At 40.4% G+C, this 144,179-nt stretch overlaps 4 protein-coding genes and 2 long non-coding RNA genes across 10 annotated transcripts; 2 read left to right on the forward strand and 4 right to left on the reverse strand.

Moving 5' to 3' along the window:
* The first annotated feature begins 276 nt into the window (after positions 1 to 276).
* Positions 277 to 33,874, forward strand: eno4 (enolase 4). 4 transcript variants are annotated; one of them, XM_071481536.1, is made up of 13 exons: positions 277 to 603; positions 4,179 to 4,307; positions 11,878 to 12,062; positions 15,400 to 15,542; positions 24,049 to 24,217; positions 24,310 to 24,439; positions 24,681 to 24,749; positions 25,333 to 25,488; positions 25,684 to 25,809; positions 26,738 to 26,912; positions 27,527 to 27,588; positions 31,931 to 32,122; positions 32,560 to 33,867. In XM_071481536.1, exons 1-13 carry the CDS (start codon positions 436 to 438, stop codon positions 32,686 to 32,688), a joined length of 1,833 nt encoding a protein of 610 aa, XP_071337637.1. In that variant the 5' UTR covers positions 277 to 435; the 3' UTR covers positions 32,689 to 33,867. The 4 variants fall into 4 exon arrangements, with proteins under 4 accessions (XP_071337637.1, XP_071337636.1, XP_071337638.1 ...); XM_071481535.1 differs by having other exon boundaries at positions 278 to 603; positions 25,324 to 25,488; positions 32,560 to 33,866; XM_071481537.1 differs by having other exon boundaries at positions 282 to 603; positions 25,324 to 25,488; positions 31,931 to 32,048; positions 32,560 to 33,864.
* shtn1 (shootin 1) lies at positions 27,582 to 64,939 on the reverse strand. Of its 2 annotated transcripts, none has more exons than XM_071481540.1 (16): positions 64,782 to 64,939; positions 62,907 to 62,959; positions 62,124 to 62,184; positions 56,530 to 56,624; positions 51,115 to 51,283; positions 49,882 to 49,979; positions 49,149 to 49,230; positions 48,860 to 48,954; positions 48,632 to 48,778; positions 46,817 to 46,970; positions 46,442 to 46,559; positions 45,906 to 45,988; positions 44,118 to 44,221; positions 42,421 to 42,471; positions 41,979 to 42,098; positions 27,582 to 29,402 (listed from the first exon to the last, which is right to left on the reverse strand). In XM_071481540.1, exons 1-15 carry the CDS (start codon positions 64,834 to 64,836, stop codon positions 41,988 to 41,990), a joined length of 1,476 nt encoding a protein of 491 aa, XP_071337641.1. In that variant the 5' UTR covers positions 64,837 to 64,939; the 3' UTR covers positions 27,582 to 29,402; positions 41,979 to 41,987. The 2 variants fall into 2 exon arrangements, with proteins under 2 accessions (XP_071337641.1, XP_071337640.1); XM_071481539.1 differs by lacking the exon at positions 27,582 to 29,402 and adding an exon at positions 36,070 to 39,385.
* LOC139623355 (uncharacterized) lies at positions 51,716 to 53,504 on the forward strand. Its single transcript, XR_011691486.1, has 3 exons — positions 51,716 to 51,828; positions 52,454 to 52,555; positions 52,654 to 53,504. It is a non-coding gene; the product is annotated as an uncharacterized lncRNA (long non-coding RNA).
* A 753-nt stretch (positions 64,940 to 65,692) lies between the features above and the next one.
* atp6v1ba (ATPase, H+ transporting, lysosomal, V1 subunit B, member a) lies at positions 65,693 to 99,305 on the reverse strand. Its single transcript, XM_071481542.1, has 14 exons — positions 99,094 to 99,305; positions 85,729 to 85,784; positions 85,417 to 85,515; positions 83,215 to 83,308; positions 82,548 to 82,625; positions 82,092 to 82,231; positions 77,548 to 77,649; positions 76,312 to 76,409; positions 75,956 to 76,079; positions 72,614 to 72,764; positions 71,896 to 71,978; positions 71,529 to 71,633; positions 70,676 to 70,805; positions 65,693 to 66,954 (listed from the first exon to the last, which is right to left on the reverse strand). Exons 1-14 carry the CDS (start codon positions 99,200 to 99,202, stop codon positions 66,812 to 66,814), a joined length of 1,512 nt encoding a protein of 503 aa, XP_071337643.1. The 5' UTR covers positions 99,203 to 99,305; the 3' UTR covers positions 65,693 to 66,811.
* Positions 99,306 to 108,192: 8,887 nt separating this feature from the next.
* vax1 (ventral anterior homeobox 1) lies at positions 108,193 to 119,921 on the reverse strand. Its single transcript, XM_071481543.1, has 4 exons — positions 119,820 to 119,921; positions 115,163 to 115,418; positions 113,221 to 113,408; positions 108,193 to 110,156 (listed from the first exon to the last, which is right to left on the reverse strand). Exons 2-4 carry the CDS (start codon positions 115,374 to 115,376, stop codon positions 109,608 to 109,610), a joined length of 951 nt encoding a protein of 316 aa, XP_071337644.1. The 5' UTR covers positions 115,377 to 115,418; positions 119,820 to 119,921; the 3' UTR covers positions 108,193 to 109,607.
* Positions 119,922 to 132,615: 12,694 nt separating this feature from the next.
* On the reverse strand, positions 132,616 to 134,845 carry LOC139622462 (uncharacterized). Its single transcript, XR_011691286.1, has 5 exons — positions 134,507 to 134,845; positions 133,748 to 133,853; positions 133,490 to 133,623; positions 133,094 to 133,180; positions 132,616 to 132,883 (listed from the first exon to the last, which is right to left on the reverse strand). It is a non-coding gene; the product is annotated as an uncharacterized lncRNA (long non-coding RNA).
* Between the last annotated feature and the right edge of the window lie 9,334 nt (positions 134,846 to 144,179).

Below are 144,179 nucleotides of genomic sequence, written 5' to 3' on the forward strand. Positions count from 1 at the left end.
ATGTCCATGTTGTCAGATTTGCAGATATTGTAATTTCAGGAGAATTAAATTAATTAAATCAAATTAATTAAAAATAACATTTACATTACAATGAATACAGGGCAGATGTTGATATCACTTTTAAACATACAGTTTGGCACAAATTATAATTTAGCTGTTAAAAAAGGCTCGTTCCTATTATAATCCCATATGCAGCTTAATTTTCATTTTGGATTGTTTTACAAAGCTGCGGGCCACAGGGACTACGGAACCTGACTGCGGAACCCAAGTCCTCTGTCATCAGTACAGAACGGACAGACAGTACCCACTGTTTTATTTATGAGGTGACAGAGCGATGTCGCTCTGATCTCCTGGCCTCCCGCTGTCACTTGAACGACTCGTTTCCATGGTAACAGACAATACAAAGCCAACAGAGACGGTGACAACATATGAACAATGGCTTATCAAGGGGTTATCAGCCGTCTTTCTGAAGAGGAACGGGACTTCTATGAAATTAAAAACGCAGCAGCTGAGTTTTGCCGGGTTAACAGTGTCCCCCGGGAGATAGAGAGAGCTCTGAATGACCTCTTCCTCCACAAGCCCAGAGACGTTCACGGTTACCTGGTATGTGTGACTATTACCCTGCTGTTAATAGATAGCTGGGCAGTCCGAAAATTATGGTAATTCTATCTTAGTTTACTGGTTACAGTCTTGACAGCAACGGATTACACCCGGCAAAGCTAGCTATCTTAGCTAGCAACTTTGTTAACTAACTATTGCATCTGCGGGTTATGGTGCCGGCAGGCCAAAATTTGTTCGCCTAACATGACCCAGGAAGCAGGGGCCTAACAGAGGATAATGACAGTAAAATATTTGAATGTTTGATACATTTTAATAAAAAATTATATTATAAACAATCAATATGTTATTTCCTGCTCCTGGCAGGACCTCGCAGGTCAAAGTTCAACCAGGTTTTAATGTACTCCCTTGACCATTTTCCCTCGAGGAAAGATGTGGAGGAGAATTCACAAAGATTTATGAAAAGACAGTTGCTAAGACATTCTTAACACACTTACTCTTTGTCGGGCATTTTTAAACCAACTTTATAATGGGATAAATATAGTATATGTTTGTGATATACAAACTTTACTGTAGGACAATTCAAGTAATGTTTCCTGCCAACAACAGAATCACACCTCCTCAGTAAGAAGGTTCTCATACATTTAACCATCAATCACTCATAGGAATTAACAACAAAATAGATATTGTTGAAAACAAAAATAAAACGCACAGGATTGAAATGTCAAAAGAAATATACAAGTGTGATGGAAACAAGAGAAACACTGAAAGTGAAGAAATTTCATCCACATCAAGAAGAGAAAGTTGAGTTGTTAAAATAATTATTAGATAAAAATAAGGAATTGAGCAAGAGACCACAGAAAATTATATTCAGACATAAGTAGGGCTGGGTACTGTTAAAAAATGTTGTTATATCGGTACTTATACCAATACCTTGACATCGATACGGATCCTTAGTGATACTTTTTCCAATACTAATTTTATCAAATCTATTTTAACAAAAACAAAATTGCAATAGACACATGAGTACAAATTTTAAGTTTTATTTTTAAGATTAGTCTCTTTACACACTCAAACATGTTCATGAAATAAACAGCCAATCACCAACATTATTAGATCATGGTCCAAGTATGATGCATCCTTATTGGCTCTATGACACTGATGAGATTTACTCAGTTACTCATTAAGTAAGGAAATTTGGTAGTAAATGACAAAACTTTGAGTTTGATACCCAGCCCTGGAGGTAAGCATAGAGACTTGCCTGATAGGCGCTTTTGACTTTTTAATACATTTGTTAAGTAGACAAAATTATTTATTTTGTGTGTATTACACAATTAGGTATACGTTAGGTATATAGTATTTTGTTATTATGATAATAATGTTAACGAGTAATTCAATATGCTTGTTCTTCAAGGTGACTCTTAACTGGATTTGATAGAAAAGAGATGTATATTTAGGGATTCGGAGTTCAGTCAATCACACAATGATTTCCATACAGCTGCTCTGTTGTTTCTACGTTTATGTGGGTCTGCTGTGGTAAAGCTACAATGGTGCGTCGTTTAAATGTTTCTGCTGCAAGGAAGTGTGGGACAACATTATCTCTTTTCCTTTTGTAAAGGAAAGTCCAGTGTACTATTTCCTGTGTTAAAGGATTATCTCCTTTAGCATAGGAAGAAGTGAAGCTCCTTTCCTACGCAGTTAGAGAATTGGACCAGCTCTTATCATGGCTCCCACTTAGATACTTCTGGGTCATTTCAGTTAGGAAGCAAAAAAGACTACTCATCTGCAGCCTTGGTCTGACTAAACCATCTGGAGCTAGTGCTGCCTTCAAGTCCTGCATGAACTTTCCAGAATGTTTGAAATGTGCATGAACTGTGGAATTAAGTGGGTTCACAGTTAAACAAAATGGGACTTTGGTTTTCTTCAACAAATTCTGGTTGTCTGACATGGGACTGGTAAACCTAAATGGAATGCAGCCTTTATTGATATTTGCAAAACACCTTAAAGTTATAAAATACTTTATTAATCCCTTAAGGAAATAGTATCTTATTAATGTATTCAGTTAAGATATGAGTCTGTGTCATGAGCCACTGCCTTTGGCTGAGGTGTCGAACAGTCACTGGCAGAGGGAACAAAGGATTGCAACGTTAATTCAGAGTCTTTACTAATAGAGCAAGTTAAGGCACAAGAAATGCAGGAAATAAGTCAACAAAGAAATAGCAAGGCTAAGGCCACATTAATGCTGTGAATTTAGATAGATAGTTTTAAGAATAAGCTTTTTCTTCCATGTGTCAGCCACCGCTTATAGTGTGGATATGCAGCTTTACAGAATGCTACCTGGGCATTAATTTATGTGAAATAAATAATAACATTCTTTCATTTTTGAGAAAAAGCATTCACATTGTCAAACTCTTTGGGTTATTAGATTCACAAGCGACACAGACCACACCAGTAGAAGCTCATATATGGGTTATTGTAGGGGTTGTCTTGGAAAACTCACTAATTACTGGTGAATAAGCTTTTTTTTCCTTGTGATAAATTTAAAGACTTATAACACTGGGGAACAATTTGAAAAAAAAAATCTGTTGAGTTAGATTTTTATGCTGATTAAAACTAAAATTGGCATGCTGATTCCAAAATTGCAGTCAGTTTTTTTCTAGCACATCAAGTTTTTTCTCCACAGTTTACCCTCCAGATAAGCAAAATTCCACTGATTAGCTGTAGTAAGACTTGCCAGCTGATTACGATTGGACTCATCAACAGCTACGTGGCAACTTGTTTGTGCAGTCACAATTGAGACAGTGCGGTGAGAGGAGTGTGCAACTCCCAATAGGTCAGTACTATCAATATCTGTAAACAGAAAGCTGGCATAGTAGGAATTAAGAGGATTTGTGCTGGCTTTTCTCTTAACCTTGTAACCATGGGCATACCGTTGTAAGTTCTATTTCGTTTTATGCTGTTTTTTTAGTTTTCAAAGCTTGTAACTATTCCATCTTAGTACAGTATTTTTCATATGTTTTAAGAAAACGGGGATCCTATAGTTCAAAAACTTGACGTGATAGAGAAAAACTGAGATCAGTTTTGGATTCTGCACCCAAAAATTAGTTAAAAACAGCTGTCAGACCTAACTCAACAAAAATTGTCTTCCCCAGTGGAATCATCCACGACAACACCCATTTAAACTCTTTAACTACCTTGATATTGGATATTGTCACCATTAGAATTACATGTAGCACTGTAACTCTTGTGGAACTGTTTGATATGACACGCCATTGACTGTGGAAGTTTTGTATACAATGTATTTTTCCAGTAAGATCTGTAGTGAACATTAGTGTTGTTTTGGCCTCTATTTTCATCTTGTAACATTTAGGTGAGGTTGTTCTTAAATGCATCCATTTGAACTCAGTTTACCAAAACAGAAAACATTCACCACGTTTTTGATCTGTGTTGCTTCATTTGTGATTAAATTGCAACCAATAAGAATTTTGCCACAATATCTATTTTGTATGCAAAATTTGGTTTTAATGGCTAAGAACAATTTAAATGCAGCATAATGGCATTTTGGAGTCTCTGAGTGTGGTCACTAACTGAGGTTAAAAATGTCTTTTTTATCACATTAGGCAAATTACTTTGCAAATCTTTCTGCACCACCGAGGATAAACAGACTGAGGGGAAGGGAGGTTTATGACACAAGAGGACAACTATCCATTGAGGTGGAGGTCTTCTGCATCGTCTGCAACAAGGAGAAGGTAAATCTCATAAGCTACATTTTGCCTTTTGGCTGCAGACTAGTCCAGCAGCTGATGAACTGATGAAATTGTTGCTTTCTAAACAGCTTGGTCTGTGACTGGCAACTGCTCTAGTGCCAGATTCTGAAAATTTAGTTCAGTGTATGTATTCAGTGTAAAGATTAAACAAATAAAAATTTAACAAGTGAGATGTGATTCATTAGTGATGTACTGATGATCTGAAGTGTAGGGCGACTTCAAACATGCAGGAAGATCTGATGTGAAGAGGTAGCTGAGGGCAAGAAGTGAGCAAAGATGGCAGCAATCAAACAACAGACTATGTCGGTTGACCCTTACCATTTCAGTTATTTACAGTATCACAAAAGCCAGAAATGTGAGATATGACACCCAGAACCAAGGTCACGGTGAGGTCACTGAGGACACTGACTGAGGGCCTACCCAATAAGATATCAACACTTTAACTCAACAGTATTACTCATCAGGTGGAGAGGACCAGTTACTTAGAGCAAGAGATAATAAAAATTATAATAACTTCATCTATATAGCACATGCATTTGTAAGATTTAAGAAGAAGATGCAGAAGTGATTCAGCTTAAAGAGTCTGAGCTCAAGCTTGATTTTGCACTTACAGTGCATCCGAAAAGTATTCACAGCGCTTCACTTTTTCCACATTTTGTTATGTTACAGCCTTATTCCAAAATGGATTTAATTCATTTTTTACCTCAAAATTCTACACACGATATCCTATAATGACAAAGTGAAAAAAGTTTGCTTGAAAGTTTTGCAAATGTATTAAAAATAAAAAACAAAAAAAATCACATGTACATAAGTATTCACAGCCTTTGCCATGACACTCAAAATTGAGCTCAGATGTATCCTGTTTCCACTGATCATCCTTCAGATGTTTCTACAACTTGATTGGGGTCCACCTGTGGTAAACTGGAGATGATTCAGAAAGGCACACACTTGTCTATATAAGGTCCCATAGTTGAGAGTGCATGTCAGAGCACTAACCAAGCCATGAAGTCCAAGGAATTGTCTGTAGACCTCTGAGACAGGATTGTATCGAGGCACAGATCTGGGGAAGGGTACAGAAAATTTTCTGCAGCATTGAAGGTCCCAATGAGCACAGTGGCCTCCATCATCCGTAAATGGAAGAAGTTTGGAACCACCAGGTCTCTTCCTAGAGCTTGCCGCCCGGGCAATCTGAGGGAGGTGACCAAGAACCTGATGGTCACTCTGACAGTGCTCCAGCGTTGCTCTGTGGAGACAGGAGAACCTTCCGGAAGGACAACCATTTCTGCAGCACTCCACCAATCAGGCCTGGATGGTAGAGTGGCCAGACGGAAGCCACTCCTCAGTAAAAGGCACATGACAGCCCACCTGGAATTTGCCAAAAGGCTCCTGAAGGTCTCTCAGACCATGAGAAACAAAATTCTCTGGTCTGATGAAACAAAGATTGAACTCTTTGGCCTGAATGCCAAGCGTCATGTCTGGAGGAAACCAGGCACCGCTCATCACCTGGCCATCATACCATCCCTACAATGAAGCATGGTGGTGGCAGCATCATGCTGTGGGGATGTTTTTCGGTAGCAGGAACTGGGAGACTAGTCAGGGTCAAGGGAAAGATGAATGCAGCAATGTACAGAGACATCCTTGATGATAACCTGCTCCAGAGAGAGGGGCGAAGGTTCATCTTCCAACAGGACAACTACCCTCAGCACACAGCCAAGATAACAAAGGAGTGCTTTGGGACAACTCTGTGAATTTCCTTGAGTGGCCCAGCCAGAGCCCAGACTTGAACCTGATTGAACATCTCTGGAGAAATCTGAAAATGGCTGTGCACCAACGCTCCCATCCAACCTGATGGAGCTTGAGAGGTTCTGCAGAGAAGAATGGGAGAAACTGCCCAAAAATAGGTGTGCCAAGCTTGTAGCATCATACTCAAAAAGACTTGAGGCTGTAATTGCTGCCAAAGGTGCTTCAACAATGTATTGAGCAAAGGCTGTGAATACTTATGTACATTGTTTTTTACTTTTATTATTATTATTTTTTTTATTGAGGTTCAAGCAGTCCACATATTATCCTTTACATATAATTTCTGCAGAACCATATTTTTTTTGTATATACAACAAAACAAGGTAATACAGCTTACATATAAACAAACAAACATAAACACACCACCAGATTGACATCCAAATTCTAAGCTATGTCAGAGTCATCCATTTTACATCACTTTTACATTGAAGCTCAATCTGGAGGGGTCCATAACATCTAAGACTGGTTGCCATATCCTGGTAAAAGCTCCCATGTTGTCATGAAGGGTATAAGTCAGTTTTTCCAGAGGAACTATGCTTATTACCTCCCTGTACCAATCATCCAGTGTAGGAATGTACTTATGAATCCAGAACTTGAGAATAGTCTTTCTTGCCATATACAAAAGTATTCCAATGAGTTCTGCATTGTGATTGTTCCTTGCGCTCGGCACCTTGGCTGCTAAAACACACTGAAGAGGTGATAAGCCCAGGTTATGCCCAATTAAAGTGTCCAGCTCTTTCTTCACTCATTCCAAAACACTTGTATCTTCGAGCATTTCCAAAACATGTGTGCATAAGTACCAATTTCTCTATCACATTTATTACAGTTAGAGGAACTGAGACCAAGCCTGCCTCTCAACAAAGGTGTATAATGGAGCCTGTGTAATATTTTAAATTGTCTCTCTCTGTCATTATTACAGCTCAGGATGGTTAATGTGTTTTTTATGATTGTTGTCCAAGTATCCTCATCTATCTGGCATTCCAAATCAATTTGCCACTGCCTTCGTATATGTTCGGTGGAATAGTTGGAGTTTACATCAAAGGCTTCATACATACAAGAAATAAATCTTTTTGGCAGAGGTTGAATAAGTGAATATTCCAAGAAGGATGAGCTGGAGGTTTGCATGTTTATGCATGTTTATGATTATATAATGACAAATTTGTAGGAATTGAAAGAAATAGGATTGCTGCAAAGAATATTTACTCTTCAAACACTCAAATGGCTCCATTATTCCTCCTGTAAACAATTTGGCAAGCTGGTCTAGTCCTTTTTCCTGCCATTCCTTGAATGTTGCATCCTGACATGAGGGTAAAAAATCTGGATTTCTCCATATAGGAGCCAGAAGTGAAAAGTGTTTTTTAAGTTTGAAATGAACCTTGATTTTGTTCCATGTATTCAGTGTATTCAAAACAATGAAATTACTTGCTTTTTTATGACTCACAAAGGGGCAAACCTTCAACGTCAGCATACCACAGTTTCTGGATTCAATATCAATCCATGTATTAGTTACGTCTGGGTTTACCCATTCATATATATACCTCATTTGAGCTGCCCAATAATAAAAGCATATTTTTGGGGCCCCTAGTCCACCATTATCTTTGTGTCTCTGCAGCCTGCCTATTTTCATCCTCACCCTTTTACCCTGCCATATGAACTGTGTAAATAATTTTATCCAAATTGCTAAAGAAGTTATTAGGAATTGAGTTTGGCAGCATTTGTAGTGGGTACAACAACCTAGGCAAAATATTCATTTTAAGCACGTTTATCCTACCCAACCAAGACACAGGTAAAGATCCCCATCTATGCAGGTCTTCCCTGATGTGCAGTGTAATTGGGCTAAGATTAAGCTTGATCAGTTTTCTAAGGTGGTGGGGGTGGGGGGGGGGAGCAATTTTAATTCCAAGATATGTTATCTCCTTAGGTGACCAGTGGAAAGGAAAGCCACTAGGTGGGGCAGAGCCTGCTAGGGCTCGCACAGGCATGGCTTCAGTTTTAGTTAAATTCACTTTAAAGCCTGAAACGTGTCCAAACTGCTGCAGACAATCAAGTACATTCAGGATTGTAGTGTTTATGTCGACCAAGTATTGATCTTATTAGCTCAGCTAGGGGTTCAATGGCGAGAGCAAACAATAAGGGACTCAGAGGGCAACCCTGTGGTGTCCCACGTCCCAGAGAGAAAGGACTTGAGCAATAGGAGTTGGTGGTTACAGCTACTTTGTGTGACCGAAACAGCAGCTTTACCCAATCAATGTATTCTGTCCCTAGGTTAAATTTTTCTATAGCATAAAAAAGATAGGGCCATTCAATCCTATCAAAAGCCTTTAAAGAGTCCAATGAGACTATCAGGCCACACATTTTTTCGTCGCTGGCCATCTGAATAATATTTAAGAGTCTTCTTATGTTATTAGAGGAGGTCCTCCCCTTTATGAAACCTGTTTGATCAGGTTTTACCAAGGTCTGTATTAGTGGTTCAAGCCTCAAAGTCAATACCTTAGCCAAAATTTTTGCGTCCACATTTATAAGTGATATAGGCCTATACGACGCCGGATCTTCAGGATCTTTGTCTTTTTTCAAGATAAGACAAATATTGGCTAATGACATAGTTTCTGGCAGATGATGAGCTATGTTAAAGCTATAATTAAAGGTCTTAGCAAGGTATGGTGTGAGTTTGTCTTTAAATGCCTTAAACCATTCCACCGGCAGCCCATCGGGGCCTGGGGACTTTCCGCTGCGCATCAAGGATATTGCTTGTAATATTTCAGTCTCCTGGATAGGTTTTCCCAAGTATCTTTGCTGTTCCTTTGTCAGAGTTGGTAGTAGAATTTTAGAAAAGAACTAAGTTCCTACATAGTGCTGTTATTGTCAGATGTATACAGTGTTTTATAAAATGACACGAAAACAGAATTAATGTCCTTTTTATCAAAATGTCTTTCCCCTTTGTGTCTCTAATTCCTGCTATTGTATTATTATTTTGTCTCTGCTTAAGTAGGCGTGCCAAATATTTACTAGGTTTGTTACCATATTCGTACAGTCGTTGCCTTTGATAAAACAATGACCTGGAAGCTTTTTCATTCAAAACTGAGTTTAACGCTGCTCTTACAGTCTTTAATTTAATAAGATTTGTTCTAGTTGGACTAGACTTGTGAGCAGATTCTGCTGTTTTTAATTCAGCTTCCAGCTGTCTTTGCTTAAGCAACAATACTTTTTTTACGCTGTGCCATATGTGAAATGGTGACTCCTCTAGTATAGGCCTTTGCAGCTTCCCATAAAAATTCTGGATTTGTATCCCCGTTATCATTCTTATCAAAAAATAATCCCATCTCCTCCTTCATCTTTTTCTTGAAATCTTTGTCGTTGAGAAGGTATGAGGGGAATCGCCATCCCCATGGACCCTCCATATCATACCTCAAATCCATTTCTAAATAAACAGGTGCGTGGTCGCTAATATGAATAGAGCCTATATTACATGAGACTGCTTATAATATGTGGTGGTATGAAGAAATGGTCAATTCGGGAGTATGATTTGTGTGGATTAGAGTGGAACGTAAAGTCCCTAGGTGTTGGGTTCAGAACTCTCCATATAATCAATCAGATTTATGTCGTTTAGCATTTTAGCTAAGGAGGTATCCGAGCTCCTATTTCTGTGTCTGTTATGGATCCGTCCTTGCTATCATCCTGACAGCAATTACAGTCGCCACCCAACAGTGTGACAGAACATCTAAACTCCTCCAGTTCTGTTGCTACCTTGGTCCAAAATGAAGGAGGAGGTGGGTTGTAATATGCATGTCGTAAATTGTACCATGGACAAGGATGTATCTGTCCTCAGGATCTTGTTTACATGAACTAAGTACAAATGGAATAGCCTTGTGAATCAGAATCGCAACTCCTCTGCTATTGGAGGAGAATGACGAGTAATAAACTTGGCCAACCCAATCTCATTTTATCTTAATGTGCTCTATATCTATTAAATGGGTTTCCTGTAAAAAAGCTATCTGCACCTTGTCCTTTTTTAGGAAACTTAATAGTTTTTTCTGCTTGATTGTGTGGTGAATCCCTTTTACATTATATGTACAAAACTTAACATAGTTTGGGTCTGACATTTACACTTTCCTTATTCTGTCACTGATGAGCACCGTCCCTCTTGTATCACTCCAAGTATATGAATTATCTGACCTTGTTCTATCTGGATCATACAGACATCTCTCTCTGGTGGTGGAGAAAAACAGCACTCAACACAAACAGCAGGATTAATAACAAAGAAAACTGAACACACCTGCTGTGAACTTAACATCACTATGGGGCACATGTGAAACTTCTTGGTAACTAACCTGACTTTCCACCTCCCTGGGACAGCAAGAGGTTGCCAATATAGTACAAAGAGGGGGAAAAAAAAAGGGGGGGGGGGGTTCACGTTGCACTTATTGATTATCCACCCTCAGTTAGACAAAATATTGTTGTAGTATAAAGCATATGGTGATATGAAAACAATACAAGTGACTGGTTTATCTCTGTTTCAAAATAAGACTGAAATAAAAATGAACATCGCTCTTAGCTCAATAGTCGACAGTTGATAAACCAGATTGTATCCATTTCCCTCTCTTGTTTAGTATTTTAATTGTTCAAACCTTATAATCAAACATTAGCATCTTGGTTGATTATAATGCATTTGTCCATCATCTCTTTTCTCTTTGTATCTCCTCAACATACCTCTGTGCCTCAGCCACTGTTTTGAGAAGTTGCACCTTGTTGTCGTGTGCGACGTGTAGCATAGCTGGAAACAGCATCCGATACTCGACCCCCAGCGAGATTTTTTCACCTCTGTGAACTCTTGTCTTCACTTCTCCACCATAGGGGAAAAATCTTCGAAAAAGTGGATGTGGCTCCCGGAGACGGTGATCTCGCCCATGTTCCGTGCCTTTTGCATTATCCTCTGTTTATCCACAAAGTTGTGGAAACGGATGTGTATGATCCTCGGTCTGGTGGAATCCGTGTGCCGCTGCGCAGGTGTCCTGTGCATTCTGTCAATCTTGATCCGGTCGTTTTTCACTGCGAGATTTAGGATTTTTGGTAGCCACGTCTCGAAAAACTTCCTGGGGTTATCGCCTTCAGTGAGATTGATAATCTTCAGATTATTACGTCTTGACCTGTTTTCTTGATCCTCCAATCTGTTAATGGCGTCCTTCAGCAGAGCATCGCTCCGGTCAATGTGGGCCTGGAGCTGCGACACAGTGTCTTACAGATCAGAGATTCTTCCCTCAGCGTTTGCTACCCTTTGCTCCACAACTTTGACTTTTTCGCCCACTGAATGCACTGACTTAAGTATTTGGTCGAGCTTTGGGTCAAAGCAGGAGTTTAGCTTTGCAAACACACCCCCTCACTTATCTTGGACACCAAGGTGTCTGTATCGTCTTCCGCCATGTTAGCCGCTACGCTAGCAGCTTCTAGTTGAGTCTGAATTTTCCGGGTGCTGGATCTCAAAGTCCTTATATTCTTGGGTGTTAATGTCCAGAAGTCACGTAATGACATTCCTTCGTTGGTTGTGTGTTGTTTTGACCACTTCCACGATCCCAAAAATGTTCGGTTTTGTGTTTGTTCTGGAGAGCCCTGCTCTTGCACCATCACAAGCGCCCCCAACGCTGTGAATGTTTAGAATAGATGGACCTGCTGTAAGTCACCCATGTCATTCATAACAGCTGTAATGATTTTGTGATATTAACCTTTTGAAGAAGTTGTTCCCTCTCTCTGTGTTCAGAGCATGTCCTCAGCTGCTGTCTCCAGCCACTTTGGGTCCACGGAGTCTTCACTGGACTGGAGAGCTAAGAGTCAGGAGAGAGCTGACCATGTGATGACTGCTGTCCAATGGATCAATGAACCTCTGAACAACATGTTGAAGGGCCAAAACCCCTGTGACCAATCAGAAGTTGACCAGGCACTTAGGTAGTGTTCAAAGTTACTCTCGAGGGTTGCATCTTCTTTTTGAAATGAGAAAAGGCTATGAGAAACTTTGATTGTTCATTTGTCTTGAGATACTCCACAGATCTAATTGTGCTGTTTTAGTAATAGGGTTGCAAAGGGGCGGAAAATTTCCGGTAAATTTAAAACTTTCCAGAAACTTTCCATGGGAAGTTAAGCTGGGGAATTTTGGAAATATTCCAAATTGGAAATTTTCTATGGGAATTTATGGGAATTATTGGGAATTTATGGGAATTAACTGGAAATTGGGGGTAATTTAAACAAACTGTATCATATACAAATGTAAATATTTTTGTTTTGTCATAAGCAAACATCCATGTAAAATAATTCAATTAAAAAACATGACATTTCAACAGATTTATTTGAGTAGAACTTTAGTTTTAATTCTTGAACAATGAACAATCAATTATTTTAATGAACAACAAAAACATGAACATGAACTCCCCCACCCAATCAAAAAGTAAAATGCCCCCCACCCCCCACCCCCAAGAAAAAGTCCCATTCAAAATTTTAAATGAAAGGAGCCCCCCCCTCCAAAAAAGTGCCATTCAACATGTAAAACAAAAACCTTGCAAGCCTAGTTTCTGCATGTTCTGCATTTTTGCCAAAACCTTTCACGCAATGGCCTCTTCCTGGGCCTCATCAACATCCTCCATGTTCACCTCCTCCACCTCCTCAGTGTCACTGTCCAGCCTTGTTGAAGATGGCTCTGTGTCTCTGAATGTTTTGAGCCTTGAGGAAATTTTTGGCACTTTGCAATATGCTGCTGCATTTTTGTAGCATTCTTCACGTATGTCTTTCCACAATATTTACGTGGCATTTTTCTGTAGAATAAAATAACAAAAAAGCTTGTAAAAACACTAATGCAATGGCATGAACAGAAATATAGTTGGATAGCTGGAATGGTCTTCAAAATATTTTACAATTGATGTATAAATTCTTGTGTGGTTATAGAAAACCGTCTTGCAGGAGTCAGAAGAAACAGCATCACATTTGAGGTAGCTATAATAAGCTAGCCTCTTAAATGGTCAATGAAATGAAAAATAACTTACATTTAGCACCTAACTTACCAGCTAGCTAGCTACTGTATGAATACATTTTTATTTAATTTTTGCAAGTTAAACAGTAATACCATTATAGATCAAATATATTTACCCCATAATATTATAAGAAACTTACTTGACTTTATATAATCCGCAGGCTCAACTGTGTGGCTTCAATAGTCTTGTGCTTTGGGCTCAATAGTGTGGCCTCCAGTGTTTAAGCAATCATCTGTGCATGTGATGGAGGAGTGCACAGTGCCTGCGGGGGGCGTGGCCTCAATAGCCCTGCAGTAAGCCGTGCTGTGTGCATGTGATTGAGGAGTGTACTTGCATTAAATCTGGTTGTTTTAGCCAAGATTATGCTACAATATATTTTCCCCAACTATATTTAAGTTCCCTGTTGAGGGCCAACCTTCAATTTTGTAAATTTCTGTTTTATTCCCATAAATTCCCGTTAATTCCCATGGAAAGTTTCCAACTTTGAAAATTCCTGGAACTTTGCAACCCTATTTAGTAATAATTATTATTCTTTATTTCATACTCCTCCAGATCTTGCTGTAACATAATTCAGTTTCTGCCCACTGTCACTTCACCAAAAATATTATTTAAAAGGTAAACAAACAAAAACAAGTAGTGCCATTTTTATGCATTAAGATTCAATGGGGGTCACATGTAGTTTGCTGTGTGTTGATGAATGGGGTCATGCAGAGGTTAACACATTTCACTTGTTTGCCTATTGTCACAGCTAATAATATCATCATTATGTACTGAGCTCCTCTTGTCTTTTAAGAACCAATAGAAAAGCACGATGAGTTGCCATGCTTGGTGGCTGAGGTGGACAATGCCATATTCATATTGCACTGTCTGTCTCATAATAGATTCAAATTTGGAACCGCAAAAATATTTCAGGTATAGTAAAGTATATATCACATCTTACATTAATTGTAGTATATTTGTGTAGATAGATAGAGTACCTTATTGAGCCCAAGGGAAAACCGCAGTTATAGTCTTGGACATTATGTGTATGCTATGTTATACACAGGCTGCATCCTTAAGTAGAAGCGAGCAGAACTACATACAAGTTAAATGATGGATTAAAAAATGGATAACAACAAGTAATAATATTGTGTGTGTGTCCCCTGGAACACATGTTTTTGGCATAAGGTGCTCTCCTCAAGGTTGGCAGGTCTGCATTATGTTTAAGCAGGAGGACGTAAAAGAGAAAGAGCAAATATTGATAGTAAAACATTTGTCTTATTAACACTCAGTTCAAGTTTAAGATTATGCAGAGATGCCTGAAGAGAATTAAAGGTACACTGTAATCTGAGTTAAAGAGCCATGTGCATACAAACATGTGTCATCTGCATAAAGAAGGATATTCTAGGTCTGTGCTGGATAATATTGTTGATCTACATGGTAAATCATAATGGACCAGAACCATGTGGTACCTCCTTAGGCCCTGTTCAGACCTGGCATTAACATCAGTCCTGAGTGATCAGATCACAAGTGGACAGCTCTAAGTTCAGATGTGAAGGCACCCAGGAGGCATTGAGGACGCATTTGAGATCCAACCACTCAGATCACATTTGGAGGTGGTCTGAGCCACATGTGGCCACATTGTCTTTGCAGTGTGAACACAAATGCGTCCTGGCCACAGTGAAGGACCATCTACTCTACTGATGTCCTCTGCCACAGTCTAATTAGTCCCAACACAGTTTCATAATGAAGCGAAAGTATTTTACTATTTCTGATGGATTTAACCCTTATTTCACTGTTGAGTGTGCAGTGCATTGATTCACTCAAACCCTCCGTACCGCTCTCTCGCTTGCTCGCTCTTTCTCTCTCTCTCTCTCTCTCACTGTCTCTCACTCACACACACACACACACACACACACACACACACACACACACACACACACACACACACACACACACACACACACACACACACACACAGAGGTGCATTTGCAATTGACCCATCTGTCAGATTGGCTAAAAACACCACCACATACCTGTTTATTTGCATATGAAGCAGGGAACTAAGATCCAATCACTAGTGGTCACTCCAGGCATGTGGAGATGCATGTTAATACCAGGTCTGAACAGGGCCTTATTGATTGTTAAGTGAGGCTGACCTGAGATCATTAGTAAAGGTCATCATTTGGTGTCTTATTTTATTTTGTAATATGATCATATAGCCTTTTTTTAGAGCTTGTTTTGTGACCCAAAATGTAATTTTGTATTCTGTAAATGCACAGCAATTTCTTCACGGCCCGGTACTTGGAGGAGAAAGAGATCCGCAACCAGGAGGAGGAGGAGAGTTGTTCACCCAGTGAGTCTGAGGCGATGCTTCCCTCTACACCATCTGCACAGGCTAAAGACAAAAAGAGGGCTGATAAAGGTAGGCTGGTGGCTCGTTGTGCAACAATATTTCCGGATGTTTGGTGTCCTAAAATCTTGAAGCAGTAGCCAATTATTAAACCAAAACAAACTTGTGTGTTTTTCCCAGAAAGGGATACTTGAGCTCTCTGATGGAGAAAATAAATTATATAAACATTTTCTCCTCTATTATTACTGCTTTATAAAATGTAGGATGTGTGTAAATACTATTGCAGTTAAAATTCCCCTGCTTACTCAAACTGCAAAATTTTCCATGTTTAATAGTTTGCCTTAGGTGGCTTCCCATCCTGAGTGTGACATCAGAGGAGAATGGCGGCCGTGTGAATATAGCCTATTGCATTAGGATGCAGTTTTGTCTGTTGTCAGCAAAGGCCTCACAGAGACTTTCATTTTATTTTTTATGTTATAATTAGCAACTGATGGGTAAAAGTATGGTCACACCAAGTTCTGAGTGAGGACAGACTGTTTTTTTCTCTTTGAATTAAATTGCTTATCTGTGAAGTTGAATGTCTTCCTTGCTTGGAAAGCAGAGGGTAGTTAGTCAGCTGGTCTGGGCTGCCTGCTGGCCCCTAGGTCTAGATTTAACTTTAGGTTTAGGATATGGAAGCAGTACTCAAGAGTTTGTTCTATCTTCCAGAGTGGGTTCTGTGTTCTTTGGGGTGTTTTTTCTTCAGCACATCTGTCTGTTCAGATTATTGTTTACATTTTCGCCAAAGCTGTCAGGTTTCTTTAAGTGGTAGATACTATACATGGTAGTTGATACACACAGCAATGGTGAAGTGAAGAACGTACAGGGGGATTAACAGTCAAGGTGTAGACACATTTACATGCACTCAAAACTGATATCTACTTTCTCCAGGAAACGCACATAAAGAAAACGGCAGTGAAAGTACTCTAAACTAAACTAAAGGTGTTCCAATCTTATTCTTATACACCATTTATTCATAGTCAGACTATCTCAGAACATAGGCAGACATTTAATAGTTAGTGGAACTTTGAACTCCATACCAATAACATTAGTGAATGTGTATGGGCCCAAACTTGATGATCCCATCTTCTTTCAGAACCTTTTCAACACCATCCCAAATCTGTCTGATTCTAACGTAATCTTTGGGGGAGATTTCAATTGTGTTTTAGATTCAATCCCAGACTGGCAGCGCCCATGGAACGCTTAACAATCTTATGCAGTCCTATAATTTGGTGGATAAATGGAGGCTTCTCTATCTCATGGTAAAGGATTTTTCTTCAGATAAGGTTAACTGAAATAGATGATCAGTTAGCAAATCTGGAGGCTACACATAGAACCAAGCATGAACCAGAATTTCTTAAGAAGATCACTGTCCTGTGGTATGAGTATAATTCTATAATGTCCAAAGATGTTTCAAAACTACTGGTACAAGTCAGACAAAGATACTTACAGGTCACTAGCTCGACAGTTTAGATAATCCCAGGTCTGCAGAGCCATACATCGTTTTAAGTCAAACGATGGTAGCTCATTTACAGACCCTGTAAGCATCAATAAATGTTTTGCAGACTTGTATCCTAATGTTTAGCAATCACATGGTGAAGCAGGTCTCGAAGAAATAGAAGCATTTTTTGAAAATCTGAATTTGAACTAGATTGCTAATGTTAATCTGGACAAAATAAAATTAATTGAAACCAAAATCCTTGGTAAAGTTCTGGCCAGCAGACTAAAGGAATTCATACTCTGTGTTAGACACCCCACCAAACTGGCTTTATGCCAGGTAGACATACTGTATGCTCTTCAGTTTGCGCTGCCTCTTCAATATCTTGTCCACAGAGCGCACTGTTATTTCATTAGATGCACATGGACTATATGATGTTTACACTCAAGAAATTTTGATTTGGACCCTCTTTCATAAAATGGATTCAGATCATCTACTCTCACCCACATGCCTGAGTTATTAGTAATCAAAATATTTCTCCCCCTTCTGTGAATTCATTGTTGGACCTGACAAGACTGCCCTCTCTCTCCATTTCTTTTTGCCGTCATCATTGAACCATTGGTTGCAAGTATCAGACAAAATACTTTAATATCTCCCATTGACATGCATGGGTATAAAGACCACCTTTCGTTATACACAGATGACATAATTAACAACTTTGGGAGTCTCTCGGGATTTTCTGTCCACTGAGACAAAAACAAATAATGTCAGTTTCTGCAGTGGCTAATATGACTTATTTACAGTCCATTCCCTTTAAAAAAGTCTATAATGATTTTTCATATCTTGGTGTGATTGTAACAAAAAATCCAGATGACCTCCTATGATTAAATGGCAAAATAAAATTGAACAAGTTAAACATAATATTGACTTTTGGAAAGCCCCTCCAATCTCTCAGATTGGGAAGAGACAGTCAAGATGGTTGTATTGCCACTCTTTCTCTATCTCTTCCAGTGAATCCCATGTTTTATTGCTCTGTCTTATTTTTTATTTATTAATTTTTATAAAGATATTTTTTTAAAGATATTTTTTTAGGCATTTTTTGCCTTTATTTGACAGTATAGTAGATATTGATAGGAAAGGTGCAGAGAGAGGGGGAATGACACGCAGGAAAGAGTCGGGCCAGTCAGGAGTCCAGCCTGAGTCGCATTTGCCTGCAAAGAGCATCAGCTCATGTGGTATGCGCCCTAACCCCTCCGCTATCAGGCCGCCCCGTGCCCTGTCTTATTTTAAGCAATTATCATACCCTTCATCTGGAATTACAAAGACATCAGGATTACTAAAAAACATCAATCAAAACCAACTGATATAGGTGGTTTTAACTTGCCAAACTTTAAAATGTATTATTGGGCTACTCATTTATCCATCCTTACCACAGACTCCTGTCCAGCATGGTTACTCATAAAGCAATTGCTTTGTAAGAAGACTTCCTTGCCTGCTCTCTTCAATAGCCCTATTGCGGTTAATAAGTCATATTTTAGTAACAGCTTCGTTGTTCGCAATACTTTAAAAATCTAGAAGCAGATCAAATTACATATTAGGGCTTCAAAAATCTATGTGGATACGCCCATCATTCCTTTGTACCATGTCTAAATAATAATGTTTTTTCCACTTCAAAACTGAGAGGTATAGATAACGTAGGTGACCTATGTCTTGACTGGAACTTTGCCTAATTTGCATAGTTACCAGCTGTTTGTGAAGTTCAATTAAAGCACCAAACTGTGTATTCTGTTTCCCTTTTTTCTCTAAAAAGGTATTGTAATATGTATATATAATTTTGATCTTTTGAGGGAAACACTACCTTGCATTTAATTTATTTGTGACTGTGGCTAGTGTTATATTTATGATGTGCTTTGTTTGTTTGTGGGTTTTTATTCTTATTTATTTATAGTTTCTCCTATTCACCTTTTGTTAGATTGCATTTGGCTATGCAGCAAAAATAATAAACTTATTTAAAAATATAGAAATATTCTTTTCTGATTCTGATGTTACTTATATTCTCGAAGCCAATTTCTAAACCAACTGATTTAAGGCTATTGTTAAGTGACTCATAATCTAAGACTTCAAGGCCCCATTATCTAAGCTATTACATAAAATCTCTTTCTTTAGATAGTGACGTTTATCCTCCAGATAAAATTCACTGTGAATTAAAGAGAGAGAAAAGCATATATAGAGACATATCCCATGATGTCCCTTCTGTTTTGGTTTCACAAATAACAAAGTCAACTATACATATTCCCCAAATAAGAAACTGGATCGTACCTTGCTATCAATAAATACCTGCATCTACTGCATTTGACCTGTGTGTGAATGCAGATTGTATCCCTTTTCATTGCCAACAAAAGGCCAATGTTAGCAGGTCTTAGCAGCTTTTTTGACTAGTGGAAAAGGGCCTTTATTATAAGAATTAAAAAAATTATCATTGAATCCAAGAATTCTATCCCTTCAAACTTCAAACCATGTTTGATTGTATCAAAGCATTGTAAAGGTGTATATTTTAAAGCTCTCATTTAAGGTGATTGTAATCATATCAACAATTAATCCAATGCTGTCATGAATATTTCTAGCATGCACAAAGCCAGTCATCATCAATTATTTTCCCAATCCTGTATTCTTATAGTAAGAATTAAAGAAAATGTTTTACAGTCATTGTTTAATAAGTTATAGCTGTCCAGTTATGTATATGTACCTTGTCTCTATAGAGTGCTGCAGGGATGATGTAATTTGTACACTCAAGTTAGCATCACACTGGTTCCCTTGACATAAAGCCATTAGTGGGCACAACTGCAAAATACTCAAGCAATGTATCCGGTGGACAGTCATTGCAATCTAAACACATCAAACAGATGCTGGCACTCATAGATAAATAGTCTTCTTGTTTAATTTGTGTTTCAGCCATCATCAGCCACATTTTGCAATTGGCTTTTGGATTACTGCAGAAAATAAGATACTTGGTGTGTTTTGTTTGGCAAGATGTCAGCCAAGAACAGAAACCTGAGGCTGCAGTGGACACAGACTCAACACTGGGCAGTTGAGGACTGGGAAAACATACGTTGGTCTGATGAATCTGGATTTCTGCAAAGGTCAGAATTTGGCATTGACAGCATGAATCCATGGACCCAACCTACCTTGTGTCAACAGCCCAGGATGGTGGTGGTCGCTGTTTTATATTTTTTCTGTCTCAAACTTATCCTATTTAAATGTTACTTGTGATATGTTTTGTGATGATCCTGATGAAGGCCACAAGCCAAAACACATCAGTCTAATAAAGTTCTCCTGTTTACTGCAAGTGTTGCTGGAGTTTTGACCTCTTTGGACTTTTTCCTTTCCCCTTGCACTTTGGAAGTAGGTGAAGTTGTGCAAGAAACCTTATTTTCTTCCAAAAGACGCAACACCTCAATGTTTTTGGAGAAAACCAACACACCATGCAAACTCCACACAATAAGAAACCAGCCAGCTGACAGATTCCAGAACCACAAACTTTTTGTCTGGAAGGAGGCAGTGCTCCCAACTCCACCACTGTGCCACCCTTACTGTCATACAATAGATGCATTGTAGTTTAGATAAGTAATACACTAATCTAAACTAAAGCTTTGTGACATGGAACATTATCCTGCAGGAAGTAGGCATATGGTGAACTGTGGCCGCAGATGGCTGCCTCGGTGTGTTGGTGCGCACTTTTTTTGCCTTATTTTCTTTGTAAATTAAATTTTCTGCCTTGGTTTCCGGAGCTCTTTCACCAGAGAAGAGCTCATTAACATCAGAGAAACAACTCCAACAACTCCAACTCCACCTTTCTCGACTCACCTGTGGAATTACTGGACATTTTGGTCAGAGGTCACTGACCGTTGCTCTCGCAGTGAAACGCCGGAGGAGAGGAAAACGTGCCGGTGCGCTTGCGCGTCTCCGCCGGCGCGGACTCCGCACACCGCTCCTAGGTATCTTTCTCTCCAAGGTGCGTTCACTGCCCAACAAGCTGGATGAACTTCAGCTACTGGTGCAGAAGAACAGAGACTTTTCTTCATCTTCCGTCCTGTGCTTCACGGAGACGTGGCTGTGTGGATCGATCCGGACTCTGCGCTGGAGCTGGCCGGCTTCCAACTCTTCAGAGCGGATCGCGACACAGAGCTGTCCGGCAAAACCAAAGGTGGAGGAATCTGTTTTTATGCTAACAGTGGCTGGTGCAGAGACGTGACAGTGATCCTGCAGCACTGTTCTCCTGACCTGGAGACTTTCATCATAAACTGCAGGCCCTTCTACTCCCCCCGGGAGTTCACCTCAATCATCCTGGTCGGTGTTTACATCCCACCACAGGCCACAGCAGATACTGTGTGTGGAGCGGACCAACCCGGACTCCGTAGTTATTGTCCTTGGTGACTTTAACAAAGGTAACCTCAGCCACGAACTGCCCAAATACAGACAGTTTGTTAATTGCCCGACCAGAGAGGGGAACACTCTGGACCACTGTTACACCACAATCAGTGGTGCTTATCACGCCGTCCCCCGGGCTGCACTGGGCCACTCTGACCATGTCATGGTCCACCTGATTCCCACATACAGGCAGAAACTAAAACTGTGTAAACCTGTTGTGAAGACATCGAAGCAGTGGAGCAGTGAAGCCATAGAGGATCTGCGGGCATGTTTGGACTGCACTGACTGGGAGGTGTTCAGGACTGCTTCCAACAGTCTGGATGAGTTCACAGAGGCTGTGACGTCATACATCAGCTTCTGTGAGGACTGCTGTATCCCATCATGCACCAGGGTGAGTTATAACAATGACAAACCCTGGTTCACAGCTAAGCTCAGTCAACTCAGGAGGTAAAAGGAGGAAGCTTTCAGGAGTGGGGACAGGGACAGGTTTAAAGAGTCCAAGTACAGGTTTAGCAAAGCGGTGAGAGAAGCTAAACGACTGTACTCTGAGAAACTTCAGCTCCAGTTCTCAGCCAGAGACTCTGCTTCTGTCTGGAAAGGGCTCAGAAAGATCACAAACTACAAACCTAAACCCCCCCACTCCATTAATGACTGCCGTCTGGCCAATGATCTGAATGAGTTCTACTGCCGCTTTGAAAGACAATGGGACAAGCCTGACACTGACCTCCACATCAGAGCCACATCAGAACCCCCCTCCTCCTCCCCTACCAAAGGAACGTCTCTCTCTATCCTGGAGAGAGATGTCAACAGGCTTTTTAAGAAGCAGAACCCCCTCAAAGCAGCCGGTCCTGACTCTGTCTCTCCATCATCCCTGAAGCACTGTGCTGATCAGCTGTCTCCAGTGTTCACGGACATCTTCAACACCTCACTGGAGACCTGCCACGTGCCAGCCTGCTTCAAATCCTCCACCATCATCCCTGTCCCCAAAAAACCAAGGCCCACAGGTCTAAATGACTACAGACCCATTGCCCTGACCTCTGTGGTCATGAAATCATTTGAGCGCCTTGTCCTGTCCCACCTCAAATCCATCACTGACCCACTCCTGGACCCCCTGCAGTTCGCTTACAGAGCCAACAGGTCTGTAGATGACGCCGTCAACATGGCTCTCCACTTCATCCTCCAGCACCTGGACTCCTCAGGGACCTATGCCAGGATCCTGTTTGTGGACTTCAGCTCTGCCTTCAACACCATCATCCCGGCTCTGCTGCAGGACAAGCTCTCCCAGCTGAGAGTGCCTGACTCCACCTGCAGGTGGATCACCGACTTCCTGTCTGACAGGAGGCAGCACGTGAAGCTAGGAAAGCACGTGTCTGACTCCCAGACCATCAGCACTGGATCCTCGCAAGGCTGCGTTCTTTCTCCTCTGCTCTTCTCCCTGTACACCAACACCTGCACCTCCAGCCATCAGTCTGTCAAGCTCCTGAAGTTTGCAGACGACACCACTCTCATTGGACTCATCTCTGATGGCGATGAGTCTGCCTACAGGTGGGAGACTGACCGTCTGGTGACCTGGTGCAGGCAGAACAACCTAGAGCTAAACGCTCTGAAGACAGTGGAAATGATAGTGGACTTCAGGAAGAGCCCGGCCCCACCCACCCCCATCACCCTGTGCGACTCCCCCGTGGCTACCGTGGAGCATTTCCGCTTCTTGGGAACCACAATCACAGAGGATCTCAAATGGGAGCTAAACATCAGCTCCCTCATCAAAAAAGCTCAGCAGAGGATGTATTTCCTGAGGCAGTTGAAGAAGTTCAACTTGCCAAGGACTATGATGGTGAACTTCTACACCTCCATCATTGAGTCCATCCTCACCTCCTCCATCACCATCTGGTAACCTGCTGCCACGGAGAGGGACAATAACAGACTGCAGCGTATCATCCACTCTGCTGAGAAGGTGATTGGCTGCAATCTTCCATCCCTCCAGGACCTATACGCCTCAAGGACTTTGAGGCGTGCAAGGAAGATTGTAGCTGACTCTTCCCACCCTGGACACAAACTTTTTGTGACACTCCCCTCTGGCAGGAGGCTGCAGTCCTTCAGGACCAAAACCTCTCGCCACAAAAATAGCTTCTTCCCATCTGCTATTAGCCTTATCAACAAGGCTAGAGAGCCCCACTGTTGCTGATCCCCCTGATCCTCAATTGCACCAATCACCAGAAAAAATTCCTTGTATGTGAAAACATACTTGGCAATAAAACTGATTCTGATTCTGATTCTGATTCTGATTCTGATTCTGAAGGATGAACATGGTCAGCAACAATACTCAGACAAACTGAGAAATTCAGACCAGGACCTAAAGTGAGTAAAGAAAACATTCCCCACACCATTACACCACCACCAGCAGCCTGGACTGTTGACACAAGGCAGGTTGGGTCCATGGATTCGTTGATGCCAAATTCTGACCTCAGCAGAAATCCAGATCCATCACCAGGCTACATTTTACCAGTCTTTGGCTATCCAGTGTTGGTGAGTCTATGTCTACTGCAACCTCAGGTTTGTCTAATAAAGTTCTTCTGTTTATTGCAAGTGTTGCTGGAGTTTTGACCTCTGTGGTGTTGTGTCTTTTCCCATGTGTCATGTGTTTGTCTAACCAACTCCCACCCCAATGTGCAGGTAAAAAGAGCAACATTGTAGAGAAACAATTTCCTCCAGCAGAGCCACCAGAACCAGTTCTGCATGGGAGCTTAGCAATTGGCTCAGTGTCTCTGACTGTTGCCAGAACTGGTGCACAGTTACAGGGCATCCCTTTCTACAGATACATAGCAGGTCTAAAGAACCGAGAGGTTGGATCACACACCCACAAACACATGTATTCACACAAATACTACACACACTGGGAGCAACATGTAATGATGTCTTAAACATTTTTTTCTGGATTCCTTCACAGTTTCACATCCCCGTCTCCTTGGTGACTTTGCTGAGCTGTGGGAAGACTTCTCCTGGAAAACTGAGTTTGCTGGAGGAAGTCATCCTGATCCCCAAAGTTGGACAACGAGTCAAACAAGTACTCAGCACTTCCACCAGCATCACTATGTAGTTGTTACACACTTTCATGTCTTCTCAGTGTGTTGGCAGTTGGTATAGATTTGTTCACTGCATAAAGTTTGTGTTTTTTGTGTAAGTTGGTTGCTTCCCTACTTGTTGCTGTGACGTGGTATCTTATTGATAAAGCATTGCAGCTCTTCAATATTCAGTTTTCTCTATAGCATTTATAAAATGCACTGAACTATGAACTTCTTCAACAGATCATCACAATGACCCTTGAGTTACAGAAGGAGATGATGAGAATAATGAACACTTCAACAAAAGCTGGGGTGAGGGACGGTGCCATTTATTCACTTTAAGAATGGGAACTGTGTTCACACAGGCTTTGTGATTGCACAGAATGTAAAAGGTGGAGGCAATATTCAAATAATTTTCTCTTACTGAGTTTTCCTAAAAGATATACACATAAAATGATATTTCTAAGAGATTTTCATGGCTAATGTCCAAATTTACTCAGGTGTGCAGGCCTGGAAATGCATATTAAAACATTCAACACTTCTATCTGCCTTTTCCTTCAGGCAGCATTTGTACTGTATATGCAGTTATCTCCTGCATTGTTCAATGACCCCTAGCACTTGCATTCATAACACAAACAGTGTAGAGGGTAAGTGGAACACACTCATCTTCTAATAACCTTGAAATGACAACCGTCTGATTCAGACCTATGAATAAAGACTCATCTATTGTCATTCACAAGCAGCTTCAGTTAAGCTACTTTTAAGAGATGTTCTCCAAGAGGAGAGATGTAAAGAACCCTGTAGGTTAATGTATTTATTGCTGTTGGGTGTATAAAAGTACAACACATAAATGTTATTGACAAGGTGAACCATGTCTGTTCCTGAGGCCACTCAGGCAACTCTGCATGTCAGTGGAGCGCCAGCTGTGAGCTACGAGAGACCTGAGCAGCCTCTGGATCTGATCACCGAAGCCTGCACAAACCTTGGACTGGCACTGGGAACAGAGATCCATTTAGCATTAAACTGTGCCGCCTGTGAGCTAATGGACTATGTAAGTTGATGAAAGGTAGTCTCTGACATTATGTGTGCCAAGCTGTCCATGTGCAGGAGTTCTTGTGGAAATCAGTTCTATATGCATACAACCGAAGAGGTCAGTTTACATGCAAATACAATATGAGTTCAGCTGACAGAGAGACAACAAGCAGTGAAGAGAACTGAATTTGTTTTGTTATTCTCCCTTTCTCAGTCTAAAGGAAAGTATGAAATTGCAACAGGAGTTCTGAAGTCTCCAGATGAATTAGTGGACATGTACCAAACCCTTGTCACTAAATACCCAGCAGTGGTGGCCTTAATCAATCCATTAAGGAGAGAGGTGTGTTCAAAACATTATCATTCTTTTCTCAACATTTCCAATATTGTTTATATATTGTACATGTTGTTTCTCTGAAGTTTCTGTTCCTGACACCTCAGAGTGTTCAGCAGAAAAGTGAAAACATTTCTGGTAAATTCCTAACAGGTTAAATTTTTAGACACTTTTAAGGAGGTGGAAATGGTGCAGCTGTTGGGGACTATTTTCAGTGGCAGATTATTGCACATTTGGTGTCTAGTGAGTATTTCCAGCAGCAGGACGATGTGTGTGGAGTCAAAATAACCTTATGGTGATGAGGCATGTGAAATACATTACTTAAAGATTTTAAACTGATACAAGCCAGGGCTCAAGTTATCAGTCCTAACTGTAACTGTAGACTATTTTTGTTATTTGATTTTAATAAAATCTATTAAGTTATTACAAAATGATGAGAAAGATTCTGCCACCTCTGGTGAGGATGGGCAAGGTCTTTAGGGACAGAACTTTTGTACCAGCTGACACCTGAAAACCAGGAGTTAACATCACAGTAGGCTGTTGACAGGTTGACATGTGACAGGTTAGTTTTCGGGCATTGGTTGCCATAGTTATATGTTGCCATAGATACAGATGTACTTGCCAGTCCACCTGGTTTACTGGTGGTCTGTCTAGTTAGTGTTACCAGCAGATGTTGTTCTACTGAACATGTGCAGCTTACATCAAATTTAATGAATTTCCATTTTGGACAAGCAGAGCTCCATGTAGATCCAAGGAAACCCCAGTAGGTTTTCTGGATTGAATGGCATTTTCTTCTAGTCACATTTTTTCTGTTTATGTGTGTTTTGTGAGGTTGACTATGTGTTAGATGTATGTGTTTATGTGTTTATATGCATCATTTGTACAACACGCTCTTCACTCAAATGTGTATCCTTGTTCTTGTGTATTTCTCTGTAAGGACATAGTCCATTGGGAGAAGCTGAGCAATGTGATTGGAGACTCATGTTCGCTGCTCTTTGACATAACTTACAAGGTGAAGGCCCTGCCCCATCTGGGGGTCAAAGGTCACATCTTAAAACACACTGATGAGATGACAGTCAGTGATTTGGTCCGCATTACATCAGACAACCAAGGTAACAGATTCACTGAGCTAGTACTCAGCTATAAATTAGTAAAATACTGTTGAACTCAACTTCCACAAAGTGGAATTCAGGAAAGACTGCCTTATTAGCAGTATCTTTAGAACTGCATTTAAAACTGTAATGAAAGTAATAGATTACTTCATGCATGTGGCTCTTAAGAGTGGCTGGTGGGCAATATTACCCTCACCAGAATATTGTTTAATATTTTGTTTCTGGCCCAATATCATCTCATGACATGAGGAACTAACCGCACCTTAATAAACGGACATGTCAAAAATACCACTAATGTTGCAAATAAGGAGGAGTTTGGTTTTGGGTTGTTGAATGGAGCTACAGCAGCAAACAGTGTGTATGAAGATATCAGTGAAAAGTATCATGTTAGAATGACTTTGCTGTGCACCATGAATATGATTAGACATAGCTAAATAGCTGATAGTGCTGAATGAATGAAGCAGGTGATAAGTACTGAAGCATCACTTCAGTAATGATGTTTTCTATGGGTTATGAATATCAAAATCTTTTTCATATGTGAAATATTGTTTCTATGGTGGATTGTTATCAATGCTAATTGTGTAATTGTGTATGTCTTCAATTGTTGCCTGCAGGTTCAATGTTAATGGGTACAACCTGCAGTGAGCCCTGCAGCAATGACTCTTTGTCAGATATAGTAAGTCTTATTCACTCTCTTTCATTCTGTGTGTCCAGCTTCATGTCATTTGTCAGATCAAACAGCTGTTCTAAATCTCTTTAACACTCTGCATTTAAGATTTTCTCATAACAAAGCAACAGCCATCAGTAATAATTATGTTTTGTCTGCTCTGAGGGTCACAAACCATTCACCCACTATTTTACTTGCATTTCCAGGAACAAGTATTGAATTGATATCATGAAAAGTTTAACTAGGATTGTTTGCTAATACCACAACAACACCTAGTGGCAATAAGGGTTTCATTGGATGAGGTTACAAAGGATAAAGTTGTTGAATGTTTCATATTTTTATAATAACAATCTATCAAATTAAAACATTAAAACAATGTGACCAGTCATTTGTAGTGATGAATCTACAGTGAATTATCAACTGCAGTTCCTCTGGGCTTTATGGTGAGTTTCAGCCATAGACTGTATGGGTTTCAGGTCATTGTTAAGATGTTCTGGACTTAACTTCTTTCACTCTTACTGCCCTTGTAATGCTGTTTTTGGCCACACTAGATGGCTCTTTTTAAAGAAAATGCTCTAAAAGCCACTGTACTCTACAGCACCAGACAGCAGATAGACAGTTTCAGAGCAGTTGGTGAACACAGCAGAGCATTTAGCAGCTGAAGAGAAAGATATTTCCCTCAGGGACCATAAACATAATTAAAAGAGAGTGAATAATGGAATTAGATTTGCAAGGTGACCAGAACACGACTCCAAATGAATGATAATGTTGCTCCACCTTTGCTTGGTGTGTAAATAAGCAACTGTCTTCCAACCAGTTCAACATATCAACTTAGATAATACAGTACGTTTGTGTTTTGTTTACAACATGTTTCTGCTGCCCCAAGTGGCCAAAAATCTGTTATTGCAGATTCAAAGTAATACAACCATGAGAGAGCAACTGTATTTACATGCACATGTACAATGTGTACAAACTTAAACATAGAGTATGTACAGTACACTCACTAAAGACTTTATTAGGAACATCATAGTAATGCTGGGTAGTTCCTCCTTTTGCTCTCAAACAGCCTCAGTTCTTCATGTGATGGATTCCACATGATGTTGGAAACTTTCCTCTGAGACTCTGCTCCATGTTGACATGATCACATCATTTCTGCAGATTTGTCAGCTGCACATTCACGCTGCCAATCTCATGTTCTATCCCAAAGATCTTCTATTAGATCGAGATCTGGTGACTGGGGAGGCCACTGAAGTTCACTGAACTCATTCGCATGTTGATGAAATCAGTTTGAGACGACTTTAGCTTTGTGACATAAAATTTGTGGCCATAAAGGGATGAACATGGTCAGCTACAATACCCAGATAGGCTGTGCCTTTCAACCCATGATTGATTGGTATTAAGGGCCCAAAGTGTGTGTCATCTGCTGTCTAAGCAGAAATCCACATCCATCAGACTAGGCTGTGTTTTTCCAGTCTGCAGCTGCCCAGTGTTGGTGAGCATGTGCCCACTGCAGCCTCAGATTTCTGTTCTTGGTTGATAGAAGTTTAACCCTGCTTCTGCTGTTGTAATCCATCCACCTCAAGGTTGGACATGTTGTTCATTCTGAGATGCTTTTGTGCTCACCGCAGCTGTAAAGAGTGGGCAACAGACACTGAGAGACTGTCTAGCTGGAGGACAAAGGTCCCTTGTATGCCATTGGAGTAAACAGAAACGTGGGTGTCAATCTCCATTGTGGGCCACCAAAAATGTCTCTTGAGTGGACTCAGGGTGCAGTTGATTCCAGGATGGCAGGCAAAACAGAAAATGAGAGCCAATTGTGGAACCTGTGAATGGACATAGTGAAACACAAAGAGACAGTTAGGGGGACTTTTACTTTGGTTACTTACCTGTTGAGACTATTAGGCCTCCCACCACTGACTCAAACTCCCAACTCACTGTCACTGCCACACAGGACGAGGGAAAGATAGTGTCTTGACAGGGAGGGGATTTTTTCAGAGGTGAGCTGCTGAGAGAGAGCATCAGGCATGATGTTAAGGGAACCTGGTTGGAGTTTAGTCGTTTAGCAGACTGGATGTAGGCAAGGTTCTTATGATCAGTCCAAACTACAAAAGGCTGCTGTGGTGGTAGAAGTTGGCAAAGGCCACTCTGCCACGATTTGGATTTTCTCTGGACGAGCCTTCACTTGCTCATCCTCAATAATATACACAAGGAAGCTCATTGTTTTGGTGTGGAACTCACCCTTCTTGGCATTCACAAGAAATTTGCTCTCCAGGAGCTTCTGCAGAACCAGGTTGACATGGGAAATGTGTTTGGTCATGTCTTCGGAAAAAAATTGGATATCATCCAGATAAACAAAGACAAAACTGTTCAGAAAGTCTCTGAGGACATTGTTAACTAGAGCCTAGAAGACAGGAGCATTAGTGCAAATGGCATCATTAAGTAGTAGAGGTGTTGAATGCCATCTTCCACACGCCACCTTCTCTGATCCTCACCAAATGGTAGGCATTCCTGCTTATCACCTCTGGGTTACCCTGGGGGGTTTAACCCAGAGGGGATAAACAGCAATAGGTGTTTTTTCTTGACTATAATATTATTAAGACCCCAGAAATCAATGCAAAGACAAAGAGAACTTGATCTTTCTTGGCTACAAATAAAAACCCAGCACCAAGAGGAGAAGCAGAGAGACAGTCTTGCCAAAGACTGACTTTCTCCATGGTCTCTTTCTGGGTGAGACTGGTTTTAGGGTCAGCTGTGGTAAGGGGCCTTAGGCAGCAGACCGATGGCGCAATCATAGGGGCAGTGTGGTGGCAAAGAAATGGCCAAATCTTTGCTGAACACCTCCCTAAATCATGATACACCTCTGGTATGATGGACAAGTCTGCAAGAGAAAAAGCAGACTGAAAACAATGTGAGTGACAAAATGGACTCCAATTTGAGGCTTTCCCAGAAGACCAGTCAATTTGGGTTTTGTGTAGCTTTAACAATGGATGGCCAAGTGCCTATTCAGTTCAATTCAATTCAATTTTATTGGTATAGCACCAAATCAAAACATACATTATCTACCAGAGGTATTTTGGGAGCTGAAATTATGTTCTGTTGTTGACAATAGTTACTGGACAACAGCTAAGTAACAAGAGCTGTGCGGTGAGTTACTCAGGCCGAAAAACCTCCCATCTAGAACATTAGCAGTGAGAGGGAATGTTTGTGGTTCTAGGGGCACACCAGACTGAATGGCCAAATCATATAACATAAAGATACCTGAATTTGTAGCCAGTACCCCCACTGTTATTGGTGAGCCCTGCCTTTTGGCTGCACTGGACTGGAGGTGTCTGCATCTGAGCAGAAATGTTTTTGTATTCTTGCCCAGATCTATGCCTTTACACAATCCTGTCTCTGAGCTCTCCAGCAGCTCCTTCCTTCTCATGGTTTCTGCTCTGATCTGCATTGTCAGCTGTGAGACCTGATATAGACAGGTGTGTCTTTCCACATCATGTCCAATCAGCTGAATTTACCACAGGTAGACTCCAATCAAGGTGTAGAAACATCTCAAAGATGATCTAGAGAAATGGAGGGACCTGAGCTGAATTTCAACTGTCTGCAAAGTGTCTGAATACTTATGTCAATGTAATATTAAAATTTTTCCCTCTTACTGAATTGCAATTTGCAAACATTTCTAAAATTCAGTTTTCGTTTGTTATGGGATATTGAGTGTACACTGATGAGGGATTTTTAAGCATAAGGTATTAACATAACTGTGAAAAAAATGAAGGGTTCTGAAGACTTTCTGAATGCAAAGTGATCTTGAGGCCACACCAAAGTCTTGAAAGTAGCTGATGTATTTATGAGAAACACCTTCTGCCTAGACTTTCCTGTATGCACTTGCTACTAATCATTTGTGATGGTTTTGACTTTACACTCATAAATTAGTATTAGGACATGTCCTGAGGCAGGATTTCCTATGAAAATAGGGATAGAGGCAGTCACTGAGTGCATTCCTAGAGGGGTGAAAGCATATGCACACTCCAGTATTACATCAGGTGCACTGCAAAAAAGACAAAAACAATGTCAAGAAAAGAAAGCTCTCACAATGAAAAGATGCTCAAAAAGTTATTCAGTGAAACTAAGATGTTATTAATTTACATTTCCCGTTTACCTGATGAAGATTTCTCCTAAAAGATTTATTGATGACAATGTCATTTCACCTTTTTCTTGTCTTCAAGTAAAAGCAAAATGTTATGTTGCATCTGGAATCAGTAAACCTTTTTTGGGGAGCATCTACAGTATACAGTGTGCATTACACGTTTCCTCAGCACCAGTTTCTGTCTCACAGTTTGCTTCTCTCCTCCCACAGGCTGTGGGTTTAGGGCTGGACTATGTCAAACTGGGAGGTCTGAGTGGTGCTGAGAGGATGACTAAATACAACCGACTGATTTCTATAGAGGAAGAACTGGCCCAACAAGGAATCCTGGGTGGGTTTTTATGCTCCTCCCTCATCTTTTTTCGCTGGGCAGAGAAAAGGGAGGCCAGACAAAGCGAGAGAGAGGTAGTAATGCCTGAGCTTGAGAACACACATCTCTCTCTCTGTGCTGGATGTAAAAAGAAACTATGTGTGAGGAATCATACAAATGTGTATTTGTGTGTGTGAGTGGAAGAATGAAAGCCCCTAGCTTGGATCTGTTAATTGGCTGCCTAATTACACACAGGAACAAATACTTTCCCATCCATCTTTTCCAGAAAAGCAGGCAGGGACAGTGGAGAGTTAATAAGAGATGAGCACATGTCTGTTTGTTATCAACTCATGTCATAAAAAAGTTTATTTCACATGTTTATTGGTATTTAATGTTTGTGTTGATGTGACATGCTGCAGCTCAGGGTGGATTGAGGCGGAGTGAAAGACTCAGATTTCAGTCCTCTTATCTGAGGCGTCTGTGTTCCAGCTTTTGTCCATTCACTTTATTTCATTATTTTGTCTTGTCACAGTCTCCAAGGAGAAGCACCCTCCTCCACTGTTCACTGAAAACCTACAAAAGCAGTCCACTGCTGCAGAGAGAACCCTGTCAGACAAGGCCTGAAGGAATACAGCTCCCAGCGTCTGTTCAATATGACTGATTTAAACACTGTGTATGAGTGCTACCACATTATATTTTATTTTCATAATTCAGTTCTGCTATCACTTACTTGCAGGTCAGGATTTCACTTATACCACTGAGTTGATTATAAACATTATAAAATGCAATAATCTAGTGTTACCATTCAGTTTTTTTAAATACTGTGATAAAAAAAAAAATCAATATGAAGCTATTCAGACGCGGGGTGAGTGGGTAAACACAACTTTCAATAAAGCAGTTTTTAAAAGCCAAACATCTTGTTGCCACTTCAGGTGTATACAAGCCATATTACCAGGTCTGCTTTAAAGTCACAGTCAACCATCTCCATAAAAATATCCAAATATAGCACCACTCATGAGCCATAGCACAACACATAAGCCCTCAGCCTTCACAACAGTGGAGACAATACAGATCCACTGGTGGATTTAATGTGTGATTTAAAACATGTTTTTTATGAATAATGTTTGCATCTTTTTGTTTTTTTCCAAAAATACAAATATTAATTTTCTAACAGTTTCAAGTTTGTAGATAGAAAACACAGAATATCTTCACCAACTGGTATGTTTTAAACATTTAATTTGCGGCAGTGGCCTTCTTTTGTGTCACTTAGAAAAATCCTCTGAAACAGTATCTGGATCAGGTTCCCAATATCTTTGACTCATGACCCATTACAACAAAACTCTCCACTGGGCACCCAACTCACAGTTGTCATATAACCAACATGTTGTTATCAGTTCAGGCACAGAGTGATCTTTTTTTCTGTAAGTGTTTTATCTGAATAATAGCCCAGGTAAAATTGTTCACTTCAAATCATAAGAAAAAAAACTTTTAAACTTTTGCTGGTGTGTTTACTGCCTTTAATCTAGATTTAACCATGAGACACGAAAACACTGAATTTCAGATGACTTGACATGATCTTTATATTCACAACTCTAAAAATCTGGGTCATGCATAATACTCACTCATACTGAATGAAGAATGATAGACATAATAAGACCACTATAAGAAGTGTATATAAGACCATGAATTTATATATTTGTGTGTGTGTGTGTGTGTGTACAATACTCAACACAATATTTTAGCAAATTGACTTAAGAGTGACAATTCAAACAGTTCTTGATTCATTGTTTATTTGTTGATTTAAAATTTGTTGATTTTATTAAATCTGCTGCAGCTCTGTGCTTTAATAGAACGGGATTAAAAAAGGCTGTAAGAAGCTGTTGGAGGACAAAAGCAAGTGAACACACGCGCACATTCACTCACACGGCCGTGTCAGTGTTGTCCGACAACGCTGGCCTCTCGTCTTCATACCTGGTCAACACCCTGGCTGACCCCTCTAATGGCTCCTCAGTTTCTGGAGGAAATGACTGTGTGAGTGTGTAAAAACAGGAGTGGAGAGGAGCTGCGCCCGGCCTGCAGCAATAAAAAAAAGGCTGCTTGTATACAGTGGGAAGTGGAGGAGCTTCTCAAGTGCTTTGTGTACCAGCCACATACAGCTGCATCAATGTGCCTGTCAAGTGAGTTATCCCATATTCACAGCCCTTTTCTGTTAAACAGACAACAGACAGGAATCCGGCTTACATGGCCCTGCTCACACCATAATGGTTCTGCTCAAGTTTTAAAGGATGGAAACAAAAATTTAGACTGAGGATGTTGACAGAAGATTGATTCGACACAGCACTGATGGTAAACATGTTTGTTTTTCTTATGAACATCAGTTTCATTTAAGGCAATCCCAGTTCATATGTTCCTTCTATTTTTAGATGATTTTTTTAAGTAATAAAGCTGCTTCATGTTCTACAAATTCCATCTGTTCTTTAATGTCAGACAAATAAATTAAATTACAAATGTTCTCCAGTTGTATTTGATAGCGTTTGGTTTCTTGATTTGCTGGCAGTTTGCTTTCAGTGTTGCTGTAAATGTTGGGGAGTGAAGACAACCTCTAATCAATGAAACATGCAGACACAGACTGAGGCTGGGCACACAGCCGCGGCTCTACGGAGGCTCCCTGGCAGGCAATTACTGTGTTTGGGAAAATAAATGAAATGACTAGCAAAATAGGTCAAATTAAGTGTTTCCCAGACACACTGAAAGGACCTCCCTAATTGCTGGTCCCTGAAGGGACAAAAATACAAAAACAACAAAACATTATATTGTATTGGCTGATGATGAGAGAAAAGACGGCGCATTGACAATAGGCTGTGGTGGTGAAGAAGAAGCGGAGTGAAGAAAAGGACACAGCATGGTCTGTGTAATGACATGTTTGCCTCGATTGGCGGTGTGTGTACCGTCTGTCAATCAACGTCAGCAAGTCTGCAGCTGGAGCAGATGGTGGAGGAAGGAATTGACCTGGTCATTGACTTTGTTTCTCCTGAGGGAGGAGACGCACTCATCACTCCTCCACTGAATCAAAGACTATATTGTATGTTGGCACACTATTGAGTCATGCCAGGATGGCCTCGACTAGAAGAACCTCATTAGATATCGAGGATATGAGGAGACACAAATCAATACAAAGGCCTTCTCCCCTTTTTTCACTCTACTCCTACTGAAGCAGGTTGGCCACTCACTGACTGTCTAACCTCCAAGATGTTATCCAAGATAATCCTCACATCCTCACTCTACTGTTGTCAGAACAAAAAGCCAAATATGCTGCATGCACAGCTGATTATTTCACATACCGGTAATCTCCTCACAGACCATTTCCTGTTTCTACAAAGTCCACTACTGTCACAAAATCTGCAGTTAAATAAAGTTAGAGTGTGACTTCCTCTTCGTGTGGATGCATTTTTGAAGAGCGCTGTTGATGAATCTTGTTAGAGAAGAGACTTTGAGCCACAATAACATTTCCTACATCCTCTGCTGGGGTGGGGTGGGGGGCTGGGAGCTGGAAATTGCACCTCAGTGCTAAACGAAGCCTAAAGCTTTAATTAACCACAGCACACAATAAGTGAGGGACTCTGCTCTCATGTTTCAATCCCTCACTCTCAAGGAAGTGTCTGGGAAATCTGGGCAGGTGTTGAGGTAAAACAAAACAAGACGAGAGCAGCCCACCATTGTGGTTAAATCACCAGCATTCACTGTGATTTTCAAGGGGCACAGGCTGATCCCTGGCTCCACACCCAACTTACACCCACTTCTGACTCAGGGAAAATCCACATTAAGTCACTTTAACACTGTTACTAAACAGAAAGTGCTGGTGTTGTTGAAATACATGTTGGTTTTTAGCCTCGTCGCTTCATTCATTGTATCATCCATACATGAATACAACAGAATCTGATTATTTAACATGTTACAGTCTCCAGAGAATTGTAAACATTGAGCTGAGTTTCATTTACTCAGAGTTAAACAGAACAACATGACTTTGTTAGACAGGGAGAAATCCAGAGCAGAGCCTCAGTGGAGCGACATTTAATATATATTTGTTACATTTTAAGCAAAAATCAAATACAGTAAATCACAACAAAAATATTGTGACAGCGTGAACAGTGTTCATTCTGTTCACAGAGCAGCTGGAGCACGTTCCTGAGTTTAAGGTCAGAGAGACTGTGGATGTAAACTAGTATTTCATCAGGACGACCATCTTTCCTGAATCTAGAGCCAGAGCTTTGAGGACCATCAAACAGAACCATCACAACATCAGTCATGCTTCAGTAACAACTCATGGGTGTTGTGGGAAAACATAACAAATACGTTATCAGTGAACAATTTATTGATTTGTTCAGTATCAACACTTTGTGACTTCACAAATATCTTCAGCAGAAATGTTCCTTCATTATGTTGATTAAATTATAATCTGGCCTGAAATTTGTTTCCCTTAAAATCTACTTGCTGTTGCAAATTAGTAATTAATATAAAAACAATTTGTAGGAATTAGGTTAGTTGAAATCACAAATCACTTTAACACAGCAGGAAGAGAGTCAACACAAACGAGCAGTGAATAGAACAACATGGTCCTGGTCTGTTGAGACTGGATTAAACATGAAGCTCTGGAATGAATCAACATCACATACAGACTGTTTCAACAGCAAAGTCCCCAAATTCATTTCAGTGAGACCACAGTGACACACAGAGGACTCTACAACAACAACAAAACTGCAATGTGCCAATAAAGTTGAGCTCAGAAAGCTGGCTCATTTTTGCCACTAGTGCATCCCATAATATTATAAAATAACTTTACTGTGAGAACACAGTTACATTGTTGTGCTCCAGGTACCTTTGCAATGTGTAGTGCAAAGTGTAATCACATAAGTGCTCATCGTAAAACACTGTGCAGTGTGTCTGTATCTGAAAACCCTTTAAACTACTGAAGCCAGAGTCTAACCTGAATGATGTTCTTCTGACTGGTACCAACACAACTGCACCAACACAGTCACCTGTGTTCAGAGCTGCCCTGATTAATGTCTAAACGCCTGCCAACAGTGAGAAGCTTCAAAAAATGTTTGTCCCTAATTTATCCTGAATCCTCAAAGCGACACGGCCAAAGGCTGCTGTCTATTCTACAGCTGAACAGATAGTATACACTGCAGGAAGGAGGCAGCAGAGAGGGGGCAGTGCCCCACATACAATGGGGGCCTAAGAAGGTTGGGGTATGTAAGTGTGAGTAAGGGGAGAAGTAAGGGGAAAACAAAATCTGCCACAATGGACTGTAATATCTCACTGGGTGGCTACAAGGTTAAAAGTTGTCTAGACAGAAGTATTCAGAAACTTCACTTTGGCAAAACCTCAAGGCTGCAGAACCTGCTCAGTGTTCCTGCACCGCAAACAATAAATTGGGCTGTCCCTTCACCATCAGATCAAGAGCTGAATGAACCCCCAAGAGTTGGTGTGTGATACACACCTTTCATCCAATGAAATGACACAACCTCAGCGTAAATCAATAACACGTTTGTGCTCTTAGCCCACAGGCTGCATAACCTCTGGCTTGATTCACAGCCAGGATGTCTGCTCTCATTTTTGTTTTTCTGATGAGAAATTTCACTGAGGACCCATCAGACTGACTCCTCATAATACAATCGCATGATTTTAACTTTTTAACCCCTCAGCGTTTCCAAGTATTCACTTTGGTGCCACTGTCACAAACACCAGGTCAAATATAACAGACCCACTGCTCATTTTAGAGAAGCCGCCACTACCAGAAAACCTGTTTCTGTTTAGATTATCAAACAGACACAGCCACAGATGTTTGTTTCTGGATGCTAGCGATAGCATTAGCAACATGTCTACCCTCAGCCTGGCCACTGTAAAATGTGAGAAACAACCATAAGAATCCCAGGTTTTGTTATATAATGATCCAGCAGAAAGCTGATTAAATGTGGTTTTGAGCTCTCCTCATAGTCTGACTGGCCATCAGGACTACGGTGGGCCGTAAAAAAGTCCAAAAAGGTTTTGGCAGCCCTCTCTCTGGTCTCAGTAAATAAGTCCAGGCTCTCTCCATCGAGTGAATCCCCATCTGAGGTTTGACAGTGAGGAGTGAACCTCAGGTCGTGCCACCATTCACCATTTCCACTACCTGGGGAAAGCTGCTGAGCTACCGGGCAAAAACAAAACACTATCCTCTGTGATTAGATCGTGCAGTGGCAGACACAGGTCTTTGTTTTCCTGGCTGATAGAATTATATAGTGAAAGTGAGCATTACAGTGAACCAGTCTAAACGCTGATGGTGCCATTACTATATAGCAGTGTCATGCTGTCAGGGCAAGCGAGGCAAGCAGTGTTTGCCCAGTTAAAGCTAAAAATAGACATCAACTGCAATGATACTGAAGTTGGAGTGATATCTCTCGTTACATCTGATCTCAGAACAGCTTTCTGTCCCATAAAGGATCTGGTGCCTGTTTGTATTCATTATGTAATTTACTGCCCTGGCAGCAGGGTATTGTCTCTGGAGGCTAGCTTGCCTTCCAGCTGTTGTATCTATCATTTCTGTCATTTTCGTGGACACAAATGTGTCCTGTTGACAAAGGCTGGAGCTTCGAGTGGAAAGGACAGCAGCTTCATTTGGAGGTTTGATCATTAAGGATAAACCTGGATCTTTGACTGATGATTACCTACAAACAAAGTGTGCTAGGCAAACTGTCTGTGAACTGAGATAAGTTATGATATTCCAAGTATCATGTGCATGCACAGATGTGTGTGGAAACTAAACCTGCACATTCAGTGTTAAGAAAACGAGCAAATGACACTTATTTATCATCTCTCTCATAAGTTTGAGACAGAATATTGTTACAGGAGGAGAGCAGCTCCTTTCAGGAATAGATCCGTACGTAGGTTGTGTGTGTGTGTGCATGAGAGAGAGAGAGAGAGAGAGAGAGAGAGAGAGAGAGAGAGAGAGAGAGAGAGAGAGAGAGAGAGAGAGAGAGAGAGTAGTGAGGCCGGTGACTGGAGCAGAGAGTTAGCTTGCTAGTTAGCAGTTAGCAGTGTAGCTGTGAATGTAGCAGTTCAATCTGTGCTCACTTTAGGCTGTTTCTCGTTAACAGCCACTGCTCTGCAGACATTACACTGTGAAACCAACATTTACTTCATGATTATAAGTGAAAACCAAAAGTTGTCTATTGCCAATGTTTATGTAAACAAACGGCAAAGTGAAATTGTAGACTAGGTTTTTCATCCTCTGATCTTCCATTACCCACATCCAGTCCAGGGCCGACCTCGGCCTGTTTGCACACTTCACACTGCAGGGGAGGGGAGGGAATGGAGACCTGCACAAAGAGACACACACACACTGACACAATCAGTGTATACAGGTAAGAAAGACGATGATGAGATTTTGTCACTTGCTGCAGTAGTTTCATACAAACATGGTGGCAAAGCGCACTGGTGAAACCACAACACAGACCTGGGCCTAATTTATTAAACAGTGCAGGATCCAGATCAAACGTTTACTGTGCACACGCCTCCACACAAATTTCACTTCAACTTGAAAATGTGTGCACTTTGATGAGCCTCATGCTCCGCCCACAACACTCCCACAATTAACCATAAATGGTCAAATCCCTCATCAGAACTGATCTGCATGTTGTTCCTGTGTGAGTGGAGGCAGTGTTTGAGGCTGACGGCTGCAACAGCTGTTCTTGCAACAAACAGCTGATCAGACATGGAGGTGGACGCCTTCAACGCTGTGCTGCACCATTGGAGTGTGGACCATCCAGCAGTGACACTGGACACGTACACAACTGATGACATCACACAATAAACATCTAATAAACACAGTTAACACTGGATCTACCTCCATAACAGTCGATGATGATACAGGTGGTGTCAGGTGAGATGGCTGGAGAAGGTGGAGTCTCCAGCTCTGTGCACCTGGTGCCCTCACATCAAAGTCCAGTCTTTACTGAACAGAAAACCAATCAGGGTTCTGAGACTGAATGAGTAGAATCCAAAGGGTGGGGCTTATCAAATACTGGCCATACTGTAACTCATTAAACATGTGTCCAATCATCATACATCTTGGTAGATATCTTCAGGCCACTAAAGCATTTTGAGCCTGACCGAACAGGGGGTGCCGCAAATACCAAAAATGTGAATCTCTAAACCCAGTGGACAGAATTCCATCAAATTTGGGGAACATGTTCTCGGCACAAATACTAACCAAAATCTGAAGTGTCATATTGATTGGTAAAGTGGGCGTGGCCTATCAAATATTACCTCATAACTCAACATGCGTCCTGCAATCCTGACTCAATTCACTTCAACATCCTGCCCTGTCGGCTGAACACACACACTGAGCTTCATTCATATCAGATGAAACTGGCACAAATGGTGGAACTTTGAGTGTGCAGTTGTTGAAATGTTGCGTTCATTGTAATGAAGAAACAAGTGTGTGATTGGTGTTCGTCTACCTGAGGTGACTTTGCTTGTGGTCAAGTGCAATAAAGGCTATCTTATCTTATCCAAATCGCAGAAGCTGCAATTTTTTTGATATAGGTAAACTGTGTTACAACACTGTTGTGCATGTTAGCAACATAAGTGTTGTGGTGCCACAGAGACACCCTGGTCTACACATCATATTCTTCAGATCTAAGTGAACATGTTTGTTTGGTACAAGGCCAAACATAAATCACATCATCATTATTTTGATTTTTTTCAGTGAAAATGAAATGAAAAAATTATGAAACTGGAGCCAGACCTCCCAGAATCTGCTGTTACATGACACATCTGACACATCCTGGCCTTATCCTTCAACCACCCCCTTGTCTGGTCTCTGCAGGTTTAGGAATGTGGAGATGAGCCTGGTGCTCTGTAGTTTTATCATGAACCACAGATGTCAGTGGTTAAGATTTGAGTTGGTCTCTATCTTTAGAAACATTGAGGTGCTTGTGGAATTATTAGTGTTTTGCAAGCACAAACACAATGTAACATGTCTGGCCTCAGTGTTTCTCACATTGTGGATATAATATGTGATTATTTATTTTAAACTGAAGTGACATTAAACCCAGGAACAGGTCATAAAACCTGACTTCAGTTTAATACTCCATCTGTGTGGCCCCTCAGGTGACAGGTGCATGATATATGTAACTTTTCAGTGGGAAGTGAGGTTCACATGTTTCAACCCTGTTTTGTGCGTAGTGTTAGTCAGCGTGTTTGTGTCAGGAAACGCAAAACTTAAACTTAAACTTAAACACAACAACAGCAACAGGACATAACATGTAGATCTGAACAAACATATAAAAAGCTGACACAAGATGCAGCCTGAATTGCAGAATGTGTGTAATTGTGTGTCTGAGGTGAGACACATAAACAAACTCAACAACAACAAACTCTAGAGGTATGATTCATTTAAAATGTGATGATGTAAACATGCACACAAGTGTGTCCCAGCTTGGTTCATCACTTTTTTGTGTCCCCGTTGTTTCCGTATTAGCAGCACATGTTTTGTCTAATTGATAAAGGTGTTTTCTGAATGTGTTTGTGTTTTGTCTGTTTGCATGTGATTTCTTCAGCTGCAGTGTGTTGAGGCCTCTGGGCCACTGTACGTTTAGCTTTAGTGTGAGCTCTGCTCTGCAGAGCTGCTTCTAGTCACTTCAACATCTGTCAGAATAATCCACAAACTCAGATGTGTACCACCTTTCAACAAAGACCAGACATCTGAGAGCAGCCAGAACACTGTTCTACATGTTTGAAAGTTTGTGAAAAACAAAAGATCAGATGTGTGATCAGCTCTAAACATTTAAGACCAGAAACTACTGGCAGACTGAACAGTGACGGATTCATGAAGGAGCAGTCTCACCAGAGACCTGGTAGACACTTTAGAGCCCACAGAGAGTTTCTAGTGAAGGGGATGAAACTTACTGGTGTGTGTTAGGACTCCAGTGCCCCCCGCCGTTGCAGCAGGATCCTCTGTAGCTCCTCATCGTGGTCTGCTGATGGAGATGCTGCCTTTGGTTTGGAGGAGGTTCTATTGAAATTCTCCTGGATAGTTTCAACAACACAGACATACAACAGTCAACAGAAACAGCTGCAAATCAGCCATTACAGCTCAAAAAGAGTAGAACTAAAGACAGTTTGAACTTTGGATAGATAATCAACAGTACGACAGGAACAGAAAATGAAACTTTCTTTTGGTAAAACATCTGACGACTTTTCCACCTTTGTTGAATTATATTGTATTATTGTATAATATTAAACTCTGTACATGCACAGTGGAGACAACAAAGACTCCTCCTGTGTAAATACAGTGAAAGTTCAACTAGTAAAATATGGCTTGTGAGGATATTTGATTGTTGATCATTACCATGATTCCTTTAAGTTCCTGAACGGCAGAATTAGAGGGCAGCCGCTGCATCTGACAAAAGGAAATTTGGAGGAAAAAGATGGGTTTGGTAAATAAACAGCAGTCTGACCCATTATACTTATTTTTCCTCAATCAGCACTTAGAGGCTAAACTGCACCTCTTATAACCGAGACGAGACACTGCAGCGAGCACGAGGACGTATGCTTTCTACAAGAGGCAAATGTGTCAACACACAATCATTCTGAGTCACATCAATTTTCCCATCCTCATTATTTATAATTACCTTGCAGAGCAGGTCCTACCTAATGCTATCTAATTTGGCAGAGTTGTTGTGCTGGAGGAACACGCAGACTAAAAGATGTCTTGGCCATATGTCATGTTTTATGGAAACAAGTAGCTCTTAGATAATCCCACACACTGATGGATTTAAAAGCACTGAACAAGATGCTCAAAAATGTACAAAACTAATTCAGGCCTCAGAACACACTTCCTTTAATGTAACATATATCCAGCCTCATCTTTTCATCTTCTCTCCGTCTTCTGTTTTCTATTGGTATTGGACTTTTCTCTCTGTCTGTCTCACTGCAAAATTCTTCTTCTGTTGAGTCCAAACAAACAGAGAATGTAAAACGCATCAATTCCTGTGTTCACCATCAGACCCAAAGGGTTGATAGCTGCCTACATACAGGCCTGTAGGTCTAAGAGGTTTGTACTAGTGAGAGACCAGCTGCAGTGTGTGTTAGACAAACTAATATTCACCTCCAGCTGCTGAGGTGGTGAGTGGTTTATTTAACCAGTTCTAATTATGTGCGCATAAAATAACCAGTATATTTTTGACCAGTATTTATTTGAGTATGCTCAGTACATTTCATGAATGCAGCAGGATATATTTCACATCAAAAGTATTAAAGAACAAAAACTAGAGCACCAGCTCCTCACATCATTGTTTCAGTCTCTGCAACATATCTGTGATATCCTGATAGAACAGTAAAACATATTAATATTCTTTGTTGACTTTACAGTCAAACCTTTATGAAGCCTAACTTCTAACATGACAATAATCAAATGTTTCAGTTGTATTTCTCTGTCATCGACTGGTGACTTCACACAGGAAGAATATCACAGAGTGTGTGTCTGTGAGGCCACAGCTCTCACTTTTTATTAGGAACTGAAAATGATCCTCAGTCTGTAACGACATGATTGAATTGAAGATTGGCTCTGTGAGCCCAGCAGACTGTGCCTCATGCTCCAGCAGGGGGTGTTCCTCAAACCCACCTTCTCCGTGACTCTCTGTAAAGTCCTGTTGGCCTAAGTTTGCTAACACGAAATGGAGAAAATTGTGTGACCTGTGCAGACTGAAAATCAGGACATATCATGAAGGATGCAGATTCAGATTTAGATTTAACAGCATGGATGGAAAAATCATAAATAAAGGTAAAGCTGTTTGCTACCGTGGCCCAGAGAGCTCAAAGGACTGCAACTTAGAAAACACATGCAAACAGACAAAACACAAACACATTCAGAAAACATCTTCATCAATTTGACAGCACATGTGCTGCAAACATTCACAACACAACCAAACAGGAGAACACGCAGCTGAGCCGAGTTCTCAGTTTAAAAGCTTGAAACGTCTGAATCGCTTCAGGTCACAGATCGTGTCAGCGTAACACACCATGTGAGCAGATTCCTCAAGTTACCTGTCTCCTGGTTCTGTTTGGTGATTGGCTGACGGGTCGAAGCTGAACGCCCTTCTTGATCCTTTGCATCATTTCGTCCACTGCCTGCTGCCTGATGTCCACCTCTGGGCATGACAGACACACAACAAGCATGACAAAGACTTCATCATTGAGTTCGAAGCTTCACTGGTCTTCTCCATCAGACGTGTTGTATTTAGTGTCTTCCCTCTCTGCCTCAGTGGGACACAGTGCCAAGAGCCAAAATGAGTAGAAATGGTTTTGGGAGGTACGAGGCACTGTGTAATTAGCACTGCAATTGAAATCAAACTCGGTTGGATGTAGAAACTTAAAAATGACACAAACCCACGGGACCAATAAATCAGGTTGTTGTTGGAGAAACTCCAGGGTTTTCCTCCTAACCATAAACTGACTGAGCTGCATCACCATGAGCTCTGATGGATGTGGCTGTAGTCATACAGGACCATAATTATTGCTGTGGTTGAGTCTGTAGTTTTCAGAGTGCAGATTTACAGTGAGCGAGGCTATCAAAATTCATCTGAAATGAATGTCGACTGTGTAGAAACACAAACACTATTCATCTGTTTTTCATCCAAAAGTTGTGCGAGGAAAAGAGAGTTTCTCAAGTTCACAAAAGATGGGAACAAAAAATCAAATTCTGCAATAAAGCAGCCTATTGGCAAAGAAATGTGAATATTTAATTTTCTAACACAGAACATTCAAAGGCATCCACAATGGAGCTGTTGTTGCTAAGATGTCTTTAAAATGTCACACAAAAACTATTTTGTGATAAAGTAATGGTAAAATATTTTCCTCCAAAGTGCTCAGAAAGAGACTATTATTCTGGTGTCAGAGTAGAAGATACCCTGAGCGTAGTGCCCAATTCAGGCCTCACATATTCAAAAACTACTTAACAAATGAGGAGCCAGTGGAGCCTGTTCAGTTAACATGGATGTTTTACCTGCTCCGACAAGTCAAGGCTTCTCTTTTGTTTGCACAAATTGAAGAATTTAACATGTTGACCTAATAGGCCAGTGATGGAGATTTGAGTTTGAATTTCTCATGCACCACTTGCTACAACATTTGTCCTTCTACACATAAGTGACATTGATTTGCAAAGGAAAAGACGAAAAGAATAAATTCTAAAAGGAAAAAAGAGGATTCAAGACCAGTTCTCCCTCAGTGAAATGCATGAGCTGCAGCAAAGGAGAGGAGAATAAAATACTAAATGATCATACATCACACAGAGAAAGAACAGATACGCTGAGTGTCTGAATGCTGAGAGTGTGAGTGACAGAATGTGGAGATTTGTCATCAGTGTGACCCCACATTTGAGGGGTGGGACAGATGTGTTTCCCAAGTCTCCATTAAACCACAGCTTTAGCTGAGCAAGTATGCAGGACAATTAATGTTGCATATTGTACTCAGTTCTTCTGTTAATTACTTCTTTTCATGTATTTTTCCATTTCCTGCTTGACATCATCATATTCAGAATTTGTGTAAATTGGGTAAAATCAATGTAAAGGAATTTGTAAATGTTTTATAGAAAGCTTTTCTAGTCTTAACAACCAATCAAAGCGCTTTACACTATGAGTCACATTCACCCATTCATACACACATTCATACAGCACATCTTGCAATCTGGGGTTCAGTATCTTGCCCAAGGACACTGGGGATCGAACCAGCGCTCACAGCCGTCCAGTGCAGTGGAGTTACCAGCTTTGATCAGACCACATGTTGGATGGTGCGGCAGCATATATCATTCATACTCTGTGTTGGTTTGATGTGTACCTGGGGTCTTGGCAGAGTCCTGGACCACCAGGGGGATGTCAGTACTGATGTCCCTTCTCTTTCGGATCAGTGACAACAGCGAGCTGGAGTGGGGGGGGCACATGGAGACCAGCTGGTTGTTATCTCAGGAACATACTGGCACTGATTTGGCTCTTGTAGGATTTTTGTTTTCTTGTAGGACACATGAAGGTTTTAATCCTAATCACACTTCAGATTCAGCTGAATGTCATCATTTTAAACTTTCTCCTCACTGTCATATCATAACCAGAAAAAAAATACAGTCAAATCTCTCTCACTGACTGCCCTCAGTGCCAGTTCAGCATGAACTGACTCAACACATGATGAGGGCCAACTAAGGGCCAACATTAGCAGTGAGGAGGCCACCGGGCTGTGTGAGGATTCAGTCAGCTGATCTTTGTCTAGTTTTCATGCACTGTACCTACTGTACAGCCGCCACAATAAAACAACACTTTCACCATCAATTATATTTCCCCATCCCCTGAGAGATGTGTAAAGAGCAGCCTGTGTGGCCAAACCTGAGAGGGTTAGAGGCCACAGCTGGGGTTGGAGGAGGTGGAGGAGGTGGGGGAGGTGGAGGTGGAGTAGCTGGGGGTGGGTTGATAGCTGCCTGTAGCTTCTTCTGGAGCTCCTCAACTGGCCAGTCAGTGACGTCCAGTTATGATGCACACGCAGCAGCAGCAGCAGCAGCAGTGAGAACAGAAGAGAACAGTGTTGATGAAGACTGTGAGCGCAGCTGATGGAGAATATCATGGTCATACTTTAAATTGTGGGGCCCATTAAGCCTGTTGTAGCCTATACACAATGTTTCCTCTTTAGTGCTGATATGCTATAGTGTAGAATGTAATGACCCACTGCTCATCTTGCCCTTACAGTTCAAAATATACCCTCACCTGTAAACCGCAGATCCTTGACCTCCACTTCAGCCTTGGAGCATTTGTCACTGTACTCTCTCTTCTCCTCCTCCACAAGCTGCAGTTTGTGCCTCAGAGCCGTCAGCTCCCTCTGAGCCTCACAGCTGCTCAACCTGTCCTCCATCTGCTTCATCTGAGGACCGAGCACAGGACACAGTCAGTGTTACTGCCTGTTGTTGTTAAGAGTCTGTGCAGTGCTGATCCTGAACCAGCTTAATGTTAAATTTACAAACTTCCACTCGTGCATGAATAAGGAGCCACAACAGCCCTATTCTGTTGTTTCATACATTATATGTGTGTGTGTGTGTGTGTGTGTGTGTGTGTGTGTGTGTTTATTCTCTCAGAAAAATACAAATTGTTCACATACAACAAGATACTAAATGTGTCTATTGTACTTGCAGCTCTGTGGCTGCTGCAGCTCTGTGGCTCCTGCACCTCCTGTGCTAATGATTTCTGATGAGCAGCACTGGGCAGCTGCCAGCTAACATTCAGTCATCCACCCCCAACCCCTGTTCCTTAACCAGTGTTTTAATTGTTTCTCAAATGAAGGGTATGGCAACCTCTAGCCTGGCACCAGAAGAGATCAGTGATCCCACTCAGCTCCAATTGTTTTTCATCAGTTCCAGGGGAGGGGGAGGGAGCCGGGGGCTTCACTGTTGCTTTTAATTATTAATCTGACAGGTCATGACCCCTGGTTTTGCTGTCATAGCCTGTGATAATTCACCAGGCATTTCCCCCCATGTAATTAACAGCTAAATAATTCTGGTTTGATAAAATTTTGATGCAAAATATTTAGAGGCATTACAGGTGTAAAACACAGGGATGGCTTTACATATGCAACACTTCTCTTCTATTAAACTAGATTTGTTTCTAATGAGTTCAGTATGAATGTTTAACTGTACTAATACTTCTGGGTGACTGTCATCCTCTGTCCCTTCAACACAGTAAACACAGTAAAGCTTCAGTTATACTCCAGCACTGACAGACGCATGTGCTTCTATGCCTGCTGCACATGAGGGTCTGTGAAGGCATGTTCCACACTGGAACTCATCAGTGCTTGTCTGTTTGTCTGTTTGGACCCTCACAAACATGGGCTGGTAATGAATTTTATTTCCCACTTGTGGACTCTGACCATCAATCAGGTTTTTGACTTGCAGCTTTTATTATTCTTTTGTCCTTTTTTCCAAAAGCGTTATTTCAAGTTCAAAAGATGAAAAACAGTCTTTTTCTGTCAAAAGACATGTTAGAACTGAAGAATTAACCAGAAATCAAAGAGTCTGAAAACATTTTCACTCAGAAATTCAGAAGTTTCCATCAAAGGTCCCATATTTGACACTGTTTTATCTGAAGTGTTGATCTCCATCAGAAGATATATTTGTGGTTTTAACAGCCAAAAACCATCTCAGTGTAGTTTTACATCTGCAGCCTGCAGGGTCTCAAACTTTCTGCTGCAGATGGACATCTATGAATGAAATATCGTTGTAAACCAGTCAACTCAAACCAGTCCAACTGAACAGGACGTTGATTTTAATTTGAATCTGAAACTGCCTAAAATTTGAGTCTGGATTTTCTCTATGAAGAGAGAGAATGTGATTTGAACCAACATTAATAAATGTGCTGAGTTATTTCTGAGGAGGCGAATGTGGACATCTCACAGTGAGGCTGAACTGCCACAAGCCTGCATTCTGTATTCTCTATTTAATTGCTTGCTCATCCATGTGCAAGAATCAAAGACACCCAGCTCTGTGTATGACATCATATTTATACATTAGTGACTGAGTTGTGTAAAGAGACCTGATTCTGGTGAGCCAGCCTCTGTGTCTCCAGATCCTGGGTCAGTCTGGTCACCTGGTTCAGGGCTTCCTGTAGAGCCTGACTGGGTGAGGAGCTTTGCATCAGGATCTGACTCTGTCTCTTCAGCTTCTTCTGCTCAACCACCATCTGAAGAGAAGAAGGAGGAGGGGGAGTCAGGATGCAGCAAAGTAAGGGAGGAAGACGGAGGCTGCTGTAAAAAAAACTCACTTCTCTGCTAAAGCTCTCTGCCTCTGTCCTCAGGTGTCTCTCCAGGTCCAGTTTGTCCTGTAAGGCCTTGTACTCCTCCACAGCGAACTGAGACACTGGACAGAGATTTATACATCGGCTCATTTACTTCTGACTTCCAAGATGTGGTGTAACTAGGTCACTAATCAATTCATTGTGATACTCTGGTGTGTTTACTGTAGTAAAATAAGACCATGCTCATAATGAGCAGCGTCTTTTCCATGTTAGATTATTAGTGATGGTGTAAAAATGAAGACCACTCCCCACTAACCTCTGTTATATCTCCCCAGGAGCTTCTTCTGCTGCACCATCTCAGCTATTAACACAGTGTTATCATGTTTCTCTTTCAGCAACTGCAGGTGGAAGGACGAGAGAGCAGAGAAACAGTGAGTGATCACAGTGGCTGCCGACACACAGCGTTTATAACATTAACAGTACAGAGTTTCACTCTGGACCTGAAGAGGGACCGAAGACTTTTCTCATCACAGTCCTGAGACAACTAGACCAAAAAAAAAACAAAAAACAGAAAACCAACAGAAGTTATGTATTACATCCAGTGTTACTCCATCTACATCTACATTTACTGGCAGTCTTCTTCCTGCCTTTGTCAGAACATCACAGCACATCTCAGCCTGTTCCCACACTGTTGATCAGTGCACGGAGCATCACTGTGGACCACATCACTCATGTGCATACCTGTGTGCAGGCAGGACCTGAATTTTCTACAGTATTATTACTATTATAACTTACTTTCAGTTTTTAATTAAATCATTAGTTAAACCACAATTAACTCTAAACTTACTTGATATGGAGTGTGCACTAAATTACCAGTGAAACACAAAGTCAAAACCTGCATTAACATAGAGTAACTGTTGCCGCTGTGGAGTCACAGGCCACGGTAACAAGTTTTCAGGAATTTGACATCGTTTTAATATGAGCACAAATGTGTTGTATATGAAATATATGAAACGTATATGGAGTGTTAGCAACAGGGCAGAACTTACTTCTTCCCTGGTTTCCCTCAGATTGTCTCTCACTGCCTCAAGATCTTTTACTGCTCTAGCTTTTTCCTCGAGTGTCAACTCCAACTTGTTCTGCAGCTCTGAAACAAAGACAAAGCATCATTACACAGTATTCTTTTACAAACTGTGAAATCAATTGGCCACTAGTTGGCACTTTTGTCGCAAAATCATGAAATATACTTAAATTTATTTCCCATTGTTATTATTAACAACCTGCAGGTAAAATGCCTTTCTGAGGGGCATGGACTTGCCAAAAGGGTTAGAACCTGCGGCTGTATATAATAAATGTGTTTACACCCGAACAGCATTGAAAAGCTGAGAACCCAGAGGAATGTGCTGCATTAGTCATGATTTATTGCTCCGTCATATGTGTTTGCATTACATTTACTGTGTTTGAATATACTGTGGAATAAAAAACAATTGCAGCATGAACAGTTTTATTTCCATACAAGTAGACATTTATGCATCTAATGTCAGTCATCTGCATGAAACAGATGACTGACATTAGATGTGTAAAATTCAGGGATTTTTGTGCCCAGGAGAAGCAGCTCACAGCAGGACCAGAGTGAGACATTTAGGAGTGTACTTAAGCAGAAAAGGTCACTAACACCTAAAATTGTTTTTAGCAGGGGACGGGATGCCCTTTGTTAAATAGGACAAGTATTCTGAATAAAATTCTCAAATTAAAGAAAAATGCTAAAAAGTTGACAGGACCTTCCTCCGGGCTCACCTGTGATGTGCTTAGCAGAATCTACCACATTTAGTTTAAACTTGTATATAATAAAAGTAAAAACATGTCGAGTGAAAGCATCCTGTGTGTTCCTTCGCAGGAGGTGCTTTCACTAGCTGCAATTATGAATTCTCAATATAAGGAGCCCAAAGTCTTGGAGCAACTTGTTTTCTTGTTCAACTCATTTTCTGCATCAGAGTGATTCCATTATTGGCTGACTGTCTTGCCTCATGACCAGGAAGGTCACTCTGACATGTAAATTCTGTGCAGTGCCTCTTTGCTGAATGAACACTAACTAAGGTGTTGAATTGTGTTGTCAAATCAAACCTTACAAAACTTCCACCATTAAGGTAGTTCCCAGAACATGTGAGATAAATGCCACAAACACTTTTCTATGTGGTTAGAACTGTGAAGACAACACATTATGTATTAACTCTGGTAAACATGTGAAATATGTTATAAATGGAGCAGTTGGCATCTTGTACCTGAGATGGTGGTCTGGCACCGGGCGGAAAGGCAGATCTTGTTGTCTGCATCTAGGTCCTCACCATCCTCCTCTTCATCATCAAGACTGATCTCTCTGATGGTGTCTGGGCTGAGATGGGACAGCAGCATCATGCTCTTCCTCTTCAGAGAGTGGTTCTGCCGGTTCAGCTGCAGTGAGCAGAAGAATATAAATGGACATGCACATCAAAGTGTCACTGCGTCCAAATATCACAAAGACCAGAGATCAGTGGCACTTTAAAACTATTGTTACGGCTGTTGGGCCGTGTGTAGGTGTGGTTGTGTGTTTCCCTCCTCTCATTCCAGGTATCCACTCTCTTTCTCCCTTCCCCCGTTCCCATGGTAAGTGAACCCACCAGTGTTCACTTAACTAATCAGGTGGCTTGGGTATTTAAAGTTCGAGGAGGAACCTAGTCGGTGCCAGTGGGCCATTTGGCAGCTTGAGTGCTGTGAGCTGTGAGCTGTGAGCTGTGAGCTGTGAGCTGTGAGCTGTGAGCTGTGAGCTGTGAGCTGTGAGCTGTGAGCTGTGAGCTGTGAGCTGTGAGCTGTGAGCTGTGAGCAGTTGTTGTGTACTGGATTTGGTAGAGTTGTTAACCCAGGTCTTGGTGCTAATTTAATTCTTTGTTGTATCTCTGTTTCAGGCAGAACAACCACTTCCTTCCAAAGAAGTCCGCTTTTCGTTGATGTTTCTTTGTGTTAGTCATTGTAAATTTATCTTTTTTTGTATATTTCCATTTTCCTCCTCTCCTTTTCCCTGGGTTTAAATTTGTGTTACTCCCCACATCCCCTGGCCAAATAGGGACGTAACACTATTTAGTGGTGCTGTATGTGCTATTTTATATTTCTCAAAATTCAATCAGAACTGTCACGTTCAGATATATCATATAAAAGCTGAGGACCCCATGATCAACACTTCCATTGGTAAACAAATGGACATAGCTAAAGAAAATAAACAGGAAAATGTTTGGTAGGACTAGAATTCTTAAAATAAACTAAATGTCTTGTGTCATACAGTCCCACAGCAGGCCAGCAGACTTTCAACCTCAGTCTCACAGTATATTTTGCCATATGGTTTGTTCAGAAGCTGCATGAAGTTCTTTCACTTTTAATTCTGTCTCAATGGTTATAATTATAAGCTCAAAACATGCTGAACTGATGTCTGTGTCGTGGCTACTGGCGCCATCATCAGCAGGCATTTTGAGCTTACAATTATAATTGCAATTATGAACAGAGTATTGTAACTCATAATTAGTACTGCCACTTTCTAACACATAGGTACACAGGGTTGTGTTGGTTCACTATGTGTTGTTCCCTGCTCAGATGTTGCAGGTCCACCATGAGGTCTATTCCAGCAGCTGGATAAGATCCTGGATTTCTGTTTGGTTCGGTTCTGCAGCACCAAATTCCTCTGGTCTCCCTGAGGTGAGCTCAGTGCACAAATCACCATTTAAGTCCTACTGAAAGATCAAGAAACATCTGTCTGTGTATTCTTTGATTTTCTCATCCGCTCGACTTCACAGTGGTCAGGTGTGTTGCTGAGGACCAGAGGACATGAAGAGCGACTGTATTTACTGTATATGTCAAATGTAATTCACTGTATTTTGTCTTGAATCTTGAAAATTACATGGAGGTGATATGAAAAAGGATGGTCGGACTACTGAAAAGTTGTATTGTGATAACAACTTACTTCTGTAAAACAAACCAGCAGTAACACTGAACTTTCCAATTATCAACTTTTTTTTTTTTTCTTTGAATGGAGAAACAGTAGCCGCACTCATCAGCAACACAGCCATGAAAACAGCACTTCACTGTGCTGTAAATAGAGAGAGTACATGGTGCAGCTGCAGGAACAACTTATGGCATGTTCACCACATATTCCTTAAAAGATGACATGAGTCCAACAAAAACCGACAGAGCCTGCATTTTCCTCTGCCTTCATTTTTTTAAATCTACATAGACTGACAAGTGTGCTTTGTACTAAGCCAGGGGAAAACAGGCACAGAAATAAGGCAGTGAGAGACAGACAGGGCAGATGAGATGTTGCTCTGATTTCCTCTTTTCTTTGGCCCTGCAATCAGTAATAATGGCAGGACGCATGCAAAAGCAATGATAAGGTGTGAAAAAACAGACATCATTAGAGGAGCACAAGCAGATGAGGAAAGCAGCAAAAGGCAGTGACTCTCCTTTTAGATGTAATCACAGTTTTTTGATGTGACATGTATTTGCATCTTGCATTTCTCTGCATCCTGTTTTTCTGTGTGATTATAACTTCTAACACGTTTTCTCCTCCCGCGTTTTCCCCTGAAATTCCTTGCAAATTGATCAGTTGACTTGAAGCATACATGCTAAACTGCCACAATGACCATTCCATTTCTAAAAGTTCAATCGTCAGGACAGCCATATGCATCAATTAGGGAAACCATCACGAAGCAAAACATGAATGAAGCCTATGGGAAGATAGATGCCAATTATGCATGTGTCTTGGTGTCATTTGAAGGAAGAAAAGTGCCTGCAGAGGAGAAGAAAAGAGGAGTAATAGAAAAGGCGAGCCATAAAAGAAACATTTATTAATGGCATCCTGGTGGCAGTGGATTGCTGCAATTCCATCTTTTGATGATGCCCTTCAGCCTGCATCTTTTTTCTGAAATGCAATCAACAATACATAGCATGGAATCACATTATTTTGATAATAATCTACAATTGGTGAGAAATGTACGTATAAAATTATATACTCAGATAAATTAAGGCTGACATAGCGTCGGGCTGGCACTCTCTGGAGGTTGCAGCCTTCATCTTACCTTTGATCACATGTCAACCCAAAAACACTAAGCATCAAAAACACATTCTGATTTAACTGGTTGCAAATTGCCAACACCCTCTGATGCTTTTTAATTCAAAATACTGAGGAATTCAGGAATTGTTCTGACTTTAGCCTCTTTCATAACACCATTACCTACACAGCTGTTCCTGGTCTCTCTCTCTCTCTCTCTCTCTCTTCTCTCCCCTCTCCTCCCCCTCCCCCTCTTTCTATCTTCTCCTAAACCCAACCGGTCGAGGCAGACGGCCGCCCACCCTGAGCCCGGTTCTGTTGGAGGTTTCTTCCTGTTAAAAGGGAGTTTTTCCTCCCCCCTGTCGCCAAGCGCTTGCTCGTTGTGGGAACTGTTGGGTTTTTCTCTGTAACAAAGTAAGGTCTTGACCTTACCCTGTAAAGTGCCTTGAGATAATGTATATTATGATTTGGCGCTATACAAATAAAAATTGAATTTCAGACTGGGATTATTTGATTGATAAAATTACCATCATTTGGTAAAAAGAAATTAATACTTCCTCCTTTAAGAACATCTCCTTGTGTATTCTGGATTTGATTTAAATGTAAATAAGTAATAAACTGATGTTACACCTCTAGACCGTCGGATTGTGACAATATTGTTAAAATGCTACTGAAAGGTCAGCACTGTCCAAAGAGGTAATAGCCTCCAACCTTATTCTACTCTCAGTATTTATAGGTCAATGTTATATCTTCTCAGATATGGCTGATCAAAGATTATTGTTCTGTCAGGCCCCCGCAAATACACACTGAATGCTCATAAGCCCTCTATGCAGAGGAGGCCAAAGACGTCAAATGAAGCGAGAGTCAGCTTCTACTCAGTGTATTCTTAACAACCAACAGATTCATTCCTGTTGTGAGAGCAGGAGTGCTCCTCTTCAGCCTGGTACACTGTCTTTTCTGAACCGAAGCCAATTGTTGCACTGAGTCAGCGGGAAAAGAAATTCTCTCTCCTTCATTTAAAGGCAATGACAGCTCTTAATCTTTGATGCTCTGTTATCAGTTAATAAATATTTACTTTCTGCAAATCCTCAATTTTTGTACAAATTATTTTCAGTAAGGTTTAATGTGGTTAAAGCAGGAAAGTGAGTAGCTCAGTCTTTGGGTGATTCTGTCCACAGCTGCTTCATACTGCATGAACAGTTTCACCCTCATTTCATTCAATCTCTGCAGCATCTTAACGAGCACAGTGATGTTACACACGGCCGTTAGGGTTAGGATTAGGGTTAGGGTTCATGTTCATTAAATAACCTTAAAATGACACCAGGCTGCAGAGTAACCACACAGACCTAAACACACATGGACATGGTACCCAGGCACCACCTTCTTAAAAAAGCACCAGACTCAATTTATAAAAACAATAATTTTATCTTGCAGAACACACTTGTTGCTGGTCTACCGCTGCCTTGATCTGTTAGTTTGTTTGTATTATCATGTGACTTTCAGTGGTGGCAGAAGTATTCAGATCCTTCAGATGCCACAGAATAATACAAATAAAGTAACTTAACCATGATAGACTAGCAAATCCCATGATCTGTGAGTTAAAATTACTGTTTTTGTCAATGGAGTCTGGTGTCTTTGAACTGATAAAATAGCTGTTTCTGGTTAAACAAAAATAAGTTACTCTTTAACAGACAGATCCTTTCCTGTAGGAATCATTTGTATGTCATCATACTGAATACTGGATAAATAATAGTTATACCATCATTTGTTATATGTTAAATGTAAGCTTTTTAACCTTCACAGAATGTGACATGAATGGCAGTGATCAGCAGGCGACAGTGTCAGTGGATGAGCAGTGGGAGTGTCTGGAGAGACAAGTTTTACAAAGAATAAATTCTCAGCAGCCAGTTATCTTTGAGCCAGGAGTATTTGTCAACAACCTAGTCAACTTACCCAGATACCTCATGGTACCTGGGCCGGTACAAATCTTACTTGTCACTCCCATAAGATGTGGAGGAAAAACAAATCAAAGGAAAGAGGACCACTGAAGGAACACAAGAAAAAAACCCTAAAAGTCAACCTTCACTATAATTCTCCCTCAGCCTCCCACTGCCCAAAATCTGGTCCAGCCACGTGCACTGTGAGGGCTTTTGTCCAGAAATTGAATGAGAAATGATTACAGTGATAAGCTCAACACCAGTGGGCTGCAAAATCACTATGTGCCAAGCTCCTCCACTCTCAATCACAACTCACATTTTAGCAAGGACCCCAAAAAAGTGAGTCGAAAGAATCCAATGCAATTTGAGACACTAAGATACGGGGACAGCAGCAGAGCTGGAGGACCAGAGTGCTTCTGATTGCAACATACAAATTAAATGTGTCAAAGTGATGGTTTCTGGCATACACTGACCACAGAGTCATCTTAAGTGGCTGATTTGATGCTGTAGTATTTATTTAGCCAAACTTGTTCTAAATCAACAGATCCTACAATTCTGATTACATTATTCCCCTAGCTTTAACATGATGATGCAGTTTTCTTGATTGTGAGCATGTGTTATTGGACCGCTCAACTGCTAGATCATTGTCCTTTAACAGAAGACCGTGTTTGTCTGAAGATGAACTGCACCTTGGAGGCCAGGGCTTCAGCACTTTCTCTACACGTCCTCTCGATCTCCAGGTTCTCCTGAATGGCACTGACCTCTTCAATGACCATCTCAGACACTGGGAAACAAGACAATCAAAGACAGAGAAAATTATAAACCATACATTCCTTATTTTATAACTATACATTGTGTTGTTGTGGGCCGTTCCACATGAAAGTTGACAATCGTGCAATAAAATTCTGATGGAAATTTAGGACCAAATTCTCACAGTGTGACGTCTGCTACAAGCTACGTCTACATACCAGCTAATCAGAGCACAGCGTGAAATGTTGCAGAATACACTGACTGGTACGGCACTGTAAGAACCCCAACACATATACTGTCCACAGTACTGGCATTATATCATCTTTGTTGCCTGGAACTTACATTTACATGCTACGATTGTTTTCTTTTCCAGATCCATTTGAAAGGAAATGTAATTGCTGTTGGGTTGTGTTTACTCAAATTGTTGTGACCCATTATGTCAGTGTCATGTTTGGCCAATGAAAACACCATAACACAATAACGCAAAAAAAATGAACAGACAGAAATAAATCCAGGGTCACTGATGCAAACATATACAAACTTACAAGTTGTGCTGTGTAGTGAAGAAGCCAAGCAGTCAGTGGCCTTTGTTGATGAGACAATGATAAGGAAATGTGAAAAACAGCTGAATGACTGCATTTGTGTCAATACAAACTTAAAAAGTCAACTCATGTCTATTGAACGTGATCAAAATGCCATCGAGGAAACAAATAATAAGATTAGGATGTTCTAAATGAGTGGGTGCATACCTGTGACTTCTCATTTCATCGCGCAGTTAATTGAGATAAGTTAATTGAGTGCCATAACACTTGACACTGAAGTATATTTCTGTTTGCTATTGTGTCCGCCATCTGAGGGCCTCATTGGTGAGTGACCTATGTGCACCATTATGATATGAATTCAAGAGGAAATGAACAAAATAATGTTACCGATTTATCTTTTATCCAGACAATTTTTCCCCGCTTTACTTTCATCAGCCAAGGCCGACATGTATTAAGTATGGACTGAATACATGCAAGAAACAAATTTGGAGCATAAGACTATGAAGTTAGTTTAGGGTGTGTGTTGGCTTTTTGTTCACAGTAATACATGTGATGCTGCACTTAACCCAGGGTGAAGGGAAACATTTGCCTTTAAGCCTACTGCAGCATGTACAACGATAGAGCTTTGCTAGAAAAATACATGATGAGAACAATGGAATTTTTAACAATGAAAGGTGTTAAATCAAATTAAATTTATATCTACAACTGTACATTAAAGTATACAAAGTCTGAGAATCTGTTCATGATACAAAAACAGCAGACTGAGGGTTCATTCCTCTGTAAAGTCTATACAGGTTCATTTGAACATCCTGGCTGCTTGATATTTATATTAAAGCTGCATTACTTCATTTTTATATGGCAGAAAACCTAAACACAACATCTCACAGGTCCAATTACTTGTTTGTTATAGAGCTTTCAACCATATCACACAGTCTTCATTAGCAAATGGAGGTAGAGAAGTGCTCAGACTAAGGAAACAACAACTCCAGCGGACCATGTGTTGTGGTCAGGACCAGCATGGACACTTCTGCTGCTGTAGCTGAAAAACAATGATGCTACCCCTCTGTTCGTTATGTACCAGCAACACCACACAAAGGCCAATACACATAACACATATAGTGTAGTGCAACCATGGCGTGCTCTAAGTGTCAACAACATTCAAGTATCCATGATGCAATATGTGGCAATTTTGTGGACCCATAGCTAAATTGGGTCCCTCGGCCGAGTCCGGCCCAGATACCTTCACCCCTTCTTGGCCCTCGTGGTGTTGGCAGACAGCCAGGAAGATTTTCTGTGTGTGCAGCAGAATTGGTCCAGATGTGGAGGTCACATCTGACAGTCATAATGTATGTGAGCCAGACCTGGGCCAAGGACCCCGGGCATATAGTGATCCAGAAGAAACCAATAACCTGATTCTTTACAGCAGAGTCATGACAGCAGCTATTTTCCAAATAATCTAAATAATGTTTTTTGAGTAGTTGCCCCTTGTAAAAACTGCTGCATAGCCACCAAGTGTCGTGTGACAACAAATTCATCATTTATGATTTAGATGTTGAACTGCTTCTGCAGAGACCTAATCTTTTATAAACAGAATTGTGTGTTTCAACTATCAGGGCCTTATAATTGCACACAACAACATTAGCATTTATTTGAATAAAGAGCCGGTGTCTAACTGCATCTGTCTACTGGAAACTAGCTTGATGAAAATGAGGTTAACAAGTTGAAAATCTAAATAAAAAGCTAAAAGAGGCTAAAAAGCTCTGATGAGAACTGCAGATCGGGTAATAATTCAGTGTTGAATTATTTGATCCATTGTGGACATGAAAAACATTGAGAAGTGCAGCTTTAACTAAACCAAAGTAGTTGACAAAAACCTGGTGAAAATCCACATCACCAATCATAATGCTGTTTAAGCTGCAATCACACCTCAGTACAAAAGAACGACCTCAAACAATGCCCTGCCACTTAACTAATTAAACATTGTGGTTGAGCGAGGGAGATATTCAGCATTAGTGCCATTGCTGTGGGCAATTCCTTCCCCCCAGTGACACCTAATTAAGAAGTTGATGAACGGCGGCGCTGGGCAATATCCACGTTCCTGCAGCCCCCTGCACATCAGTCACTGAATAGCACTTAGCTGCCAGTTTTCATCGTCAGCCTTGTCTCCGTTCCTCTCTGCCTGTCTCCATAATGCCATGGCCACACTCAACAACCTACGAAAGGACGCCTTGAACTAAATGACATGTTAATTATAATTACTGGTAGCCATGGTAAATAAACAGCAGTGGAAGTGTTGAAAGTGTATGAGCACGAGTCGACGGGGGGCTCTGACACGTCAGAACTGGCAGTCTTAATTGTAAGTTTCGGCCTCCCCATCATCATCATCACTCCATTTTTTCTCCCCTCTTTTTTGTGCCTGTCTTTTTTCATCCTCCTCTCAGGAACGACAGTGATTACCCCTGTGCCGACGTGCTGCATAATGGTATCAGCGCCGCCAACGGAGCAGTGAATTAAATTGTATCTGCAGCCGCTGTGAAGCCTTGATGAGGGGGGCAGATGCCTTTGTGGTGTTATCATTATAACACAATGGTCATGTTGTCATCAACCTTGCCATCGGCAATTGAAAAGGCATGATTGTGTGTTGGGGGCTTTTTCTACTGTCCTCCCACTGCCCCCCCTACCAACCCCGTCGCCCCATCCCCAACCGTTTCGTTGTGAATAGGAGCAATTTTCTAAGAGCTATGAAATCACGTAATAGGTCCTAATATGCAGCTGCTTGGCACAGTGAGGCAGCCTCTATTAACACGGAAGTCAAACACAATATGTGTTTTGGCTGGAGAATCACCGAATACACAAGTACAGGCCAGATTTATTCAGATGAAAATCCACACAACTGTCACCGTCACAAAGACAAACTATTTGCTCCATCTTTTGACATGTGTTGCCCTATTTCAAATTCTGTCTTAACTAAAGTGGTCATAGCAAAGCATTGAACCTGTAAAGAAAGTCATTTTGGAAAATTGAATGGTGGGCTAAAACATTTGAGCCATATTTGTGATGTTGGGAAACAGATTCCTGTTGAAAGCCGCAGCAGTGACAGTGTCATTATCTGTGTCCATGTGTTACTACTCATCGTTCATTCCACCAGGACACACGTTCGTCATCAGTGTAGGTCCTGTCACAGATTAGATCTGCTCGGTAAAGGGAGGCAGACGTGTTCTTTCTGATGCACCCTCTTAAGAATGAACTGTATGTTTCAAAATGTCTTCGCACCTTTGCAGATACTTTTAATGTCAGTAAACCAGGTACTGGTAGCTTTGGCACTGTGTGCAGCTGCCAAGTCCTGTTGGAAAATGAAATCTGCATCTAAAGTTGGTCAGCAGCAGGAAGCATGAAGTGCTCTAAAACTTCTTGGTAGACGGCTGCGTTGACCTTGGACCTCAGAAAACACAGTGGACCAACACCAGCAGATGACATGGCACCCCAAACCATCACTGACTGTGGAAACTTTACACTGGACCTCAAGCAACATGGATTCTGTGCCTCTCCTCTCTTCTCTGGGACCTTGATTTCCAAAGGAAATGCAAAATTTACTTTCATCAGAGGACATAACTTTGGACCACTCAGCAGCAGTCCAGTCCTTTTTGTCTTTAGCCCAGGCGAGACGCTTCTGACGCTGTCTCTTGTTCAAGAGTGGCTTGACACAAGGAATGCGACAGCTGAAACCCATGTCTTGCATACGTCTGTGCGTGGTGGTTCTTGAAGCGCTGACTCCAGCTGCAGTCCACTCTTTGTGAATCTCCCCCACATTTTTGAATGGGTTTTGTTTCACAATCCTCTCCAGGGTGCGGTTATCCCTATTGCTTGTACACTTTTTTCTACCACATCTTTTCCTTCCCTTCGCCTCTCTATTAATGTGCTTGGACACAGAGCCCTGTGAACAGCCAGCCTCTTTAGCAATGACCTTTTGTGTCTTGCCCTCCTTGTGCAAGGTGTCAATGGTCGTCTTTTGGACAACTGTCAGGTCAGCAGTCTTCTCCATGATTGTGTAGCTACAGAACTAGACTGAGAGACCATTTAAAGGCCTTTGCAGGTGTTTTGAGTTAATTAGCTGATTAGAGTGTGGCACCAGGTGTCTTCAATATTGAACCTTTTCACAATATTCTAATTTTCTGAGATACTGAATTTGTGGTTTTCATTAGTTGTCAGTTATAATCATCAAAATTAAAAGAAATAAACACTTGAAATATATCAGTCTGTGTGGAATGAATGTATACATTATACAAGTTTCACTTTTTGAATGGAAATACTGAAATAAATCAACTTTTTCATGATATTCTAATTATATGACCAGCACCTGTATATGAATTCATACACATTGTGATTATCTTCTGTCTGAAACTCACTCTTTTCCATTCAAGTTTGACATGTAGCTAATAAAGACTGTAGCTCTGTGCTTGTGGTTGAGCTGAGGCTTTGTGAGAACTGGACACTCTGTTCCAAGATGGTTCCCAATGTGTTTAGTCTCTACATCAGGGTTCCACACTGTGTGTCAGTGTCTCTGTCTGCGGCCTCGACCTGGTCAACCCACAGACTTCACACTAAGAGTTTATACATACAGTGGAAACCGCAGAGAGTGATGCTGTCTGTCTGGGTCAAATTGATCACTATATGGATGATTATTATAACTATGACTGCATTGAAGCACACAACCCTAGTAATGGAATCGCAAATTATCAGTGAGGGGGGCGCACACCAGAGCACAGTAGAGCAGGAACAGGAGGGAAAATACCTCACTGAGCCACAATAGAAAAAACAGCACGCACGCACGCTCACACGCACACACACACACTGACAGTGATGATGACTCTGCCTCACTATTTCCATTTATATCAATACATTCATGAGTTAAAGCTTATTTGTAGAACAAACAGATTTCAGTCTTAATCTCACTTCCTGGACGTTCGTGGGCCCCGCAGAGATGAACTCACCTTGCTGGATCTCATTGAGCTGCTTGATGGCCTCGTCTCTCTCCTCCTCCAGCCTCCGGCACTGAAGTAAGAGATACAGAGACACTGCTTTACTGATCCTTCAGCCTGTCTGCCTCAGAGAGCAGCAGCTGATTTCATTTGATGGAAATGTGTTACATGTCAAAAAAATTAATTATACACTGCACTGAGGGGCAGATGAGGGAATATACTTACTGTCCCCAAAAGAGACTGTGAGGTTTCCATATTAAATATGTACCAAATAACCAGGAAGCTCAAACCCTCTGTACAATTTTAAATGCATTTTTAAAAAGCCCCTTCCACAGTTATCTTAAATGCCACTAAGTATGAGAACAACAGGCACATTTGCTCTGTAGACCAGTGCAAACATTTCTCTCAAACCACCTGTTTGTGTATCAGCACAGCTTTAATAAACCCTTTAATAGCACCCACACATTTTGTCACCTCTCTGCATGGACACACATTGACATTACTTTTGTTTCTCTGCTGTTATGATTAATTATCATTCATTAAATTTTGGTAATTTTTTTTCTTCATCCAGCTCCACTGTTAACTCAAAGAAAGGATTTTATTTTTCTTTACTTTGACAAAGAGGAGTCATGGCAACTACTGCTGTTACAACTGTTTCTGCCGCTCATTCACAAAGTACAGCTACTACAATTATTACCCTTGCTGCTGCTCTGTAACTAAACTATATGATGTTCATCATATGTGGAACTGGACCAGCTCTAAATCAATCTAACCCTGACCCATAGTCACACTTACCTGCATGGCTGCTGTCTCATGCCTCCTCTGCAGACTTTCATACTCCTGCAGAGCTGTGGGGACCAAAGGATGCCAGTAAGCCATCTCCAACAGTAAATCCCAAAACAGCAAATGTCTGTGAAAAACACTCGACTCATATCTTCCTGAGCCAACAAGTGGAAGCTTGTGCGGCATGTGATAACGTCTCATCAAGTGACTCCTTGTGTCCAGCGTCTGGCACGGAGTTTCCAATACAGTAACACTCTGATTGTCCAAATATTTGCCCTCAGTGTTTCTACAGTGGTAGGAGGAACTGCAGAGCTGCCTTCTATAATACATTTGTATTATTAGATAATCTGACTGCTCACTGCCAAGATGTGTGAAGTACAGCTAACAGCCCCAAACACAGGTCAAGATATGTAAGTTTCAGAAGTAAAACATAGATTGTTTTACCTGACAGATCTTTTAGGAAGAGCCCCCCAACACAAACATGCTGCTGTGTGATGCTGATCTTTCTCCATGGAACCACATGTTATAATTTGTGTTAATCTGTAGTTACATGTTTTCTCCATGGAACAACATGTGTTATAACATTTGTTAATCTGTAACTACATGTTGCCTCCACTTGCTCCTTGTGACATTCAGGATTTACAAAACAGGAAACTGAATGAAGGGTGTCCCTCCCTCACAGTGAGGTCAGCTCTTAATCAAGGTAAAGGGACAGTGTGACATTTTGTTACATCAGTGTGGTTGTTAGAGAGCACACCCACAGACAGATGACAAAATGGTGAATGTAAATTTCCACTAAGCGACCTCTCTCTTTTTCTACTTTCACTTAGTGTTTTATCACAAAGTGTTTAATACTAATGACAAACTCCACCACGCAGAGAGGACTCTGCTGTGTCTTGTGTTTGTTGGCCAAGAAATATCCAGCAGTTCTTTCCACGATAACTCAAGCTGTGTCACTGCTTGTGGTCCTGATGCAGAAATGATGTGATGCAGTAATGTCAGCATGGAGCAGAAAGTTCCAACTCTGTGGTTTTCAAACAAGGCTGGATTAACAAGTGGGTATGATATATGTGATATGCACTACTAAAGTATGATGACAAGTGACATGACAAGTAATGTGATCGGGGCCCTCAGATGGGTCGGTAGCGAAGCCCAATCCAGTCTAGTCTTTGAAGATAAGATAAAATAAGATTAGCCTATTAGTCCCACAGTGGGGAAATTCACAGTGTTACAGCAGCAAAGTGGCAGTGCAGAGAACAGGAAAGCTGCAAGAAACTGCAATAACAAATATTTAGAAAGATAAATAATAACAATATAATAATATACAAAATATATAGATACAAAAAAATACATATTGTACCTGTATTTATTAAGTCTTATGCTGATAACATGTTCTATATGGAACTACCACACAACAAACGAAGGCCAGGTAACCTCCAGCAGAGAAATCCTGCACCTTCTGCACAGACTGGGTGAAGAAAAGGGGGTTCACAAACGTGAGCTGCTGGACTGGTGGAAGGAGGAGTAGGAGCTTAGTCCTCCCACTGCGCCTGCTCTACCTGAACTGCCAAACAAACACCTTCGACTGTAGCAGGAACACCTGGAACTCTGCTAATACAGAGTTCTGCTCGTTGTACCAGGAAGGTGGTTTAAAAGACCCAGTATTCTCCACCAGAGCAGCGGTGCCCTTTCAAATAGACGTGACAGCTGCGCAGTCTTCATACCAAAACGATCATTGAGAAAAAAGTTGGGATACATTTGAAATGTTTGTGTCGTTAGCTGTCGCGCGAATTTCCCCCCAGTCTACGGGACTGGAACAAACGTCGATGCTCTGACGTAACCCAACGAAACAAGCACCACATTCATGTAAAATCCTGAATCACTCACCTTGGTTCGACAGGTGTGTTATAACATTCATTTCTTCCAGACGTTCAGCAGCCATGGCGAGAAAATCTGTGACCAAAGTTCAACCGGAAGTGCTCCTTCACAATACACCTGTGAAGGTAGAGTCCCTCGCGCGCAAACTACAACACAGAACCGTGTAAATAAAATGTCCGACAGACATATGTAACCCATTGTGCTGGTCCCACCGCTGAGTATTTTGACTGATAAAAATCGAAGTATTTTTTAAGACCCTGGTCTTAACATAACAGAAAGTAATTGGTAATGAATTAAATGTTTTAGACTGCTTAGACTGTTTTAGAGCCCCACAGGTACAGTCTCAAAACTGTACCTGTGGGGCTCTGGTCAATCCAGCTGATACTCAGTGCCGCCATGTTGTAATAAATATAAAAATATATATTAAATAATATTGATTTATCTATCTTTCTAAAGGTCTTCATGAGCATATGGAGTTTGCTCAGTTGTCATCCTGAGGTCACCTTATCATGACTGAGCCATCTCCATTACAACTGAGCAAGTTCTATGAGACTGATGTGGCTCAGAACTGAAGGAAAACTAGTAAGAAGACCTTAATTAAGATCCTCATACACATTTGAGTTAAATTGCGTCATAATTAGTGTATGAATTCGTGAGCTATGGCCAAAAACATGTTTTGTGAGTCCACAGTGACCTTTGACCACCAAAATCTAATCAGTTCATCATTGAGTCCAAATTAAGATTTACGCCAAAGTTTAAGAAAGTTCCCTCATTCTCTGTCACGAGAATGTGGTGGACAGACGCACAACAACAATGCCTCTAGACGTGGTTGTCACCATCGCAGAGGCACAGTCAAGTTCTGTTCCGTGACAAACATCAGTGTTGCAGATGTAAGAAGTTCTAACAAAGACCAGAAGAGATGAGATTTCTCATATAATTTAATTTATTCATGGACACAAACACAAAACCATTATGGTCGCACAACAAAGAATTAGTTTCTGCAGACAGACGGGAATGTTTTACATTTTAACCTTTGTGTACTCGTTTTCATAATACAAACAACTAAATACAAATCAAACTAAACGCAAATAATGTTAAGATCCACTGTATTCTCTCAAGAGTAGGTACAGGAAGCAAGAAGGCCCAAAAGAGGGAAGAAAGAGTATTGGAGGCAACAAACAGTAAACATCTGACCTCTGCTTGTGGCCCATGTTTGTCTGTTCACTGAGGATGTCTGAATGTTAATGAGAAGATTTAAGTAACAGCAAACTCGAAGCCACTGAGACAAAAAAATACAGCAGTTGTCTTTATGGAACAATAAACAGGAAGTGGACAAAATAAGAGAAAGCCCGACTCTAAAATCACCCTCAGGTGAATTTGGTGACATTTATGATGTTTATTTTGTGAAACTGTAAGTTAGTGTTGTTCAGCTGATAGGCCACATTAATAAAAAACAAACTTTACGAGCTTCACTTACCTGCTACTGACAGTATTTTAGGGCATTTAATATTATTTGTCAACATCCATATGTAGAAACATCTTTCTTCTGTTGGAAACCTTCCTTTTTAAGTGGGGGTGGACATTACATAGCAATTATTGTAAAAACAAAAGAAAAAAAAGGGGGACATTCAGCAGTAACACCCCAATAAATATACTGATCTATAATTTTAAGGATATGTTCATGTTTTTTCAATCAAGGGTAGATATTACAACCACAGACACTTTCCATACACAACTTCTGGACACAGATACGTTACAGTACATCTACAGAGGGGGGAAATTATTGCCCTGTTCTCGTTCAGGGGAGGAAATAAGTGGGGGGTAATGTGGGGGTGAGTTGATTCACAGGAAAGAAAGGAGTGGAGGTAATAAGAAGAGTGGGGAGAGAGGAAGTTTGTTATGAAGTTTGGGATGGGTAAACGCTCGAAACCATCGGTCTCCGAGCCCAAGGAAGTGCAGGGCTGTGGAGGGAGATTAAAGAAAGGAATTGGGGGGGGGGGGGGGGTTGGGGTTGGAACAAGAACATCCCTTAGTGTGCCTCAGTGACGGACGGCAGACTCCCGGGGGTAAAACTCAGCCAGTGTGCTCTGAGGAATCCTCTTCAGCATCTCCTTGGGGAAGATTCGCAGCAGCTGCCAGCCGATGTCCAGGGTTTCATACACCGTCCTGTTGTCGTATGGGCCTGAGGGAGACACAGGGCCACAGCAGCGCGGGTTAGCATCCAAACATTATATCAACTGTCTCACAGTCTCCACTGTAGATCACATCAGACACAAAATGATAATCAGAGCTAAAGCTGCAATCTGAAATCTCTCAAAGAACTATTTACAAAAGTATTCAGACCCTTAGCTGTGGCAGGTGCCTCTTTGCTTTAATGATCCCTGAGATGCGTCTACAACCTGACTGAAGTCCATCAGTGTCAGGACAACTGGAATAATTGCCTCATGGTTTTGATTGTGATCACAGTGACCTTTGTCTTCTGGATACAAAATGTCATCACATGTAATAGAATCAGCAGGTCAGCAGTTTGAGCCTCAGTTCCTCCAGTTTGTGTGTCAAAGTGTCCTTGGACAGGATCCTGATCCACAAATTGCCCCACATCAGTGTATGTTTGTGACAGAGATGCACTGTGTCTACACCAAGTAGTGTATGAATGTATGTGTGAATGGGTGAATGTGAGTGGTCATATAAAGCACTTTGATAAAACTAGAAAAACTCTATACAAATGCAGTTCATTTTCCAAATAGTGTATGAATTCTTGAGTTACAGCCAAAAACATGCTTTGTGAGATCACAGTGGCCTTTGACCTTTGACAACCAAAATCGAATCTGTTCATTCTTAAGTCCAAGTGAATGTTTGTGCCAGATATAATGAAATTCCTTGTTGTTGTTGTTCAGCTGTTACTGAAACATCATGACAAGGAGAATAGAAGACGAGAATGAAAGAATGGTAGACCCCCACCATAACACTGTGATGAGGCATAGATCAGTCTTTGACTATCCCCTGGAACACAGTGGTCTCAGTAATAGTGAAATGGAACCACAATGACTCTTCCTTGAGATGGCCATCCAGCTGAAATGAGTAACCAGGTAAGAAGGACCTGGGTCAGGGAGGAGGTCCCTGTCACAGAGTGTCAGAGTCCTTTGCAGAGATGGAGAACCTGCTGGAAGGACGAGCACCTCAGCCCCTGAGTTCTTTCCAGCATGGTGGTTTTCCACAGGTCTGATAAATGTGAGGCTGAGTGCAGATATGGAAAAATAAATCTGCAAGCTAAACCAGCAGAGCAGGGGTTTCTTTGTTCTTCTGAATGGTATAAAAAAAAAAAAAAAAAAAGGTATTTTCACTGTTAGGAGAATCTCTGCTGACGCTTTGCTTGTGTCATTGAACATTTTACTGTATGGTGGAATATATATTTTTATTCCTAGTGTTTTGCGTGTTTCTTACTGATGACATTCATGTCATTTCCACAACATATTTTGGACATTTCAAAGAGATTTATTAACTGACTTCTGAACACTTCCACATTTCTCATAGTCAAACAACTGACTATAAAAAAAGAAAGTGCAGTTTTAAAGTGCTCTGTGGCGTCACCCTAATGAGGTTAGAAGACCGTTGTCCATTTTATTTTTATTTCTTCCAAGTTTGATGACAGAGAAATGATAGAAGTCATCACATCATAGTTACGCTGCTACAGTCCATACAGTTTACTTTTCAGGGGCAACATTCGAAGAGCTTTGCTGTCACGATATCAAGCTCTTCAACCGAGGTCTCTCTTTTCTTTCCTCTTGGTCAGCTGACCATCTGCTCTAAGCGTGGACTCTTTAGCCTGGAGGCTACTCATGATGCATCTACACATTTATAACCCAATTAGGACAAAGGCAAAAATAAAGAACTGGAAACAAAAATCACCTTATTTGAGTAACTTTAGGCGCCCCCTAGTGGAGGTATCAAAGGAAACAGTAGACAGTGATTCACACTGATCCTGGTGCTTTCTTGCTTCCCTCAGTGAGTTTTTATTTCATTTTATCTTTTTTCTGACTTTAAATGGGTCATTGCAGATTCAGTGTGATATGACTGAAGCAGCTGATCTCCCACATACATTTTTGCAGTTTTGGACTGTTCAGTGGCAAAACAATGCTCTGTTCTGCTCTGATTTCCAAGCGCGAGATGTGTCTTAAAGAACTACTTCCACATTTTAGAAAACACTTTTTTTAGATGAGAAAATATCAGTTTCATGTCTGTCTATGTGGAGCTGCAGTCAAGTACCTGAGCTGAACTTAAACTAATTCTGGTCTAGTTGAATTTTATTTATTTCAGTGTCAGATTTCTTTATCTTGTGTTATTGTATTTGGCCTGACTTTTTTTGGCTTTTAGCTGTTAAGCAGTTTTTAGATTCCATTCCAGTGCTTCTTTTGCTTAATGTTAAGCACATAATATTGTCTGTGTGTTACTATACAAATAAAGCAGCCTTGTGTAAAGACTGATAGCAGAGGGAAACAGCTGGCCCAGCTCTCTACAAGAAATAGTTCCAGCATCTAACTCTCACCCAAAACCACAAACTGTTGTTCTTCCATTTCTGCTCATGAACAGATTAAACAAACAAGCTACAACATGTTAATTAGTGAGGTGTTGGTATGTATCTGAATTCAGCTCCATCTGAATTGAGCAGCAGTTTATTCAATTCCACTCAGCTGAAGCTGCTGGACTCAGTTTTACTAGTTTTAGTAAAAACCCTGTTAACGTTGAAAAATGCGGCACAAAAATGTTGCAAGTGAGTCTTGAATTAAACCTGATCCTAACTTAAGTTTTAGAGCTCTTGTCCCCCAATGATATAAATTTCTCAATTTATCTCTGACCTAAGGACTAGGCTGTCCCTGCTCTGGATGCAGACTGGTTCTTAATGGAGGTTGTTGTGGTGAAACTGTTGTTTAGTTATTGTTATTGTGAGGTTGAAGCTGTTTCTCTGTCTATTTCCCACCGTGTGTTGCTGTAATGACTATTCTCCTGAGGCAGCCATCAGTGTTCAAAAGAGAAACCAAGAAACCGCCTCCACACTATCGTGAGATGTGCCACGACAAAAAAGAAAAAACCTACACAGATCAATAGTTTCCAGGAATAAACATTAACGTAGAAATACAATGTAATTGCCACTTCAACCACCATTTTTCAAAGCAATATACTGTAAAGGAGCAAAAATATTCAATAAGATGCTGTTTCCTCTTTATTTCAAATCATCATTGTCCATATATTATCTGTTTATTTCTACTGCATATGCAACATATGCTCACACTTCCCTAAATGAAACAGGAAGCAGGTCCAAAAAGTCTGCATACATTAACAGGTGTTCAGATGTAGGGATCCAATTAACAATAGTTAATAATCAATAATTAATCTGTTGCTATTTTTAGAATTAACCAGTCTATAAAATGTTTAAGAAATTGTGAAAAATTCATCATAAGTTCCCAAAGTGAAATCTTCATCTTATCATATATAAAGGGAAAAAGGTTTTTTTGTCTATTTGATGTTGTATTGTTTTATGCGGTGTGTTCTTAAATGAAGGGGAGGCCTTTGTATAAACCCCCTAAGCTTCCTTTTTTACTAGGTAAGAATTTATTGTAATTTCTCTGCAAATAAACTAAACCAGAGAAAGTCTGATATTGTTGCATGATAAATGGCATAAATAATTAACCAGTTATCAGTAGTTGGTGATTAATTTTCTGTAAACTGATTAGTCAGCTAATAACAACAGGAAGTAATGGCTGTGTCTGTGAGGAGGCAGAAGAAACAATAAACATCTTATATCAGCTGTGGTTGCCAGCTACTGATGCACCTACACGTCTATGAATGTTGTGCACATTCTACCTCTGTAACATGGAAATAAAGTTTCTTCAGTATCTTCTTACCTTGAGCAATGAAGTTCTTTTCAAACTTCTGGAGGAACTCAAGGTAGAGCAGATCATCAGAGGTGAGGGCCTCTTCTCCCACCACAGCCTTCATGGCCTGGACGTCCTTACCGATGGCATAGCAGGCGTACTGGACACAAGGAGGGACAATGAGAATAGTTCATAATGGTATGGTTAAAACTGCCCTCTTCATAAATGACCCTTGTCAGTGCTTTTAGTTATTTTTTTATTCAGACATTAGTCAGTGCGTTTACCTGCAGTGTAGTAACCTGGTTATCATAAAGACAAAATCACCTCCCACTGATCAGTAACCTGATTACTGATCAGTGACGTGATGACAGACATTGCTGCTGTGTAGCAGAGCTCCACCTCACAGCACCAAGTGTCTGAACGTAATTAATATGTAAATGTTCAGCAGTGGCAATCAACTTATTTCAAATTCTGCAGGCCACTTTGTGTTAGGTTCAGTCTGACTGTAGATGGACTTATTTTAAATATGAGGTCTCCCTTCCACCACTGAGGACGAAGCTCTAGCATCACAACAGAAGAACTTTATTTACAACATGTTTCAGCTTTCGGCCTTCATCAGGGTCATCACAGAGCCCATCTCAAATAACAGCCTTTGAACAAACTTTATAAAGTACACGATAGACAATAACACGCAACATTAAAACTACATCATACAAAATTCATCAGTAAAATACATGAATGCATCCAAACCACTGCAAATCCAGATCATTGAGCTATACAACACTATAAAAACTAACACTACAAAAATCATATACACTATAAACACTAATTGAGAAGTCCTCATTCATGTCCACTGGAAATAAACTTCAATGAGATTTGTTACCAGCTGGTTGGAGACGTCAGCATGGTCCTTCCTGGTCATCCCCTCACCAATGGCCGACTTCATCAGACGAGAAAGTGAAGGCAACACGTTGATGGGTGGGTAGATCTGAGGACAGTAAAGAGATTGTCTGATTACATGAAATGTTAATGCAAAATGTGAACTTAGCTAAGCTTACTGTGGTTAGAGTCATAGGTTCTAGCCACAGGTTTCAGACAGTACAGATAATCGCTCCATGTACAGTGTTTATGTGAAAACCCACAGATGACTCGTACAGCATGTGGCACTTTAAATCAAAAGTAACAATGTTAACATCTAACCCCAAAAAAAGGGTCTTAGCCCCCAAGTGTGAAGACGGACTGATGAATACCTGTCTGTTATGCAGCTGTCTGTCCACATAGACCTGACCCTCTGTGATGTATCCAGTCAGATCAGGGATTGGATGGGTGATGTCTATTTGACACAAACATGTATTTCATCACAACATATCCAACAAATAAGACCTGAGTTCATTACATTTAAATACAGCAGTAAAATGAATAGAAAGACTACATGTAATGCCTGAGTTGACTGAGTGAAGGACATGTACCACTGAGACACATTCACTGATCACATGGTCACACAGGACAGAGAGAGACTGTCATCTGAAGGACTGTCACTGTAAATCAAGAGGCCGACAGCTCCTGTATCACCAGCAGTGCTTAGTAAAAGCCGACACAATCACCTCCCTCTGATGCAGTAATGGGGACTCCTGCTCAACTAGACAGGAGTAGGGCTTGTTGCTATGGTAACTGGAGGCATCAAAAATGTCTCCTCAGTCCATTTCAGATGCAATCTACAGCAACTGAAACAATGACTCACCAAAAGATGTATGCGTTTAAGAAGAGAAAAAGACAGAAAAATCTGTCTGACCACAATGAAGTTCAGGTAGAGGTAGAGAAAAGCTATTAACGCTGCTTTGGATGTATAAATACATGTGTTATAAACAGAAATCATATCTAGGTCCTCTACATGGCTGGTGGTTGTGAAGACGTCATACTGGTTCAACTTAAAGCAGGAAGCTCAGGCCCTCCTGCTGCTGCTCTCACCGTCATTGGGCATGGTAAGAATGGGGATCTGAGTGATGGAGCCGTTTCTGCCCTCCACACGGCCGGCACGCTCATAGATGGTGGCCAGGTCAGTGTACATGTAGCCAGGAAAGCCTCGACGTCCAGGCACTTCCTCTCGGGCAGCAGAGACCTAAAGGTGAGTGTGGGCAGTGGGAGGGCAACATAAGAGCGGTAAGAAGAAGAAGCTAAAGGATACAAGGTTGTTGACACGGATTTACATTTTATTTTTCCCTTTTCTCTTTTTTTCATCAAGTTTGAGAAAATCTGCATTGAGTAATTTTGGCCACTCGGGAGAAGCAGAGTGAGCTGAGACAGGAAGGGGATTATCACCTTCTATGTGACTGTAGCAAACATGTTAGCAAACCATTGTTTGACTACACATCCAGCAGCCATAGAGCAGCATTCATCTGGAGTAAGGTTTGTGTCCACCTGATCAATCTCATTCCAGTGCTCTCTCTCTTTTAGCTCTGTGTTTGGTCTCCTCCAGCTCCTGAGGGAAACATCTGGCTCTTCAGCTGCTAAATGCTCCACTATGTTCACCAGTGAGTCACTGAGTGTGCCTGTCTGCTGTTTGGTGCAGGACAGGTATGATAGCAACATGACAAAGCAGTGAGAGTGATACTCGGTGTACAAAGACTTTGGGGGTTGATGTTGTTTTTAACCTTTTAAAACCCAAAAACATGAGGGTGAGGTTGTTAGCCAGTCCTGAGTTTAGGGTAACTTGGCTGTTAATGTTCACACTCTGCTAACTCCAGTCAAACTTCTCTGAGGTATCAGTTAGCGCTGTACAGGGCTGTAATAGAATAACAATGATGCTCCAGTATTTATTGACATAGTCTTTTAGAAGGTTCAGCTAGTGAGGATGCTGAGAGTTGTTGAACACTGTATCATGTATGAAGCTCCTGGGTTAACAACAACAATACAGGTGTCAGGTCTCAGTCAAAGGTCACGTCTCCCAATTATGTTCTGTCTGTAAAAATGGTGCAGCTTTAAAGTCCCATGTCCAAGGAAATAAATAAAGACGTTCTATATTAAGTCAGACTAAATCTTCCTGTGCTTTTTTGATATATACTCTTCACTTGTAAACAAGTGGAAGAAATTCTACTGAAATCATTTACTGTTGGAGAGTCAAGTGATGCTAACTCCTTCAGTATCTTTCAGAAGAGGCAAACAGCTGGTTGGAAATGTTGCCATTCTATTTTCAGGCCCTCTGCAAAAATGACCAAAAGTAAATCCTTGTTCCCAAAGTCAAGTGAATTCAGAGAAGGCAAGAAAGAAAATGCATCTCATTCATCGCTGGATTCAAAGGTGGATGGGCAGGCTAAACACTTATGAACTGTAGATTCAATGCAAAACTAAACCGTCATGCACATGAATGGGAACAGAAGTTAAATGTTAATGTCCTCCTGGCTCTTTGTAAGTAATGAAATACCCATCAAGCTGCCTGAGTCTTCGCTGACTATTGGTGCAGCATGCATGTGCCAAGGTTATGGACAGCAATTGCAAGAAGGGAGACATGCACCATTTAAAAACCTACATTGTGCTGCCAGTACAGAAACACAAAAGAGTGAGTCGAGAGGGCCTTACTCCTCGCCATGAGGAGAAAGGAGGGCAGTAGGTGGAGGGGCAGAGAGGGGGACCATTTCCTTTTAAAGCCAAGCGGACAATAATGAAATTAAGGTATTTCCTACACGAATGAAGGACACATTATCCTCCCTTTCAGCAATGAGCACAAGACCTTAGTGAGTCCATCACCTTTGTGCTAATGCCGCAGGGAATTTACACTGGTGTGTTATGTTGACACTCTGTCATACAGTCTGGTGCTTCAACTGCTGCTGGAGTCTTCAGGGAGGATTCAGTATAGCTATAGCATAGTTAAAAAATTACTGCTGTGATGATTACTAACAGTGACAATGAGGCAGACATACCTACATGTGTATACAAAAGCTGGGCTGATACAGCAGCTTGAGTTTTTCTATTCTTGATTTGGCTTTTCTTTGCAGATCACTTCAGGTTCTGGGATATTTTTAGGCTGTCCTGCATGTTTCACGTCTACTCACAGATTTTCAGTTTTGTTCATATCAGGGGACTGTGTTTGAAAAGCCCCTGCCTGTGTTTTTCTTAAAGTGGATCATGGTGGATTTTGAGGTCTGCTTTGGAGCATTGTCCTGTTGCAGAAGCCAGCCTCTTTTCAGTTCCAGTTTCTTGACGCACCAAAGGATATTTTCCTCCAGAATTTAGAGGAATTCATTCTTCCTCCCTCTGTGCAATGATTCCTGGGCCACTGCCAGAATAATTCCACCCTCATGCTAAACCGCTGGCAAAGGCATCTGTACTGTTTTTAATGCCACAGTCACTATTTGATTTTTTCCACCCATGTTTTAAGTCTTGTTTTAATGTTTTAAATCTCCATTGTTGTCCAGAGAGTGAACCACACCATTGCATTAGGTGACATGATCCTTCATCACCATGAACATGTGCTCAATACACTGTTGCTGAAACATTCACGAGAACAAATATGGATTCACCTGCTGCTGAATACAGGCCAGAAAATGTCTGAGAAAATCTACATTGACAAACTGTTTTAGGAAATTACTAAGCCTTTTTATGTGTGAGCCATGTTTAAAGATTGACATTAAGAAAATATTTAAAGATTAAAAAATCCTTTAATCCTTATCCTGTAATTTCACATGTGGTAGAAGTGATTACAAGTGGCTAAAATAATGAGTGATCAAGAGAGAAGATCTGACAGCTCAGACGTTGATGTAGTACATCAAAGTGTTCTGGTAAAGGCCTTCAATAAATCATTTTCTGCTGATAGGCTTCCACCAGTGGTTGCATTAAGCAGACTACATCAAGACTGCTTTTACATTCAGGCCCTGTTCAGAACTGGTATTAACGTGTCCTGAGTGATGCGATCACAAGTGGTCAGCTCTGAGTACGACTGCTCACACCTGGCTTTAAAATGTGTCTCCACATGCATCTCCAGTGACCACTTGCGATCGGATCTCACTTCACTGCTTCATATGCAAATAAACAGGTATGTGGTGTTGTTTTTAGCCAATCTGACAGAAGGGTCCGTTTTCAATGTGCTGTGTGTGTGTGTGTGTGTGTGTGTGTGTGTGTGTGTGTGTGTGTGTGTGTGTGTGTGTGTGTGTGTGTGTGTGTGTGTGTGTGTGTGTGTGTGTTCACACCTGAACTTAGAGCTGTCCACTTGTGAGCGGATCAGGCAGGACTGGCGTTAATGCCAGGTCTGAACAGGGCCTCAGCCTCTTCCAACCAAAGACAAATATTATGAGATGGATAAGCTGGTGGTCGTACCTCTCTCAGAGCCTCAGCATAGGAGCTCATGTCAGTCAGGATGACCAGGACATGCTTCTCGCACTGGTAGGCCAGGTACTCCGCTGTAGTCAGCGCCAAGCGTGGGGTGATGATACGTTCAATGCTGATTGGTCACAGAGAGAGACACATTTTTTTATAATGGACACATAAGAACCTGAGGTCTGAACAAACATTTATTCAAGAGACTGGTCACACATTTCACATTTGTGAATATATAACATCTCCACTGACCTCCATCACTAACAGAAAAACCTTCAGACCTATTTACCAAACAAAACATCAGCTGGTACAGTCACTGCTCTCACATGCCGAGATCATTTCTCTGGAAATCTTACGTGGGGTCGTTGGCCAGGTTCAGGAATAGGCAGACATTGTCCATGGAGCCGTTCTCCTCAAAATCAGACTTGAAGAAGCGGGCAGTCTCCATGTTGACCTGAGACACATGACACAAGTCAAAGTTGAAGGTCCTGAATGACCAGGTATAAAACATGAGCCCACATGATTTGTCTGTTACAGCTGAAGCTTCAAACTTGTTCATGTCCGTTTGCTGTATGTTGAGTTTTCAATATTTATAATTCTATCTATGCAGTTGGCATTTTAGTTTTTACTATACCACTGTTTTGAATTTTACCTTTAAGTAACTCAAGCATTTATCAGACATGAGGCCAACATGTTTTTTTAAGGAGGTGTAGGTATGAATGTGGCTGGAGGAGTCATGAATGTGACACCTTCAGTGTTTTTGCTTTAAAAATAATTTAAAGTCAGTGATGGTCTTGGCTAAAACAAGACAGAAAGTTACACTGTTTTCTTTGAGACCAACATGTCCAGTGTTTTTGTCAAAAATTAATTCAAAGTAAGAAACTCGCTCTCAGGATTAAGACTTCTAGGGCTTTCAGACACCTCACAGCGACAAACTGTCAAACAATTGCAAATAATGGGTTTCAGAGCACGGTGGTGGCGTCGCTGAGCTCTGTCTGAAAGCCCTAAAACCAGATCTAAAAAAAGTAAAAAGAAAACACTGGACCAGAGGGAGCTCTCGCTGTTTTTTGTGTTTGGATAGTTTTCACCATTAAACAGATGCACTGCTGTTAGAGTGTGCACTACGACCTTTAAAATATTTATATCCATGTGCTGACTTGTATAAATTCCCAATTCACCCACAAAGCTACAATGGGATGTGAATTGGTGGAGAAGTAGAAGAGGAGAGGGTTAGCATTTAACGAGTGTGAACCGTGTGTGTGTGTGTGTGTGTGTGTGTGTGTGTGTGGTGGAGGTCAGCATGTCACAAATGGGGTATTAGAGCAGACAGGCGAAGCAGCTGAGGAGGTGAGAACTTGATACTGCAGGGCTGACAGTGTTAAAGGAGCTTTTGAATTAGTAACCTGTCTACATGGCCGAGGGATATGCTCAGAGGTGCAGAAATAACAAGAGGGACTTAAAGGTTAAATCACCTGGTGAATAAAAGACAGAAAGCAGGGTGGGAGAGAGGGTCCAAGGTGTCAGGTCAGGGTTAAGAGGGGGATTAGAGTGACAGATGGGGGAAAACAAATGTTTGAACACTGCCTGCTTACCCCCATGGCTGCGAAGACAATAGCGAAGTTCTCAGCACTGTAGTCCATTACATCCTTGGACTTCTGCACCAGACCAGCCTGGCGACAGATCTGAGCAGCAATCTGGGAGGATGGAAACACACAGCAGGATTTAGACAGTCAGGACTTGTCTGAGTCTTAACAAATGTGACAGATGTCTCTGTTTCTGCCAGAGGGCTGGGGTTTCAACAGCATTGCACTGAATATAAATCCATTATCGAGACCAGTTATTCAATCAGGCTCCTTCTGAATCCCTTATCAAATCTAATTTAGGTTTGGCTTTTACATTTGCAGGTACCTGAGACTGTCAATAACTAAAACTAAAATATTCAGCTAAGATGTGTCATCAACTGTCATCGTCTGAGAGGCACAAACCCTAAAACTTGTAGCTGGAGCCTAATTAATGGAGTCTAAACCTGAAAACCACACAAGAAATGAAATACTAATAACAAGTTTCAAACCCACTGAAGTAACAGGTGTCCAATGCTGACTTTGCACACATCATTTTTCAGCTGTCGACATTGATATATAACATGATAAAAGTCTAACTCTGGTGTTGTACAATCACACAGACCATTTCTCTTGTGACCAATCAGTTATTATTTTAATTAACACTAGTCTATGTTTGTAATTTTTACTGTTGAAAGCTGTGATTTTGTTCGCAAGTAAAAAAGTGTGATGACTAATAAAAGGTTCAATAGAGATTTGTTAGTATTGGATCTTACTGAATCTGACCACCTGGTGGTTTCCATCACTGTACATATGTGACGACTGATTAAAGATTTTTTGACACGGTGACTCAACATCTGGATTCAAGCTATTCTAAAGTGAACAGGTTAGGCTATAAAACCCTAGGATTTCTGTCTATATTAAATCATATATACATACATAAATACATACATACATACATATTGAGAGGTGAATTCATGGATCCAGATGGCACAAATTTTTTTTATTGTCAACAATCTCACGAAAAAACCAGAACAACGTGGCTGTCTGTCTGACTTCCCTGACCGTGGCCAAAGAGGGAGGAGCCATTCTGGGCACAGACAACATCGTGTGACAACTACAGCTTGGATGGACATGAAACTCTCCCAGTTGAATCGTTAGTCCCAACGATCAACAACCGTATCAAAAATAACTGGCTCTTTGATAAAGGTACAAACCTGTGTAGGCCACATGAAAACAGTAGGGGAAGTTAACCACGACTCCAAAGGTTGATTTCAGCAGGAAACATTCAGTCAGAGCTTCACTGCTAATGGCCGACTGTAGGTTCAGACTCACTGTAAACTTTAATTCTGGCACTTTTGGGTAAATTCCACTACTACAGCTCAGTGTTTTGTTTACAACTGCAACAGCTTGATTCTCCATAGCAACACCAGCCGAGGCTATTAGCCCTTAGCCATACCAACGTGACGTGTTGTATTCACGGCGTGTTTGTGTATTTGGTTGTGTTATGAGTGTTTGCAGTGTGTTCATGTATTTGGTTGTGTTGTGAGTATTTGCAGTGTGTTTGTGTATTTGGTCATGTTGTGAGTACTTGTTCCTAGCTGCTCTCAGGGCCACCGCAGTCTTTTCATTGACGCCTGAGGCACGCTGGATGTGTGGCGTGTGCGTCGTGGCTGTGTGTGTTCACACTGGCTGTGTGTCTGTTTACAAAGAGTTTGCAGGAGACTTTAATGTTGGATTTCTCTTCATTAATTCATTTTATTTCTGATTTATTTCTGCCTCTAAAACTCCACTGTCTCCACATGCAGCTGCTGAAATGGTTACATTTTTTTTTCATGTCTGTGACATGTTCAGATTCACCCTGGACATACAGACTGTCGTGGAGAGTGTCAGCTTTCTGTAATATTGATGGTATGTTGTCAAAACAAGCTTATTTCCACTGGTCAACTCTGGTCAACTCTATAGTCTGCTTTAAAATAAACCAAGCTCGAGGTGATTTCAATCAAAACCTCTGATGTTCCTGTTCAGCCTGTACATCATTCAAACTCTGCACTAAGTAGCTTTGAAACATAACAACAATGCACTGGAAAAAGTGTGGTGAGAGTGACGGAGGTGAGAAAAGCACTGACATCCTACTCATGAATGAGGGAATCTGTGTCTGTGTGCATTTTTGATTCCTTGCCAGCTGAGTTGCTGAGGTAGAGTCAACTGTGAGGTTTTTTTGCATGATAGGAGATCCCTCTAGATGCCTTTACAGCACTTGCTGTTACCATGGTAACCACATTTTCTTTTGAATTGAGACACAACCCTTCGATGATGTCACCGATGACATTATCAGAAGTAATGATTCAGTTTGACAGCCATTGTACTGGTTACATTTATTTTAATATCCATTACTTATATGTTCCTGCTCCTACGTACAAAGAAATATATATTTACATAATTTTTTTTTTTCCAACTTTACTTTCTACTTACATTTGGGAAACAACTGACGTTTGCAGATCACAAATCAATCAAATCCTCACCAAAGTAAGGAAACATAGTCTTGTTTGCTGTGTAAGTAACAGTTGAAAAAGGTTTTAGTGGATATTAAAGCATCTCCCGAGGAAAATACAATGACCAAATGTTCTTGTTACTGTCTGATAATGGTTTCGCATTGTGAGAAGGTAACAGCATTTAATTTTGTCCCTGAGCACTGACATGTAAAGAACTGTGGGAGAGAAAAGAATAATACAATGGTCAACATTGGTTTCTGAATCCTCTTTTTTTAGCTGAAGAGCAGCCAATGGTCACTCAAGAAACCTCAATTGCACTGGAGTGGCTCAGTAGTTTGAATCAATCAATCAGCTCAACAAAATGGAGTTGTCTTTGAGGCCATTTTTTTTAATTTCATTTTATTTTTCTTTTTGCCTTGAGATGATTCCCAGAGTTGTCCTACTTAAACTAGCATACTGTGTCAATCTAGCTGGATATAACAGATCACTCTCCTTCTTTCAGTATGACCTGATCTTGAGGGTTTAATTTCCACTCAGCCACAACAGAGCTGTGTGTGCTGCACAGATGTCAGCCACAATGATTGCAATACACACTGAAGCAAATGCGAAAGCTGAGTGAATGCCAAACATGCACATTGAATTTGGTTGAAGTACTAATCCCACAAACAGACAGACTTCCTGCTGAGGGATGTCTGTCATGTTCATAATGCTGTCAGGTCGTTTATACCACTTGCAATGAACTATTAAATATTTTCCTTCACTTGAACTGCTATAATGAACATGAAATGTGAAGGTATACAGGACACTTGTGAAATGTTTAACATAAGACATTAATTTTAATTGTGATGCATGAAAAACCCTGGAAAGAAAGCAGAACTCAAACTGTCACATGACAGCTGACACACATGAACAACCTGACGCATCAATGTTAAACATTTCCAGTGTGAGACTGCCATAGCAATAAACCACCCAAACGCTTTCATCTTCAGATGTCGCAAACGTTTTCATTTGATTGAAACTGTGTTGTAATTTGAACATGGAGGTTCACTTCTGACCTTGGAAACATAATTTAATTTCTGTAGTTCAGTGTCTGACGAGTTTGCCAGTTTAAAAATGAAGATGACAACACACTTAAAAAAAAATTAATGTAAGTAACAAAAACTGCTTGGTGTAAACAATAAAATGTCAGTGGCTCATTTCACATCCTTTTTTTCAGTTCACGTGTTTTCATTTTATCAATTAATATTTGTCACTTCCACCCCTCATATCCTTCTATTGAGTGCAAAAGGGTTAGAATCCACAAATTGCCACTTATGGTTATATGGATTATAATTATTATCATTATTATTAGAAGCTGAGCACCGACCGGTGCCAGGACCCTATTGAAAGTACTGTGTTTATTATTATTTTCAGTACTACTATTCTTAGGACAAAATACTCACGCTTTTGAGAGGTTAAAGGTGCTTAAAAAAACTCACAAAACTTTGCACCTGTGTCAGACGTTTGAAAATTGACATGTTTTATGGCTCTTGTGCATGGGTGTGGCAAAATGGCTTGATAGCACTCCCTGTAAAATTTCAACAAAGTAGCCCTTGAGGTATGTTTCCCAACCTGTACAAAATTTGGTAGAGACATGAAAGATCACAAAACTTAAAAAAAAGTGTAATGTTGTAATAACCTAAAGCCAACAGGAAGCTGGCCACAGTGATTTTAGTGTGAGATTGTGGCAATCACAGTAGGACATTAATCACACTTCACACTGCTCCCTCTTGAGCCACAAAATGCTTTATACAACATTTTTGATATCCATTTGTACTCTCCTACCTGTGAACACATTCTGATGTGTAAAATAGCTGGAGTTCAACTTTACCCAACAATTTAACAATCAAAGAAATAACTACTATATAAATACTTGCTGATTTATAGCCCAGCAATACTGTTTACCACTCAGGTATTAAGTTGGAAGTCTGTTACTTTTACTTTTACTAATTTCCTCATATTGAGAGAATATTCCCAGGATGCTGGTAATCAGGTATCAGGTGGACTTTACCCTGTTGAAATAAAGTGGTTTGGTGGTCTCACCTCGTTGTGTGGCAGCCCAGCGGCTGAAAAAATTGGGATCTTCTGTCCTCTGGCGATGCTGTTCATGCCATCAATGGCTGAGATGCCAGTCTGGATCATCTCCTCTGGGTAGATACGGCACTGAGGATTTATGGGCTGCCCTGGAAAACACAGAAACACAGTTTCTCTTAGAGACCCCAAGAAAACTAATGACAAGCTTCCATGTTCATCATGGTTAAAAAACAGACAGGTATTTTAATTGAATCATTAATTATTGTGTAATTATGAGCTTTCCTATGTTTGTGAGGCATGTAATTGTTGCTGAGAGGAGTTGATTGTATTTAACATAAATTTTTGAGGTGGTAGTTCAGGGGTATGGTCAGCAAGGTAACATAGAATATAAAAACTTTACTCCTAAATTATAATAATAAATGTAACAAGTATCGACAGTTGGACAACAGGTCATTGAGGTCATACCCATAATGTCCAAGTAGTCCTCAGCCAGAACACTGGGCCCACGGTCGATGGGTTTGCCTGAGCCGTTGAACACACGCCCTGAAAAGAAAAGATGTTCTTCTTTGAGCCAAGAAGGAACCAACATTGTTGTGTGATAATGAGCAGCTATCTGCTCTATCACAAAGTTAAATTCAAAGGTGCCAACTAAGAAACTCTAATTAGATTAATTAGATGACACTTCCAACCAAATCTGATCTGTTCTGTTCTGTGTCAGACTCAGACAGATGAGTGCTCCTGATGGCTCTTGTTGAGTCTACAAGTAGCAAGTACAAGTAATTATAAATTCATGGACATGATTAATGATATTTCAAAAACAAAAGCATGTTTACTCGATACAGCTGTACAAATGTATGTAACCTTGTGCTGCACTGAGATGATCACACCGATTGAGACATTCAGGAGGAGCATTCAGTAATGTTTTGCTTTTACCATTCACAGAGTAGCTTGAAAACATTAGAAAAATGAGCAAATTGAAGGGAAATGCAGTACAACATTAGCATTCAACATATTTTAATCTTTTCATCTTTGTGTTTCAGAGCATCAAAGATGAGGTGGATATAAGTATAATCTGTAGAGTGCAATCTCTAAATTTGGATTAAATTTGCCATGTGAAGTCTGCTGATCATACCCAACATGTCCTCCGACACCGGGGTACGCAGGATATCGCCGGTGAACTCGCAGGCTGTCTTCTTGGCATCAATGCCTGATGTTCCCTCGAACACCTGTACAAAAACAGACACAAGCAAATAGGATTTTTAAAAAATCTCCAGACAGTTGGTCCACCATGGTTACAGGTGTAGTCCACATTTCTTTGAGCATGAACTCAAAACGAGAGCAAGAGTCAACAGACACTCAAACTGCACTTCTGCAAGATGCTAACATAAGCGTGCTAACATGTTTACAATGATAATACTAGCATGTTAATATTTAACAGGTACAATGCTCATCATCTTTACCATGTTGGTATAGCATGTTGGCATGTTAAGATTTCCTTATTAGCACTAGACACAGTGCAGGTGGGGATTATGGGACTGGCGTAATCTTTCAGGTATTTAGTCACAGACCAAAGAAAGTCTGGGTATAGAAACTTGCAATCAAAGTGCCATCTATAAATGTCATCTCCCTTCCACCTTCTGCTCTCATGCAGTCTCATATCAGTTCACTCCACCTCTATGTCAGGGTCAGCGCTGTATGTCACCTGACATGACTCGAGTAGTAACAAGACATCCAAAAACACTGCAGACTATTATCTCCTAAAAATCGCTGATGCATGGCAGCTGCTAGATATAAGGGGTTTGTCTTTCCATCATTAAGTGCACCAGGTGCCCTTGTTGCCTTCATTATTTATGATTAAATATTATGATTAAAAACTACAACGGCTGTTGCAGTGGATCTAATCATCCCGACACTCAGCAGATCAATCACCACGTTTAGTTGGAATGATATCACAAGAGGAGAAAACCTGGCTTTATTCACATAACATCACTGAATGGAAACACAGAGCATCTGTATTTGTGTTTGATTTTTCTAAAAATAAAATAAATACATCAAAATTGCTTCTATTTTGTGCGAAATCACAATGGAAATGCAGCAGCTGTGGTGCTCCTGGCCAGGTCCACACCAAACACGCTGGACCTCATCTGATCTAAACTAAATTATTTGGTTTCATCTGACCAAAGAACGAGCTGCCAACATTCATTAGGCTTCTTTTCATCTGCTTTGGCAAAGTGTAATCTTGCATTTTTGTGTTTTGTGAGCACTGGTTTATTTCTTTGCCGCCATCTGTAGAGGTCGACTTCATGCAGTGTCCTTCACACTTTCTGATCAGAGACTGAAACACCAGTTTCCACAGATAATTCCTGTGCCAAGTCAGAAGCCCTTACCCATCTGTTTTTCAATACAAGGTTGCATAAATAATGAACTGTGCTTAAGGTCATTTTGTGTGTCACTCTAACCTACTGATATTAGTAGTATGACTCTCCCTTCATGCCCTATCCACTGCTGCAGCTGTGTTTCAGCTCATGATCAATAGCCCGCTGATGCTCTTGTTCCCTCTCACAACCTTTTTCTTACCCACTCAGGTTGTTCTTTACCATGTGGAGCCATGTTGCATTCGACACAACCCAGTCCAAAACTGAGAAAGCTGTGGGGTCCACAGGATATTTGATAACCTTGTTCATGCAACTAGCCTCAACTGGAAATCACAGTTGTGATGTTCTTTGTTTTTGTTTTTTGTTTTTTTTGGTGGTTTTATTGCACTGAGGTTGTTCTTGGGGGCCGTGTTTTCAGTGTAGTCCATCTGTAGTTGACCTGTTTTTAATGAGTCATAAGAAAAAATGCATTTCAATTGAAAAAGAATGCAATTATTCTAAGATGCTACTGTTCTGAACCATTTAACATTTTAATGACTGTATATCGTTTATTTTCTTTTTAAAGAACCACTGTAGAGGATTCAGTGCCATCTAGTGGTGAGGTTGCAGATTGCAACTAACTGAATACCCCTCCCCGCACCCCTCCCTTTGAAATCGTGTCGGAGAGCCTATGGTAGCCTTCAACTAACGTGAAAACGTGAAAGGGAAGAGATGAGAGGCTCATTCTATGCTGAAACAAGAATCTTTGTCCCTTAAAATCCCTCTAAATCCTTTAAAGCTGGACACTGCGGTTTTTAGCAAATGTTACTCCAACAAGAGTAAAGTGTATTTATATGGGACCATTTTCAGCTGTAGACTAATACACATTAGGTGCCATAGCGAGTATTTAAAGCAGGAGGAACCTTAAACAAGAGGTGCAACAGGCGCTGGTCAGTCAGACATTACAAACCGTTTCTTACCTGTACGACTGCCTTGCTTCCAATCACCTCCAGGACCTGCCCACTCCTCTTGGTGCCATCCGGCAGGGTCAGGTGAACAATCTCTGCGTATCTGGGGAACTAGTTTTAAGAGACAGAACACAGTTTCACTACAGCTAACTTCTGAAGACACATTTTTAGTTTGAATGGTGTTGCCAATCCCAACCTCATTAATAAATTCTCTAACTGAATCTTCACAATAAATGAATATAAATTAATAAGAATGAGTAGTAATATGAGAACTCATTGATGGATATACAGTTTGATTAAAACATAACTTATTAGCAACCTCACCTTCACATTATCCAGGATGACCAGGGGTCCATTAACGCCCGACACAGTGGAGTAAGCTGAAATAGGAGAATTACATAGTTCATTCAATTCTTTATTTCAAGAGGCCACAGGACAGTAAAATAAGGCAGTGCTGACGATATTCCCATTTCCTTATGAAGCTGAAAGCCTCCAATGGGCTCAAGTAGACCTCATCACCAATACACTTAATAATCACAAGCTGACCTTTCACAGTGAGATGTAAACAGCTTTCATGCACTTCCAGGCCCAAATGTCAAAGGCAGGCAAATGTCAGGAAAAAATGCATGAAATTCACTCACAAATGATGAGGACAACAGTGGCGCATGGTTCGCTCTGAGCCTCACAATAACAGACTACTAAATGAAGGGTCATCACTGATGAAGGTTAGTGGAAAGAGCCTGTGGCCTTCCCCCATATCAAACAATAATAACTGCAGCAAGATGTACTGAAAGAACATACCAGAGCTCAATGAAAACTACACATCTTTGCACAATGCCATTTCCCTGAACTGCAGCTGCTGTGTATTTCTGTCATCACTAATAAGATGACACAGTAACTCACTTCTTTTTTATCATTAATGAAATATACAGCCACACTGGTTTTTGTTAAAGTTACTTAATGTGAGTGTGTTTGATAGTGTTAAAGTGAATGACAAAGCATTTCCATTCAGGTACTACAAATACCCATCAGATATGAGTGATGTAAAGATTAGTCATAATTCTGACAGTTAGCTATTATGAATGGTGTATGTTGAGGCGAGCAGAGAGAAAGGACAGGGCCAGGGGAGGGGACACTGCGGCTGGACTCTGGACCCAACAGATGGCAGCTGGTGGTGTAACTGCGACAACATGCCAAAAGAGTGCTTTTTTCTGCCATGACTGGGACAACAGGAACCACTGACTGAGGAGTTGGAGTAAAGCAGTGATGTTGTGGATGAACCCATATGATAACAAGCCATCCTGATTTCAGCACTCACCTGAATGCCTGTGTGTTGGGCTGGTGGCAGGAGGCCCTTCTAAGTTAGTAATTTTACTGTCACCGTGATAAACCTCTGGGGAGTTAGAAAGGGTGTACATTGCTGTAATCGGACTTAACTGATATTCATCTTTTATTTCAGACAGTACAGACTGAGTCCTTTCTTGAGGGGGAGAGCGTCTGGGTGAGAGGACGGTCATTTCCCACCTGCGTTGTGCTGCCTATTAGAGCAACTACCACTTACTCTGGGTTCACGGATATGGACGATCCTGAGGCCCTGATAAAACTCAGACTCTTTCTATACTTCATTGCAAATTAACATTACATTAATACCAGAGAAGACTATAAAGCTACATGTACCTGTTATTATTAATTTTCTACAGAATTTCTCCTGTATAGTCAAGTTGCAGCATAACACTACATCTGAGTGGACAAGTCCTGCTACTGTCTGGAGGAAGGCAGACATAACACTTGGCTGTCCAGTAAAAGGGCAGCAACATCTCAAAGATGATTAGGAGAAATGAGAGGCGCCTGACCTCGATTTCAAGTATCAAAGGAAAGGGTCTGAATACTTGTGTCAGTTTTACATTTTTTCAAAATTTTCAAAGAATTCTTAAATCATTTTTGCAGTGTTTTTTTATTTATTTATTTATGTTGCAGCCTTTTGTTGCAACTGGAAAAATTGAAGGGGTCTGAAGACATCAGAGGAGGCAGGGTTGGTTGCTCCTCCTCTATTTTCAAGAGGGGAGATTACAATATAAAAAAAAAGAGTAATTGCATGAGGTAAAGCAATACCAAATCTCACTATCATTTATATAAAAAAAAAAAAGGAAAAAAAAAGAATGTGTCTCTCTTCTTCAGAAAAAAAATCCATGATTCAAATTCTGATTCTTATGTCAATTTTATGTACTTAAAAATGCAAAAATCTGAAGCTCCAACAGAGGATGTCATCCCAGACCAATCAACAACCTGCATACGTAATGTATGCAGGTTGTTGTTGTGACATTGCGATGAAGTGGCAGTAACTGTCAGCAACAGATTCATACAGGAGAAACATATCAATTGCAAACTACTTTCAAACACACAACTAAACAGAAAGAGAAAGGGACTGGATCCCAGTATGGGCAATGTCGGCTTGAGTGCGGCACAAGATGCACAGCATGGAGGGTGTTTCAGTGAGTCAAAGGTGACTGCTTTGATTTACAAAGCAGGAAATATGTCATTTATTGTTATATCTAATATATTTGAAATATTTTGGGATCACTTAACTAGACAGAGGTAAAACTACATGTCATATTTGCAACACACACAATTTTACAATCAACATTTCATGCAAATGTTTCAAGACCAAAGTATAACAATCACTGACAGCTTCTGTTTAATTTGGGAAGCAGTTAGAAAATGCTGCAAATAAACCTGAGTAAAATAAGTCCTAAATAAACAGATCATATGTCTGGACCCAACCTGCTCTTTTCTTTGAATGAAGCAATATGCTTTGCTTGAGCTTGCAGGGAATGCACTGCCCCTGCCCCTGCCCCTGCCCCCTGCCCCCCCCCAAAAAAGAAAAAAAAACTACATCTGCACATCTGCAGACGTAGTTTTTTTTTTTTTTGGAAATGCAAAGACATGGGAGAGGGTGGGGAGCTCGAGGTGGCAGCATTGTTTGCACTGGGTTTTCTATCATGGTCTGGTGTTCCTCTTTATCTGTGAACTGTCAATCTCAGGGCTGATATCAAAGGCGCGGGGAAATTAGAACAGACTGGTACGAACATAAAGCACTAAAGCTTAGCGGGGTGCATCCACTATGCCACTAATTAGGCAGAGGCCAACAAAATAACCTGTCAATGCACTACAATATTGCAGCCATTTCCCACACACACCTGCATTTCGCCCCTATTAGCCAGTGTGCGTGTGTGCGTGTGTGCGTAGTGGGAGGCGGTGGTGAGACGCTGGGGCAGAGACTGTTGAGAGAGCAAGATATATAAGATGAGAAAATGATATCTAGATCCATTCTAACTTTTGTCTGCAGCTGCAGTATCATATACAACAACACAGATTCCATGTGAACAACCTGCTCCTCTGTGTTGAAGTAATAACAACAGTGTGATGGGAGAATGTGAGGGGATGGTATAAAATGCAGATCAGTCTTAACCATGTAGCCAGAAATATAAAAGTCACTATACTACATACAAATGCAGGTATAATAAATTCACACTGTGTACTTATTCTACAACAGGACAACATACAAGTCAACTACAGTCGGTCATCTGTCAATTCTGCTGTGAGGATCAGAGCATGGCCAAAAAAACTGCTCCAAGAATTATTAAGGACTCTTTTCATGACTGACATTGTTTTACTTCAACCTCAGACTGCTCCTCATACCTCAACAGGCTATTTACAAAAAACACAACAACAAAAAATACTTATCAAAATTCCATAAAATTTTCACAACACTGCAGTTTTTCATTCCCCCTCACCAATGGCAGATTGTCTATGGTGGCCATGTTTATAAAAGGACTTAATAACTACACTTAGCCTAAAAATTGCCCACAGATCTCTAAAGAGATACATATGGCTATTTCCTGAGCAGTGAAAATAGTGCTGCAGGGAAAATGGGGCGACATAATCATACAGGAACCTCTCAGAAATCCATAAGTCCGTGGATTTTTTGCCAGACTTTGCCAACAGTGACAGGAGGAGGTAAATGTTATTGTAAGACATTTTAAGTGACTCTGACCATCAAGTTACATTTGACCACAGCAAAGTCACATCAGAGACATACAAACAAAAAGGATCAGTTTAATAAACTAATGATCAATCAGTATTTTGTGATGTAATAATTTGCCTTGTTTACCTTTTTAGTTACAGATTTACTGAGAGAGTATACTGTCTCTCGTGGCTGCAGCTGTCACACAGTATCTACAGGATTAGTCTTTGAAAATGCTGATCAGAAGTGTGAAAGGGCAGCTATATGATGCAGCACTTGCTGTCTGAATTCAGGTGAAAGTGAAACCTGACACTTATCATTTATGAATTTGCCTTGATATCTAAATGTTTCTATGCACTTTACAGTCAGTGTGGTTGTTTTACTGGTCAACAACCACTGACAAACTGATGACACAAGAACCCTATTGTCAAAAACTACATACTACATACTTTCCACCATATAGTACACAATTTAATTCTGCCCTAATATCTACATTTGGCCAACCTGAAGAATTGGGAGATATATCAACTGCTGTATATGTTTGATTCCTTAAAGCAAATTTACATTTGGTGGCACTAAGACTTAAGTGTGTATAATTTCTGAATGAGTACTTCCAGCAGGATTAAAGGCCTAACACTGGCTCTCTATAGTAGCCCATCATTACATGACTGAAAAAAAAAAACAAAAAAAACAGGACACTTACATAGACCTGTGATGATAACAAAAAATGGTTTGCTCTCTCATTTCACAAGATACAATTGCTCAATGGCCTATATGTTCATGAGGTGTGAAGTAGCAACATTTCCCATTAGGTTTGGAAAACTTTCTCCACCCCTCTTTTGCTACTTCAGTTCAAGTGCAGCAGTTCCCTGGCTTGGCATGCAACGGCAGTGTGGGTCACCCTGCAGCCTGTTCAGCTGCCAGAGCTCTTTGTGTACAAAGATGTTAATTGGTCCTAATCCGCCACTAGAAGCTGTTTTGGTAGCCTGACCTCGCACCCTGAAGGACACCTTGGTGTGAAATACTAAAGAGCCTATTCAAGTGCCAGAGAAAAGAGGCACAGAGCATTCCAACACAATTCAATTTCCCAGCTGAAAGAGGGGGGGACTCGAGGGGTGGGGTGGGGGGGGGGGGGGGGGGGGGCTGGAGCTGGGATGGAGATGAGGGTGCATCATCATTCTCACAATAAATGAACGCTACAAAGCAGTGGCTGCTGTGATGTGCAGGCTCACAATCACGCCTTAGCCTCTACTTCAAGGGATTCCCACAGCCCCACTGGACATGGGAATGCTAATTGCCTCAAGCCTACAAGCAGTCCTCACCCCCACCTCACCTCCCCACATACACACAGCCAAAAGCATGCAACAGTCCATAAACCAACATGATTAAATTACTTACGATCCTCAGACTCATTCTACAGCCTTTGTTGTCGCTGTCAGGCTGAAGGTAGCTGCCCAAAATATAATACAGTCTACCACAGGTCCACAAACAAACGTGTAACTACACTACACCGATGGGATTGTGTATTTACCCTCTTCTCCACACCTTCAGTGGCAAGCAATCTGGAAACAGATCGTCTACTCTCAGTTGTACTCAGCTGATTAGTTGCAGAAAATACTACAAACAAGGAAAACAATGGCACTTGTTAACATGCAGAACTTCACTGTAAAACAGCTGGTTGCAGAGACAACAAGGTCAGTAAACACTTGTCATGCTGCTTTAACTAGTGGTAGCTGAGGCTGACAAAACCCAATCAGGGAGCAACCTGACTACATCATCATTTCCAAAGGTCTCAGTTTCTGCCCGCCCAGACTACAACCACTACAACGCAACCCTGGCATTTTCAAACTACAACGCGGTCAGCAGCTTTTCCAAAACTCTTTTCTGGGCTCCATATCTCTGGAGTAGTGTGGACAGGAGGTGAAAATGTAGCACAAGAGATGTGTTTCAAAACCAAAACGTAGTAATGTGGATGTAGCCTTAGATTGAAAGGCTGTGATGACAGAAAAGCTGTGATGATATGGACATGTAGAAGCTCAGTCATTAAAGGATAGGATTGGTTTACCATAATACAACACTCATATGCCATATCGATGTTGAGAGATTTGTATTGTTTCTCCTCACATAAGCCAAGGAAAGATGCCTTCACAGAGTTTGTACAACGTAAAAGTCATCAAACAGCTTTATCTTTGTTGTTATCGTAATTTTGTCAACTACAGAGAACAACCCAAAACACTTCCACACTCTGCTTTTCAGATGCTGCAGGGTCATGATTATCCAAACAGCATAGCCTTGCTCGTTAGTGTCCTCCTCCATTTGTATTTGTTAGTTCAGTTTATTGAACAGGGTCAAGCTGACAGTGAATTTTGAGAGCATCCTCTCCTGGGCTCTAATTTAATACTCAATTCTGAAACCAAATAGGTCATTACAGAGACTGAAGGAAAAAAATGTCTCCATTTATCAATGTCACTGCTTGTACAGAGGAAAATACTCGTCCATCACCTGACTCCATCAGCATGTCTCAAACCAACAGGCTATGTCAGCATCAACAAGGGTTTATCACAAGGTATTCTGGGAAATGTAGGAATGATCATTAATACTTGACTGGATGCAGAGACAAAAATCATTACTGTGTTTGCGTCTTAGCCCCTCCCCTACACATGGAGCAGAACTTTCCAGCAAGTGTTAACAATCCCTCCGCAACCACCGATGGACAGACGTCGACCCCAAATGAAAGTCAGTACAAAACATCTGTGTTTTTTGTGTTTGTTTTTTTTAAACACACACAATCTCAGGACTAGAGTCCTCCTCCTGGTTTTGACAGCCCCACAAAATGAGACAGGCTTTTACCCTACAGGTACCTGTGTACCTGTAGGGTTAAAAGACAAACCAAACACTCATAAATGAGATTATCTTACTTCCCTGTGTGTCTGCAACGTTCATTTATTCCTGGCAGCCTAGCAAATTAATTTTTAGCACTGTGCTAATCCCCTCTGCATAACATTACATATGTCTCTTAATTTGTCAACAGTAATCATGTGGGTAACCTCGTCAGAAAAATAGCGACATCCATGAAAAACAGCAACTGTAAAATGGCCACAAAAATGGCAACAAGCAGAGATGAGATAGACACGGCTCTACATGTTGTTGTTAGTTCAATCAACCATCATGAAAAACGTCAAGAATTCCCAGAAACAACAACCACAGCTTCAGTGTCAACTGAAAATGATGTTGGTGAGATGAAACATAAAACTGTTCATACTGAATTCTTCAGCTTGATCCTGACCATCAACATTGTGATGACATGTTTAAGAAAAGACCCCACTGCTTTCTATTTCCTAGAAGCCGTGTTTCCAGAGGACAGATATGGTCACAATCAATTAACTGCACTATAACATAGCTCTTTAAAACTATAGCACAATACTCAGAAGTCTTCTGACCATGGAAATGATGAGTTACATATGTTTTTGAGATAAGATTGAACAGAGCATGCCAGAAAAAGATCATAGTAAAAGTGCATACTATATTTTCAGATATCAGATTATATCATTAGCAATGTTAAAGTGCAGCAGAACTTTCCTCTGTTTCTGATTCAGTGGATACAATATTCAAACTACAACCAAGAACAACAGTTTTTGGGTAATAGTGTAAGATTTTAGACCACTGATACAGTGTCACGCTGCTGTTACAGTCCAACGTTTGGAGGAAGTTAAGCAGTGGAACAGGGAATTTCCTGTATTTGAAAATACACTTACTTCTCTAAATGACCCAACAAGTCTTAAGACAAAGTGTGTCAGGAAATTAACAATGAGCGGTCAGCAAAAGAGAAGAAGTGAGAAACTCACAAAGATGAGTTTCTGTTCATGCAACAGAGAGAAATGGTGTCAAATCCTTAGCCCACATTTTAATGTTCTTTCATGAAAAGAATGGCAAACGCCCACGGCAGAGTCTTTTTTTCTACTGACAAAGTAGCTGCTTAAGCCTAATTAGAATGTGGATTATAGAACTGTTACAAAAATAACATTGATTTTATAGAAATTACTTTCATAGTGACAGATGAGACATTTGTTTACCGTGACTATATTATTACAATTAATTAAATCTGTACAAAGAAGTATAGTGCCTTGCTCCATGTCTTTTCATAGCACTAAATGACAGAATGCACTACTAAAACAAAGACAAGCCATTTCTTGGGCTAATAGCTTTTGTCACATTTGACATGAGAGAGACAAAGGCCTCTTAAAAGAAAAGACTTGGTCTGATGAGAAATGTCTTTATTTGTTTATTTTCCTGCTCTGTCTCGGAGTGGCTTTTCAATAGCTGCCTCTCTTAGAGCTTTGTCAAGTCAATAAGGTAGTGAAAAACCATCTCATTATCGTGATCTTATAGACTGTTTGACGCCTGGCATCTGGCTATAATGAACAAAGTCTCTGTGATTTCCTACACTCCACACTGACAGATGTTTGCTTCAACCTAACACCAACATGGCAGATTCTGAGGTTATTTGTCATGTGCAGATCGTCATTCTGAGATATGCTATCACAAATAATACTGAGTTTGATAGAAAAGACATTCTGTCTCTAATAAATCAAATCATGACATCAACTGTGTCTCGATTCAGGGGCCACACCCGTCAAAGGCTGCGTTTGAAGACCAATGTCATCACAATGGCGTGACAAGGCTGTCCCATTTTGAAGGCTCTTTCAAATGTGTTAAAGAAATGCCCCCTTCGTTTCCTGGGCAATGAAGGATTCAACAGGTGGATCCTTAGTGGCCCAACTTATCCCAAGATTCATTGCGCACCACTGATGAATCACTTTTTAAAGACAGAAATAGGCAGACTCCACAAATAGAACAGCGGCCAAGGATACACAGGAAATCCTTCGTCTTCAGAGGCCACACCTTTTTGATATTGGTGCTGATACCGATACCTTCACTTTGGCTTCAATTCTTAATAATACCTTTATTCCAATTCTGTTATTTATTTATTAATTTATTCATTTTTAATTTTTTTTTTGACCGGGAGTTGAACCCGGGAACCTACCTGCCCACTTGGTATGCACCCTAACCATTCCAATTCTTAACAATACTTTTCAATTCTCAACAATATATTTTTTTCCATTTTCAACAATTCTTTTTTCCAAGTCTTAACAATTCTCTTAACAATACTTTTTTCAATGCCAATTTATCAAATACATTTTACATCACAGTATTGTCATCAGGGTTATTTTGGTTTGGGCTTTGAGAAACCACAAAATTATAATAGAATGGTTTAGTTCCAAATTAGTTGTGTAAAGTTAGGGTTTGGTGAAAGAGTCTAATAAATGAAGCTATCGAGCTGCATTATACAAAGAGCAGGATGTAACATTTTTACTAAAATTTGGGATATCAGCCTCTGCTGCATTAACTTTGGCTATTCTTTTTTTTGACTGTTGTGAATCACCCAAATTTAAAAAGGTGCTATAGTTAATTGCCAGACAATTCCAACACAGCTCAAAGTCTGAATCATGCTGCAAGTTTCTGCATAATTCTAAGTCAATGGAAAATCATATTGTACCTTAAATTTTCAAATTGTAGCAGAAAGAGAACCAAGCCTTTACCTAAATTAGGCTTTACAGCTAAATCCACCTGCTCCACAATCAATGCAAACTCAGAACTGCCTTGTCTTGAGAAATTCAGTATGAAATGGTATGTACGTATCAACAACAGTCATACTATATTCACTACTCTGCTGCTCTGAATCTCTTACATTAACGAAACACTAATTAACAACTCTGTCTAATTCTCTGTCTTACATTTAGTATCTTCCAGCAGAGAGTTAAATAAACTGAAAATAATTAGTGGGAGAAGCTTCCATTTCTGTTAAAAAGAGAAACTGAGAACAGCAAAGTGGTGAATATGATACCACTCTTTTATTGTATTGATAGAATTACTGCTGGGGTAATGTATAATATACTGAATTTTCAATGGATGCTTTCCATTCTACCAGCTAAGATTCCTCCCATTCCCACTCTTTCATCCTATTGGCCATGATCTGGACACTAACCACTGAGGACATTATAGTGAGTCTTGAAGGTGTCGAGCAGTGAGGAGTCTCTTGAAGCAAGAAACCACAGTTTTTCAAACAGACAGCAACAACCCTGCAATGTGACCATGTTTAATGATTAATAGGCTAATGAATAAAAGTAATAGCTTTACCGTAATACTGATAATAATGTATGACTGTAATTCCACCTATGGTGGCGCATTAGCTATTCGTGTTTATTTTCAAAAAAATTATAATAACAATTATAACAATTTCTTCTTATTATCATTATCATTATGTAGTTCTGTGTAAATCTAACTTGTGTTTTACTTGAACCAATAAAACTCCACCTGCAGACTTGGGTCTCTGAATGTCTGTCCTATATAAAAGCAGAGACATTAAAGCAACAACATCTCTAACCCCGTGGCAGGGCCTTGAAGCACATATTGTAAATGCAGTACATGCGGTATTAGAGGAGCACATAAAAGTTTCCTCACAGTAACTTGGGATTGTCATTTGGCTCTGAATTGCTACCTCATCATCAGAATGGACTGCTGATGTTTGGTAATGTGTTTGATGAGAGAAAAAGGCAAACCATTCTGCTACAAGAAAAATAGAAAATTTCAGAAATAGGATGGTTAGATGTTTTTAGGATAAAGGTTTTAACACATGTTGCATCCTCTCTGCTTAGCTCTCAGATGGCCAAAGCTCCATTAAGTCATTCCCTTCCAGTTTGCTAAAAGGCTTTTAGTCCATGCTTGCCTCTCTGACACTTGCACAAAGGAAAAGCCATCCCCTCCTTGGCTTCATGGCTTCAACACAGCTCAACAACATAATCAAAGTCACTGCAAGGCTCAACATCAGGCTCAGGGGGAGCAAAGTGCCAAACTACACCAGAATTTCCCTGTGTTGATTCAAACCATGTAATCAGCACAGCCAAAACATTAAGAATACGGCCACCACATGAACACAACTAATCACTGTGGTCACTGAAATAGATTAGGCTAGATAAATCAGGCCTTTGTTTTATTTGAGTGGGAAAACAATGGAACAATTACTTGCACCTTTTATTTACAGAATACTGTTTAACCAATGTCAAAGCAGGACACTTATCTAAAACTCTGAAATCATCAAAACCCACAGCATGCAATGAACTAATCAAAACAGACGTGTCAAGTTTTAGCAAATTCCAGTAGTATTTTAAAGGGATGACGATATACAATGATGATTATCAGTTCAGATAAGACACTTAGCGTACCGTCTCTATCCTATATTGACATTCAATTCAATCAACCCATTCAATTTTAGGTTAACTCTGAGTACTTTACAACTTTCAGTTAAAATTCATCAAATCATTTATTAAAAATAGATGATACTCAAAATAGAGCCAGCAAATACTAAAAATAAAGACTTCTGGTTTCACATGAAGAGCCAATTAACAGTCTGTTTAAGGCTGCATTCACACCAACAGTAGCCACAAAAATCATTCATGTGGCCAACAATATTTTTCACAGCGTTTAACCAATTTAATTTCGCAGGAACAAAATTTGGCTCATTTACCTCATGCACTATGAAAAATAATGATGAATAGATAAGTTGACGCACAGAAAATTGATTAGCAACAATTCTGACATGCAAACAATTATTAGTTTATCTCAGGAAAAAAAAACATCTAAAAACACATTGGTTTCTGGCTTCTCAAATATGAATATTTGTTAACTTTCTTATGGTAAATTACATATCTTTTAGGTTTGGACTGTTGGTCTGACAGAACAAGACATTTAAAGACATCTTCTTGGCCTTTATGAAATTGTGATGGCCATTTCCACAGTTTATCTGGCATTTTATTGACTAAACAATTAATCAAGATAACAATCAATAGATTTACTTACAATCAAAATAATCATTAATCTGCCGAATTTATCATCGCCCATTGCTTCAGTTCCTATTCTATAATAAATATAATGCCTGAAAAACTATTGGAACCCAAACGTTAACAGCACTGCATTACTGTTATTGTTGTAAAAATATTTAAATTTTGATTTCCACTACTTGAAACTATAACACAGCAGCCAAACTATTTAACACACAAGATCTTGTGTAAAAAAAAAAATATATTATTTAGCTAAACCATTAAAGTTCAGACACATGAACACTGAACACTGTATACTCATTATACAGTATATAACTTTTATGGCGTAAAAATGTTATTGATTTTCTAATAATTCTGTTCTTGTCGGCACAGATAACCTTATGAAGTAACATGCCATTTTACAACGTAATATCTACTACTGCACTAAACAACACATTCTATCTGGCAAACAATTATGGGTCAATGTCAGTAAACGGTGTGGTTTTATATTTTCTATAGTATGTTATCAGTAAGCTGTACTAGGCTTTGTCCAACAATTGTAGCTAAAAATGACAAAAAGCTGCATCTTTCTTTCCATCAGCCCAGAAACCGCAGGCTCTCATTGTCTCATGGCTGCACCGCTCATGTGACCGAGTCACATGAGAGATCATCCATCTGTCACCAGTCTGTTCTTCATCATGCTGATGCTAGTAAAATGTCGAAACTGGCCATTTATTACAGTACACACACACACACACACACACACACACAGTAACACTACGCTTCAGAGGCAGTAGCATTAACGTTAGACGTTTCGATCTCAACTCAGCATATTAAAAAACAACATTTGCAAGATGTCTCATTCATTCGTGGGGCTACCACCAGATTCAGCTAACTGTCAGCTGAGCTATCCAATCCAGTCCGCTGTGGACATTTACGTGTCGGACTTCAGCTTGTACGCAGTCATGACAGCAGTGGCAATAGCGTATTTGTCCCGATATGAAATTAATATACGACTCATAATTATAATAATCTCGGTAAAAAAAAATACTGAATACAGTTCAATTTAACTTTAGTTAAAATGGTCAACAACGACTCTACGTCGGACTAGCTACTATTAGCTACAGCTAGTTAGCATGCTAGTTTAGCTGGTTTGCTGTTTGACGCGAATAATATGCTTGTGTGTAGTTTTGAAAAATACAACATGTAAAACAAACGGTGGTGTCAGTTGTATGACTGCATTACAACACTAACTCCCATTTCATTTGTAGCTTCATGGCTTGTTAGGTAGCTAGCAGCTTACTGTCCCACATGCTGCGTTCAAGTTTAATGGGAAAACCACATATGACCATCAAAACCCATGATTTAATGGTATGTACTATCTTCATCTACTTGTTCTAACTCAACCCAGCCCTTACATAACTTTGTAAACCACTCTCCCAGCACTGGAATGTAAATGTTGAAAATAAAATATTGACTATATTCAGGACGCTATTGAAATCAAACTCATCGAACTACGGAGTCCCGGATCCTGGACCGTGTATGTTAATACGAAGCGTTACTGCCCTGTATCTTGGCTGAAGTTCCTAAGACGTAATTTTCCAACTGATGGGCGACACAAATAACATTGAGGCGATATAGTTTTTTCCTGTACATGAGATTAATTACATATTCTGACAAAATTCTCGAATTCCCCACCGCTCCAATGTTATTGAATGCAGCACAACAACCTTGTTAGCCACTAGCTACAACTGCAGCTACACCCAGCAGCTTGCTAACGTTACATACTTAGCCTGGGCTGAGAGATGTAATTTCTTGTCACAGCCTGAGTGTGTGTCCTCGCGGCAGCTGCCAAGCCGTTGACGTCCATCGCCCTGTTTGCCACCAATGTTGCCATCGTCGGATAAAGAAAGAAAACCTGAGTTACCGTTGGTCGAGATGCTTTGCTAACTGGCACAGAATAACACAGATGACAGCAGAGCGCTGGTCATATGACACTGAGGAACCGGATGTTTAATGGCGAGGGGAAGGCCCAGAGCGAGGGGCACGCAGATACAAACGAAACAGGGCTGAGAAGGGCGTTTGGCATTACTTTATATCATAACACGTTGACAAAGCATCGTAAATATGAAAGCAAATAAAAGTATAAGCACTCATATATGATAAGCTTACTCACACGAAAAGCTATAAGCCAGGGTTGTTCCATGACATGCAGAAACTAGTCCTGCTGCGTTCAAATGTGTTTTTCCTTTGGAAGGAAAAGCAAGTCTGGGACTATTGAGAAGTGAACAAAATAAATATGATGGCCTGGTCTCTTTGCAGCTGAGTTAAAACAAAGTCCCCAGCCAGTATTTGACAATTTGCGTTAATAACATTCATAAGAAATTCAAAATGTTATTGAAATGTTTGGTGATTTGTAGCTTGAAGAACTAAATACCTCTACTCCATCTAATGTATATGTGTTTTTTCTGTGTGTCTCCCTCTCACACACACACACACACACACATTCACCAACATAGTGTCCTGGTGAGTGAACTGTTGAGTGACAGGTAAAATGAAATGATTGCACACATTTTCCCCTCAAAAAACCCTGTTTTCTCATTTTTAAGGCTCTGATCCATTCTCATTTGACGCAGCATGTTCTGCACAATAGCTTGTAAGCGAGTGTTTGAAGATGATTTTGAACCATGCCCCCTGCACAACCAGCACACCGGCAGTCACACATCACATACAGACACGCACAGCTCTCTGATGGTAAAAAAGCACTACAGATTGAAGTGGTAAGCACTGCCATGGTGAGGCTGATGGCCGCCCCTAGAGAGCTCATCCAAACGTTTCAGGCTGCATGCAAAAAATAGCAAATTAATGCAAGTGAAGGGCTTCTTCCTACAGGAGCAGTGCCCTCATTTTAGCAAAAACTGTTTTTTCCCCTGAGTCTTTTATGATGAGTTCAAAGGGATGTGACTTCCCTCAAACTCCTCAGATCCAACCATTTAGGCAAAATAGATATCATAATATCCATGCCTTCCTTTTGCATGTCTGCTGCTGTTGTTGTTAAAGGGCTCGCACAGAGTCCTGATGTATAAAACTTTGCTGATGGTAACCAGGAACTACATTCATTTTGGGAGATTCTGTAACACATAACCCTTCACTGTTGTTGCTAGTGTAGTAAGTCCTTTGTTCAGAATGGTGTTGAGATTGGGATCTCTTTCTTTTTAACCACAACCACAATCTTTCAGTTCTCTGATGGTAAACATTGTAGCTGCACAAATCAACATTTTTATTATATGAACCATGAGGAAAATGATTATAAATAATGTTGCTGGTAGGGACAGTCATCAGAGAAGTTCCCCTTAGCTCAACAGATTATTGTTTTGCCCCCACATTGGAGTTCTGGTTCAGATTCACCACACTCATCAGCTTTTGTTTCCAGCACAAACAGGCAGCTGTTTCAGTGAAAAAGCTGATTTAGCTTTAGTCTGAATTTTGACAAAAATGTATTTTACTTCTAGTCAAATTTGATTTTGTTTAAGGACTTGTGGAGTCATTAACACCTTGAGAGTTATTGTGACGACTCATAGTGACCTCACTTGTAAGTGCATTGTAAGTGGCTGATAAGTTGTGTCATAGACCACCTCCTCCATCTATTGATGGTCATTCCAGTTTGATGTTGATGGCTTCTTTTACTCCTCTTTGGCCAAAATGTGGACATTGCAGTCCACATGAGTGTCCCTTGTCCTTTAGATGGAGGTGGACTGCTGAGTCCTGACCTGAGGAATTGGACAGACAGACAGACAGACAGACAGACAGACAGAAATTTCTCAATTTATTAATTGGATTATTGTGTTGCCTGTTTGTAGAGTCTTTACTGGTATTATCAAATGCTAATAGCAACTTAGCATTGTTCTAATTTGCTCTAAGTGTCGTGGAAAAACATTAAGCATAACGCTAAAGCTTTTTTCATTTGCACATTTAAGTTCCTTGACTATGACTGAAATAGTATTTAGTTGGACTGTTCTGTTGGTCAGTGTGCAATTAATGGGTAAAAAAAACGTGTAACACAAAAGTCATATTTTGTCCCTTATAAATCATTCTGTCAATGCTCCCTGACAACACATTAGCAAATGTGTTTGTTTGTTGGTTTATCCACTCTGATGATTTAAAGTTAGAAGCCTGACCTTTCAGCAAAACCAAGTAGTTTTATTAAAAGGCCTGATACATAAACTCTAAAATGTACCAATAACTGAGTATTTTTGCAGATGTAGTCAGCTTTATTTTTTGATTTATTTAAGGTTGGCGAGTAGCCTATCTACTGCACAGCAATTTTTACATCTATGCCTACGACTTTTATGTCATATGGAAAATTGTCTGTGGGGGTTGAAAACACTATGTACTGTATCATTAAAGACTATTAGTGCAACAGGATTAGACTGTGCTTGAAGTGCAGGGAAATGTGACTTTGTCTTCTTTATTTCATGTTTTTCCTTCATGGATAATTTAAACATGACTGTTTTGCTTAAAGGAACCAAAAATGACATAGTGTCACCTTTGATATAATAAATAGTTCAGTTTTCCACTGATGAATGAAAAGTTGAATTCAAGCAATAAAACACATTCTTGCTGAATCGTGTACACCCAGAGCTTTTGCTGCTACACCTGGTCTAGTATGACCAGTGCAGGTAACTTAAGGATGCTTTGTTAATACAAATCCAATTGATCCTGTAACAATGCAGCCATAAGTGCAAGCTAACAGCTAGTATGTTTTTTGCACTATGGAACAAATACAGCAAGCTGTAATATATGAAGCCATGCTCTTTGCTGCAGTATTGTCTCATGCACCACAATTATGCATAATATTGTGACCAATGCCAGGGGCAGTTTGAGACTCAGTGGATAGATTGAAACATGTCTTACACTTTCATTTTAAGGCAGATTTCAACAGAGGGGATGGTTGCACTGCACAGACTTGTTAAAAGAAATCTGATAACAATTTGGAACTGTCTTTGTGACATCCAGAAGAAAAGCATTTTTCACTTCAAGGGAGAAGTTCAAAGACTTTTTTTAGAGTAGGAAAATGGGTTCTAATGTGCTGTTTTAGGTCAAACAATCCAGTAGTTGATGAAGCTAAACACAGTTAGCTTGCTTGATAGAATTATTTATATAATTGTCTAAAGTGGCTGTTAACGCTACATGAATGAGAAGGGAAATTTGTTTAGGTTTATCTACAAAAGATGTAGCATTATGTTTTGACCAGAAATCAGTAAAATATAATGTAGTAAGTTTTTTTCTTTGTAAGAAAAAAGTGACTTTTTGTAACTAACAGCGTTAATGATGGTTTCATTCTATATAGTTGTGCCTAAACATCATGCTTTCAAGCCAGCACACACAATACCAGAGTCCTGGAACTGGCACACCTACTGAAAATGAAGTTCAGCTATTCAGGTCCTGTGCCTGTGTGGAGTGTATACAAATAGGTAAATATATATTTTTAATTTAATGTATTGGATTTGAGCAGGAGAAATAACCTGGGATGTAGCCTATGTACCACTGGATGGGTTCCTGCTTAAGTTAATGAGTCCCGAACTGTCTGCGTGGGTATAGTGACAGGTTATTCCAAACTTGGCACAAAACTGGATCCTTCTGGAATGGGAGCAGTTATGATCATTATTGGTTAAACCTGTGTTTCACAAGCTGACAAAATATATGTGGAATGTTCTGTATGTCCAAAAGCTACAACAGTGTGGCAGCCAAGATGCTGCCACAGTGCCCAGTAGCTTTGATGCAGTCAATTATTGGTGGTACCACAGTGTATTTTTGTGCATGTTAAATACACAGGATATACACTTGAATAAGACAGCTTTGGAGCTGTCGGAGTTTCTTTTGTCACAGCTGATTTCTTTTATGAATTATAATATATTTTGTACCTATAGCATTGAAACAGCCTTATTCAAAGAAGCTGAAGCTCTCCTATTAACAGCTAATGCAGGTGACTATTCACTGCAAATTTTATTTGACCTTAACCTGATATACCACCCAATTTTGGTTGGACCATCTGAAAAATGGATTGCCCTGGGGATACAGCCTTAGGCTGTTCTAGATCATACTTGTCAAACTTTTTCAGTTGTTGGTAATGTTTCCTCAAGCCCCTCTGACCTGTGGTGTTCCCCAGGGCTCCACCCTCAGCCCTCTCTTGTTCCCTATAGCTTCCACCAGGTCACATTATTAGCAAATACAACATTCATTATAATTTATATGCAAACGACAGCTTTTGCTGCCAAGGCCTGTCAGCTTTGGGACTCCCCACTTGAGTACTGAGACTTGCAGCGTCAGTAACATCTTTCAAATCACCTATGAAAACGTATCTGTTTTAAAAGCTTTTCATTAGATTTTCAGGTAAGTTCAGTTTCCTGGTTGCTCTTTGTTTTAATTTCATTGTTCGTGCTTTCTTATATTGTTTTATTATGTTTATTTGTTCTAATTCAATTCAAGTTTTTTGAGTTATTTTTCTTATTATTATTACGGATAAGGCTAAGTTAGCATTTCCCCTCGCTTCTACTGTTATTGCTAAGCAAGACCAAATGTATCCCTTTCTCAGAACCGGACACAGAGGTAAAAGTGATCTTCTGTGGTATACCAGTATTTTCAGACAGTGTTGACACTTTTCATTAAAGTTACATTATTTCATTTCTTTTTCTTTTTCTGGGCAACATGGGGGCAGCCATAAATGCCATAAATGCAGCATTGATACATTGTAATTTCTGAAGTAAACAATTGCCTCTTTACACAACTTGCAGAAGCAATATTAGTCTTATCTGATAAGTCCAATATTCACTCTCCTTGTTCACTGTTAGTCTTGCTACTTAGCTACTCTTGAGAAAAATCTGGCTCTTAAGCTGTTAAATTCTCCAATATGTTCATCAGCTAGATTTGCTGCAGCTCGCTGCTGAGCGCTATAAGGCCGAACCAAAACAGCTGACTGCTGAAGAAGGCTGCAGAAGCGTTCATCACCACAACTTTTTCACATTACACATAGCCATTTGATCTTTTGCTGATAAGAAATTATTTCTTATGCACCTTTAAATTTATCGGATGAGTTCGAGAAAAAGTAATAAATCCAACAGAGACATGACTAAATGACCATAGCTTTTACTCAATAGCTTGATTGCAAATAATAATAAAGTGTATTTTACTATGTACCAGGATTTTGTCCTCCTTCTGTGTACCCACCTATACCATTGGTGAACTTGGTGTGAAAGTGACATTAAAAAACATGGTATTTTCATTTGGAAACTAAGTGTCAGTAAAATTGCATTACAAGATGCATTGGCTTTATGCAAAGTGTTTGGCAGAATACTGAAGTAGAAACCTTGCTTTCAGGGGGTATCCGCTCCCCTCACTCCTTTGATTACTTAATGGGATTAATTATTGTGTGAGGAAGCAGAGTGTCTAAGATGTGCAGGTTTTTCACTGGTCTGAGATGGCAGGAGGGGAATCCTGTAGATGTAGAAGTTAATGTTACTAGATCCGTGTTGGAGAAAAGGATTTGCTTTTTTAGACTTGTTACCATGTTAATCCTGAGATCCACATACTAAAAACAAAACAGGACGTAGCCTCTCTTTCACCTTGTAAGACTTGAGCTTTAGAACGGGACCATGTGATGGGAGAAAATTTGTTGGTGGTCTGTAGCAATGACAGCCCTGTGCCTGCAGACATATGCACATTCCCCCCAAAAACCCCTGCTTAAAAAAACCTCCCAGACCTTCCTTCTAATTGGACTTTTGGGTGAAGGGAGAGAATGGGTGGGGGTGGATGTGGGGGTTGGAGAGGGGGTAGGAGGCATAAGTGTGACCTTTTTTTCCTCTGGGGAGTTTCTCAAGACACAGTGGGGAGGATTGGTTTCTTTGGCTCTGTTCACAAAAGAGCCTCAGTTTTTCTGTTACTGGACAGTCCCTGCATTTCTGGTGTGATTACTTCACAATAAGAAGCATTACTAAACTCTGACCAGAACACAAAATTGCCTAAATATTACAAACAGCCTTAAACTTCTTTGTTCTGACCAAATGCATGTGTTGCTCTGAGGTCAAATTCTTCTATTTGCAGCCAGTGGTGGACAAAGTACTTAAATCCGGTTTGAAATAAAAAGTTGCAGCGGGACATAAAAATCCCTTTACTGCTACATTATTATATAGAGTATATTTTGAACCGTTAATCATGCATCAGAATATAAACAGCATATTAATGTTATGCGGATGTTATAATTAAGCTGGTCGAGGTAGTACTAATTCTAATTACTTTAAAAACTGTACAGTAGTTAAATCTTTAAAAATACATCATGCTCACATTTAAGTGCATTACTAGAGTAAAATCATATAATTACTTTCCACCACTGGCAACAGTGGATACACACCACACTGCTGTTTACCTTGGCACACTGCTGACCAGATCCTTGTGGTCTGAATCTTCTGCTACTTCTTTGACTACAGTTACTCGCAATTTATAGTGAACCTGGGTCTTTTCATGGTCCAGGAGAGGGCTTGTGTTTTTGGCAGATTTTGTCGGACGACATGTATATAAAATCAGGATTTTAGCAGGAGCAGAGCAGCAGCTTGGAAGTGACTGCTGGTTAACATTTAGTCTTAATGGACCATGTTTCAGTCACTGCTTCAAACCATTGTCATGACACCAGAAACACAAAAACATGAACGAAAACAGCTTCATTGTGAATTCAGTTGTATTAAAATGTTGTATGTGTGAGTACAGAGCAGGAGAGAAGCAAGCAGATAAAGACCCAGCTGACACTGGGCTGAAACCAGCTGACCCAAGGCTGAAACCAGCTGAAACTAGGCAGAAACCAGCTGACACTGGGCTGAAACCAGCTGAAACTGGGCTGAAACCAGCTGAACCTAGGCTGAAACCAACTGACACTGGGCTGAAACCAGCTGAAGCTAGACTGAAAGCAGCTGAAACTAGGCTGAAACCAGCTGATACTAGACTGAAACCAGCTGACACAAGGCTGAAACCAGCTGACACTAGAGTGAAACCAGCTGACACTGGGCTTAAATCAGCTGACACAAGGCTGAACCAGCTGAAACTAGGCTAAAACCAGCTAACACCAGAGTGAAACCAGCTGAAACCAGCTGACAGTAGATTGAAACCAGCTGACAGTAGACTGAAACCAGCTGAAACTAGGCTGAAACCAGCTGACATTTGTCTGAAACCAGCTGTCACTGAGATGGATGATGATAATACACGATTATGTCAGTTGTTTACAGCAGCTCCACTACAGTTTTCAACTACATCCTCAATTACTCACCATACATGGTGTTCTAGGTTTTGACCTATAGTAGAACCAGTAAAGTTCTCCTCACTGCACTCACCCAGCACCTTCACTGACAGTTCACTAGTCATCGTCCTGTTAGAGACTCAGCTCTGCCCAATTCAGATTAAGTCTGCACATTAACTAATGTCACTGTTTCTAAGGGCATAGGTTCATTTTCAGAAGGGGGGGGGGGGGGCATGTAGCACAGTGAAGTTTCTTTATTCCGACCAAAATAAATAACTAAATAAAAACAAAACTGAAATTGCCAAGTGAAGAAGTTCATTATTAACCTTAGAAAAGTAGGTTTAAAAAAATCTTAACTCCCTTAACTTTTTCCCAAGTTTTCCACCACACCTAACTATCTTCCTCAGCGCATTTAGAGACTAATGATTTAGACAGTGAGATGAAGCTCTGGAAAGGCTGGCATGTGGACCCTCTTTTGGTCAGTATATTTGGATGCTGGCTCTTGAATTTATACAGATTTATGTTAATCCGGTAAATTACATATTCTGATGGCAATGCAACTTTTCATAATAATTGTCCAAAAAAATATCTAAAATGCACTAACTTAAAATCACATTTAGTTTGAATGACACAGCATTGATACTTAATCATACATAGTTTTTACTACAAGGAACACCGACCTTTACTTCCTTATCTTTTATGTTTAATTTGAGTGGATTTGAAGAGAATAGTAACTTAATGTTTTTGTAACACTATAAATACATAAGATCAAGGTGGTCTCAGACCTGAGAGGTGTCTGAAGGTCCCTCATTAAGACAGAATGACCTCCACTAATTAAAAAGTTAGGGCAGCCTACCTAAGAGGCAAAACCCAGAGCAAAAAAAAGTACCTAAAGCGCTCACTGCTAAATCTGAAGCAAAGCCAGATAAGCACATTAACATTTCAGTCAACTTCTGTTATCACACATACTTAAACCATTTCAGTAAATATAAAATCTAAAGCTGGTACAAATAAGCAATAACTTCATTAGTTTATTGACATAAAATTGATAGGGAATTATTATGATAATCATAATCATCATGTTTTGGTAATCATTTAGGTTATTTTAAAAAAATGCTGATTATTGTCAGATTCCAGCTTCTCCAATGAGAGAATTCGTTTGTAGATCTTTGTAACCTGAAGCTGTTTGGGTTTTGGACTGTTGGTCAGACCACACAAAGATACCTGAAGATGTCACTATGGACTGTAGGAAATTGTTCCCTGACATTTTACAGATAGCACTATAAATAAATAATTAAATAATTGGCAAATTGATTGATGAAAATAATTACATCCTTATGAAATCTATATAAAAACTCCTGTCATTGCTTTTTCAAATCTCTTACTCCGATTTATAACCACAGGTTTATAACCACATGTTCTAAACGTTATTCCACTGTAATCAAACGATGAAGGGTAATGACACCAGCAGGTCACATGACCAAAAATAGTGTAAAAACACATCAGGTTAGTATGTATAAGAGGTATAACAGTCATGAAATTTATCATAACTTGATTCATAGCAACATGTATGAAAGAAAAATGGAAATCACACTTTGTCTGTATCCATATACATAATATATATGCACATTTGTAACACACGTTTCACAAATTTCAAGATATTTCACAACAACAGCACCAAAGAGCTTTTGATTGATTCCTCGACCCCGCAAATACATTCATTCATTATTTTCCAGATACTAATAATCTATTAATTACAGAGGTGAATAATTTACAATAAAATAACAATTTTAAGGTACTTTTCTCATTTCCAGTACTTTTATACAACAATAATGTCATTCAGTCTTCACATGCATCAGTCTGCCTGAAAGTCTTATGAAGGCTGTGGACTTTGAAAACTCACTGTATTCTGAATGATTGAAAAAAACTTACCTGCTGCTGTGTTCAACAAAGCAAGCAGCTTACTAATGTTGAAAAGCCATTTTCAGAGCTCAGCAACTCCTTCCCGTGTGGAATAGAAACTGTACACAAAACTCTGAGAACTCACAGTGGTGTTAAATCACAGGCAAATGAAGTCGGGTACTGCATCTTGAAGAAGAAAATGCCACAAAGTGAAGACTTTTGTTGTAAAATGTTAAAATCCTCACTAAACCATAGAGAAAACAACACTGAACAATTGAACCATCAAACTGTATGACAACACTGTTTCTGGAGTATATTTTGGTTTGGTCCAAACTTAATACAAACAGATATACAAAAATCTTTTTGTGAGATCAATGTTTGCAAACCATCTGCATCAGCATATCTAATGCATTTGGGCTCTGCGCTCACGCTGGCCTTGCAGTGACCTTCAAAAAGGAGGCACTTTTTTTCCTTCCCTAATTCTATGTTGAAAAAACAGCCTTGTTTGTTCATTCCTAACCCTCATTCTGAATTTTAAACATTGGAATTGGCTGATTGGATCTCACAATCTGATGCTGCTGGTGTTTGGCAACTCACTCTCTCCTCCTACACTCACTGTGGTGACATGAATCTACCCAACACAATCAAAGGATAAAACAAAATTCAAAAAGATACCATCACTTTACACTTTGTCACTTTTACTTCCTGCTATACACAAAATACCACTCCTGCAGTGGTAGAGCTTTCGTGATATGAAGCAGCCATATTCTCTGGGCCCCTGTCTATACTGTTATTTTAACAGGTAGGACTAACAATTAGTTAATCAGCAACCCTAAAGATCCCTCAGTGATCACATCAGAGTGTTTTTCTAAATCTCCGTAACAAAGTCCTGTGTGAATCTTTTGTGCAAAATCTTCCCATCACCAACTGGTCTTGTTAGCTTGTACAGGTCCTTGTTATCTTCCTTATACAAGGCACCAGATGTGCGACTAGAACACATGAACTGCTACAGAACGTGACACAAACAGATGAAAGAGAAACAAAGACAGTGAAAGCCAAGAAAACAACCAAAACACGTCCAGAGTAAACAGGAATCCATCTGTGTAAAAACAAAGCATCATTCCAGAATTTTCTTGTCCATGGATTCTTTGCCATTGGTCCGCGAGTAAGGCTCAAAAGCAGAGGAGCTCAGGTAGCGGGCTGAGAGTTCCTGCAGGTTACCAGCCAGCGAGCCAGCCATGGACAGGGGGTTGGAGGAAATGCGGGTGGCAACGCCACTGAGTAAGGAGGGCATGGGGAAGCTGAAGAGGCTGTGAGCTGCAGGTGAGCTCTGCAGGCCCGCAACTGTCCCTGAGCTGGTAACGGTGGGTAGAGGTGGGGTGCCGCCTGCCGTGCCAGTGCTGCCACCACCCCCGCTGCTGCTGCTGCTATTGCTGCCATTGCTGGCCATGCCCATGGAGGGAGGGCGTAGGGCAGAGCCAAGGGTGCCGCTGCTGCAGTGGGGTAGGAGGCCCGGCAAGCCCGGAGGCGTCAGCAGCCGCCCCTGCTCCAGCAGTCTGAGCACGCTGCAGGTTGCCGCTGTTTCTGAAACCACTGAGCGTAGCTCCGAGTCCTTCCCCTGGTCCTTCTTCTGCTTAGTGCGCCGGTTCTGGAACCAGACCTTCACCTGAAAAGGAACACAGATGACAGAAAGAGTTTTTAGAGAATGCTAATGCATAATATATAGTTCACATATTATTATATATTGACTTTATGGGATACGTTAAAGAAAAATTTGAATTTAAATAAAAACTTTTCTATTGTTGGTGGCAGCAGTAAGAAAATGGCATAAATTAACCTTCACTGATATTTGCTGTAAAAACTGTGCAGCAATAATCTGATCATCTCACTAGCTGCAGATTGTTGCACCATGAACTGTACAACTCTGTCTTTACAGATTATGTTGAGCCATTTCACTCAAAGCTTTTGTGCAAAGCTCCTGTGCCTCCCAAACTAATCACCACATGCACGTTCAAATGCTCTTTAATCTTGTAGCTATATATGCAGGTATGCTTACACAGGCACACATACACACACACACACACACAAATGTGGTCTAACACAGAACTAATGAAGAGCTGCTGTGATTGTATTCTGTCACGGAGCAGACGGTTGACTGTGACATCGACAGGTTGTTCCTCAGAGAAGCTGCTCGTAGACTCTGAGCCTGTTACACTGCGAAGCTTCAAGCATGAGCTGAAAGTTCTCAGGAAAACAGAAACAATCATTTTATTGTTCAGTGGTTTTACTGAATCTCATTGATTGTCATGATTATGTTGTATAATTGTGGTATGATGTGAATTTTGATAATGGCTTGATTGTTAAAGACAAATATCAAACATTTCTTGGACTCTGCTTCTCAGGTATGAGGATTCTCTTCTTTTTTTCATTTTAAATTGACTGTATGTGGATAGTGAGGTCTTTGATCGGAAAAAAGAACCATTAAGTTCTGGGGACTGTACATTTCTGACATTTTACAGACTAAATGATTAATTGTTTAATTTAAAATCTAAATGACATTTAGTTGCAGCCTTATTTTGTTTGTGTAGAGTAGATATTCTAAGACAAACTACACATTTTAAAGACACAAAAACACAGAATAACACATTTATAAAAAAATTTGTTCCACTTTTTTTTTTTTACTGCAAATTTCTAAATTCCTCCAAATTCAAAATGGCCACCTCTGACTTTAGTGACCTGTATGTATCCTGGCCCTGAAAACATAGGTTTAGCCTCCAGAATTACAGAAACTGTAGAGCTTCAGACAGAATCTGAATTTAAAAATCAGAGGCGGCTGCCATGATTTCGTCTCAGAAAATGACAACATGTGATTGGTTATTTCTGTAGTTTCTGAAGATTTCCAAACCTCCACTAACTGGAATAAGAGATATTGTCACAACCAAAAGGTTTAGGTTCAGAAATGTTGCAAATATTTCTGACAGCAGTTTCTGTTGTAATACAATAAAAGGGGGAAAAAAACTCACTTTATTCCAATAAGGATGGAGAAAAGAACACATTCTTCTTGTTAATGTTATCTTTACATAACCACTGTGTAGTTCCACACAGTCTTCTAAATTGAATAAATGTCAAAACTGAAAAAAATACAGAGTTTTCTATGTGTTCTACCTTTAAGTTTCCTGTAATCACACCTGATTGTACCAATCAGCAGCAAGCCTTTGACTCAATTCTGCTGCTAGTCCAATCACATTTGAATATTTTTTTCCTTCACTTCAGTTGGTGGTTTAATTCCTCAGTAGCTGTTAACAACCATTTCACGTCCAGGGAAAAGAAGCCAGTGTTTTCTGTTTGTGCCTTAAAGTCTGCTCCGAACATCTGGTTCATTATCGAGGTTACATCCTCAGTGCTCAGAAAACAATGAGGTGAAGCTGGCAGCTCAAACAAAGATCAGGTGCACACACAGCGAGTGGCTCAGAATGACAGGGTGCTACATGTTAATTTCACCACGCTGTCATTAAAAGGCATTTCATCACTGGAAGAAAATTCTGAGGCTTTGTCCTGTCAAAATATGAAGCAAAGGCTGTTTTCTATATTATCTTTATGTGAGCAAAATAACATTTCAAAAGAACTTCTTTTCAATTTATGTAAAAAAAAAAGAAAAGCAGCCATTGTGCTGGTCAAATGAAAAATAGAAATATTAAGACTTGAAAAAATCTACACAGCTGTCAATAAAGGGAGCCGTGTGTTAGTTGTAAATCAACACGGTTGTTGGTTGTGGTGTCATTTTATGAGAAAAGGTCGACTTCACTCCAGGTCAACCCCCTTCAGCCGCACTGAAAGCCACAGCACATTAATACCAAAGATGGGGCCGAAGGCACCGTTAGCCACTTTGCACATTTTTAAACATGAATAAATAGATGAATGAAAGTGTGGCTGAAAATACACCAAAGCTTTGATGCTGACGGCTGGGGTTCCCTTGAGTCCAAATTGTGAGGGTGACTGGGTGAATCTGGTGTCACATGCAGTTCACCCACAGTGGACACTGCATGACCCACTGCTGACCCCACATGCACGATGTGAGGAGGAAGTCTGAGCTGCTTTCTAACGGCAGCTTCAGGCATTAACGTCAAACAGTCTATAACCTTCATCGACACAAGTTCAATCAATCAAGAAGATCAGCTAATTCGTTTATGATAAAGAGATACATGAATCAAATATGTGTCTGTGGGAAAATCTCAAAGGTGCAAACACTAATCTAAATGTAAACCAAAAAATCGAAACAGTGAGAACCTGCAAGCTCTGACAGGTCTGTGAACACAACCAGCACTCCACAACAACTAGTTGTGAATGATTATTGGTGCAAGGAAATGTTTATTTACATCAGTTATGTCTGTAAAACAGGCCCATATTCCCAAATATTATCACAGCTGTGAAGCACAAAATTCCTATCTATCTCTGGACTCTGTATTTATGTATCTGAGTACAGCACTCTATATGATATGGAGAAAACAAACAGTTTTTGTGTCGTGGATTCAGGTCAAATGAAATGACTTTGTGGTTGTCCTAATAAACTGAAACATGATTATCTAAAGTCAGAACAGATGTAGTGAGTAGGTGTAAAGAAGAAAAAAGGAAATTACATTAAATCAATTAAAAACAAAATATTTTCCTGTTTACACAGAATAAATTCATCATTTTTAAATCTAGTAGGGACAAGTATGATGCATACCTACCTGAGTTTCAGAAAGATTGAGCTGGCGGGCCAGTTCAGTTCGTTCCCTTCCAACCACATACTGGCACCTCTGAAACTCCATCTCTAACCGGTAGAGCTGCTCTGCAGTGAAGGAGGTGCGGGTTCGCTTGGGTCGGTCCAGATCCAGACCCTTGGGCAGAATAATCTCTCGGATGGAGCCTTTAGCATCTGCAATAAGAAGAACATTGAATTAACAATGTTGAGACAAATACAAAGGCAATTAAAACAGATAGATAAAATATATTCCTGGGTGAAGACTGGTTTAACATTGCTTGTTATGTCAAACACTATTAATATTATTATCATTATCATTATTATTATTACAGGGAACACAGGCGCAGAAATACTGAGAATTCATAATAATGAGTCAAATTCTGATTTCACTAACTGAATTTAAGTATATGTTGACCAAATATAACATGATGTACATGATGAAACAAATACTGTTTGTTTAAATTATGTATTATAATTTATTTACACAATTTATTTGCTCATATTAATGAGCTGACAATACACTACGTTTTAAATGATTAAACTAGAAAATATAAATCCAGATTAAATACCATGGACAGAAAACTATAATGTTATTTGACATGAACTAAATTAAGATGTATAAAGACACACTTATATGTGTATCAAGTGCTGACAATTCTACACCTAATAAGAGAAGATTACATAAAAACATATTAAATGAAAATGACTGAAACATGATGTGGTTTCACTTCCATTCACTCATACAATCCACACCTGTGTTACCACAAAAGAGAAATTACAACAATGCGTGTTGTCATCAGATGTTAAGGTAATGTATCCAAGCTCTGCTTAACATGTATCTGTTCAAAAACTATTATTAAATTTAACAGTGCTTTAAAATGAATTATACGAGTTGCTGAAGTGTTGCAAGAAATTAATGTGCAATAACTTTATTACTAACCAAAAATAAATACATAAATAAAAATATATACATGATTGTCCGAAAAAATATTTCAACAGAAAACTTTTCTATATATTTTTGAGGGAGCACAGTGTCATTATATCTTGTGTAATTATTCCTGTTTTTAGTAAAGTTATATTCCAACACTGCATGAAGGAAATCACATTTTGAGCACCTGACAGTCATATACACAATGGTGTGTTGAAATTAAATATCTATACGAAAAAATTCCCATTTCCGTCTTTTTTCAGTCTTTCAATATTTTGATGATTGTGATATCCATCACCTTGAAAGTGTAAGCTCTGCAGGCATTTTCCTTAAATACATGACTGAGCACATATTGAAATTTAACCAGGCAAATATACATGAAATGTTCATTTTAATTATCAATATTAAACATTTTTGAATAATTTCACATTATTTTTTTTTTATTTATGTATGAAAGACCTAGTTTGTCACAGTCTTTACAAAAATATAATAGAGAAAAAAAATTACCATGGTTATGCAGAAAGACTGGCTAAAATTAAAGTTATAGTTTTCTTTTTTAGTAACAATAATACATTTTCATGACATATATAATTTTGTTACCTAACTCAAACTGAAAAAGAAAGAAACAAAACAAAGGAAAAAAAAATAATAATCCGGAGCTTTTTTTATTTTAAATAGGCTCCATAAATGTAAATCAACTGAACTGATTTTTTGTTTAAGGGGATATTTTGTTATTACCTTTACTCTTAAAATTAAGAAAAATCCTCATAATTAAAAAAAGGCGAATTGCCCACTTTCTCTCTATGTATCACCAACCAATGTCTGATATTACAAAGGCCTCATTTTACAAAGTTCTGGGAAATAGTCTCTCTCTTATTTTCCTGATTCTAAAACATGTGAATCTAACAGCAGTTTAGACCATGTTTCCTTAGGTTAATCCGTACAGAACCAACTGCAAGTTTGTTTCGAACAAACAAACAAACAAGAAAACAAGCCTTACCTCGCACTAGTATTCTCCGACAGTAGTCTGGGTCCCCTGTGCTCCCTCTGTTCTTCTCGCAGTTGTCTAGAGTCCCAGAGGGAGAAAAGGAGTCCTGCTGCTCCTTGAGGAAGCTTTTGGACAAGCTGCCCTGGGAGTCCTTGCTATCCTTCCCCTCCTTTAGTCCATTCTTCAGCACCATCCCCTCCGTCTCTTGGTTGTACCTGACCTCCATTCTCAGTTTATCCTCTTGGACCTGCAGTTTGACTTTTTTTTCCTTTGTCAGGTGGGAAAAAAAAGGAGATTACGGAGAGCACGGAGCACCAGCTTGTCTGGACAGTGTGGGTTTTAGTTTCAAAACAGCACCTTTCAGCACGGCAGAGTCAGCTATCTAATGTCTGGTGAAATATCTCTGTCGCCAGACCAAGGAGCCCTATTATCACTGACCAAAGTCCCTTTGCCCAATGATCATGGACTTCTCAGTGAAACTCAACAGTAATTCAGTGCCCCCCTTTCCTCGTTACATAGACATCAGGCTGATAGATGATCTTCAAATAATCAGAGCCATGGATGCGCACTCGCTGTTTCAATTGATTACGGTAATTTTGCTGCCTCCACATTTGCGTAACCTCATGAATACACTAAATTGTTTGGGGAAATAGATCAGGTCTTGATAGAGGGGTTTGCTCGTCCCGTCCCCCTCTGTTTTCCTGCTCTCAGCCCAGGGAATCAAGACAAATGATTAGTCTTGTCTCGCAACCAAGCCTCCCTGAGCCCCACATGAACGCACACAATCACAGGGGTATGACTCTTCCAGACCTGAAAAAAGTTCCCGGGTGTGCCTCATTCTTCCATCCAAAGAACACGGCCAGGCATTTTTTCCCAGACTTTTCACAGTGCACCTGATTGCTGCGGCATGTCAGCGAACTTTGATTCCGTCTTTCTCTTTGGCTCTCTCACCAATCAACAGAATTTTGCAGTGTGCAGATCTCACCACTATGCTACTGTAGGCAAGAGAAACTGGGAGAGAGCCAGAGAGGGAGCGAGAGAGATAGGCGAAAAAAAAGCTTTCTGAACAAATCCATGTCAATCAAAATTTATGAAGGCAGTGACGGACGAGCCAGCTTCAGCTCTGCGACAACGCGGGCTCTGCTTTGACAGGAATTGTGTTAGTTTCCTGTGTCGTCCTGCGTTGAATCAGAGAGCAGGGTCCCGGTCACTAACACTACATCCTTCAGTATTAAGATGATTGCACCCCAGAAGCCAGCCTTAGCTCTCATAATCTTAACCTACACATTTGAAATAGACAAAAAAGGAGAACAAAACTTGTCATTAGTGCTTAGACTGCCTACACTCTCACACATGCATACCCCTGGAATGGCCCCTACCTCTCTCACCACTCGCCTTCCAGCCCACTACCCACCCACCCAACCACCAACTCTTAGCTATTTTCATTGTCAGTGCAACAATATCTCTGAACACAGCAGTGGCCAGTAATCCAATAAGACCATTGATTAGGCCACAATGATTCAATTCAAACCAGTGGCCTAGTGCAAGGAACATTCTCTGGCCCTTCTTGTCACCTCAGCTGGCCAGAAGCCCTCTTCAAGCTGCCCCCCTCCTTGAGTGCCATTCATGCTTTTATGGGAAACAGAGAGGAAAAGGAGTGAAAGATGGCAATTATCTAATTGGACTATTAACAAACAATTCTGCGAGTGTGGCTGCCCGGCAGCAGTCTTGGGGTGGGTTTAAGGGCTGCATGTTGGACTAACTTTATTCACTGATGTTTGGGGGGCTGCTGCTTGATGTGGGGCAGGGTCCATTGTTTGAGAGAGGTAAATAGGAGGCTAAAAAGGGAATGACTAAAGGGGACTTGGGCTTCTCAAGCTGTGGTGCAGAGCCCCAGCCTGGGAAATAGATTGAGGATGCAGCGTCTTGGCCTCTCACTGACACACAATGGCTGAGGAGGAGAAAATACTAATGTGTTCGGTTTCTACATCCCCAAAAACATCAGACACTCAGTGTACAGAGAATTCAGCCTGTGTGCTACCAGCAAAAAAATCACCTTTACAACAAACACATTTTACATTGGTAAACTGCCAACGCTTCAGCTGTTAGATCAGTGAAATTAAAATCAGCCTTATAAATGATGCACACAAACACACACTGCAGTGCAAGTCTACTGGAAAATATGAACAGTATTCCAGGACTCACTAATATGGTAACTAATATGATGATGGGGCGAGAATGTCTGAGTTTTCACTCAGAGATGAAGAGGATCATGATCAGCTATACACTCATTACAATGATGCATTGGGCTGATATCAAATTAGAAACCTTTTGGTGTTGCTGGGAAAAACAACTTTCCCAATTTGAATACTGCTTGAAATTAGCAGTATTGAAAAACATTATATTTGTTGGCTAACATCATAAGCAGCCATTATGCTGAGCAGTCTTCAGGGAGGTGTGTTCAAGTGTTTGCCAGTGATGTCACTCGTCAGACTGAATATGAAACCTACAGTGTTCACCTGGTAAAAAGCTGCTACGCTTGGTTTGTGTGACCTTGTTCATTTTGTTTACTTCCAATAGCTCTGTTGACAGAATGCAGAGGCAATGACTTCATTAAATAACGTACATCATGCTGATGATGTGTGTTTTGGTTTTTTTTCTCACAGAAATAACTTTCGATTATTTAGAATTTAAGTCATGTATTAGAATATACTGATAGCAGTTCTCAAGTTTGCTTCTGTTTTTCCTTTCTAATGCCACATATGTCTAAATTATCCTGTAGTTAGACACAGTGAGGAAGTGGCACCAAGGATCAAGATCATATCTCCCCTATTGCATATTCATTTTCATATTCATTCTCCATTTTTGCCATAAAAGGAAATCTGTTCTAAAACTATATTACTGTTCTTAATGAATTAGCTCATGTACAAGTGATACACATAACACCTGTTACAGAGTAGTTGTGAAAGTATTACTGCTTTAGATTTCATCCTATTCACCCAGAAAGGATAAATACACGTTCTACTGTAATTTGTTCAATATTATTGTAGAATTTCGGCACTGCAAAAAAAAAAGGCTGAATTATATAATATTATGGCACAAAATTATATTGGCACAGCAGTGTTTGACTAAACCTTATCCTTGGTGAATATTGCAGATGTGGGCCACAGTCCTTGTCTTTCATTGAATCCAATTTAACACAAGGGTTCCTTCAATTGGCCTTCAATTCTTCCTCAGTCACATAACAAAGTCTGATATAAAAGAATTGCAAAAGGAGAGTCCACAGGGTTTGAATATATATTCCATCATGTGTATTTATACTGGAAGCATCCAACTTTGGAGGCAAGTGCCCTCCCACACACACTCACACACTCAGATCTGTGCAACGTCCAATCACCACAGGCCAGCAGTGAATCACCAGCATTATCATCGCTATTACAGTCATCATTTTAACACAGCAAGGCTTTGGTGACATTCTTTAAAATTTTGGACAATGTGCTGTGCTGTAATTTGACCCAGATCGAACTGGTTTTCATTATTTCAACACCGGAAATTAGAACTGTTCTAGGGACACATTTAATGTCTGGTTTAAATTAGTGTGTCCCAGGAAATCAAATCAAACCCCAAACTGCTTGAGCAGCTGGACAGAATAAGGGTGTGAAATTTCAAGTTATTTCTAGGGAGGAAATGGTTACTTTTGTTAAAAAAAAATCTGCTGAGATGCCAGCATGTTTGTTTGCAATGCCTTCTCCACAAATGTGATTGTGCCACACATAAATAGTCAGTTAACACAGTCAAAGCAAACCAGAGAAATGACCATGTGCCTAGTGCCGTATTAGTGCTTACTGTAATTGCTATAAGTTGGCTCTTTATGGTCCTGTTATTAGGACCCAGGGCTACTTGGCACTTTGTGGCAAAGCTTTTTAGACTCTCTAATACAAGGTAGGTTGCTGTGGAGAGCGCAGGCCTTGGAGAGCCTTGATGTCTGATCGACAACATGGTAACTCAAGATGAATGGTTACATTCAAAGCCCTGCTTTACGTTTACAAATGTGGTGATTATGTTCCACAGTAAGAGAGCAAGCTGTTCTTGAACCCTCTAAATAAAGAGCTTGTTTCCATCTATGGCAGAGGGCTACACTCACAGCTGAGCTCAAAAATTGTTGAGCGCTGATGGTTTTCAGTGGAAGCATGGAATTTATATCAAGCTTCTTTTCCCTTTGGTACAAAATCCTTGGTAGCTCATAAACACTGAGTGCTCGTAGCTACTGATGGTGTTGTGAAAACAAACTTCCCGACCAATTAAGCTTCATTAGAGCTGTTGAAGTTTACACATTGGGTTTAAACTCTGATTAGTTTTGACAACTGAGCTAATAAGTGGATTAATTGTTGTGTGTGTTGGTTTCTTGTGTAGGAATCCTATGTTCTCAGGCCAGTGACAGCTCTATTGTTAATGGGTACTGAGGGCTTCCAGCTAATCTGCTCCGCTAATGTGCTGTAGTCAAGCTACAGCCAAGCTATTACAGCGCTGTAATGACTGGAGGAGAGTCTGCAGGTCCACTAAAATGTCTATATGGGAAAAGTAAAAGTAAAAAAGTGCACGTGAGAGGTATTTGTAAGTTTTGCTATTGCTGCACAGCCAGTGTTAGCATTAACAGCTGTTTACTTACCAGTCTTGACTTGAGCTTCAGCAACTGTTGTGTTCACAAGACAAGAGGTTAAAATATGTCCTCGAGCAGCTACATCTTCAGGACAGACTGGAGACTACAGTGGCTCTCTATTAGAAAGACCAGCTAGCTGGTTAGCATTATACCTGCAACAGAAGAAAAGAAGTGATATAAATAGCAGCAAAACAAGAGGGTTGATTTCTCAACACTGTTGGTGAGCAAATGAATGAAGTGTGATGCTGAACTCACAACGTTTCTTCCCGACTGGTAAGTTAACAACTGTTGATGCTAACGTTAGCTATGTAGTACAAATAGCTCCTTTAAAGGATAATGCTGGTGTTTTTTGTAAATTGTTGTATTGTCAGTAAAGCTAATCAAAAGACCAAAACAAACAATGAATGTCCTTGCCTGATATATTCTATATATTTTATTCCTTTATTGTGAGTTGCCCTTTTTAAAAATGAACCTACATGTTTTCAACATAAAGCTTATTAAAGACTAGGTGCTTGTGTGATAATGTGCGGACTGTAAAAACACTGTGTATCAATAAAACAAATTAATATCATGGACTGTCTGTATAATATACTGTGTGACTCAGTGTCACACTGATGTTGTTTTCATTAAAGACGTGGTGTTAAATCACTGCAACCAAACGTTATACTTCATTCACTTTGGTTTGGTCAGGCTCACCGGGGCTGTCCACTAGGTGATGGAACCACTGAACCACCTGAACGGTTGAGCTAACAAGGTTCTGGAGGTTGTAGAGGGTGTGAGTTTCATCAACATCATCTTGCCTCCCGACAGACCTGATTTTCAGTAGCTGGGCTCAACCACATCTTAGTGCGTGTTTTCCTTGTTTGAATCATCCCTGGCTGCCTCTGAAAGGTTACTGGATTCATAAGGCCTAAGCAAATGTTCTTATGTTATTACATGATGGCATGGAATAAAGACATTTTATGAATGTAGATAGAAGTGTGACTAGCTCAGAGGCCATTTGTATTTATGGTAGTACATGTAATTTTATCATTTTAAAGACAGAAAATATCTCAGTGCTGTTGCGCTAATCTGCTGTTGACAATACAATATTTTAAGTGTGACATACCAGACAGCCTAAAACCTGCAACAAAGCCTCAGCAGTAATTGATTTTTTCTGTACATTCTCTGTGAGTAGTTTTAGATAACACTCTTTTGTCCCGCAGACAGCGCCTTACCGTAGTAATTGTCACAGGTGTAATTTGAGCAGTTCCTTTGTATCTCTGCAACAGTTACGTCCCCATTGGCAGTCGTAGTATGCATCAAGACTAAAGCATGTGGGAAACAATGGAAAGCATCATAAAAGCCTTGAAAATAAATCATGTTTTTTTCTTCCTCTCTCTCACCATTCAGCCCACCATTTGTCAGAACACAGACATTTTTTTTTTCTGTGAAAATCTTTCCGCAGTGTTTAGAAACACGGCAGGCTTGACTGTGATTCTCTGTTTAACCTCATCTTAACCGTACTGGGTGATTAAGAATTACAGCAAATTATTCCTGCTTGGAGCTGTAGCAATTAAATAAGCATATAGCCAGTGAAGAGTCACTTCTAAGGAACCAGCATGTTGGTAGTGAGGACCCATGTATTGGCACAGGGCCCCTCACACTCTATCTTTTACTCTCTCAAATTATTTCACCATCTGTCCCTGCAACGAGTGAAGTTGAGCACAAAAAGGTTCTGTTCCACAGCGGGCTGGGGCGGCTTTGGCTCAGGAGGTAGAGCACTGATCGCTGGTCCTCCAGTCGACATTTCAAAGTGTCCTTGGGCAAGATATTGAACCCCAAATTGCACCCGATGTATCAATGGTGTGTGTGAGTGTGTGTGTGTGTGTGTGTGTGTGTGTGTGTGTGTGTGTGTGTGTGTGTGTGTGTGTAATAGAAAAGTGTATGAATGTGTGAGTGAATGGGTGAATGTAGCTTGTAATATGGCTTTGAGTCTATTTACCATTTATTTACAAGGGTCCAGTACAATTTGGACAAACTTATTCCTGTTTAATAATTTATGGAAAAATAAACATGCATTAACTATAACAGATATTCATTTTTCTGTCAAACAATTCTTATGAAAAGACTGAAACTGTGGCAGTCTGTCTCACAGTTACTGCCTCCCCTCCCTGTCTGTGGCTCTCAGCCCCAAGCCCCAATTCTTTACAAACGGATGAATAAATATAAATTAATAGTTAGATTTTTGTCCTTAAGCAGCCTGCCACTGTATTTTTTTTTTTAGCAAATATTAGCCAGACAAGAGGAAACAGTGCATTTTTCCAGATACATTCAGCTTTGGATAAAGTCACACTTTGTTGCCCTAGTGAGTATCTGCAGCAGCAGGGCAGTGTGTGTGGGATTGAGTGCAAATGAAATACAAACATACTATATGCAACCTGTTACAAGAGGTTACAGGTTGACAAAGGTTGGGATCCAGTGATTTAGTAAAACCAGATCGTTGGTTACTGTTAACATGAGACTTCCTGGCTTGATTAGCTTTCATTAAATGTATTAGTTATTGCACAAAGTGAATGTGTTTACAACAGGATTTAATAGCATTAGCCATCACTAGAGTGGTTTAAGGTTCTGAGCTGTAGTTGCTAACACTGTGAATAAAATAAAAACTGATACCAGTGATAAAATGATCAGCTCTCAGTAAAAGATTAACACACAAAAAAATCAAAGGTTTAGCACCACCTGCTGCCCGAGAGCTGAGGACGTCAACTCAAATTGATTTTATTTACAAGACTGCCAATAAAAAATGAGCCCATACATCATCTGTGCAGCAGGTTATTACAACCTATAGCTAATGTTTTACTGCTAGGCGATCTCTGGTGGTCGTAGTAATTATGAAGGGAGCAAATGAAAAAGTCACGTGACGTAGTATAAGTCTGCGGGGTAGGCGTGGATGGATAGCTTAACAAAACATCAACAGTGACCACTGTTTTGTGTTTATTTTTGTAACCATGACAAAGGTCCTGAAGGAAGTCAGCTTCTTATTTAAACCCAAACCACCATGTTTAGGCATAAAACCCACTTAAGTAGGTTTTATGCCTAAACTTCAGGAGCAACTTCATAGCAATTCTATGTTTAAGTTGGAGGACTTATTTTATATAACCAAAATCACAGATGTAACTACCAGGTCAGACTGCATACAAAAAAGAGGCAAGACTTAAAGGACATCTCTGACACAGAGGGAGAGGAGAAACTGAGAGAGGATTAAGCAGATCAGTCTCCTGAGGATCCAGAACAAACAGAACCCAATCAAACAGTGGCAACTGTAATTCTTTTGAGAACCTTCTGCTGTTCCATGAGAACAAGGTGTCTGCATTTGTTGAAGGACTGACCACTTTTACAGGAGGCCTATATGTGCCTCCAGAGCATGTACTGCAAACTGCAAGTCAACTAATGAGGCAGTGTTGTATGACTGAGGCAAACACAGCTGCACTGCAAATCTAAAGGAAGAGGGCGAGCAAATACAATTCATGACATCAAACCAGTGATCATGTGATTTAAACAAAAACACAACCAAACAAAATAAAATCTATACCGGCTCAAGCGCGTGTGGAGGGGCACTGTTCACTCTTCAGGGCAAGATAAAGAGATTCAGATTTCAGATTTCACCCAAAGGATGCTCCAGTACCTTCGAACAGATAAGAGGCTGCACACGCACAACAATTAAAAGAGCTGAGTAGATACACAAGTACTTGAGAACATGATCATATTTTCACCATCATACAATTGGTCTCACTAATGGTCAATCATTTTCCTGCTGACATTCAACATGAACACAGGAAAATCAATACTGGTGCACAGCTACCGGCTATCACAGAGCAAAACAGAGCAGTCACCAGAGGAAACAATGAATATCTAGATGAACTAAGAAAAATACAGCCTCCTTCACATCTCCTTTTTTTGTCTTTATCAATTCCAGCAACATTGTTGAGAAGGGATTTGGTTTTCATCAACCAGGACTTACCAGGACTATATCTTTACATCAGGTTCACAGCTTGGATCCATAGGTGGAAGCCAACACAGTCAATGATTGTATCTGACTTTAACTATGGGACTAACGCATATGACTTTTATAATCCTTTATACCTTTATCCATCAATTACCTAAAAGTAAGTGCCAACACATTCTCCTACATCCTGAACAAAGAAAAGTGATTCAATCTGGTAATGTCTCGTCTAATCAAACCATCCTTTTCATTTCACTTCTGCTGTATAAAAGATGTCCTTGGAGCTTCATTAACTTTCAGTTTTTAAAAAAAAATCTGTTTTGCAGATGTTACAAAGTGATAAAGTGTGTATAAAGTCTAAGTACCTCTTATTGCTGAACTCTTGACACATATTTTTCATTAAGACTACACACAAAGACTATGAACCCAAAAGTTTTGATGGTAGCTCATGTTCTTCCTCTTCATGTAGGTGTTTGTCCTAATGATCTAAATAACTTTCACCTTGTCTAAAAGCTACTCTACCTAATAACGATTTTAGAGGCCCTAATTAACAGTCTGAGGGGTGTGTGTGTGTGTGTGTGTTGCTGGTGTTTTGCCTGCTGTAAATGATGACACTTCAGCTTATTTTTCATTACAACTTCAACTTGTAAACACCATTATGATTCTTAGGTCAGTTGATTTAATGTGTTCTTATTTTAATTTTTGAAGACCAAAGTATAAATAAGTAAATGATTCAAGGATTACTTTTCCAAGCTACTGTTTAAGAAAATGCTAATTTGGCCTCAGCCATACATACAGTGTCCATACATCCACAGATGGCCACGGTCAGCCAACGCATTTTATTTCTGATGCCTCGCTCCAATCCACACTAAAGCCTTTTTTTTCACTTTCCTTCCAACACAACTGACTTGACTTTTCAGAGCACAACGTTAAATACAAGAAACAACAAAAATATGTAGTTAAGACAACAACACTGTTGGTGAAATGTAAACATCTGGTGCTCTCTAGTGTCAGGGATCAGAGAAGAACAACAACAACAAAACACAATTTGATATATTATCTTGTAGTTCGACATTAAAAACCCTGTTCCTTTTGTCATTAGACTACACTGGTGTCAGTATGAAGATAAAATGAAGGTGACTGTTTTGAAAGTTTGTAGAAAAGCATGTTAAAACCACGAGAAACAATTTGTTGATTAATCAGTTAGTCAATACACAAAAAATTAAACAATAAGATTTTTGAGAATCATTTAGTCATCAAAATTCCACTTTTCGGTTTCAGCTTTTGAAATTTTTTTCACTGTTCTCTTTGGATTGAGGTAAATTGTGATGAGATATTTTATAGTCCACAAGACTGCTTGATTAGGAAAGAACAATCTGTAAGTAAATATAGTATGTAGCAAGAATACATTTCAAAGCAGAAGGTGGTGGCTGTTGAGACAATCCTCTCTTTAGCAGTGAGTTCAGCATTAACCTGAACTCTGACAGTACAGCAGTGGGCAGGAAACATTGTGGCACACATCAGAGTATTTAACAACTGAAGTGCATTTTATCAATATGGAAGTTGTTTATATTAGTGTGTTTAGATGATGACTTCAGTAAGACTTATTAATAAACCTTTTAAAATTTGTATTCATTAATGGACTGTAACTTTTCAATTATATTATAATTATATTTTCAATTATAATTTCTCTACATTTTAGTTTCCTTAATGCTGTGCCACACTGCCTGGATATAATTCTAAATATATTATGTATTGAGTTAACTCAACAAAACATTTTAAAGTATTTTGCCTAAAGAAAATGTCAGAATCAGCCTCTACAGGTCATTAAAATACACAATACTGAGGACATGAAATCTGTTATCTCATTGCAGCTACAACCCTGACTCTCACACACCTCAATGTGTCAACAAGATATTAAATTAGCATTCAGACGGAGACAGGTGGACACTAGCATGTCGCCTTGATCACATTACAAGAGTTAAAATATTTAATCACCCGAAAAAAAACCTGGACTTTTGTAACAGGACTGAACCTTCACCCCTGCAACATCTATTCTGCCACAACTAATGGTTGAGCAAACATCTTGTTTGATTTACATGTACTCATATTTTGATTTGCTGTTATTTCAGTCTATAATCCAAAGGTCAATTCACCACCATAAATTATGATGCTGGAGGACACAGTCACAGATTTGCCGGCACCAGTTGGGATGTGTAAATATTAGAGCTCTGGTGCCCTCATGTGACATCTGAGGGTACTACGCCCCAGCTTCATCAAAGGCTCAGACCAACAATACACAGTGGTTTGAAAGTAAACCTGCAGACAGAGAACTGGGTTAAATTAATTCATTAATTAGGTAGTTTGGTGATTGTCCAAACTACCTAATTAAAGCCTGCAAACTTGTATGATTCATAAGATGTACATAAGGGACACACCATGAAGTGCAAGTGTAGTTCTTTGTGTCAGTGTTATTACATGTGTGTCTATGTGTGTCTGACAAAGCCGTGCATGTGGTGTGTGTCTGTTTTGTGTATTTCATTGTATGTGTGTGGCGGGGCTGTGTGCGTGTTGGACCTGAACATCTGCATTTCCTTAAGAAAATACGTGTGATTGCTGCATCTGATGATTGCTGCATAAAAAGGTTGTTATTTTAGTCAAGGCAAAGGACATAAAGCATTAGTCAAATAAAACATCCATGACTGACCACATGGTGGTCTATGGTAACAACTTTTAACTATGTAAAGCATTTCACCAGCAGCCGGCTGCCTGTCAAGTTTCAAATCTGTGCTCATTACAGTTTTTTCAGATATTAGTGATTTTATACACGCTTAATTAAAAAAATTAATTACTCTTTAAGTATAACATATATCAACAAGCTATCCAAAAGCTAACATGGCCTAGTCATGCTTGATTTTAAATGTGGAATCAAGTTTCTGTGCATCACTATGCACCAATCAGGCATAACATTATGACCACCCATCTAATATTGAGTATTTCCCCCTTTTCCACCAAAACAGCCCTGACCTGTGAAGGCATGGGCTCCACTAGACCTCTGAAGGTCTGCTGCCGTATCTGACACCAAGCCGTCAGCAGCAGATCCTTTAAGTCCTGTAAGTTGCGAGGTGGGTGGCAAGAACGACCTTCTGTATCGTTCTGTCATGCAATGTGGTTGGATCAACCCGCTGCTGATTTTCCTTTTTGATTTGTCCAGTATTTTCTGGAGAGGGTGGGAGTCATTTTCAATAATTTTAAACTATTTTGCCAACAAGCCACCCTCAAACACCTCCTCCAGTCTGGCCAGCTTCATGCCAATGACAGACTCTGCCTTCTTTATGAGTTCGTTCAACTTATTGGCGTCCTTTACCTTGATGCTGTCACACCACGGTGAGGTCAAGTTGGGTTTTTTGTCCTGTCTCCATGTCTTGTCTTGTCATTTCCCGTTTTATTTTGAAAAGTAACTCTCCTCTCGTTTCAGGTCACTTGCCCTTCCTCGTGTGTCTTGGTCTGATTGCCTGTTGAGTGTTTCCACCTGTCCCTTGTTACCATGTGTATAAGAGTCTGTGTCTCCCTTTGTCTTGTGCTAGTGTGTCGTCTGCGTGTGTTCACCCCAGCCTACCACAGTCTCGTCTCAGGCCTGTACCCAGTACCATTTGGTTTTTGTTCAGGTTCCTCCTCGATGAGTGATTTTCTGTTGTAAGTTTCATAGCGTAGTGCCTCCAGTTTCCAGCAGAGTTTTTTGTTTGTTCAACTTCTGTTATTTCTTTTGCCTCCGTAGCGGGAGTGATTTTCTGTTTCTATTTAACGTTTCATAGTCTTTTGTGTTTTTCCTCCTTTAGTGGAGCGATTATTATTTTTGTATCTTTTGTAGCCATGCTTCTCCCCTAGGGAATTATAAGAGAGCTATTTCTTAGCCTGCTTCTGTTACTCGGTCTCGGAGGATTCGAATTTGATTCTGCAATAAAGACTTTTACTGAAGAAATCCTGCATCTGCGTCCTGTGTCCTAGCCCCGGTGTGACAGATGCCTGCACCCCACTACACCACAGCAAAAAAAAATGGTGCTTGCCTCCACCGATTGATAAAACATGTGCAGCATTTATTACAGATGTTATAGGACCTGAGCCTCCTCAGGAAGTATTGGATGGTATTAAAGGTGCTCGAGAAGTCGAAGAACAGGATCCTTACATTGTTGTTGGGTTTGTCCAGGATGGAGTAAGCCCTCTGCAGCAGATGTATAACTGCATCAACACCAGCATGGGGCTGATATGCAAACTGCGGAGGGTCTTGGGGGGGTGCGTGAGGGGGGTTAACCAGGGTTCTGAGGTGTTCTAGGACCAGCCTCTCCATGACCTTAATTACGTGGGAGATTAGTGCTATGGGCCTGTAGTCATTCAGTGCTGTGGCCTGCCCTTTCTTGGGCATGGGAACCAGGCATGATGTTTTCCAGAGACTCATGTTAAAAAGGTGCTGTAGTACACCACAAAGCTGGCTGGCACATGCCTTTAACACACAGGGACTGATACTGTCTGACCCAGCAGCTTTGCCCTGATGTAGCCTCTCCAGCTCTCTCATTACCTGGCTGACTGTGATGCAGAATCCATATGGGGGGGGGGGCAGACATTGTGGAGGAAGTCAGAGGTGGATGGGGGTAACCCAGTGGGGTGTGCTGCATGAATAAGTGGGGGATTGTGGGGAATAGGAGAGAGTCCTCAGGTTACAACTGAGTGGGACCATGGGGGGCTGCTGGAGGTAGGGGAGCTAAAACTGGTTCAGCTCGTTTGCCCATTGTATGTTCCCCTCAGCTGCATCACTGCTCTTGCCCTGGAAGCGGGTTATCTCCCTCATCCCACTCCATACCTCCCTGGCTTCTCTGCAGCTTCTCTTCCAGTTTTTTTTCCCTATAGACTTCCTTACTCTCCTTAAGTTTCTGCTTAAGTTCTTTATGCACTTGTTTTAGCTCTGCAGGGTCCCCTGACCTAAAGGCCCTGTTCTTTTCATTAAGTAGGGCCTTCAGATCACTGAAGTTTGTTAGGGCAGCAGCGAATGTCTTTAGTGGGGATGGAGTTGTTAATGCAGAAGCCAGTGTACTCAGAAACAAAGTCAGTTATTTCATCAATGTCCTCACCAAGTGGTTTGTAAAGTGCATTCCAATCAGTCACTTATAAAGCACCTTGCAGTGTCTCCATGACGTCATTATACCATTCCCTCACTGTCTTCACTGTTTCCGGCTGCTGCTGAACAACAGGCTTGTATGAAGGTGTGTGAAGGACTAGATTGTGGTCAGACCTGCCAAGTGGTGGAAGGGCAGTGGAGCTGTATGCATCCTTAATGTTTGCATACAGCAGATCTAAGGTATTACTTTCCCTGGTGGTGCACTTTACAAACTGGAAGAAGGTGGGAAGGGTAGATGAAAGGGAGGCGTGGTTAAAGTCACCGGTAATTGTAATGAACACGCCTGGATGTATGTTTGTAGTTCTGCAGTGACGGAGTGGATGACATCACATGCCGCTTCTGTGTTCCTGGATGGAGAAATGTAAACAGTTATGGTGATGACTGTGGTGGCAAAAATGTTTTACCTTGTTCAATAATTGAAAAAGAAGATCTTCACGCGTCAGCTGTCTTTCTTGAGTTTAATAAACATTCATGAATGGAGTCACACAAACACAACCGAACAGTAGTACAGTCAGTGAGTGAGTGGCCTGAGGATGTTACCCAGGGCCACAGTCTTATAGTTCCAAAAACACATTCCACAAAGACAAAATACGATACTCTCTCACGGGATTGTCTCTGTGCTGAGCCTTCACCTGCTTGCCTCTCCCCCAACGCAATGTATGAACAACACACTTATCACAACGAGAAGGGCAAAGACATCCACATATATTGTCTACATGTGTTCTTCATTAGTTCACACAGAGGTCTTTCACACAATCATAAAGGATGTACAAAGGTTAGGTTAAAAAATTTCATTAGAACTATCCACACTGCCATTGGTTACACAGTTTTGAATAGGCACACATGAGTTATACCAAAATTTCCCATTACATGACACAGGTTAACTCCCGCAGCAGACAGTAAGGGCGAAGCTCAGTGTTCGGGTTGCAGATACGGTGTTTGACTGGAATGTGTCCCGAGTTACACCATCCGGAGTTTACGAGAACAGCAAGTCCCCCATCTTTCCATTTTAACCCGTAAGTCTGCATTATTATTGTGGATTTGTGATTTTTAACTGGGTCGCCACTGTAACAACACACACAGCGATATAAATGCTTAAACATTTGTCAACACTGACATGCTGTTGCTACTGACTCTTGTTTATCAGAGACTACACAGCAAAATCGGGAGTGTTCAACTCCCACAGTGTTAATTTTAACACTTTTTCTGAGTTTATATAGTTCTCACGGATTTTGAGTTAAAATTACACTTTGAAAAGTGTTAATATTTTAACTCTTTAATAGTGTTTTGTGTTGTGCTTGGTGTTGTTTTATGACACCACATAAGTGCACTTTTAACTCGAAATTGTGTTATTCCCTTTCACTCAGTGTTAATTTTAACATACACAGTGTTATTTTATGACACAAAGTATTTTTAACCCTAAAATTGTGTTATTTCATTTCACTATGAGTGAAATTTAACAGTGTTATTTTATGATACATTAAAAATGATACATTAAAAGTGCATTCTGTGTTTACTCGCCTTCCATACAAGTAACCAAATCTGAAAATTCTTGTAGTCACCTGCAAGGCTACAGAAAGTTATCATAAATTCAAATGTGTTGACCAGCAACAGTGATCAAGTAATAACATCATTCAAACATACATGTATTTTTGTTTTGTTTTTTTTTTTTTTTTATTCAAAAAAAATAAATAAATTCCCAGCACCATAGGAATTAGCACAATAAGATCAGGCACAAGTTAAACATTTACAAATAAAATAATGGCACAATATATTGGCTCTCATCTCCACCATAAGCACTTTGTAAGTCAAAGGGCTTATAAATCACAAGACTATCTGCTTTAACAACATCTTTGTCATTACTTTCAAATACTTTGTAAGCATGAAAATGTTCATTGAAATGGTCAACCACAAGCTTATTCACAAGGAAGCAGATAACACTGTCAACAACAATAATTTTTTCTATTCTGCAAAACACAGGCATGTCATGTTGAATCTTACTGCAAATTATTAGTCCTGCCCTGTACTCTGTCCCACTGATTGTAACCCAGTTAGTTGCATGGATGTCTTGCGATACAAACTCAACATGCAAAGCTCGAGCCAACACATCTCCACAGTCCTCATTGTCCACATTAATAGATTTTTTGCAAGAGATTTTGTTATGTTTTTGAAGTTTTTAAGGGTATTTTTGAAAATCCTATGTTTGGACTCAAATCTCATGCTCCACATATGTATTAGTGATTCAATTTTTTGGATACAAGATGGATAGTGTATCATAAAGTGATGTTTCGGGATCAGGTTTCTATCAGGATACAGCGCTTTGAACAACTCATGATGTTCCATTACAATCCAAACAAAACATTCTAACCAATTGTTTAGCTGATAATGCAACTGGCAATATGATTTGGGAAAAAGCAATGTTGTTTCTTATCTGCCTTAGATTACTAAGAACAGAGCCATTAGCCAAACCTAATCAGAATCAGAATCAGAATCAGTTTTATTGCCAAGTATGTTTTCACATACAAGGAATTTTTTCTGGTGATTGGTGCAATTGATCAGCAACAGTGGGGCTCTCTAGCCTTGTTGATGAGGCTAATAGCAGATGGGAAGAAGCTATTTTTGTGGCGAGAGGTTTTGGTCCTGAAGGACCGCAGCCTCCTGCCAGAGGGGAGTGTCTCAAAGAGTTTGTGTCCAGGGTGGGAAGAGTCAGCTACAATCTTCCCTGCACGCCTCAGAGTCCTTGAGGCGTACAGGTCCTGGAGGGACGGAAGATTGCAGCCAATCACCTTCTCAGCAGAGTGGATGATACGCTGCAGTCTGTTATTGTCCCTCTCCGTGGCAGCAGCGTACCAGATGGTGATGGAGGAGGTGAGGATGGACTCAATGATGGAGGTGTAGAAGTTCACCATCATAATCCTTGGCAGGTTGAACTTCTTCAATTGCCTCAGGAAATACATCCTCTGCTGAGCTTTTTTGATGAGGGAGCTGATGTTTAGCTCCCATTTGAGATCCTGTGTGATGGTGGTTCCCAAGAAGCGGAAATGCTCCACGGTAGCCACGGGGGAGTCACACAGGGAGATGGGGGTGGGTGGGGCTGGGCTCTTCCTGAAGTCCACTATCATTTCCACTGTCTTCAGAGCGTTTAGCTCTAGGTTGTTCTGCCTGCACCAGGTCACCAGACGCTCAGTCTCCCACCTGTAGGCAGACTCATCGCCATCAGAGATGAGTCCAATGAGAGTGGTGTCGTCTGCAAACTTCAGGAGCTTGACAGACTGATGGCTGGAGGTGCAGGTGTTGGTGTACAGGGAGAAGAGCAGAGGAGAAAGAACGCAGCCTTGCGAGGATCCAGTGCTGATGGTCTGGGAGTCAGACACGTGCTTTCCTAGCTTCACATGCTGCCTCCTGTCAGACAGGAAGTCGGTGATCCACCTGCAGGTGGAGTCAGGCACGCTCAGCTGGGAGAGCTTGTCCTGCAGCAGAGCCGGGATGATGGTGTTGAAGGCAGAGCTGAAGTCCACAAACAGGATCCTGGCATAGGTCCCTGAGGAGTCCAGGTGCTGGAGGATGAAGTGGAGAGCCATGTTGACGGCGTCGTCTACAGATCATTCAAAATGAAATGAAAAATGAAAAATTCAAAATACAATCATTCTAAATGTCACAAATACTCTGACAAGAAACTGATTTAGTATGACACTTTAAGATGATCAACAATGTAAATTACATCTGCTGCCTTTCAGTGCCTCTTTTGCAGCCTCTGACTTCTTCTGGTAGGCCTGGGTATGACTTGGCTGGATGTACGTCTGCCTATGGGAGTCCCATGTTCTATTCAACTGGAGTGGTCATTGTCACTTGAAGAAAGTGATGTGTTGGTATCCATGAGGGAGTTTGATGTGGAATGATCTAAAGGAGAGAAGTCTAAAAGAAATAACAGAACTGTGACATGCCTGAAATGAAAAATCATCATCAAATGTTTTTGCAATTAGATACAGATCTTTCTTTAAAATATAATTTTTGATAATGTAATTTGTTATAATAGCCAAGGCAGAGACATGACATCTCAAATGATATTTGTGAAGCAGAAAAACCCTGAACATTGATTACAACTAATTTTATACTGAGACATACCTTCCTCTGAAATTCCATCTTGTGTTGTTGGACTTGGACCAGGATCAAGCTGTATCTCAAGAATGGTGTTTTCCTCCAGTGTCTGAGCTGAGTAGTTAGGGTTAATAGATTTCATGTGATCAGAATCAGGTTACCAAAAATAACTACACTTTCAAATATGATAAGAAGAAAATAATACAGTTAGATTATAAAGCAACACTTAAATCTTTAAAACACAGCTATTGTCAAGACATGAAATAGTATATAGACTTATGCCAGAGGTTCTTTTACCTGATTGGTTGAGGATCATGTTCCAACGAATAAAGTAACACTCCCCACTTTTTACTGATGATGACTTAACCAAAATCTGATTTAACCAATATCAATGATTTATGGATGACAGAGAAATGTATCTACCTGCATCAGGAATTCTGTCACGTACTGTCAGGCATAAATCCGGACTGGCCTCTATCAGTTCAGAAAAGATGTCTTCCTCGACTAATGTGTTGGTTTCATCAAAAGCATCAAGTTCGGTAGCATCAGGAATTTGACTGTAAGATAAGCATGAAAACAGATGTAAAATTGATACCCAAATTGAAAACCAAAATGTCCATCCTAAATACATAAATCCTTGTGTTTATTTGTTGTGAAGGCAACTTTGAGATGGCTACTCACCTTGAGCAATGAAATCCAAAAAGGTGAACCCCGACAGCAATCGGATGTACTTCCTGGTATTCTGGTACTTCACCTTGAGCAACATTGCCACATCTTTAGACTGCACCTTGTAGAATATGTGGAGAAATGTGGCTGTTAAACAGACTTCATCAGGTTTTCATTTTTGAGACTGAGATGGACGCATTGTGGTCCCTGGCCTGTAGCAGTGTTTCAGCCGCCACTCTGAGTTTGGGCCCGCCACAGTCTTTCACAGTAAAAAAAACAAAAACTGCCGTCTCTCTCGCACGCAGTCACACCACACATGCACACACACACACACAGATAGGCTATGGGTGCATGAAGAGGTCACGCTTGGCCGCTAGAAAACGGTAAATGCGATATATCACGAAATTACAGCCGAGTGAATGTTGTCCCTGCCTGATTAAACGGAGACACCACCACCCCTCCCCCACATTGTTGCACAGTTTTACATTCAACAAAAAAACTCACCATCAACGTTAACATGAATCCACCTCACCTTAATACATTTAAAAACAGTTATTTTATTGTAATACTTAATATTTGGCCGATACGTTGCCACTGGTTAACTTTTGTTTCAAGCAACCACTCCTTGCCAGCAAACGTGAATGAATTTAACTTTAATTAACAGCCTGCCTCAACCAGCATCGATAACAACTCAGTTGTTTTACACCCCATGATTTTATCACGACTTCATACAGCGTTTACCATCCGGTAGACGTAAATATATTCGGTTCTTACCTTCTTTAAGCTGTGTAACGTTCATCCACACAATCCACACAAGGTTTTTCTTTCCCGTCGAGTGAAAAAGGCGGGCTGCGCACCTCCAAACCGGATGTTGTGATCAGCTCCGCCAGGAGTGAGTGCAACTCTGTCACAGGTGTCAACATTTAACTCGCTTAATTGACAACGCTCGCAGAGCTTTATTATCACTGCAAGTGTTAAAACAACACCAAAATCAACACCCACCGACTCAAATTTATTAACACTGAAAAAACAACACGACAGATTTTGCTGTGTACCTCCAGAATTTGGGAGTGAAGAGGATGGAATTGCCTGCCAGCAGTCCTGACCTCAAGCCCATTGAACACTTGTGGATCAGTTTGGGCGTGCTGTTCGTGCCAGAGTGACCAACACAACCACGTTGGCTGACTTGCAACAAATGCTGGTTGAAGAATGGGATGCCATCCCACAGCAGTGTGTGACCAGGCTGGTGACCAACATGAGGAGGAGGTGCCAGGCTATGGTGGCTGTGTATGGTTCTTACACACGCTACTGAGGCTCCTGTTTGTTAAATGAATAAATTGTTAAATTGCCACTAAGTCTTGTTTCTTCAGAATTCAGTCATCCAATCCACCAAACAACACCAAAAAAGAGTCAACAGCAAAAAAAAGCTGTTTGGCATTGGCAGAGAAGATTTGGTAAATCTTTCATGCGCGCAACCCACATACTCAGCTCTGCTGCTCATCCCACAAATGCATGTTCCTTACAAATGTGGCACCATTTAAAAGGGACATAAACAGGCTTTTTAACGGTATAAGATTTATTGCCAAGAAGTATTGTTACAACAAAGAAATAATCTACCAAACACAAATTTCCTTACTTTTTGTGCTTAGTTTAGACACTGGGATCTGCTCAGACAGGCAGCTGCTGGCACGGTGCCATGTTGGCAGTGGATACGGGTCAGCATGGGCACCCTGACCGGTCTGCAGCCCCATATGCAACAAGCTGTGATGCAGTGTGTGTTCTGACACCTTTCTATCAGAACCAGCATTAACTTTTTGAGCAATTAGCACACTGTTAGCAATTGCTGTTAATTTACAGCAGAATTCCAACAGTATTAACCTGTTATTTTTGAATACATCACTCTACTGTTAATACAAACAGAAATTTGGTAATTTACTGTTCTTTTAACAGAACTATACTGTTTTCCTAAAATACAGCACTTTACCGCTAATCATTTATCCAAATTATCTAAATCACAGTATCATGTTGTATTTTTTGCATTGTGGGAAATTGCATTGTGGGAAATTTAAACCAAACTGCACATGGGAACGTGGATCTGTGCCTCTCTGTATCCATCCCCATCTAGCAAATAGTTTGGTGAGTAGCAGTTTTATTACATTCGGAAATTAGTGCAAAGTATATTGGCAATGTTTTCAGTTTTTTTTAATCAGCCTACTGAATATGTGCATGTGATGAAGAATGATTCAGTAGCTAGCTAAATTTTCACAGATGATTCCTACATGTCTAAGGTAACCTGTGGGCACACATATTTTATTTTATTTTATGCAGGAGTCAAGGAAGTTCTCTCTCTGGGTGAAGATGTCAAGCTGTCCTTTTTTGTCACCCAGCTTCTGAGTTTCCATTGAAAAAAATACACTGTATATATATATATATATATATATATATGTGTGTGTGTGTGTGTGTGTGTGTGTGTGTGTGTGTGAATTTATCAAGGGTACACTTTGTATTTTGCTGTCTTTGTTCTAGGAATCTGCCACTACAAGCTGACATTGAGAGGACAGTCTCCATTCCTGCAACTCCTCGTCTGATACTGCTTGGTATGTTTACATCACTGAATAGGCAAGCAACAACATTCTCTGATTTCTTTTGTGATATGAATGCATTGTTGGTTTTCAAATGTTTACACTTTCTCTTGGTTGGAGGAATAGTCAATACATATTCACATTTGCTAAAAAACGTTACATTTAGAGACATGTTCAGAGACATCAGCACAATTGGACATACCCATTGTTTTATCAAAAGCACCTCTGACAGTAACATGGTTGTAGGAGTGTAAAAAACAAAGCAGTTTATCCTTTTGACAAAAGGCAAACAAAATTCACACATTTATATCACAATTACTATTTTGTAACAATAAAAACTGTGCTGCTATTTATATTGAGGACAGTTTAAATCAGAGGCAGTAACTGTAACTAATCCAGTATGAATAGAACGTTCATAGAGATTAAAATTATTTTTTGGAACTCAACACAAATCATTTCAAATACGGACTGAAAATCCGTAAAAAATTGACAGGACAATTCTTTGTCGCGTTTCAGGTGGAACAGCAGGACGCTGTATTCAGCACTGGATGGTCAGCCTTGAGGGCCATGTAATATGTGAGGGAATCCAACCCACCTTCTGGACAGGGCTAGCTGCCTTATTTTCCACCTTCTACATCTTCAATCTCAAATACCAAGAAGAGGTCTCATGCACACTTGAATTCATCCAAAGGTTAGGTATTTTCACTAAAACATGTGTTTCTTATCTTTTCAATGGTATGCTATTGTTAACAAAACATTTTCTGCTTTTTGTTGTGTTGTTAATGTAAGTAAGTTACACAACTTGATTTTTACACTGTCTGAAGAGACACTATTATTTTTCAGGCGCTTCATTGGTATAAACCCTGAGCAAGGCACCAAGGCTGGACGGGGCAAAGTCTTGTCAAAAAAAAACTGGCAAAGCCACCAGCAAAAAGATGACAACAGCCAACCCACATGTATCCACTCTGCTGAGAAGACTGATGGACTTTTACTGGGACTTCATTTAAAATGGTGAGATTATTCAGTCCCATTACACACACACACACACACACACACACACACACACACACACACACACACACACACACACACACACACACACACACAAAGACACCAGCTTGTCTCATTGCTTTAATTCTTTTTCCCTCACAACCTCACCCTCTTTCTCTCTCCCTTACAGGGTAGAAAGTCTGAATCACTGTTATTCTCGCCTGAAATTTGTCTTTGTTTTGTTTTTGTCTTGTTTGTTCTTGTTGTTTCATTATCTGAACTGTTATGTTGTGGCTAGTTTCACGTCAATATTTCCAAGTCTGAATGCCTTGTTCTTTTATTGCACTATTTTCAGCAAAAAGTCAAAGGGTTGTTTTTTTTAATAGAAAGAAGGCACAGTCTGAATGTAGGGAATCTAAATTCATGTTAAAATAAAATGCTTTTTAAGAGGCAGAACCCCCTCAAAGCAGCCGGTCCTGACTCTGTCTCTCCATCATCCCTGAAGCACTGTGCTGATCAGCTGTCTCCAGTGTTCACGGACATCTTCAACATCTCACTGGAGACCTGCCACGTGCCAGCCTGCTTCAAATCCTCCACCATCATCCCTGTCCCCAAAAAACCAAGGCCCACAGGTCTAAATGACTACAGACCCATTGCCCTGACCTCTGTGGTCATGAAATCATTTGAGCGCCTTGTCCTGTCCCATCTCAAATCCATCACTGACCCACTCCTGGACCCCCTGCAGTTCGCCTACAGAGCCAACAGGTCTGTAGACGACGCCGTCAACATGGCTCTCCACTTCATCCTCCAGCACCTGGACTCCTCAGGGACCTATGCCAGGATCCTGTTTGTGGACTTCAGCTCTGCCTTCAACACCATCATCCCGGCTCTGCTGCAGGACAAGCTCTCCCAGCTGAGCGTGCCTGACTCCACCTGCAGGTGGATCACCGACTTCCTGTCTGACAGGAGGCAGCACGTGAAGCTAGGAAAGCATGTGTCTGACTCCCAGACCATCAGCACTGGATCCCCACAAGGCTGCGTTCTTTCTCCTCTGCTCTTCTCCCTGTACACCAAGGCTAGAGAGCCCCACTGTTGCTGATCAATTGCACCAATCACCAGAAAAAATTCCTTGTATGTGAAAACATACTTGGCAATAAAACTGATTCTGATTCTGATTCTGATTCTGATTCTGATTGAAGAGGTCATGAAGTCCAATTGTCTGCTCCTCCATCATTTATATTCCTTTCTCCTGTAAGAGTGGAGTGTGCACATTTATTCTGAGAAGAGCAGCAAAGGCTTTCTCAGTCCCCAGCACAAAAGTTATCCAGCTTTATTTTTTTCCTTTGTATGTGTACATTAAAATACATATATGTAATAGAAAAAATAAATCAAATACATGCACACTAACAGAATGTATGCCCTCACATTAGTTAAAATAAAAGTAAAAATGCAAATGAGCAAAATAAATATCCACTTTTCAACAGACACCTCAGCATCTAGTTTTTATGTAAATATGGTCAAGTTCATATTAAATAAGAATTCCTTTCATGTTATTAGGCTACTCACATTGAGTGCAATCCATCCACACAAGTACACAAGAACATTACAAATAACAATTCAACACCATAATGCACCTATGAGAAGAGCAGCAAAGGGCACAGTGACACACACAGCGGCGGGCACTCTCACAGTCTTGTGCAGTCAGATAATATGCAAATGAGGGAAAAAAAATCACCGGCAGAATTAATGGAATTAACGGCTGTCTTTTAATCACCAAAACTAGTGGTAACTCTTAGCAACACATTAACAATGATCTCTTTGCAGTTTAAGAATAAATGACTTCCAGGCGTGCTAGCTTAACTAACAGGGAGAGAGAGTCACCGCATCTCTTACCTGCACAGAAGTTTTCCATCTTTTGCCGGGAATATGGAGCTATGTCACCTATGCTTCTTTGGTGCATCGCTAATTGCACCCCCCCCTCCATGAATATTCATGTGAAGTCCATTGTGGACTGTGAAGCAACCTTATTTGCAGCACATCTCTCCACATTTCTGCCATTTCCCTTCGTCCAACTGGCAGTGGATATGCTTGTTTACTGCTCCAGTCCAACTTGTGTTGGATGATCAGGTCTATCATGTTCTCGTTCAGGATGGGACTTTGGCTCAAACTGATGAGGTAGAACTGATCCCATTGCAAACTACTGGTTTGCAATGACCTTCTCAAGGATTTTGGAAATAAAGGGGAGGTTGGATATAGGTCTATAATTGGCTAAAACATCTGGATCAAGAGTAGGCTTTTTAAGTAGAGGTTTAATTACTGCAACTTTAAAACTCTGCAGTACATAACCAGTTGATAAAGATAAGTTAATCAGACTTGATATAGAGGTGTCGATTAAAGGAAAAAGTTCTTTGAGCAGCCTTGTTGGAACGGGGTCTAGAAGACAAGTCAATGGTTTAGATGAAGAAACTGTTGAAGTGAGCTCAGAGAGATCTACAGGAGAGAATAGGCATCCAATGGCGGGTTTATACCCACAGCCTACACCCAGTAAGTCAGACTACCAACACCCCAGAGTTTTACGTTGGAGTCAGAATAACATTGTGTCCAGGGGTTTAACATGGCAAAAAAGCAAAACAAAAACAAAAAAAAAACATGATATTTACACAGGGGGGCACTCCGGTGGCTCAGTGTGTACTGCAGCAGCCCCGCTTTGGGTCCGACTGGTGGCCCTTTGCTGCGTGTCATCCCTTTTCTCTTTCCCTCACTCTCCTGTCTCTCTCTCACCATCTCTGTCAAATTACGGGCAAAAAATAACTTAAAAAATATTTAAACTGTTTAGCAAAACTCATCAAAAACTAAAGGGCAGTGGAGTAGAGGTGATCATCAGTCCTAAGGTCCATGTTTGACAGATGACACTGTGTTAATGCATTAGCTAATGTTACAAGAGTTTATATTTGCTAACTTACATTACTGCAGTCCACACTATGATTAATTATTAATTATTACCTGCACTTGGTGGTATGGTTTTATGGGGAGAAGTAGCTGCTTGCAGGCAGGCTATATGTTGACTGGTGTTTCCAGTGAGTTGGTCTTCAGTCCCAGAGAGTGGAACCGAGTTGGCAATATCCCACACTCAAAGGTCCCAGGGTCACTCTAAACAGCAAATGTGGCACCTAATGCGAACCATACTATTATTCTAATAAATGGGAATCTTATTTAATATTATTTTGTTTGCCCAAATACAGCTATATATATGTTTGATTAATATAATTAATACATAGACCTGATAAAGATGATGATCCTCGGATAAGTAGGTCTTCTGGAATAGATAATACTCATGGCCTGGAAAAGTATTACATCATTTTATTAAAGAGCTAATTACTCAGTGTAGTTATTGATGTTGTTGTTAGCAGCAATCTGGAAAATGTCCTCTAGTGTTAAAACAGTGACGGAGGACAGTGGAAGGTCATTGGTCTGTCCAGCGCTGTACTGTCTGTCACAGGCTGTTTGAGCTTCAGTTTCTGACAATAGGCTGGCAGCAGCATGATCTGAATTGCTGAAGCTGGCAGGGCAGTGCTTTGTAGGCGTGTCCATACGGAGCATAAACATGGTTCATGATGTTTTCACCACTCACTGGAAAATTTACATGTTAGTGGTATTTCTTCTCTTCTTCTCTATTACTTTCTTCAGGCTGGCTTTGTTAAAGTCACCAGCAACAATGAAAGTAGCCTCCAGGTGTAAAGTTTCCTGCAGGTTGCTAACTCAGTACAGTTCATCCAGGACCCGAGTGTTGTATTTTTATGAACAACAGCGCTGTGAACTCTGTGAAAAAGTCAAGATCAGGGGTACGCACCCGCTGATATTGTTTGTACATCCACAATCCACTGGTTGTTGACAGTGATACAAACATCACCTCCCTTACCCTTAGCCTTAACTTATGAGAGAGAATAGCTGAAATATCTGAAGCCGTTGGGGCTTTAAATTCTGATGCAGCAGCGGGGTCAAATGGTCTTCCAACTGATATATATAAAAAGTTTAAGAATAAGTTGGTGACCCTCTTTTTAATAAGTATCAGAAATCATGAGTCTGTCTGTCTTTCCAATTCAGTGAGAACAGCCATGATTATACTTCTCTCAAATTCAAGTAAAAGCAATAACAAAGACTGGATATATACATCCTATAAATTTAATAAACTTAGGTACCAAATAATCTCTATAAAATTCAGACAAAGAGGTTGGAGGGTGTTCACCCTGCGGGAAAAGATAATTTATATAGTTTATAACGGGGAACAAGGATTTTTTTAATGTTAAGACAGGCATTAAATATTACACATAACCAAAAGGGGGAACCAGACACAGGCCTTTGATATGTGTGGCCCTATCTATTTGGCATAATCTCTTCTTTTGGTGCTGGAATAGAATTTTGTTATTGAATGTGATTATTGCATACTGATCTTGGAGCTAAGTTTCTGACAGGTTCTGACAGTCTAGTTTCTGAACCATTTAAGATCCCCAGGGGGTGTCCCCACTGTTTACCTCTGTCTCCACTCCTTTTGTTGGTGATAAAACCCCTGGCTGTTGCTATAGGAACACATAAACAAATTAATGGAATTACAATTGGAAGTAAAGAACTAGGTTTGAGCAATATCCAGAATTTAATATCTCACTACGGTCCAGCTCAAATATTGTGTTATATATGACATTTGATATGGGTGGGGAGGTTGTAATAATACTACTGTGCTAGCAAAATTGTATTTGCAGGTCTTAGTGGCTTCACTCGTTGTACAGACAAATACCATGATAAAGAGCAAAGAGAATGTAAGTAATCAAGCTAAGGTTACATGACAACTACTACTAATACAACTATAGCTAATGTTCCCACCTCTCAATCAGAAAAAAATCTTCATTCCTTTCAACTCCCTGAGAGCTCTCAGAGCCAGGACTGTGTAGGAACAGTGGATTTTTTTCCCGGTGGACACACAGAATAGACAGCTGGTGGAATGTGAGGACATACTACCTGAATTTGGCAGACAGCTTACTGGGTTAGAATTGCTCACTCCACCTTTAAGAAGGAGCAGTGAGTTAATGACCAAATCACACTGTGATTTATCACCTCAGATTGTATAAGTTGTCTTACTAATCACCTTGGTCAACATGTGTGATGATGAGTTAGGATGCATGGTTGAGCAGCTTTTAATATCTCAAGAAAGCCTTCACAAACATGTTCATACACAGTCAACCATATAACATAAAACGCAAGTACATGAGATCTGCAGTGAATGTGAGAAGGTTGAAACAGTATAGTTGCTTCTTTGGCTCTGCTTGCTTATCTGTAAAAGTCACTGCAAATATGCAAGAGTTTTGAAAGGAGGTTATAGATATACTGTTCTCTCACTTCCTCAAGATCTCCATTACAGTGCAGCACAGCTGCAGATTAAACTAATGGACACTTTCAGTAGTGTTTACTTTCTGCTGACTTCTTGCATCAAGTGTGACTTTCAGGAAAGATTAATCTCTTCAATAGATGTGCATCAAACAGTAAAAAATCACATCTGTTGAGCACTGAGTATAAGAGAGACACTTGTGCCACATAACTGCAGCGTTTATGGTTTGAGTCTAACCTAGGATCTTTGATGCATGTCATAATCCCTCTCTCTCCTCTTCCTCTCTCTCCTGTCTCTTCACTATCAAATGTCTAATAAAGACAAAAAATTAATTTAAAGAGACAATCTGAAACACGGCCAGCAATTAAGAGCAAAGTTTATTACCTAGACTTTTTCCAAATAAGAGGTTCAGGTGCAGGCCCAGTTCAAATCCAGGCTGTGAGTGGTAAAAGAGAGAGAACATTATCAGTGGAAAAACTGTAGGGAAGGAACCGCCTTAAGACTTGGAATTAGATCCCGTTAATGGCTTTAGGGTGTGACATAATGCTTCATATGCTATCAGTGCCATCTGTGTCCAAATGGGATTGAATTACATCTGATCATAATTTCATTTTTCCTCATAAACTTTCTTTGTGAACTGTGCTTCTGGTCATTCTGTGGATTATAGTACAACATGTAAAGAGAGGGGAAAAGAGAGAGAGAGAGACCAGGAACAGCTGTATATACTATAGGTAATGGTGTTATCAATAATAATAATAAACGACTGTGGTAAATAATGATGAGTAGTGCTGCCTTAGAAATGGAGACACTTGCAGAATGAGGGGGAGAGAGAGACCGAGAAAGAGAGAGAGAGAGAGAGAGAGAGAGAGAGAGAGAGAGCCCAGTGCATCATGGGAATCCCCCAGCAGTCTAGCTCTATAGCAGCATAACTAAGGGATGGTTCAGGACATACCCGAGCCAGCCCTAACTATAAGCTTTACTAAACAGGACAGTTTTAAGCCTGATCTTAAAGGTAGAGAGGGGGTCTGCCTCCCGAACCCACACTGGGAGCTGGTTCCACAGGAGAGGAGCCTGATAGCTGAAGGCTCTGCCCCCCATTCTGCTCTAGAACCACAGTCAGGCTGTGTTTATAGAGTGGAGTTTTCTGTTAGGATAATAGGGAACTATAAGCTCTTTAAGGTACGATGATGTCTGAACATTAATGGCTTTGTGGGTGAGGAGGAGGATTTTAAATTCTATCCTGGATTTTACAGGGCACCAGTGTGAAGAAGCTAACACACCCGGGAGATGTGATCTCGTTTCCTAGTTCCTGTCAGTACTCGTGCTGCAGCATTTTGAATCAATTGGAGGCTTTTTACTGAGTTACTGGGACATCCTGACAATAAAGAGTTACAGTAGTCCAGTCTTGAGGTAACAAATGCATGAACTAGTTTTTCAGCTTCCTTTAGACACAGAATGGGTCTGATTTTTGCAATATTGTGCAGGTGGAAGAAGG

The sequence above is a fragment of the Trachinotus anak genome, unplaced genomic scaffold (assembly GCF_046630095.1).
Source record: "Trachinotus anak isolate AG129_WGS33_773 ecotype Australia unplaced genomic scaffold, CSIRO_AGI_Tana_v1 ptg000007l, whole genome shotgun sequence".
Lineage (NCBI taxonomy): Eukaryota > Metazoa > Chordata > Actinopteri > Carangiformes > Carangidae > Trachinotus > Trachinotus anak.

Coding starts and splice junctions, on each gene's coding strand:
- shtn1 (XM_071481540.1), bottom strand. CDS start 64,836: ATGGCTGCTGAACGTCTGGAAGAAATGAATGTTATAACACACCTGTCG. Junction 56,625..62,123: donor GCTCAATGAGATCCAGCAAG/GTGAGTTCATCT, acceptor CTTGTTTCCCAG/TGTCTGAGATGGTCATTGAA. Junction 45,989..46,441: donor GTGGCCTCTAACCCTCTCAG/GTTTGGCCACAC, acceptor CCCCCACTCCAG/CTCGCTGTTGTCACTGATCC.
- atp6v1ba (XM_071481542.1), bottom strand. CDS start 99,202: ATGGCAACATTGGTGGCAAACAGGGCGATGGACGTCAACGGCTTGGCA. Junction 82,232..82,547: donor GGACTACTTGGACATTATGG/GTATGACCTCAA, acceptor TGTGTTTTCCAG/GGCAGCCCATAAATCCTCAG. Junction 77,650..82,091: donor CTGGGCTGCCACACAACGAG/GTGAGACCACCA, acceptor CCATCCTCCCAG/ATTGCTGCTCAGATCTGTCG.
- vax1 (XM_071481543.1), bottom strand. CDS start 115,376: ATGGAGGTCAGGTACAACCAAGAGACGGAGGGGATGGTGCTGAAGAAT. Junction 113,409..115,162: donor TCGGAGAATACTAGTGCGAG/GTAAGGCTTGTT, acceptor TTCTTATTGCAG/ATGCTAAAGGCTCCATCCGA. Junction 110,157..113,220: donor TCAATCTTTCTGAAACTCAG/GTAGGTATGCAT, acceptor GTTCCTTTTCAG/GTGAAGGTCTGGTTCCAGAA.
- eno4 (XM_071481535.1), top strand. CDS start 436: ATGGCTTATCAAGGGGTTATCAGCCGTCTTTCTGAAGAGGAACGGGAC. Junction 15,543..24,048: donor CAAAAAGAGGGCTGATAAAG/GTAGGCTGGTGG, acceptor CCCAATGTGCAG/GTAAAAAGAGCAACATTGTA. Junction 27,589..31,930: donor ATGACTCTTTGTCAGATATA/GTAAGTCTTATT, acceptor CTCCTCCCACAG/GCTGTGGGTTTAGGGCTGGA.